The following is a 135,399-nucleotide window of genomic DNA, read 5'->3' as shown; positions in this document are numbered from 1 at the left end:
CCGCCTTAGAGCGTGGGATGGAGGGGAGCAGGGGGGAAAGGGGGGCACCTGTAATACTTTCAACAATAAAGATAATTTTTTAAAAAAATAAAGTAAAATAAAGCACTCAGCTTTGAAGCGCAAAGGGGTTTTTCTTTACGTAAAGGCCCGGAGGGAGGACCTGGCCTGGAAACCCCTTTGCCCGGCACTCGAGGCTGTGGCGGGTCTCCCCGCCCCAAGCACCCCAGCCCCTGGCGCTCACGCAGGTGAGCCCGGGCTCTCCTGGGGGTTGTGCACCTGTGCAGGTGGCCCTGGCCAACTGGCTCGGATACACTGATAGCAAAGGAAAGGTGCCCGGGGGGCTCAGCTGTCCTTTTGACCTTCACAAGTAAAGACAAGGACATGCTCCCACAGAGAGCGAGAAACCCAGCGCCTGTCAGCGGTGAGGCTGGCGAGCCCTGTGCTCTTCACGTGGCAGGTGGGGAGGCCGCTCGGGCCCCTGTCACTCGGGAGCAGCTTCCAGCTGTGCACCAAGGCCCGGCCCTGGGCCCTCACCCAGTGGGAGCCCCCAGAAGGATCTGCAGCTATTACTCCAGAAACTCGGGAAGACATGAGTCAGGGGCTGGGTAAGGTGCCAGGTGACCAAGTTTCCCAACTGGCCTGGAGCCCAGATTTCGCCCGCTCCGTTCTCACGGGCCAGTGGCCGGGACTTTCAGCCCCCTCTCTGCAGGCTGCTGGCCAGCGGGGAAGGGGACTCCGTCCGGAGCTGGCTCCCCTTTATCTTGATTTAAAGGGGGATTAGGGAAGCCTGCAGAACCGGGGAGCGTGCGGCGAGGCTACTGCAAAAACAGGATTGTTAACGCGGCCGGATCAAAGGCCTCTCCTGTGCGCCCACATCTGAAGCCCGCCTTTCTTCACTCCCGGGAGAGCCCAGGTCAGCGGGCAATTGGCGCATGGTTTCCAGTGCCAGGTGCTTCCCAGCAGCAGGCGGGGACCACAGAGCTCCGCCTCCTGCCCGCCACCCGGGAAGGGAGAGGGGCCCTCGGGTGTGCGCCGCACGCGGGGCCGGCACGTCGCGTGTTCCCCTCGTTGATCCCTGAGACAGTCCTCGGAGGCGCAGAGTGTTGCGCCCCTGGATCAGAGGAAGAAACTAGCACTCGACGCAGAGAAACTTAATAACCTGCCCAAGGTCACACCCCTTGACAGATGGGCCGCCAGGATTCAAGAGCACACGCTCTCTTCCCAGTGCCCGCTGGGGACATGGGCTTGGGCCCTGAGCTCCCAGCAGAGTCACAGACAATTTGGGGATTATTTACATCCTCCAACCCCGTGTCCCCTCGCTTTCCCTCACTGGCGTCCCGGGGGCTCTGGGGCAGAGAAGCCACCACCTGCCACCCTGAATTTGACGAGGGGCTCGGCAGGTCCCACCCCAGGGGCCACCTGCTCGCCAGCTCCCCCTCTATCCTGTGGCCTCTCCTTGCTCCCACCTCCAGGATGCTCAGTCCCCCCGGTGACAGGGCTTCTGCCACCAGCAAGGGCAAAGCCATAGCCCATTCTTCAAGTGCCACGTGCAGCGCTCGGCGGAACGGCCGGGTCCCGCGCTCGGGAAAGGTGAGCGTGAGTCTCTCGTGGCCGGGAGGCCTATAACTCGGGGCGCTGCAGGCAGGGAGAGCCAGGGCAGGCCGCAGAGGTGGGGAAAGGAACCCCCCTCCCAGCCTCGCGGTCCGCGCCCTCCGGCAGGGGAGCGCTTTGTTTTTGATGAAACAGCTGACACTTGTCTCCGGGAGCCCAAACTGAGAAAAATGAGGCCGGCGCTCTTTATCCCAGCCGGAGATTAAGGTGTCCTGACCTGACGCCCCCCCTTCCACCCCCCTCCAGGTCCCAGCAGACGACTCGGCCCGAATACAAAAAACGGGAACCAGCGCAGTGTTTCCTCCCCGCGCACGGAGCCGCAGCTGGCCGGCTGGTTTTTTTCCTGCACAAACAAGAGTTGACAAGGCAGGAAGGGGCGGCCGGCTGGCGGGCCACCCCGTGTTCTCCTACGGATGCTGTGCGCTCCCATTCGTGCAAATCCATATGGGTTTAGGGGCTCGGGCTGAAGTGCCAGCCGGCGCCGTCGGTAAAGAAAATTGGATTTTTTGAAGCAAAGCCGTGGTGGGGGGCAGGCAAGGCTTCGGGATGAAGAGGCATTTGCACATTTTGGAAACACGCTGGGTCCAAGCCCACCTGCTGGGTGTCGCAGACGCGGGCGGCAATGCCACACTTCAGCTCCTGGGCACCACGGAGGCCCACAGCCCACCCTGGTCATGGGCCTCGCTGAGCTTTTTTTCTTTGCATCTGAGTTTTCTCTGAAATGATGGAGGGATGGAGGCCAGGCCTTGTGTATACACAAGGTCCAGGGCCATGGGGAGATAACAACCCCAGATGCCACCCTGGGGGGAAGAAATAGGGGGTGGGAGTTGGCGGGTAAATGGCCCAGCCTCCGTCCTGCAGAGGTGCCCTGGCGAGAGGCGGTTCACACCTTCTTCCCGGGCCCCCCGGAGGACGGAAGCCCCGTTGAACGTAGCCGCAAACTCCACAGCACACCCTGTCGTTCCACTTTCCTCCTGCCCGGGGCCCCCTGCCCCCCTGCCCCTGCTCCCTGGGATCACGCCCCTGCCCCCACTAAAGGACCTGCGCTCGAGTCCTTGTCTCAGGCCCTGCTCCTGGGGGATCCGCACCAGACTGAGAAAGCTGCCCTTCCGCGTGGGGCCCTGGGACGGGATTGCTCCCCTAAGACAGCAACAGAGACCCCACTGCAGGTGACAGAGCTGCGACCATCCCTGGTGGACGGCAGCACCCCGCCTGTCACGACTCTCGCCTGCAGCCGTGGCTCAGCGGCTGAGCGTCGACCTATGAACCTGGAGGTCAGGGTTCGATTCCCGGTCAGGGCCCAGGCCCAGGTTGTGGGCTCGATCCCCAGCGGAGGGGGTGCAGGAGGCAGCCGATCAATGACTCTCATCATTGATGTTTCTCTCTCTCTCTCTCTCTCTCTTTCTGAAATCAATAAAAAACATATATTTTTTTAATAAAAACCGCTCTCCTGCGCTGCGTTGGGTGAGGCACAGGTGGGAGGCGGGCACTGGCTTATGCGGGCACTGGCCCTCGGAGCGTAGGCGACCCCTGGTAGCTTCCAGGAGGGGAGGGTTTGCTGGCTTCGTTAAGCGCCTTAGACCTGGCGAAAGAGAAAGGCAAGCTCCGGTCAGCCGGGGGTCAGCTCGGGACACGCTGCCGAAGCCGGTGCCCCGCGGCAGCCGCTGCGGCCCCCCCCCCGGCTCCTGCGGCCAGGGCGCTGTAATTAAATTCCCGGCGGGACGGCTGTGAAGGGCGGGTAGAGAAGGAGGGGGGCCCTGATCAAAAGGTGGAGACACCTGGGCAAGTGCACCCCAGAGCCCTGAACCATGTCCTCTGAACCCTCTGGGCTGCGGGGGGAAATCTTTCTCCCCTTTTCCAGAGGAAACCTCCTCGAAATCGGTGACTGTGGAAAGACGAGTCTTGGTGGTGTAACGATGCCCACGGGATGATGTTTCCTGCTCGGGGTCGGGGCCTCTCCGCTCCGCCTCCTGACCCACAGCTGGTGTCCGCTGTCCTCAGCCCACGCAGCCTGCGAGAGACCCAGAGTGACCGGTGGGGAAGGGAGGTGATGGATTGTAGGACGAAACACAGCACTGAGCCAGCTGTGTGTGTGCGTGTGTGTGCGTGTGTGTGTGCGTGTGTGTGTGCACGCGTGTGTCACGAGTCCCTCAGGCCTGAGCCTCCTGTGAGGGTCCAACCAGCCACCACCGTGGACACTCGGCGATGGGGCGGATGTGACGAGAGGCACGTGAAGATCTGAAGAGCCAAGGGGCAGCTGCCACTGACAGCCCTGTGCCCAGCTGGCCGCAGCCCTGTCCTGATTGGACAGCCCCGTGCACGCCGGTGGGGTCTCCTCTCAAGCCAGTGCCTCCTGACTCCCCGCTTTCCTGCCCTAAGGCTTCCTCCAAAGTCGTAAAATGCCCCCCTCCCACAGGGGCGACCCCCACAGGGTGGAGATGAGGAGCTGGTGGGTAAATACACCCACCGTGCCTTCTGTAGAGAGACAGTCTGAAGCGCATTCTAAAAAACGCCTCCGAGTCCAGGAAAACGAAGATCCATTCGCCCACAGGGTTAACCGGCCCAACAAGGAGCCCTGTATTTTATTTTATATTTTATTTTATTATTTTATTTTTATTGCCCTAGCCAATTTGGCTCAGTGATTAGAGTCCCAGCCCACGGACTAACGGGTCCCGGGTTCGATTCTGATCAGGCACGTACCTCGGTTGCAGGTTTGATCCCTGGCCCCCCAGGGCCGCCTGCGGGAGGCAACCCATCCTTGTGTCTCTCTCCCATCGATGTTTCTCTCCCTGTCTCTCTCTGTCTCTCTCTCTCTCTGTCTCTCTCTCTCCCTTCCACTCTCTCTGAAAAGCAACAGAAAAAATATCCTCGGGTGAGGGTTAGAAATAAGAACAATAAAATTAAAAAAAAAAAATTTATTTTAGAGAGAGAGCGGGAGAGAGAGAGGGAGAGAGAGAAACATCAGTGGTGAGAGCCATTGGTCGGCGGCCTCCTGCCCGCCCCCTTTTGGGGATCGAGCCTGCACCCCGGGCACGTGCCCCGACCGGGAATCGAACAAGCGGCCTCTCCGCGCACGGGGACGGCGCTCAGCCAACCGAGCCACACTGGCCCCGAGGGGTCCTTTAAATACACCTAAAACCTATATAATTTCATTAACCAGGGTCACCCAATAAACTCAATAAAAAATAAATAAAATGAGTCCTTCCTTGACTTTCCTTCCTTCCCGGCCGACTCCCACGGATCCAGTCTCCTGGTTCCCGAGGCTCCTCCAGCCAATCTCCCCTGTCTCTGCCTCAAAACTGGGCCGCACCCCTGCTTCTAAACTGTTGCTCCTCGGGGTGCAGGTTCGGATCCCGCCTCCTCTGAGGGCCTATCGCTGTCCCACAGCAGCCCAGGCTCCTTCCCAGGGCCCGGGGCAGAGGGAAGCTCGGAGGCCCATGGTTTGGTCTCGTGGCTGCTGTGGACTGAACTGTGCGCCCCAACCCCCTGTGTTGAAGCCCTAACCCCGATGAGATTGGGGGGATCCGGGCGAGATCAGGCCGTGAGGGTGGGGCCCCCGATGGGATTAGTGCCCTTGGAAGAAGACACACCGAGCTCCCTCCCGGCCGGGCGGGCGGGCGGACTGGGCGAGAAGACGGGGCCTGTGCCGTTTGGGGGAGCCAGTCTGTGTCTGGCTCTGGTGTCTCAGTGACGCTGGACTCGCAGATGCGTCAGATGCCTCACCGTCATCTCCGGGAAGAGTTTGTGAGGATTTGGCCTTAATTCTTTAAACGTCTGGAGGATTCGGGGGTGAAGCGGGCTGGGCACAGGCCTGTGTCGTGTGTCTGGCGTGTTCCAGGCACATGAGGCTGGTGTCACCGGGGGCAGAGGGCAGCCTGTGGGGGGGCGTCTCTGGGACTTAGGTCCCTGGATGGGGTTCAGGGTCGGGGCCCAGAATCCACCCCGGATCCCCCGGGTGACAGGTCACCTGTCAGGCACCGCCCAGCCGCCTCCCACCTGGCTTCTGCCCCCCCAGCTCCCCCAGGGGGTGTCCCAGCCCCCAGAGGACTGCGGGGGGAGGGTGTCCGTGCCGTGTGAGAAACGGGCCATGCTCGCCACGAACCGGGACAGCCTCCTGACGGGTGGGAGCGGTTGAGCCGCGTGAGGAAAGACAATTTACAATTGCAAATTGGAACCCGTCTCGGAGCCGCACGGGGATCTCGCTCACGAGACAGATGGCGGGGACGCGTTCCGGGGACGCCTTGCAGCACGTGGCCGAGCAGCCCGGCGCGGCCGGTTCCAGCAGGGACAGCTGCCGGTCACTCCACCCGGAGGGGCTCCGGGAGGGACGCGGGGACCGGGCTGGGCGGGCGGCGGGAGCTGGGCCCCGGCCGCCCCCCTCTTTCCTCCGACTGTCCCTGTGCCCTGAGCTGTCCCCCTGCGCAGGGGTCGGAGCCACGGCCGCAGGGCACAAGGGCAGAGGCCACGGATCAGACCACGCCGGGCAGCCGGCCGGGGCCGGGAGGCAGCCGTGCCCGCTACGTCCAACATTCAGAACAAGGGCAGTCGGCCAGGCGGCAGGCGCCCAGGCACCCCGTCTCTCTCTGCAGAGTGGGGGCCCCTGGGAGGGACGAGGCGGGAGAGAGCAACGCACAAAGGGGGGCAGAGAGGAGCCCGAGGGGCCGCGCTTGATGGCGGAAGACCAGGTGTGCCCAGCCCCGCCCGCCGCCCGGACCCCATTCCCCACTTCAGGGGTGCGCGCGGGGCCCCCTCACTGCCGGGGCTGCTGTTTCCAGGGAAATAAGAACGTGTTTCTCGCTACCGCCCGTCGTTCCTCCTGCCCAGAGCGGGAGCGCTTGCCGCTGGCTGGAGGCCGGCACCTGCAAAGACCCCGGTCGATGGCAAAGTGAGCCCAGCAAAGACCCTGGGGGGCCACAGCTCAGCGACCGGCCGCCGTCGGGGGGCAGGACCATCCGGCCCGACGGCAGCTGGACTCAGAGCCCCGGACTGAGGGTACTGAGACAGCCGGGGGACCCCAAAACCAGGGGGCCCCCAAAGCCAAGCAGGACCCCCAAACCAGGTGGGACCCCCAAAGCCAAGCAGGACCCCAAAACCAGGTGGGACCCCCAAACCAGGTGGGACCCCCAAAGCCAAGCAGGACCCAAAAGCCCAGTCAGACCAGAAGCGCAGGTGAGGGGGCCTCTCAGGGAGTTTCCTGGGAGACGGAGCCACGTGAGCGGAAGCACAGGCGCAGACGCGGCCGGGGGGCAGCTCGAGGTCCCGGCAAACCTAAGACTCGGGAAAAGCCCGCAGCTGGGTCCTCAGTGCAGGTTGGGAAATTTTAAGGGGACACTAATAAAAATTGCGTCCGAGCAGCAAAAACTGAAACGCACACACGGGTTCAGAGCCAACGGGGGGGGGGGGGCGGCGAGATGGCTGGGAGAGGAAGACGCGGCGCGGGGCCGCGGGCGGGTCCCAGCCGGAAGCCCATGGCCGAGGGCAGCAAGGCCCGGAAGGTGCCCAGTGCCCGCTGCTCCTCCGGGAGGTTTCCAGTGCCCGCATCTCCTCCGGGAGGTGCCCAGGGCCCGCTGCTCCCCCGGGAGGTGCCCAGGGCCCGCTGCTCCCCCGGGAGGTGCCCAGTGCCCGCTGCTACCCCGGGAGGTGCCCAGGGCCCGCTGCTCCCCCGGGAGGTGCCCAGTGCCCGCTGCTCCCCCGGGAGGTGCCCAGTGCCCACGGCTACCCCGGGAGGTGTCCAGCACGTTCAGCGTAAACTGGGCAAACTTCCCAGAGGTTTCTCTGGTGAACCCTCACCTGGGGATATTTTCCCACCGAGAGAGAAACGTCGATGTGAGCGAGACTCGTCCATTGGTTGCCTCGCCGCATGCGCCCGACCCGGAGCTGGAGGGAACCTGCAACCCAGGTGGGTGCCCTCGGCCGGGAATCGAACCCAGGACCCTTTGGGGCACAGGCCAGTGCGCTAACCACCGGGCCGCCAGGGCTCTCGGAGTTTTCTTAACACGCCGCCTGCTTCCTCCTGGGAGAAAGGAAGCGATTAACAGCGTTAACGGGGAAATGGAAAATCCCCGAGGGTCACCCGAGGCCGGCCTGGCCGCACTTGGACTGGAGTCTGGCCAGTGGACTTGGTTTGCCCGAGGCAAGGGCCTGGGAGAGAAAGCAAGTCCCCCATGCGCCCGGCTGCCTGACCACAGCCCCGGGCAGCGTCCCAGCCGTCCCCTCCCACAGAGACTGCCCCGGGCCGGGCTCTCTGGGAGGACAGACCCCACCGCTCCCGAAGGCCTGTCCCCCAGCGCCCCAGCCGCAGCCACCCCAGGCCTCCGGCGGTCCCTGCGCTCCCAGACACGCCCGTCAGAGTCACCGGCATGCAGGGCCGGCGCTGGGAGCGGCACTGCTCGGACGTCATCCTGAGCGAGCCCCACGTAGTCACCTGCAAATCGTGAGGCTCGTTTGCGACGATTTAGAGCTCACGAGCTCTTTGCAGGGGGTGACAAGCCGCCCGAGCCTCTGCCTGCCAGGGGACTCCCGGGCCTCACGGGAGGTCCAGGGGCCGCGCAGCGGAGGGGTTCCTGGTGCCTCCCCGAGGAGCCCTGAGCGCCGGACACGGGCCACGGGTCCAAACCCCAAGCTACATCTTGCGAACGACGCCTAGTCGCTTCCTGCCCGTGTTTGTTTCCTGCGGCTGCCAACACCCGCCACCGCGAGCCGGCGGGTCCGCAACAGAAGGCGTCGTCCCTGTCCTGGGGGCTGGACTCCGAGACCCAGGAGGCCGCAGGTGGGGTCCCTCGGAGGCTGAGGACAGTCGGCTCCAGTCCTCCCCCCTCGGCTTGTGGGGTCTCGAGTCCACGCCCCCCCTTTTTATAACGACACCAGTCAGGGTGGGCCGGGGACACCCGAGCGACCTCTGTAAAGACTCCCCAACAAGGTGACCTTCCCCGGCACCGGGGCTGGCCCCTCGCCGGTGCACTCCGGGGCGCGCAGCCCAGGGCGCCTGCGGCCTGGCTCACCTGACACCTCCTCTCGCCCCAGAGCAGGTGTGAGGACCCCGCAGGCTGGGGCCTGAAGGCACCCGTGAGCTGTGAAGAGCCCTGCGCACCGAGGGGTCCGGCGTCCCCCCAAGGACAGGAGGCGAGAGTGACAGGGACGCGCGTCCCCAGCGCCTCGGGAAACCACGGCTCTCGAGCTGGCGCAGCGAGCCCATCGGCAGACGGAGCTCCCGCGGAGAAAATCCCGCAACAGGAGCAGAGTTTCCTTCCGGAGCCGCAGCCAAGGCGGGAGCCTCGGTGCCAGACCAGCCGTCTCTCCCCACAGCCGCAGCCGGCGGCCTGCCGGGGGCGCTCCGCGCTCAGAGGCCGGCTCCTCAGGAGTAACGGGGAAACACAGAACGCCGGCCCCTCGGCGGGGGGGTTTCTGGCATTTGGTCCGAACTCCATGATGAGTAATTTACATAAAGGCTTTATGGGAGCCCAGCGCCCCCCGTAAATGCTCCCTGAGAACATATGCAAATATTTCAACTTCGATTTCTCTCCGGTGGATTCGGCTGGCAGCCTGGACCAGATCTGAGTTGCTACATCGCTTACCTACCCAAAAAGTCGTAATCTCGCTTTTATTTGCGTTTTCGCGGGCCTTCGTGGGGTGATGAATTTGAGAGGCGCGGGGAGCAGATGCTGCTCCTGCTGGATCCAGGAGGGGAGAAAGGGCCCCAGCTTGGGAGCAGAAAGCGAGGGGAGGGGCCTCGGCTGTCTGCATCTTTTCAAACAGCAATGAGAGGAGAGAGTCGGAGAGGACGGGCCGCCCGGCTCCTGGGGCAGTGTGTCCGGGGCCGTCCCTGAGCGAGGTGGGGTGCAGGCCTGAGGGGCGTGAGCTTGGGGTGAGGGGTCCAGAGTGTAGGCGCCGGGACAGAGAGACAGGGGACACCCTGTCATTAGGAGAGTAGAAGTTAAAACGACAACGAGAGCCCGGGGCCATTTGCTCAGGGGTTAGAGCATCGGCCCCGTTGGACCGCAGGGCCCCCGGTTTGATCCTGGCCAAGGGCACGGACCTCGGGTGCTGGCTCGATCCGAGCGGGAGGCAATCGGTCCGTCTCTCTCGCTCTCCCTTCCACCCTGAAAAGCAATGGAAAAAACATCCTCAGGTGAAGATTAAAAAAAAAAAAAAAAATGAGATCCCACTACACGCCCGTCAGAGCGGCCAAAACCCGGGACCCCGACAGCTCCAAGTGCCGGCGAGGGCGCGGAGCGGCGGGAACGTCGCTGGCGGCTGCTGGGAAGGCCGGTGGCGCAGACGCTGAGGGGGACGGTTTGGCAGAGTCTACAGAACTGAACAGACTCTCCCCGCGCGACCCAGCAGTCTCGCCCCCCGGCACCTGCCAAAGGGAGCCGAAGACCCGCGTCCACAGCCGTCCTGCCCGCGGACGTTCACAGCAGCTTCATCCCCCGTCGCCGGCACTTAGCAGCAGCCAGGGCGTCCCTCAGTCGGTGGACGGCCGAGCAGCCCGTGGCCCATCTGGACAGCCGGACGCTATTTAGAGCTAAAGAGAAAGAAGCGGTCGAGCTATGAGGAGGCCTGGAGGGAACGGGAAAGTGGCGGCCGTGTGACAGAAGCCAACCCAAAACGGCGACACGCGTGATTCCGACTGTGTGACATTTGGAAAGGGCAAAGCCGTGGGGACGGTGGGAGGATCCGGGTGCCCAGGGGCTGGGGAGGGCGGGACGGCCAGGCGGAGCACGGGGACGAGTGGGGCAGCCGGGCCACTCTGTGCGACGCCACGGCGCCGGACACGCGCCATCCACACGTGCAAACCCACGGGACGAGCCCCCCGAGAGCGAGCGCTGAGGTGAACCGTGGGCTGTGGCCGACGGTGATGTGTGGACGCAGCTTCTTCCTTGGTTTCTCGTGGGGTTTTTAAATGTATCCCCGGCCGGTGTGGCGCAGTCCTGGGCGCCAAAAGGTTGCCCGTTTGGTTCCTGGTCGGGCACAGGCCCGGGTTTCAGGCTCGATCCCCAGGAGGGGACGTGCAGGAGGCAGCCGATCAGTGGCTCTCGTCTTCGGTGTTTCTCTCTCTGAAATCAATAAAGACGTCCACATATATATATATATGAAAAAAAGGCAAGCCCTCAGCACCGCGCTGTCAGAGCCACGGCGGCGCCTTCCCCGAGGGCGGCTGTGGGAGCTCACGGGCGGGGGCCGTCCCCAGGTGCCCTCGCGGGGTCCCTGGTCGGGACAGAGGAGGCCCCCACCTCCCCTGGTGAGAGGCTGCAGACATGCACCCGGCCCAGGCAGGACGGGCACCCGGCCCACGCAGGACATGCACCCGGCCCACGCAGGACATGCACCCGGCCCAGGCAGGACGGGCACCCGGCCCAGGCAGGACATGCACCCGGCCCAGGCAGGACATGCACCCGGCCCAGGCAGGACACGCACCCGGCCCAGGCAGGACGGGCACCCGGCCCACGCAGGACATGCACCCGGCCCAGGCAGGACGGGCACCCGGCCCACGCAGGACATGCACCCGGCCCAGGCAGGACATGCACCCGGCCCAGGCAGGACGGGCACCCGGCCCAGGCAGGACACGCACCCGGCCCAGGCAGGACACGCACCCGGCCCACGCAGGACACGCACCCGGCCCACGCAGGACATGCACCCGGCCCAGGCAGGACATGCACCCGGCCCAGGCAGGACGGGCACCCGGCCCAGGCAGGACACGCACCCGGCCCAGGCAGGACGGGCACCCGGCCCACGCAGGACATGCACCCGGCCCAGGCAGGACATGCACCCGGCCCAGGCAGGACATGCACCCGGCCCAGGCAGGACGGGCACCCGGCCCAGGCAGGACACGCACCCGGCCCAGGCAGGACATGCACCCGGCCCAGGCAGGACGGGCACCCGGCCCAGGCAGGACGGGCACCCGGCCCAGGCAGGACATGCACCCGGCCCACGCAGGACATGCACCCGGCCCAGGCAGGACATGCACCCGGCCCAGGCAGGACGGGCACCCGGCCCAGGCAGGACATGCACCCGGCCCAGGCAGGACGGGCACCCGGCCCAGGCAGGACATGCACCCGGCCCAGGCAGGACATGCACCCGGCCCAGGCAGGACGGGCACCCGGGCCAGGCAGGACATGCACCCGGCCCACGCAGGACGGGCACCCGGCCCAGGCAGGACATGCACCCGGCCCAGGCAGGACATGCACCCGGCCCACGCAGGACGGGCACCCGGCCCACGCAGGACATGCACCCGGCCCAGGCAGGACGGGCACCCGGCCCAGGCAGGACATGCACCCGGCCCACGCAGGACATGCACCCGGCCCAGGCAGGACGGGCACCCGGCCCAGGCAGGACATGCACCCGGCCCAGGCAGGACATGCACCCGGCCCAGGCAGGACGGGCACCCGGCCCAGGCAGGACGGGCACCCCTCGAAGCCACGACCCCACTCCTGCGACGTGCCCCAGGGCTTGCGGCCGCAGCGGCTCCCTGGGCTAGGACGATGGCCTCCCACGGGTGTTTGCGTTGGCAGCCCGGCCGCCCCAGGCCCGTGGCCGGCAGCTGGCCCTGGGGGACGGCAGGTGAGCCCCCCTGGTGTCGCACCCAGAGCCGAGAGCAGCTGCCGCCCCTGGCTGATTCCTTTTTAATAAACCGGTTTCACTCCCTGGCGCCTACTGAGGGGCTGGGAACCCGAGATGCCCCAAATCCACATCTTCTAAAGAAACAGCTGCTACTCGTGCTGACCCGGCCGAGCAGACGATTCCGAAGGTTTAGAGAAGGAGCCGGTCTCGGCCTGGCCCCTGCCCGCCCGCCTCCTGGACAGCAGGACCTGCCTGCGCTGGCCTGGAGAGGCTGCCGGTTCCCTGTCTCGTCCTGCCCCCTGGTGTTGGGGACCAGGGACGCCAGCCTCTGTTGGGTGAGGAGACCCAGGGACGGGCTCCCCAGCTGCCACCCACATGCAGTCTTGCTCCACACCCCCCCGCCCCCAGGGGGACAGGGGCTGGTGCCCTGCAGGGGCCCTGTGGTGGTGAAGTGAGGGGGCTCCTAGCTCCAGACCCTGATGCCGCCAGCTCCTGGCTCTGTGGCCTGGGGCACGTGACTTCCCTTGTGCCTCAGTTTACCCAGTTGTAAGTGAGGCAGTGTGAGCACCCGTCTCACGGTGGTTGTGATGGTCCAGTGAGATGACTCACAGAAGAGGCCTAGGTCGGAGCAGCCGGAGAGCCTGGGAGGGGAGGCGCCTCTGGACAGGGCCCCGGCCCTCAGGAGCGGCCCTGCTGCTTCCGAGTCGAAGACACCCACCGCTGAGCATCCCGGCAGCGACGTTTAAAAAGCAATTGCTTGGGCCCGGCCAGTGTGGCTCAGCAGTTGAGCATCGACCTACGAGCCGGGAGGTCGCGGTTTGATTCCCGGTCAGGGCACAGGCCCGGGTTTCGGGCTCGACCCTCAGTGCGGGGCGTGCAGGAGGCAGCCGATCGATGTCTCTCTTTCATCATTGATGTTTCTCTCTCTCTCTCGTCCTCCCTTCTCTCTCTGAAATGTATTTTTTTTAATGGCTACTATTTAAAAGAAAGGCAATTGCTTGAGAAAATCCCACTGAGCATCTCAAACTGAAAGTGTCACGTTTGGAAGGAGCGCTCTGCCGGACCTGGGGCGGCCGTGCCTGGAACCATCAGAAATTCACTGGCCTTGAGACACCTGAACACTCCTGGTGGCAGGTGAGCCACAGGAAGAGCCTCTTCGGGGGCACAGATCGTTAATTCCTCACCAGGCAGGCGAGGCCGGCCTCGGGTCTGGACAAGTGGCCGGGTCACTGGGTCCAGCCAGAGAGGAGCCTGGCTTGGGTGCCGCGGGCCCGGGAGGGAGGGGGCTGAGCTCCGCAGCCTGGGGACGGGTTCTCATGGGGTGAGGCAGCAGTTGTTTCGCAACCCACCGCGCAGGGCGGCCCCTGGGCCACCTCCGGCCGCGCTCCTGAGCAGCGCAAACATTAAAGCGCCGTTGTCTGCGTGCCAGTCCGGGGGAGACTACATCCCCGCAGCCACAGGATAAAAACAAACTTAGTAAATTAACAAGTTTTTCCAGGGAAGATCTGTCCCTAGCTGAGACGGAGGCAGGGTGCCTCCTTTTATCCTGCGAGAATGTTCTATGAAACCTTTGCCTCTGTAATCAGGTAACTACAAAAGGCATTAGCTAGTTCCAGGGGATTCAACAGAAATCAGGGAAAAGATAGAACTTTCCGACCAGCCATGAATGGGGGTTACGGGCCCCCCACCCCGCCCTGGGACGTTTAGTTCCCCCTGGGCTGAGGCCTGAAGAATGGACTTGCCAGGCACAATGGGGCTGGGGGAAGGGGGTGTCCCGGCAGAGGGAACCGCAAGCTGGGAAGGAGCTCTGCGGCCACGAGGGGCTGAGAGGGCGCCGGCACAGAGGGACGGGCAACCTCGCAGGGCCGTCTCTGTCACTCAGCGAGCACCCAGAGCGCCTGGTATGTGCCAGGCACCGTGCAGGGCCTTCAGGGTCATATTGCAACCGCTGGTCTTGATCCTGGAGCTCGTGGGGAGGCCCTGAGGAGCGTTGGCAGGGAGCCAGGACGCCACTCATGTGAACACCCGGTGCCATGGGCACTGCTGGCAGGGGGAGGAAGCTGTGACACTGTGCAGTCTGGAGTCAGCAGGAATGGAGGGAGGCAGTGGGGGGGGGGGTCAAAGATGGCCCTGGGGCCCTGGCCAGTGTGGCTCGGTGGTGGAGTGTCAACCTGCACACTGAAGGGTCACAGGTTCGAATCCCAGTCAAGGGAGCATATCTGGGTTGCAGGCTCGATCCCCAGCCCCGGGCAGGGTGAGTATGGGAAGCAACCAATTGATGTCTCTCTCTCACATCAATGTTTCTCTCTCTCTCTCCTCCCTTCCTTCCACTCTCTCTAAAAATCAACGGAAAAAAATATCCTCCCATGAGGATTAACCAAAACACAATGGCCTAGAGCACCTGCAACGACCACTCACATGCCTGGGGTGGGAAGGGGGGTGAGTGGAAGGCAGAGCAAACTTGTGAACAGAGACCAGGAGCCCCTTTGGGATGCTAAACTCAGACTTAAGCGGAGCCATGTTTCTGTGCATGGACACTGACCACGAACAACCGCAGAGCCCACAACTGTCTGCTGGCCACCAACGCCTGGTTCATGAGAGCTCTGAGCTCTGAAGGCCTCCGAAATAAAAGCACTGAGCCCAGCTGATTACTGGTGAGGAGAGCAGTGTCAGCGAGGACGGGACCGGGAGGTGTTTAACATGGTGCTGCTTCGTTTTCTTCGTAACAGCTGGTCCCTTTTCAAATGGAATCCCTGCCAGTCCACGCTGGTCCCCTCCCTTCCGTGTCTACAGTGGGAAATAACACAGGAGGAAACACCGGCCTGGGGAGGGAAAAGGGTGCCACCGCCAGGTGGGTGACTGTGTGTGCATGCCTGTGTATGTGCATGTGTGCACACGTGTGCATGTGTGTGTATGCATGACAACCGCGTGTGCCCTCATTCACTGCGCAGAGTGACCCCACGTGCCATCTAACTGAAGGTTCTCTGCAGAGCAGAGGGGCTGGCGGATCCTCAAGCGCCCTCACTTTTTCTGCACTAAAAAGAGGCAGCTGTACTTCGAGGCTTTGAGGGAGTCATTCCTCGGGAGCAGAGAACATTAATGGTTTCAGGAGAGAGTATGAATCACGCCTCCGCTACGGAACAGTGCGCAGAGGGACCCTCGGGCGGTACACGGGGCCATGGCACGACACAGTTCACTTTCCAACCTTTACAGCTCTAACCGGAAAACCTAATGCTTCTGACAAAACTGCCTGATTTAAATGTTCTCACCTGTAAAAAAAAAAAAAAAGTCATTAAAAAAAAAAAAAGGAAGCCCCATGCTCATTTACTTGCGAAGCACGTCCTGGCTGGTTCCTGGAGCAGCAGCCAGCCGTCTGCGGTCACAGGGAGGGGAGGGGGGTGTCCTTCAGCTTGTAAGGGCTCTGCGTCCTTTCCTGAGGTTTGTCCCAGGGCCCAGGAGCTGGGGGCCTGGGGTGTTAAAGGGCCAGGCTGGAGAGCACCTCGGAAAAGTCCCAAACACTAAGAAGCGGCCTGGACCCTGGGCTGACAACAGCCAGTGCTCTGCCCAGGGCTGTGGAAAGGGGGACCCCTATGACCTGTTCTCAGGGAGGGAGAGGAGGGGTGAGGTGGTGTGGGGTGAAGGGGTTAAGCCCCCTCCTGTAAAAATAAAAATTATAAGTGGAGCCTCCCAGAAACGGGAAACCTGCCTCGCACACCTTATGCCTCCAACCTCTGCGGTGTTAAAAACTGGGCAAACCCACCGGCAGGCTGGGCCTGAGCTCAGGGGCAAATGCACCAGCGGGCTGGGCCTGAGCTCTGGGCAAATGCACCAGTGGGCTGGGCCTGAGCTCTGGGCAAATGCACCAGCGGGCTGAGCCTGAGCTCAGGGGCAAATCCACCAGCGGGCTGGGCCTGAGCTCAGGGCAAATGCACCAGCGGGCTGGGCCTGAGCTCAGGGCAAATGCACCAGCGGGCTGGGCCTGAGCTCAGGGCAAATGCACCGGCGGGCTGGGTCTGAGCTCAGGGCAAATGCACTGGCGGGCTGGGTGTGAGCTCAGGGCAAATCCACGGGCGGACTGGGTCTGAGCTCAGGGCAAATCCACGGGCGGGCTGGGTCTGAGCTCAGGGCAAATGCACCAGTGGGCTGGGTCTGAGCTCAGGGCAAATCCACTGGCGGGCTGGGCCTGAGCTCAGGGCAAATGCACCAGTGGGCTGGGCCTGAGCTCAGGGCAAATGCACCGGCGGGCTGGGTCTGAGCTCAGGGCAAATCCACCGGCGGGCTGGGTCTGAGCTCAGGGCAAATCCACCGGCGGGCTGGGTCTGAGCTCAGGGCAAATCCACCGGCGGGCTGGGTCTGAGCTCAGGGCAAATCCACGGGCGGGCTGGGTCTGAGCTCTGGGCAAATCCACCGGCGGGCTGGGCCTGAGCTCAGGGGCAAATGCACCGGCGGGCTGGCCCTGAGCTCAGGGGCACAGAGCCGTCTGCAGAGGGGCCGGGAAAGCAGGTACCAGGACCCCCCGTTAGAACGGGGGTAGCGCCGGCTCGTCGGCGCCTGCAGAGCGGCCTCCGTCCTGCAGGGGGCCCTGTCCCCGGCCTGTCTCATAAACGCCCCGGCCGCGGTCGCTCCTCGGAGCGCGGTCCGCTCGCTGGTCCCCGCCCCTGCGCCCGGCCTTTCAGTTTCGGGCCAACAGCAGGAGGGACGCTGTCCAGCGACACGGGGTGGCAGCTGCAGCCGTTTCCCGCCCCCAGAGGCACAGGCAGGGGCCTGGGCTGGGCTCACTCCGCAGCCACGCCGGGGTCCTGCGCCAGGCCCCGGCGACACCCCGCCGCCCCGGAACCTCGCCTGCCAGCCGCGGGGGGTGCTGAGCCCGCCCCTGCCCAAGTCTCACCAGCAGGCGATGCCGAACCTCGCAGGGCGGCGGCGCTCAGGACGCAGGGGCCTGAGCGGCCGCCGGGGTCACTGCCCGCCCCCCTCCAGCCGCGGGACCCACCCAGGGTCCCCGCGGGAGGTGCCCCTCACAAACATGGCGGCCGCAGCCGCCGAAGTGCCCCTCACAAACATGGCCGTCCGGGCCGGCCGCGGCCTGCGCCGACTTGGTTGGGTCACATGTCTGAGGACTCCGGGCTGTGATTGGCCAGCCCTCTGGTGACGTCAGACGCCACAGCGCGCGCCGAAGGCCGGCGGGTCGCAGCGGAGCTGTAAAGCGTTAGGCCGGTGCGAGGGGGCTCGGCGGCGGTGCTGGGGGCGGCAGTGCGCCTCTCACACTCATGAGGAGCCGGAAGGTGAGGGCGCCGGGGCCGGGCGGGAGCTGCGCTGGCCGAGGCGGGGGCTCCAGCCGCCGGTTGCCTGGGGAGCCGAGGGGGGACGCCTCGGGCCAGGGGGCGACCTCGGCCTGGGCCGAATCCTCCGTAAGCTCGAGCCACGCCCCCTGGCGCGGGCTTCCAAGACCACGCCCCCGGGAAGGGGGCGCGCAGACCACGCCCCCGGGGACGAGGCTCAGGTCACGCCTCCGGGCAGCGGGCTTCCGGACCACGCCCAGGGGGAGGGGCTCCCAGACCACGCCTCCGGACGGTGTGCTTCCGGACCACGCCCCAGGGAGCCTCGCTTTCTGGCCTCGCCCTGGAAGGCAGGCTGGAGGTGGGGACTGCAGACCCCTTTCCCGGGAATGGGGCTCTCAGCCACGCCTCAAGGAAGCTGGGGTGCTCCGGGCCATGCTCCCAGGAAGGGGGCTCTCAGGCTACATCCCAGAATGGGGATGGGGGCTCCCTCTCCAGAACCGGTCTGGACCCCAGGCTTTTCTGGTGCTGCCAAGCTCGGGGTTCATATTTCCCTGTTGCCCCGGGGATCTCAGCTTGGCCCCAGCTACTTCATGTGCAGAGAACGGGGTGATGTGGAGCCCACCCCAGAGGGGGCGAGGATTGAAGGGCAGCTTTGCTGGGCGTTAGGACTCTCGATGGACAGGTTTTTTTCCCTTTGAGAACTTTGAATATATTGGAATATACCCGCTGAGGTGTGTGTGGCCGGCACGGTTTCTGCTGGTTGGGGGGCTTCCCTTGTAGGAAGTCATTTTCCTCCAGCTGCTTTCTCCATTTTTCTCCTTGTCTTTGACTTTCAGCATCTGTGCATTGATGTGTCGACGTGTCTGTGGGTCTCTTCACGCTCACCCTACTTGGAATTCAGTCCTTCTAGGTTTCTGGGTGTGTCAGTGGTGGTCTGTAGTAAATTTGGGGAGCTGCTGGCCACAATCTCTCTGACTCTCTCTGCTCCTCTGTGCCCTTTCCTCCTGGCCCTCCCATTAGTGATGCCCAACGTTTCTCTAAGACTCTCTTCCTTTCCTTCATTCTTTTTTCTCTCTGTTCTCAGGGTTGGGTATCTGTCAGTCTGTCTGCAAGTTCACTTATTGTTATTCTGCCAATTCATGTCTACTGTTGAGCCCCTCTAGTGAATAGTTTATTTTAGTCATGTTTTTCAACTACAGCACTTCCATTTGGTTCATTATTATAATTTTTATCTTTTATTGATATTTCCTATTTGGTGCAACATTACCAAATCTTTCTTCTTTAATCATGGTTTTTCTGACCCCTTTGTATATACATATATGTAATCTTTATTGATTTCAGGGAGAGGGGGAGAGAGAGAGAAACATCAATGATGAGAGAGTCCTAATTGATCAGCTGCCTCCTACACAACCCTGACAGGGGATCGAGCACACAACCCAGGCATGTGCCCTGACCAGGAATCATACCATGATCTCCTAGATCCTAGGTTGATGCTCAGCCGCAGAGCCACGCCCGGCCAGGCTCTTACCTCGTTTTCACATGTTTATAATGGCTACTTTAAAGTCTTTTTTCTGACATATTCAAGATCTGGTCACTCACAGGCAGTGCTATCTGTTTTTATTCCAGTTTATGGGCCTGCTTTCTTGTTTCCTTGCATGCTGCGTAATTTTTTGTTGAAACTGCACATTTTAGACAACATATTGTAACAGCTCTGGGTACTGATCTCCCAGCTTATTGTTGTTAGTATGCTGTTTATTTGTTTAGTGGCTTAGCGGATTATTCTATTAGAGTCTGTTTCTTCTCCCACAGGGCAGCACTGGGCATGCCCGGTCACCCTGGGATGACAGCGCTTCTAAGAGGGCTCCCTTCCTCTCTCTGACCACACTAGGCTGGTAAACTCCTCTATTGCTAGCTGATTGCTCAATTGTTTTCAGCTCTGGCCTGGGGCATAAATGGCTCCACAAACTAATCCAGTCTCATTCTGGCTTCTTCCAGGGAATAGTTTCTAAGGTCAGTGCCTGATAGTTGTTCTGGTCCCAGGAGGGCTCTTCCATAGTGTTGCTCCCTGGTCCTGCGAGGAGCTGCCTGCAATGCCCCAGCTGCCTTTCCTCTCGGCCTCCACTGACACTTCACAGTTGCTGCAGAGTCAGTTCCTTTGGGAATAGACTGAGAGCTCTCTGTTTGGATGCTGCCCCTCCCCCAGGCAAGATCTCTGAGCCAGGGCTCTGTGTAGCTGGGACAGCGACAGTGACACCCCTGCTCAAGGAACTGAGCTCAGAGGAGGGGCAATGGTTGCAGCCTGGTGAGCCGCCCCTCCAGGAGCCCTGTAGGGATGGATGAGATGCCACTAGCAATTCCTAAACTAGATTCTTTCCTTTTTTGTCTCTTTTCTTCTGAGCGTGTGGCCTTTCACCTGTCCCCTTGTGGATTCCCAGTTCCAGAGCATGTCATGAGGACAGCTTTCAAGCCTGTCACCCTCAGTGTCCCTTGATTTCCCCTTCTCTTTATCACTTAATGCCAGCATCTCCTAAGTGTCTATGGCATCCACTTTGGAACAGAAGGAGGAGTCACAGGAAAAGCTGAACTCCAACAAGTCTGCAGCTCAATTAGCAGTGGCATCCAAGGCTTGTTGCTCATCCTGACCCGTGGGCCGTGTTGTTTAACGTCAGGGAGGCTGAGTGAGGCGTGTACAAAACCTCAGACTGTTCCTAAATGAAACTATTTTAAGTTTTATCGTTTTAATTAACTTACTTGTTATTAGGACTTTTTTTAGCATTCAAAGTAAAATGGAGAGGGACCAGTTTCTTACTGTTAAGGTTTATCAGGCAGGCATTAGTTGCTTTAAACTAATAAAATTAGAACCAATTCTACCGTAATTTGACGGAGAGAGTTATGGGGTTGGTGGGGCTTGTTTACCCAGAACTTGTCCACCACATGGGAGTTTGAGACCTTCTGAGGAAGGCTGTGCGCTGCTCATTCAGAAAGATTAACTTACAAAGGGAGGTTCCTAGAAACATATGTGATGGGGGACAAATCACCCCAAGTTTCCAAGACAGTGGGGAGAGAGGTCTTGCACCCTAAACCCAGAGTCCTTTCAGTTCCCACTCAGGCTGCAGGTGTCCTCCGTAAAGGAGATAAAATGGGGGGAGAGAACTTGAGGTTCTCTGCCAGGTTGGGAATCCCCCCTCTGCCCATGTTTCGGGAGCGCAGCATCTGACAGCCTTGCCTCCGCCCAGCTCACAGGGGGAGTTCGGTCTTCAGCGCGCCTGAGAGCCCGGAACTGCTCAGCCAGGTCGACCTCTGCGCAAGGAGTCGGGATCGCCCTGTCCACCAGGACGGTATGTCAGGTGAGCCTCTGACCGGAGACTCCGGGGCCTGGACTTGGGGGTCCGTGTCTGCACGGTGCTCATTCCAAGGTGTGCTGTGCTGTCGTGGGAACCAGAGCAGCAGGTGACAGTGCTGTGAGTGCCTTCAGATCCAGGGCTCTGCTCTCAGAGCATCTGTCCACCAGTGGGTACGCGTCCCAGGCCCCATCACCTTCAGTGCAGCCTTTTGAGGGATGGTGGCCTAGTGCCCTCCTGTCCATCCCTAGGGGCTTCGAGAGAAAGGCAGAGTGGGCTAAGGAGGGGACCCGTGTCCCCGTTCCATGTGTGCAGCTGTGGCTGCTGAGCAGCCCTCACCCAGAGTTGCTGTGGGTTCTCCGGCCTTGTTGAGGCTGCGACTCGGTTTGACAGTGGCAGCCAGCAGTCTTGCTCCCAGTGTGTGGCTTGCTCAAGCCAGCTTGTGTCATGTGAGCGTTTGCCGAGCACTCACGTTCTGCAGAAATGAACGGAAACGGAGTCTGTAACCCGTCAACGCATGCCTGAGTTTGCCTCGGGAAATGCATAGCCCAGAGAAAACGGCTGTTGTGGAAACAGGGTTGGGGGTCGTCTAGGGTTTTATCAGTTGTCCCTTGGGTGGCAGGCAGTGCCCCAACCCTGACCCAAATGTAGGAGCTGGGCTTCATCTCCAGGGTTTAAGATGTGAGGGACATGAGCCTCGGGTGGGACTGTTGGTTGCCATCCGCTGCGTGACCCTGACATTTTTCCTCCACAGACCCCCCCATCACACAAAGCCACGGACAAGAGAACTTCCAAGAAGTTCAAGTGTGACAAAGGTCAGCTTGTGAAATCAGAATTACGGAAGCTGGTCCCTAAGAGTGAGAGTGCTGCCCTGCCCGGAGCGCCCCTGCAGGCCCCGTGTAGGGATGAACCCCTGGAGGTGGCTGAGGACAGCCGGGTGCCCCCGCTCCCACCCCAGGGAGGGGAAGCCGGCCCTTCTGCTCCACGGGAGACCACAGGCCTTCCCTTCGGTCACGGCCGCATCGTGAGTGGCGCTTGCTCCGTGAGGACTGAAGATGGCCTATCTGGAGCCCTTCCCGGAGGAGAGTCAGACAGTGGCTCCACCGCGGGGGGCGGGTCCACGCTGGAGATGGAGCAGGTCCGGCCGCCGCTGCTGCAGATGGACAGCAGTGTCTTCCTGGATGACGACAGCAACCAGCCAATGCCCGTGAGCCGCTTCTTCGGCAACGTGGAGTTCATGCAGGTATGTCTGCGGCACCCTCTCCCCTCCCCAGGGATTCCTCCGCAGACTGCTCTCCCGGTGGCTGCGCGTGGAAACTACCGCAGTGCAACAGCAGGTGCGCAGTCATGAGTTCAGCCAGGTGACAGATGGTTCCTCACTGCGCCTGCCCCCACCCTCGCCCCGCTCAGACTCCTGCACCATGAGTGTGGCTGCTGGGCCCTGTCCCCCCGCGGGCCCTCCACGTAGGTGGCTGTGGGCTGTGCACCTCCCGACTTCCCTGCAGGGTCCCTGGCGTCGTGTCTGGTTTGTGAGTAGCCGGCCCACACCTGCCGGGCTTGTTCATCTCCCTCTTTCCCTCCATGTGGACTTGTCCTCATGTGGAGCGCGGGGCTGCGACTCGGTCCCCCGCGGTCTGCAGACGGGCACCAAGCTGTGGCAGAACAGAGGGCTCCGACTGATGGTGGCCTGTTCTCCCCCAGGACCTCCCTCCAGCGTCCTCTTCGTGCCCTTCGGTGAGCAGGCGTGAGTTCAGGAAGATGCATTTCAGAGCCAAAGACGACGAGGAGGAAGAGGCAGACACGTAGGAGCGACGCACACCGCTCCCGTGTTTACTGCAGCTGACGGCTTAGCAAGTTACGGGGCTTAATAAAATGCATCCTCAAGAGGACGTGACCTTAACCGAACTTCCTGTGGGGAGGCTACCCCATGGCCCGGGCCGTCCTCGGGGGCGAAGCCGTTGCTGCTGGCAGGAGGGGTCTTGTCTTCCGTCTGCACAGACAGGAGGGTGGCTCCACGCAGCTGAGGCCCGGGGTAAACATGTTTCTAGGGGAAACTCCACCCAGCTGTTTAGTTTTGATAACTGCACATGGTCCCGTTGTCAGAATTTGACCCTTGTGGTTGATCCGTGGCAGTTCTTAACTGTTTCTGTGGATGAAGCCACAGGGTACCTCAGAAATTTTGCAAGATACATATGGGGAAAAATAAAATGTTTTGAAAATACTTTTAAGAGGTCTTATGTCCCTAAAACTGGACTCCTTCCTAAAATGTTTGGGAGCAAATCCCGCCCTACCTCCTGCCAGGGCAGCCTCTGCACCCAAACACCCGGTCGCAGCCCGAGCCGAGCCCCAGGCTGCCCACCTGCGGGAAGACCCTCCTCCTGTGTGAGGGGTGGGCCTGGGACGCAAGTGGGAGGTGCTATCTTGTGGTTTATAAGATCACCCTGGTTTCCCACTCACAGCTGTGCGAACCCCTGGAGTTCCCTAAGTGTGGAGTGTCCTGTTAATGAGGTGACTGGGACCCCGGGGTGGGGCTGGTTGCCAGAACCAGCCTTGCGGTTAAATTGGACACCCAGTCCCACGCCTGGACCTCGGGAGGAGGGCAGGGCTGTAGGTTGCATCCGTGGCCAATGGCCAAGGACTTAGCCAGTCCAGACGCTGTGAAGCCCCAGTAAAACCTCGGAGGACAGCACAGGGCCTTGTTCTTTTCGGAAATCTTCCTTCCGGGTTAGTGAGCACGTGGAAAAGGGGGGGAGCCTGAGGAGTCAGGGCACAAAGCTCCAGGCCCGATGCCGCCTACCTTGCCCTGTGCATCTCTTCCATTGAGCCCAGTCTAACCTTTTACGACAAACCAGTAACATGTCTCTGTGGAGGCCGGCCGGCCGCTCCGCGCGGGGCCTGGGCGGAGGCTGCAGGTCCCTGCCCGCACTGCCCGACCCGACCCTCCACACGCAACTGGCTCAGTCCAAGGTATTCCTGTAAACACTGGGGGGAGAGGTACTATTTGGGATCAGTTTAAAAAAAGTCACTGATCCCTTACTGGAAAAGATGGACATGAGGACAATGAGTGCAAACTTTCTTGATGCGTCTGTATGAAAAACTTTATTGCTCTTCCTGACTACAGTACATGTGAAAATTCAAGTGTTAAAATGTAAAAAATACATTTAAAAAAATTATGAAATAAATGCTCATTTCAAAAACTTCAAGTGTTGCTCGGTACCCAAGGGAGACTGGCCCCAGGACACCCCCCCAATGCCGAAACCCAGAAATGCTCAGGTCCCCGATATAAAATGGCGAAGGACAGTGCGTGCAGTCGGCCCTCCGCGTCCGAGGTTCCAGGCCGCGACAGGAAGCCCAGATACAGGGCCAGCTGTACCGTAAAACGCGTGATTTAGAAAGTTCCCTGTAATCGTCACACCCACCCTGTCCCAGGATCACTGCTGTTCACAGATGTGCTGTGTGACATGCTAGTGGCCTTTTATAAACAGCAGGTTGCACGCTGCAGGGTTGGGCCAATTTCATTGGTTGAACAAGGTGCCAGGGTAGCCACCCCCTTCTGACAAGCCAGGGGAGGGCCCCCTTGTGCCATTACACATGGCACAGCAGTGAACATCCTTGTGGGCTCCTTACAAAGGAGTGTGGACATTTCACCCCAAGAGGGTCACGACTCGGGCATTTGGCAGCATCTAGAAGCTAGGGAGTGGAGGCCCAGCAGGGCTGGCAGGAAAACTGTCCCTCAGGCGGAGTCCAGCTTTGGCCATGAGGCTGGGTAGCATAGGGACTGTGCCACCCAAGCACAGAGAGCAGGCGAAATCCGAGGGCATGGGTCCCTGACCCCGCCAACCTGACACCAGGTCCCGACATCCACCGGTGCATCAAACGTCCTCGCCCCAGGCTCTAGGGCCCAGGAAACAGACTCAGGAATGTGCTGAGATCAGAAAGCTGTAGGGAGGCTTTGTAGAAGTTTTGTTCAGAAGCTATTGCAGTGGGTTAAAACAGAGCACCTGTTAAGATCCTGCGCGTCACCAGACCTGGTGTGGCGTGGGGACCGTGTGCCAGGTCACGGGCGCTTGCGAGCAGCCCGCTGCCTCCTGGGCCTCGCCTGGGACCGATACACCCTGCGTGGGTCACAGCTGAGCCTGTGGGTCGTCTTCTTGTGGCAGGCGACGTGCACCAGCTTGAGGTTCTCGGAGGTAAAGAGCAGGCCGTAGAAGTACTCCCAGTTCACCTGTCTCCCGGCCTGCCCCTCGACTGCCTCCACCAGGGTGGGGATGACCGTGCGTTTCTTCTCTATTCTGCAAAGTGAGGTGACAGATGGTCATTTCCCAGTGCCACCCCCCCACGCTATAGGCCTGTCAAACCATAGACACGGTTAGCGTGCAGTTTCTGCTCAGGTGCAGCTAAAACGTAGAACAGCGTGTGGCTGCTTACAGGAAAAGACAAGCAGAAAACTTAAGATTTCAAAAGAAACCACCCTCAGCCACGTGCCAGGAGCTGGGTGGTGACGGCAGGAGAACGGCTCAGGCGCTGGCACGGGACGGGCACTCGGGGACATTCTTGCACAGACTGGACCCAGCACATCACCGAGCGCGGCCTTGCCTGCTGGACAAGGCCTGATGTGGGCAACTTTGTTTGTGTCTCTCTGAAACTGGATGGTGCCTATTTTTTTTGAACACTGAAAAGTACACAGAAAAAAATGGGAGTTGACCTTAGTCCATAGCAGTCGCCACCAACCTGGCTCACTTGCTTCCACGCTTTGTGTATGTGTAGATTCACCAAAAAAAATGATGCGACCATATTGAACATGTTTTCAAGTAGAACCTGACAAAGCTAAAGTCACCTCTGACGACCACGGCACCTCGTTTCCCTCCTCTGTCTGATGTCTGTCCTGGTCCTGACCTCAGACTCATCCGTGTGTGTGCCTGTGTCCGCTTCAAGCAGTTACCACGCTGCTCTGCACACACAGTGCGAAGGCCACTAACCCCACAAGCCTGCGAACTGGGTGGACACGTGGCAGGGGGCCTACAAGCGAGAAATTCAGTTGTTTCAGGACCACTGAGCCCGGGCGCCCAGCAGAAACAAGGGCAGAGAGCCACCCTGCAGGGACGCTGCTGCAGACGAGCCGGGGCACGGGGCACAGGGCACGGGCACAGAGAACGCACGGGTGAGGTGGCCCAAGGCCCCCCCACTCCCAACGGCACCTGCAGAGGATCTGAACCAGCACAGCGGTTCCCAGGGACAGGGAGTACTTTCAAGACAGCTGGTTCCGAAAGTGAGCTGGCAGTTTCAGGGGCCCTTGGAGATCTGTCGTCATGAAGCAGGCGCGAGGAACATGTCTCGGAACATCAAAAACGTGCCGTTTCTGCCCTGTGTAGGCTGAACTGGTACGGATATAAAAACGAGACTTGCTCATCCCGGTCGAGGCAGGACGCGCTCACCGCGAGGTACCCTGTGCCGGCCGCTTACTGGGCCCCCGAGAGGCCAGGCCCGAGGAAGACGACTCCTTCTGCAGCCTTGGGAGGCAGGCCTGCTGAGCACGGACCCCGTGCACGAAACAGGGCATGCAGGCGAGAGGGGGACAGGCAAGGTCACAGGGATGCGGACGGGACCTGGGCAGCTCCTGACAGCCCCGTGCTGAATGACAGACACGCGGCCACACGGTCCGCAGCAGGAGCACAGCGCACAGCCGGCAGCCCTGTCCACGCGGACGCCAGGTGCGCCTCTGGATCCAGGACCCGTGAGATTGGCACGTGAAGCGTAAGCCCGCAGGCGAGCCGGGGGCGCACGGGGCAGGCCTGGGCGTGGTGCTGAGACAGGCCCCCTGACTGTGGACTCACACGTGGTCCAGGTTCCAGGTGCTGAAGAGGACACGGCTCTCCCTGCTCCCGTAGGGGTTGATGGAGTGTTTGGACGCACAGCTGGCCATGTCGAAAGGGCCCTGGGCAGAGAGGAGAAAGTGCCCAGAAGTGAGCCTCTCATCTGCCGGCCTGGGGTCAGGAGGCGCCGCCTCAGTCGTGCTCCCAGCTTATCAGGGCCGGGAGCTCGCCGCAGCCCCAGGTTACAGCAGCACTCGAGGCTGGACCACACCTGACATACCACGGCAGTGAAGGCCGGGCAGGTACTGGGAAAGAGCCCTACCTGTCCTGACAAAGGTCACCAGCTCTGACCCCCAGTGGTGCTCAGTGACTCACTCAGCCGTCTGCGAGGAGCCACCTCCAGCTGACACCACTCACCGGGGAGCTGGACTTAACTACTGCCCGAAACGTCACAGCAGCCACGAACCCTGGTGTCCCTGAGCACCCTGCCACATGAAAGCTGACCCAGGACCCAGGAGACAATGCTTGCTGTCCAGAAACTCCTGGTGTCCCTTCTGGGACCAGCCCACTGAAAGGAGCGCCGTGGCCCCTGATGCCCAGGTGAGAGCTCTGCTCGGGTGACTCCACCCATGTCAGTGGGAGGTGCCCAGCCAGCAGGAATGCCGCCCAGAAACCTGTCAGACATGCCGATTCTCAGGCCCCGAAGACTCAGACAAAGCTCCGGGCGGGCGCGGCAGCCTTTCAACAGCCCCAGGGTCCAAGGCCTGCTGGCCGCCCTCCCCTCGCAGTGAGTGGGAACTGACCCCAGAGCCCCAGGCAGCATCCTCTCCACCTCCACGGGAGGACAGGCTCAGCACCCACCTGGGTAGCTAGCCCCAGGGCAGAGGACGCGCAGCTCACCTGGCAGGAGAACCAGCCTTCGGGCGTGCAGAGCCGGCCGCCGGCCTTCGCGCCCCTGTCGAAGTAGCTGCCGTTGTATCGCGCAGCCCTGAGCTTCTGGCCCATGGCATCCAAGATGCACACGTACGCCTCCCGAGCCTGCGCACCCACCATGGAGGAGTGCGAGCTCGCCTGGAGGACACCAAGGACATCGTGAGGGCCGGTGCACGAGGCCCTGACCCCGCAGTCGGCTCCCAGCCCACGTGAGGTCATGACCCTCAGGAGCCCGAGTTCAGGCCCTGGCTGTCCCACCCTGGAAGCTTCTCTGCAGATGGAGCTTTGGTCACAGGTGACCAAGCAACAAACCCAAGCTCCGGACACCCGGCCCTGACTCCCCAGCACTGGCTGCTGCTGCCCAGGAAGAGACAGAGGAAGAGACGGAGGAAGAGGGCAGGCGGGGAGCAGCCACCGCCCGCCCATCATGCCTACCTCTCGCAGGTAGCTCCGGATCCTGCTCTCGCAGCTGAATCTCAGGTAGCTGGACTTGTCCCTAAACCGGGACTCTAGACCTGCAGGACGAAGCCAGAGAAGGCCCTGCAGCCCATGTTGTCCTGGGTCGGGGGGCCGGGAGGCGGGGGGGCCCTGCAGTCCATGGGGTGCAGGTGTGGGGCGGGGCTTCATCTGAGAAATATTCTGCAGGGCCGGGCACACCATCCCTGGTTACTGCCCATCTCAGGGACTCTTCGGTCCCCCAGGGGGGTCTCAGGTGCCACCCAGGGGCTCCCGCCTGGTGCCACCTTTTCAAGACAGCTGCAGTCTCTCAGGGTCACCTCCGACTGGCTTCACAGGCCAATCCAAAAGGTGGAGGCCACCCAGGAGCCCATGGACGTGGGCCACCTACACGGGGGAATATTATTCAGACCTACTAAGCGTGGAGGGATCTTGAGGACGTCAGGCTCAGTGAAATCAGCCAGACACAGAAGGACAAACACTATGGTTCCACTTCTGTGAGGCCCCTGGAGGAGTCAGGCCCATCGAGAGAAAGCAAAGGGTGGGGGCCAGGGTCTGGGGGAGGGAGGCAGTTAGTGTTTAATGGGGACAGAGGTTCTGTTTGGGAAGATGGAACATTCTAGAGCTGACAGTGGTGACGGCTGCACTGCGATGGGAACGTGCCTGACCCTGAGCTGTGCCCTTGGCAACGTTAGGAGGGTGAGGTGTGTGTAACCAGTGCTTCACCACAGTCCTGGGCTGCTTGGAGTCCAGCCCACCATGAGCAGAGAAGTGAGGCAAGCCCCTGGTCTGGGGGGCCCCTACTTTGGGGAGCCCATTTGGGAACTGAAATAGAGTCTGGCCTTGCCTGGGGTGTCTGGCTCTGGGGCGCCCTCCCACCAGGCCCCGACTCCAGAGGCACCTTCGAACCAGGGCGGGTCCTCGGCCCTAGTCTCGGCCGTGATGTTCTCGCTGATGGTGTTGAGGAGGTCGGCCAGGAGCCTCTGCCGCAGCGGGGCCTGCTCCTCAGAGAGCAGCTGCCGGGCGGCCTGGATGACGCCCACGTGCGGTTTGTGGAACACGCTGAGGAAGCGGCTGATGTCACTCACATCTGCCACCAGAGGGGGACACACAGAAAAGCCATTAGTCCTCGGGCACCACCTGGGAGACACAGGCTGCCGGCCTCCGGCTGCCGTGAGAAAGGGCTCCCCACATCTACCCTCCTCACCCGGAAGCTGCCAACCTCAGCTGACAGAGGGGAACATCTTCGGGACCTATAGCTGGGTGAAAACCTCTCAGAGTTCACCCCAAAAGCAGACCCGTAAAAGGAAGTCATGGAAAAATTGGCCTTCACCCAAATTTAAAATTCTGGCTCCAACAAAAGACCCTTCCTCTTCATAAGCAAATGAGACAGCGACCGTGGTAAGTGGCATGTGACTGTATACAGGTGCCAAAGGATCACAAGAAAAGAGGGTCAGCCCAGCGGTGTGGCTCAGCGGTTGAGCGTCAACCGAGGAACCAAGAGGTCACTGGTCCGATTCCAGGTCAGGGCACATGCCCAGGTCGCAGGCTGGATCCCCAGTAGGGGGCAAGCAGGAGGCGGCCAATCCATGTTTCTCATCAACGTTTCTCTAATCCTTTCTCTAAAAATCAATTATAGAAGTCAGTGTCTTTAGCCCTCGGGTAAATACGAATTACGACACAACATGAAGGCACAGCGCGACCGTCAGGACGGCTGAAATAGCAAATAGGACAGCCAGCAGCCGTGGGCACGTGGCCCGGGGCAGCCGGTAGCCACCAGCCACCACCGGCTGCTTTCTTGGCTTTTTTTTGTTCTTTAACAATTGTATTGAGATTTAATTTCCACGCCCTGCCAATTCTCCCATATACAGTGTACAGCTCAGTGGATTTTAGTTATTCACAGAGCTGTGCGACCATCCCCCCCCTTTCCCTCAGCACCCCAGGGCCCTGCCAGCCTCCCCGCCACTCTCCAAGGGCCCCACCACTTACAGCCCTGCCAGGCCTGGCCCTCGGTGAGCAGCAGGAGCTCCGAGTTGTCGGGGACGCTCGGGAAGTAATCTGCAGTCAGCTCCGTGCCGTCTTCATAGAGGCACAGGCGGGAGCCGGCCACGGGCACCTGGGGGAGCAGAGAGAGGGCAGGACACTTATTTATGGGGCTCGGGCGGGCCCGCCTCATCATAGCAGCGTGAGCTCTTTCCACGTGCAGCTCTCAGAAAGGTTTTAAAGAATCACGCTCCACACGGCGTCGGCACTACAGCGTGCGTCTAGGGGATCAGCGTGTCCGAACAAGGGCACCTGCCACAGGCTGTTACAAAACACGAGTCACGTAAAGGTACACACAGTGGTCACCGCTCTGCAGGATGCACCACACAGACCCTTTCTAACTGCTGCTCGAGGGTCCTTAATATCCAAGCCTGTTTCCAAATATGACGCACACCTGCTGCCACTGAACCAGTAAATGCACCACCTGACAGGGTCAGGACCCACTGGCTCGGAGCCCTCGTTTCCCGGGCGCTGATTAGTTTGGGAGAACATCACCCTGAAAATGACGCGTGGCCTCTGTCCAGACGTGTGGCCAGCACGCAGCACCGCTCGTTAGCAGAGATTTGGCTCCCTGTTGCTCCACACAGGTCAGTTTTATGAGTTTTTAGGGTGACTCCTGCCCCAGCCCTGCCTCACGTGTATACACCCCAGTCCTGGTCCAGGCCCAGCCACGGAAACAAATTCAGTGGGAGTCAGAATGGTGGCTGAATGAACGACTGCGTTCGTGCCCCAGGGCCCTCAGAGGCCTCGGAGCCCAGCCTCGCCCTTTTACACAAGGGGAAACTGAGTCCCAGAGAGGCCAGTGGCTGTGTCCTAACTCCCAGGGAGTTAGCAGAGATGCACTGGAGACAGGGTCCCTGAATCAAGCCAGAGCGGCGGTGCCCCTTCTGCTCAGGAGCGGGAAGGTGTGCTCCTGTCCCCTCCACAAGCCCCCTGCGCTCTGCTCTGCTCTGCTCTGCTCTGCTCTGCTCTGCTCTGCTCTGCTCTGCTGAGGAGCGGAGGAGCGAGTTCCTGACTCCAGGTCTCAAGGGACTAATGGTGACAAGATGGTTTTACCCTGGGGCCCCATCACCGTTTCCCACACACACAAACCCTGGACAGCAGCACCTCCGATTCTCCCAAGTTCCTCCCAAGCCGGTCAGCACCTGAGCAGGAGCACTGGGCACCCCCAAGTTCTGAGGGCCCCAATCCCACCCACTCTGCAGCACCTCGTCTGCCCTCTGAGGCTCTGCTAACAGGCTCGTGTCCCTGAAATGAACGCGCTCCCACCCATTCATGGGGCTTTTGTCCTGGACCTGGTGACAGCCCACGTGGGGAGCCCAGATGGTGCGCCCCCGTGTCCACCCAGGTCCTGCTCGGTTCTTGGCCTCAGCCTCAGGACACATGTGGACAGTCCCCGCCTCACGGGGCACCTGTCAGGGCTTGGGACACACTGGGCTCCGCCAGTACTGACGGTGACAAGTGACAGACTGTCCCATCCCATCCAGGGCCTCTGGGCGCCCGCGGGGGACCAGCAGGTGGAGGCCCCGAACCCCCGTCGCACCGCCCCCGAAAGGGCTGGCACCCCACCCCATGACCCTTGACACCTCGATCCCCGCCCCGCAGCACCTGGAAGGGCAGGCATCTGACCCCCGCCCCCCGCCGCACCTGGAAGGGCAGGTACCAGACCCCCGCCCCCCGCCGCACCTGGAAGGGCAGGAACTCGACCCCGTGACCCCGGACACCCCGCCCCGCCGCACCTGGAAGTGCAGGCACCCCTTCCGCAGCACCTCCTGGCAGCTCCTCCCCGCTACCCCAAACTTCCGCTGGCTGTGAAAGGCCCGCAGCTTGAACGCCTTGGGCTTCCGGGGCACAGACATCCTCGGGGCCTCGGGGCCCGCAGGCAGCACCAGCCCGGCCGGCTGCTCGGGCGCGTCTGCACCGGGGCTGCTGGGCGCCTCCAGGTGGACTTCCGTCCGCGCCGCCCCGGGAAACTACACTTCCCAGAAGGCCCGGGAAGGGGGCGGGGCCGCCCTGCCTGTGCGCATGCGCCAGACCCCGGGAAACTCCGTTACCCAGAAGGCCTGGGAAAGCTGAGACGCTGTCCGGTCTTTTGCGCAGCCGCAGTGCACCGGGGCGGGGTCGCGCAGGCGCGCAGTCGGGAAGGCCCGGCCGGCCCGGTCTGGTTGTCATGACAGCGGCGGCCGCAGCCCCGGCGCTCAGCGAAGGCGGCCGGGGCTGCTCCTCCGCCGCCACGGCCGCGGTGACTCGAGAGTGCGGGCGGGCCCGGGGCGAGGGGCGCGGCGCTGCCTGAGCGCTGCCTGAGCGCAGCCGGAGGCGCGGAGGGCCCAGGGGCGTGCAGGCTCCGAGGGCCGGCGGCCTTCCGTCCTGACAGGTACCGGGGCCGGCGGGGGGCCGGGCGCGGGGCTGGGCGCCGACTCGGGCTGCCGGGCCGGGGTGCGGCGGGCGGGCCGGGCCAGGTGCAGGGCGCCCACTGCTGGCGGGGCGGGCGCGGGCCCGGGGTGGCGCTGGCGCGCGCGGCGTCCCGGCCCCTGCGCGCCCCTGCGGGCCCCTGCGGGCCCCTGCGCGCCCCTGCGCGCGGTTCCTCGGTTGAACGTGGGACTCTGCGTCCTGGTGTCGCGGCCTCGCGGTGCGGGACGGGCGGCTGTCGCGGGCCCGGAACCGCGGCCTGGCTGCACCGAGTCGGGGCGCGGCTGTGCCCCGGGCAGGCTCCGTTCGCCTCCCGCTCCTTCCCTAGTCATTCCGCCGCCTCGGTCCCCCACGTTCCCCGAGGGGCTCTCAGCGCCTCCGATCCCTGGACCAAAGACTGCTTGGTTGTGTAACGTTTACGGTTTCTTGAAAAGTGGAAACAAGTTTTCTCTCCCGGTCTTGTAGCAACAGGTTCGGAGCTTGCTACAATGTTTCCATCTCACGTAGAGACGTCAGTAGCCCTGATGCACATGAAAGGCTGACGTGAGGGAAGGAACCCCGGCCACCCTTTTCCGGAGGGCCCAGCCCCAGGAGCGAGGGAGCCTTGGGGACATGTGCCGTGTGGCGCTGGCCCCGGGTGACCGTCGTCCTGCACTAGGGCGGTGGGCGTCCCACCGTCTCAAAATGTAACTATTTTTACAGAGCATCCTAATAGTAGCATCCTTCAGCCACACCCCAATATCTCATGTAACCCTTGAAGGTTTACCCAAGGGGGGACCCCAGGGTACGAGGTGGGAGGGGGTGACCAAAGGGAGTCCTTTTCAGAGACCCAAGCGAGGTTGTCTCTTCTGTGCCCGGGTGTCTCCCCTCCCGCTCCTGAGTGCCAGTGCCTTGTTTAAGATGTATTGAGGCAGCGTGGTATCCTGGGCACATCCTCCATGTGGGTTTACAAGGTCCTGCTTTTTAAGTCTTAGCACCTCAGCGGAGGGTCTTAGAACCCGACTGCCTGACAGCTGAGGACACATCCTGCCTGCATGGCTTATAAGCTGGGCGGCCCTGTTCATTAATAAATCATGACATAAAAAAGGCCCTCAACCCGTATGTACGTAAATGTCTCCTAGGAGGCAAGTCACCCGCCCAGGCGCCGCGTGTCGGCCTCTGTACCTGCTGTTTGTCTGTAGTTCTCCCCCATCTCTGATCATACACTTTCCTTTAGCAGTTATTGTGCTGTTGATTATAAAGCCTCCTTCCCCCCTTATTTTTGTAAAACGTACAGACATACTGGTAGTTTCTTAATAGATTTTTTAAAAAAACACCAAAAACTTTGTATTTATATCTTACCCCAAAACGTTATTTTTGCCATAACAAAGAACTACAAACTGGGTGACTTAAAACAATTTATTCTGGAGACTAGAAGTCCGAAATCAAAGTGTGGGCAGGGCCGAGGTCCCTCTAAAGTCTCTGGGGAGGGTCTTCCCTGGCTCTTCCACCTTCCAGTGCTTTCTGGCAATCGCTGGTGCTCCTTGGATTGTGGACGCCTTGTCCCATGGCCTTCTCTCTGTCTGTGTGTCTATCTCTTCTTATAAGGACACCTGTCATTTCAGAGCAGGGCCACCCCACTCCAGCATGACCTCATTTCAACTTTCATTACATCTACAGACACCCTATTTCTAAATAAGAGCACGTGCACAGGGGACTTTGACTTTTGCGGGGGGAATACAGTTCAACCCATGACACTTGTCAGACTTTTTGGACATGTATTTGGGAAAAGCCGAATTGAATGATAATACCTAAAGTAGAATTAGAGGCTCCTATAAAAATTGCTTAACAAAAAAACAGGCCCTTTCAAAGTAATGGAAACGTTTTGAACACATTGTGAATTACTTTGTGCCTCAGCAAGGCTTGAACCAGCAGTTTCAGTGCGACAACACTGTTACAACACGTTATTAAAGCGCTTCCTGCTCCTGTCAACAGCCCCGTGCACAGAATGCCCCACAAGATCGGATTCGTCGTGGTCAGCTCGTCTGGGCACGAAGACGGCTTCAGCGCCCGAGAACTAATGATCCACGCCCCGACCGTCAGCGGGTGGAGGTCACCAAGGTGGGCTGCGCGAGGGGCCTCGGGCTGGGGGCAGCACGGGCTCGAGGCGCAGGTGGGCTCCTTTCGTCTCATTTTGTCCTAACTCAGACTTCAGAGCCGCAGGGCTGTCGGTCGCTGCCTGGTGTACCGGATGCGTTTTCTTCCTTCTGCTTGTTTTTCAAGAAAATTTGTTGGAACCTTTTCCCCCTAATAACATTAACCCCATGCTCGCTTAAGAAACGTGCAAACGGAAAAGAGAAGGAAGACAGTGCCCCCCCCACCCCAGGTATTGAAGTGTTTCACGCCTGCCGCCAGGGCTCACGCCACCGGGGCGCACGCCGTCGCCTGAGTTCTGTGCCGAGGTTTGGGGGTGCAGGCTTCTTAGTTTCGAGGCTGTGCTCCTGGAGTAAGGTTTTGTGCCTGACCACTTTCATAGAACACCAAGCTTTAACCAAGAAAGCCTTCAGATGTGTCCCGAATATTTCTACACCTTTATAAAAGTGTTCGTTGCTTGAGTAGTGTAATACTAGTTAGTATTTTCCTGAACATTGGAGTCTTTTCCTGAGAGGTCTTCATTGTTCAGCAGAGGTAGAGTCGTAGCTGTTGAGTAGCCTGAGTGTCTGGTCAGGCCCCGTGCGCTGTCAGCATCGGTCAGGCCCCTGCGGCTGCTGTCACCGGCCCTGTCACCCCCTCAGTGTCCCTGCTCCCAGGACTTGTCCAGTCTTAGTAGAAGGCCCTGTTTACTCCTAACTCACACACATGTAACATGTATCAGTCGTATTCCGTCGTACACCTGTGACTCAATTTCATTCACTTTTACTGCTGACAAATTGAACGTAGATCCCATTTAAAATGAAAATATATTTTCCTTTTGGCGTTTTTGAGGGAACCCAACAAACCTGGCTCCCGTTCCTGCCCCGTGCTCTGGAACAGCTGAGAAATGGAACAAGAGTAGGACAGATGGGGACACAATAGCCCCTTTATGGCTGATGAGGCTCATACTGGGGAGTGAGGGCTTTATCTACAGGCAAGTAGGCATTGCAGGACCAAGCCAGCCAGGGCCTCTCGCCTGCAGGCCAGGCCAGCCTCCCCAGGATACCCGCTGGGGGAGCCACTGGAAGTTCCCCAGGCTCCAATCCCCGAGTCCAGGGCTGGGGTCACAGTGCCATGCAGATCACTTCACCCCCACCCCACATTTCCCTTCTGCAGGGGTGGGGGTGATTTGTATCACACTTGTTGAGTGTTTGTGTGGGTTAAAGGTGCGTATATGGACCAGGCACCCTCTTTGGTGCCTTGTATAAGAATGACTGATATGGTTCTTCTGTGCCCTGATGGGGTAGCATATTCCTTTCAGGCATAGCCCATCCTCGTTTTAGTACTGAGCTCTCAGGCTACACCACAGCAGGGAGACGTGTGCCCGAGTCACCACGCAGACTCACGCTGGGTTTGGCTGGGGGTTCTGACTGCAGCACAGAGTGGGGGTGGGGCTCAGGTCCTGCCTGGGCGCAGGGGGGTTCCCGCGGTGTCCAGCTACCACCCAGGACCTTGAGAGTCTGAAATCCTCAGAGGGCCGGATGCTTCTCTGAGACAGCAGGAGGTCTACACCAGCAGTCAGGCCCTTAGGGCATGAAGTTTTTAGTGCCCAATTTTTATTCAGAAAGCAACCTAGAGCTGTCCGTTTATCTCGAGAAGGTAGATGCATGCTGGCCTCGCGTTAGATGTCGGTTTCATTTTACTGTCAGCTGGGAGGATGTCTCTGACTCATCTATAAACTCTACAACCTATATTTGAATAGCTACATCATAGACTCTTCTTATTATTTTTTAAAATATGTTTTTATTGATTTTTAGAGAGAGGAAGAGATAGAAGCATTGATGTTGATCAGCTGCCTCTTGCACGCCCCCTACTGGGGATCAAGCCCACAACCCGGGCATGTGCCCTGATGGGGATTCAAACCCGGGTCCTCCTGGTTCATAGGTTGATGCTCAACCAATGAGCCACACGAGCCAGGCCATAGACCCTTTTTTAAAGGGTTTTTTAAATTATACAACTTCAAAATTTTGTCAGTTGTCTTCATTCACTTTAAACAGTTTTGGAGGGTTTTTAAATGAAGGGTTTCTCCATTGTGGGTTGCTAAGAGCCCTGTGTCTGGCAGGGCCCCCACAGCTGTGTGCCCTGCACTTCAGCTCCATGGGTTTCTCCACTGTCTGCGCAGCGCTTGCCTGACGCGAGGCGGGAGAGGGCCTGAGTCACAAGCTGCTTGGTTTCCCCATTTCCCAGCTGCCCTCCTCCCCCCACACACCGCTCTTACCACCTTCATTTTGTGAAAACTCAGTGTCAGGAAGTGCCCGGCAAGGTGGCCCCAGAACAGGGTCCATCCGCCCTGCCCTGAGTCACCTGCCCCCTTTCTCAACATACAGTAGATCCGCTTTGTCCAGGGTTTCAGTTAGCCGCGGTCAACCACGGAATGAACATATTTAATGGAAAATTCCAAAAACAAACATCTCACACATTTTAAATTGCCTGCTGTTCTGAGTTGCGTCATGAAATTCGAGCTGTCCTTCGGGATGTGAATCACCCCTCTGTCCAGCATCCCCACACGGTAGATGCTCCCTGCCCGCCCATCACTTAGCAACCACCTCAGGGACCAGATCTCAGTGTCTCGGCGCTTGGGTTCTTGTCACCCTGGTTCTCAGCAGTGGCCCCAATGTGCAGGGGCGGTGCTGCCGGCCACTCAGATGTGCCTGAGAGAAGCTGTAAGTGCTCCCTGTAGGTGAGCAGGAGAAAGGTCTCGACTTCAGGAAAGAACCTCCTGTGCTGAGGCTGCTCAGATCTGCAGTTAGAACGAGCCCCCCCCCCCCCGGGAGCTTGTGGAGAAGAGGAACCCGAGCCAGTCCGCTGCCTCCCCTGGGACAGCAGGTTCCGGCCGCAGAATGTGGCCGGTGCTCAGGACGGAGGAGGCGTTAGATCTGTGGGTGGAGAACAAATGGAAAGCGGATTCCGACTGACAGCAACTGTTTCCCAGAAGGCACAGACCCTCTGCGAGGCCCTCAGCAGGGACCCCGAGACACTGCCCTGAGACTTCGTCACAGTAGACGTTAGCACTGCTCTACCATATTACTAGTTACTGTTAATCTCTTACTGGGCCGGCCTGATTCGTAGATTACAGTTGTCACAGGTGCGTAGGTGCAGGAGAAACAGTGTCTACAGGGTCTGGTACGATCTGTGTGATGCCTGGAGCTTATTACCCAGCAGGGAGCCAAGCAGGAGACTGTGGGTGGGGAGGAGGCCTCCCCATCCCGTCCGCTTAAGGATAGGCTGGGCCACTGGGTGGGTGACGGTGCCACTGCTGAGGTGGGAAGAGCTGGGGCAGGGTGTGGGGGTTGGGTCATGGTCACATAACGCCTTTCAGTGTCTGTGTGGAAATGGCAAGTCGCCAGCTCAATTATAGGATGGGACTCGGGGCTGTTCCTTGATAAGCAGGGTTTTAAAGCCTTGCGGCTGACAGGACCCCCGTGGTGGTTGCAGAGAGAGGGGAGACAGGGACCCAGTCCAGGCACAGTCCAGGGCACAGGCAAGGGGCCCTATGGTAGGAGGGGCCAGGAGGGCTGGCCATGTGGGCTGAACCACGTCACACTTGTCATCCTGGAGGTCAGTGGGGGCCTCCCTGGACATGGCCTGTGGGAGTGGGGGGGCAGAAGCCACCTTGCAGGGCCCGGGATGGGGGTGTGAGGAGCTGCCCTGGGGTCTGCACACCGCTCCCACGTGACGCTGCCCAAGGAAGGCGGCTCAGAAGGGTGGGAGCCAGAGGGGGACACGGGGTCACAGGAGGGCTTTCCTGAGCTGGGGGTTAATAGAGTGTGTGTGTCCTGATGGGAAGGATCTGGGGGAGAGGCTGGCAGGTCTGACGTGGGGGCCCCTGGCTCTGGTGCAGTTCAGCAGGGTGAGTTAGGAGCAGGGCTGCCAGCAGGTGGGAGAAGCGGACAGAGGCCTGGCCTGATTGCTCGGGTTGGTGGAGGGTGGCTGCTGGGAGAAGAGGTGGGAGTGCGAGGAACAGGCCAATGTGGGTGCACATTGAACACGATGGGTGCTGCTGACTCATCACAGGCCCCTGTGAGCCCAGGCTTCTGAAGGGTGTGGGCTCCTGTGGGAAGTCCCTGGGCGCCGCCTTCCTACCCCCACACCCTCTTAGAGGAGTGTGTTTATCGTGTGATAAATGTCAGGTTTCATGTCAAACCCATCGTGCTGGTCATTGGGTGGCAGGCAGGCAGACCCAGCCCTGACTGAGCTGCAGCCCCACCGTGAGGAGGTGGAGAGGGCAGGAGGGGTGTCCTAGCCCCTCATGTCCCGTCACTGCGGACTGGGTGCTTTGTGGGGGCTGAGGGCAGGTGTCTCAGGAAAGAGCGGTGCCCGGTCACGTTCGCTTTCAGGTTCTGCCAGTTCCCACAGGAGATCGTCGTGCAGATGGTGGAGCGATGCCGCGTGAGGAAGCTGCAGCTGCTGGCCCACCAGTACCTGATCCCCAGCAAGGTGGAGTTTTACGTCAGCGAGAGCCTGCCCGAGTACTTCACGCCCTGCCAGGCCGAGCGCTTTCGCAGACTCGGGTAAGGGGCAGGTGAAGTGTGAGGGCAACTGGACCTGAGAGCCAGAAGCTCCCCTGAGGGCCCCGCCCCTGGGTTCCAGGTCCCACCCTCGGACCTGGATGGAGATGGCACAACTCTTTCCCCTGCCCCGTGTTAGCAAGCAGTGTTGTCATCCCTGCCAGTGGTTCAACCCGACTGCTCAGGTGCAGGACTCGCCTTGAGAATACCGGTTAGAGTTCAGCATCCAGGCTTCCTCCCGGGGGTCTCCTCCTAGACCTCACTCTCCTTAAACCCTGAGTGGGAACAGGGCACTTTCCTGACCAGCACGAGTCTGCTGTGTTCTCTCTCAGCTATGTTTCCCTCTGCGACAACGAGAAGACAGGCTGCAAGGCCCGCGAGCTGAAGTCGGTGTATGTGGATGCAGTGGGGCAGTTTCTGAAGCTGATTTTTCACCAGAACCACCCCAACAAATACAACGTCTACAATCAGGTGAGGCCCGTGCCTCCAGTGGCTGGCTTCCCGCTCTTTGTAGGGGCCCCGAGATGGGCTGTAGGCTCGGTCTGCAGCAGGCCCACCGCGAGCTGGAGGCAGCTCCTCCCCATGTGTGTCACCAGGAACATCGGGTGGGACCCTCGTTCGGTTACAGAGATTCTCAAGGAGGTGGGGAGGGGGCTCCTCCCCCTCAGGGGAGAACCTTGGATGGACGGAGCTGGAAACCTAGATTTTCATTTCCTTGTCTGATTTACCATGATTAGTATGGGCGTGGTCCCTACTCTGCCTGGAGCAGATGGTTCCCCAAGAGGCTGTGAAAAGCAGGAGGTTCTTAGCTGCTACCGTTTTCATGTCCTTGCACATTAAAATGGCCACTTGGTTCAGTGTTAGAACATCAACTTATATAACTTAAAATAGCCGTTATTAATAATTGTACACATTGGCACGTTTTATGGCTAATGCGCTTCCACGTGCGTCATCCCATTGATGACAGTTGTTACAAAGGGGTTACGTTATCGCAAACCTTTTATACTCAATTTCTGTTGATTCACCTCCCAGGTCGCTCTGGTTGCGATAAACATCATTGGAGACCCTGTGGACTTCGGTGATGAAAGCAACATTGTAAGTCTGGGAAGTTTTATTTCTTTATGTATTTTTATTTTTATTTTTGAGAGAGAGAGGAAAGGATAGGGAGAGAGAGAGAGAAACATCAATGATGAGAATCATTGATCGGCTGCCTCCTGCACCCCCCTGCTGGGGGTCTACCCACAACTCAAGCACGTGCCCTGACCGGGAATCGAACCGGCAACCTCTCAGTGCATGGGGTCTGTGCTCAACCACTGAGCCACAGCGGCCGGACGGGAAGTTTCATTTCTAAAGAAGAGAATTTATTTCTAACAGGAGGGAAGCATTTATTTTTGTCACAAAAGGTATCATAAAATATGGATAGAATTGACTGACGAATAATTGTTAAACTTACTTTGACCCCAGAACTGTAGCCGTCCTCCAAGAGACTGGCTCATTGGTGCTTGCTGACACCTTTAAGTCAGATCCCCCGCAGTTAGGTTCTGTGCTATTTCCCTTTCTCCTCTGAGATGCTAACAGAACTTTTTGCTCCCAAGACCTCTAGGGAGAAGCTGATTGACCATTACCTGGGGCACCACACGGAGGACCCAGCCCTGGAAGGAACCTGCACTGGGTAAGGGCCCCTCCCGCAGGCAGTGAGCTTCCGGGACTCCCCTTAGGATCCCTGAGGTGCGAGGCGCCTCCAGGGGGCACCCACCCGAGGTCCTCCGAACGCAGTGCAGAGCTCTCTCTACAACCTCATCTCTTGTTCGTGCAGGTATTACTAGCAGGTTTCTAAAGTGCGTTTGAAAAAAAGATCCACCAGCCATCTATCTGTTGGTATTTTATTGGCACAGGCAGATTCACAGGTAAAAAGTAAAGGCATTCACATATGTCTGCTTTAAAACCTTATTTTTTAAGGAAGTGAGAAGTACATGTCACAAAAGTTGTTTTTTCCTCACAATAGTGACTTTACTTAGTTGCTACATCAGTTTTCAGAATTACAGTCGCTCCCCACGTTCTTCACATTAACAGCCGTAGGTGCGTCTTTGCTTTGCTGCCTCATTTTAGATGTAGGACTCGCGGTAGGTCAGAGGCAGGGACACTCTGCTCCCAGGCACCCTCAGCCCCTGCCGGCTGCTTACTGCAGCCAGGGGACCCCTGCACAGGGGCCGGTCTACAGAGAAGGGACTCAAGACCACACCCAGCGCCTCCTCTGACAGCAGCCTCCCGGCCAGGAAAAGAGCAGACCCTTGGATTTTAGCAGAAGGCGGGACTGTGCACAGCTTCTGGTCAGATTCCACTTCCGCTGACACAGAGCCAGAGCTGTGACACAAAGTAACTAGTCCTCAGTCTGCCCCTCCTCTCTGCAAAGAGTCCCAGGTGTGACACAAAGTAACTAGTCCTCAGTCCGCCCCTCTTCTCTGCAAAGAGTCCCAGCTGTGACACAAAGTAACTAGTCCTCAGTCCGCCCCTCCTCTCTGCAAAGAGTCCCAGCTGTGACACAAAGTAACTAGTCCTCAGGCCGCCCCTCCTCTCTGCAAAGAGTCCCAGCTGTGACACAAAGTAACTAGTCCTCAGGCCGCCCCTCCTGTTTGCACAGAATATGGAGCCTGGGGTCCCCAGAGCCACGGCTTTCGTTGAGTGAATTCATTATTATACAGATTTACCAACCATTTTTTATGACAAATTAAACCTTACCTATATGTAAAGATACCCAAGTCAAAGTAGACAGTGGCGTATTTCCTGCTGCTGACAGAGCAGACAGGGAGACATTGACACCTGCCCTCTGTTAGTTTTGCTGCGTTAGACGCATTGTTGATGTAAATGTTATACCCAGAAGGAAGCTGCCACCTGCTGTGGAAACTGAAAGAAGGAACAGAAGTGAAATGGGCTCTGTTAGTCAGAAATCGGCTGTTTCACTAACCAAAGAGGCCATGTGTTTCTAGATGGATTTTCTTTTTTTTCTTTTTTAAGTATATCTTTATTGATTTTAGAGAGAGGAAAGGAGAGGGAGAGAGAGAGAAAGAAACATCCATGATGAGAGAGTCATTGATCGGCTGCCTCCTACACGCCCCCAACTGGGGATCAAGCCCGCAACGTGGGCATGTGCCCTGACCGGGAATCAAACCCCGATCGCCTGGATCCTAGGTCGACACTCAACCACTCAGCCATGCTCAGCTGGGCTGGATGGATTTTCTGATCTCCTACAGGGCTTGAGGGTTGACGACAGTATTTGACACTGAGGTAAAATCCAGAAGAAGCAACTGTTTCTCTTTAATGTCCACCAGTCACTGAGGTGCTGGCGTGAATCGGATGCCTGGCTGTCCAGGCCCACCAGGTACCCTGCTCAGCGGTGGGGCCTGGTCAGCACTGTTCTGGGTTTGGTTTTCTGCCTCCTCCAGACGATTCCCACGTGCTGTCCTGTCCCCTTGCCTGGAGCAGAGCCTGGCAGTCTGACCCGGGAGGAGCTGTGATGGCCAAGGCTCCGCTGCCCCAGCGGGCAGTTGGATACAGGCCAGAGCGTAAGGCGTGCAGTCAAGGTGCCCCACTGTGCAGCTGTGCTACCTGAAACCGCACTGACTCTGGAGGGGAGAACCTCCAGGGATGGGGGGACACACTCTCCCAACCATCTGTGTCTCAGCACTGAGCCCCCAAGGCTCCTCCACACACACACCCGTCTCCCATAGATGGAAATTGGCTTTAAAATGCTCGTTTCTTTCCTATAGGAAATCTGACTACATTTCCCCACTGGATGACTTAGCTTTTGATATGTACCAAGACCCAGAAGTTGCACAGATTATTCGCAAATTAGATGAGAGAAAGCGCGAAGCCGTCCAGCAGGAGCGCTATGACCACGCCAAGAAGCTGAAACAAGCAATCGCAGACTTGCAGAAGGTACTGCCCTGGGGAGATGGGTCCTCTGCGCCGCGCGGGGTTCGCATTACATATACACCCCTAGCACGTAAGGGGGTCACTGATGCTGCAGAAGTGGGTGTGGGTTCAACAATTGGGCAAAATAGGGTGGGGGCCAGGCAGGCGCCTGGATAAACCTGTAATGAACCCGGGTGTCCCTCTCTGGACGTCATCCCAGGTGCTGGGTAGGAACACATCACTGACGAGTCAGACATCGCCACGAACTCGGGGTTTCTTAGGCACCACTACAGCCGCGAGCAGCGGGAGCTTTGCAGGGCGTGTGGTCCACACCTTCCACTGCTCCACAGACCGCTTGTCCCCACAGGACACGTAGGTGGCCAGCACCTCTGCCGGGAGCATGACTCAGCTGTCAGCTGGGGCGGGTGGAGCGTGTTAGCGACAGCGGGCTGTGTGCTGCAGGTTGGGGAGCGGCTGGGGCGCTACGAGGTGGAGAAGCGCTGTGCCGTGGAGAAGGAGGACTACGACCTGGCCAAGCACAGGAAGCGGCAGATGGAGCAGTACCGCGCCCGGGTGTACGCACAGCTGGAGCTGCACAGCCTCCTGGACGCCGACCTGGTAGGCCTGGGGCTGGGCGAGGTCTGGGTGCCTGAGAGGGTCCATAGCGCTGTCCCTGCAGCTGGCACCTGTTCTGTAAAACCCAACGGGCCAGCCTGCTCAGGAGACGCCGCTCGCCTGTGCCTGCCGCAGGTGGCTCTGGCTTCCGTCTCCTGCAGGGCTCACAGCGGAGCAGGAGGGAGGGGGCGGGGCAGGCATCCTGCTCACTGGTGTTTCCTCGTTAGTGAGCACGAGCTGCTGACAGCCCTGCCCCGTGCCCCTGGGGGAGCTGTGTGGAGTGGCACTGGGCGTTACGTGTCCCTTTCTCCCCAGATGCGAAGGCCTTTTGATCTGCCGCTCCAGCCCCTCACTCACTCGGGCAGCCCTCGCCACCAACTGCCAGTGCTGCCACCGCCACAAGAGGAAAGGGTGACAGAAAACCAGTGTGCAGACCCCTGCCTTCAGGAAAAGCCCCCGTCACAGCCCCTGGACATGTCCCCTCTGCACGGCACTGCCGACCAGCTGCTGCCCCCCACACACCCTCGTCTCAAGACCCATGTAGGTAACTCAGTTCCCAGGGTGTGCGGTTTAGTCAGCAGGCCAGCAGGGCCCGCGTGGTGCTGGGTGCTGTCCCAGTGCAGGGGTTGTTAGGGTGCAAAGCAGCCAGCCCTCCCCCCGTGCCGCCTTCGGGAGAGGAGGCAAACGCTGCAGCCGGAGCGTGATGGTGTGAGCGACCAGCTCGCAGCCACACCTCCTCGGGCCTGCTGCCGTCAGCTGCTCTGGGCCTCACGGCTGCTGGCTGAGCCTCCGCTGTCCCCTGGTAAAACCTACAGACCTCTGCTCCGGGGCTATCTGCAGGAATAAATGAAGCAGTTTTGTAAGGCGTCTGGCATGAACTAAACACTACACGTCAGTGCAGTTACCATACCTGGGGGGACTGTGTTGTCAGTAATGGGAAACCTGCTTCAGACGCAGGTCACTGGCCTTTGTAACGAGGAGCTTGGGGTCACCGGGGTTGGATTCAGTAGATCCAGGAGCATCAGAAGCTCATTCCTATCTCCCCACTGTCTTTCTCTCACGTGGCCCCAGCTTCACTCTGTACATGGTACCATCTAGGGGAGAGCACATCCCCTTATCAAAAATCCCAAATTCACCTGGTTACGTTAGCCTTGGTCACATGACGATGCCAGAGGGAAACGTCCCTATTGGCTGGTTAGGCCCTCCCTCCTGGAGCTTCTGGGGAGGAAGGGGGTGCCAGGTGGCCATGGGCAGGTGTCCGCCACAGCCAGAGGCCTGGGCACGCCAGAGGACCTCAGTGCACAACAGTGTCCCCATCACCCCCACCGGTACCATCTTGTCACAGCATAATTGTGCTCTAGTTTCTCCGTTCTTAGTGTCTCAGCGTGTTTTATTTTACGACTAGGAGCAGATGGTAGACTAGGAGAACCTTCCTCTTGCCTGTGCGCCCAGAGCTTTCACGTGTGAGGAATGTTACATATTCCTGTCTGCTCGGGGCCACCGTGACGCCTGCCTTGGAAAATGACTCGGGGCCACTCTTTTCTGTCTTCACTTCCTTACCTGAAAGTCTGCTTCATATTTACCTGTCTGTGCGTCTGTCTCTCCGTGAGAATGCAGCCTGGGAGGGCAGGCCCTCCTGCCCATTGCTCCGCGGGGGCACCCGCCCAGGCCTGGGTCGGGGCTCTGGAGAGACGGCGCCCCTGTGGAGAGGCTGGTTGGAGGAGTGGGAGGCTGCTGGGTGATGCACATGGTTAAAGTCGGGCTTGATGCTTTTTTCTGAGCTGTAAACTGAGAAAATTCAACCTGCGTGTTTACTGAGCCGGGACGGCTGGTGGTGAACCGGGAGGAGGCAGCGTCTGCACCGCCGCTTGTCGGGGCTGCGGCGAGTTCGGGAAGGAGCAGAAGCCCCGATTGTACTGTCAGCTGCATCTGCTGTTGTATAAATTGTTCTGATCTGATGGTACTGGTATTGAGCACAATCCCGTTCGGACCCAGGGTGGCCAGAGCAGTGAGCCTGCGGTAGATGGATGTTGGGGTGGGGGATTCCCACGGGAGCCTGCAGCCCGCTTCCTCTCCTGCAGCTCGAGTCCCTGCCCTACGACGAGCGGCCTCTTCCCGCCATCCACAAGCAGCCCGGGCCGACCGCTGTGGAGCCAGAAAAGAGCGACACGGACGACAGCGAGGCTCCCAGAGCAGGCGCTGCAGGCGAGCCGGAGCCCTTGGCGGAGAAGGCCCTGCGGGAAGCCGGCTCTGTCATCGAAGTGCTGGGGGAGACCCTGGTAAGAGGGAAACACCAGACACACGTGTGCGTGTGCCCTTGATGTGGCTCCACCTCCTGGTGACCCCATGAATGACGCCCACAGTGTCCTGTCCTCCGCAGCCCTGCTCGGCTCATGCAGACTCCTGCCTGAGGCTTTTTAAAAAATCTTTGCCCAAGGATATGTTTTTATTGATTTTAGAGAGAGAGGAAGGGGGAGAGAGAAACATTGACGTGAGAGAGAAACATCAATTGGCTGCCCCCAGGACGCGCCCTGACCAGGGATCAAACCCACCACCTTTGGGTGCAGGGGACTGCGCTCCAGCCGCCCGAGCCACCCAGCCGGGGCCAGCCTGTGGATTTTCATGGCCTCCGCCCAGCTCACGTTTGGTCTCCCTCGTTTCCTGCTGTTCCATTTCCCACCTTCTCGTGATGCGTCCGAGCAGGGCGGCCTCAGCTTTGTCGTTTCGCCTCCGGCGAGGTTTCCGCTTCATTTGCTCGAGGACCCTCTTGTTCATCTTGGGTCCAGCGTCCCCTCCGTGGAGCCCTCCTCCAGCACCATGTTTCAGACGAACCGCGTTTTCCCAGCAGCCTCCTCTCTGCCCAGCTCCTGCACCCTGGCAGGAACTGGGGTGTGAGGCTGTGGTCTCTGATGACGCATCTGTGCCCTCGGCGAGCTGTCCGAGGCCGTGTGAGGATGTCGGCTTCCCTTTGTCCTCGTGCTCAACTGGAAAGTCTTGTGCTAATGACTGTATGAAAACAGAAACAGAAGCCGGGGTTCCAGATTTCACGAGTGCTCATTTAATACCTTTCCTTCCCGGTGCTGGTGTTCACAGAGCTGGCAGAGCCCGTCCCCCAGAGAGACGGTGAACCGGACCAAGGCCAGCCTCTCCTCAGCACAGGAGCCCGGTGCAGGGTCCCCTGTTCCCACGACAGTCGCTCTTAACCGTCTCCACAGCTAAGCACAGGCTTAAATTTTCCACAAAGAAAAATGACTTCTCTAAATACAAGTACTTACTGTGTAGAGGTCCTGAGATAAGAAAGACTTTTCCATTTGGGACAAAGGCTCCGGTGGTGCGTGCTGGGGGAGGTGTGATGCCACTGTCACGGAGTAAGCAGGACTCTGGTCTGCAGGTGGCTGGGGCCTATTCCAAGACCTGGTCGTACCGGGAAGACGCCCTGCTCACCCTGTACCAACAGCTGATGGAGACGCCTGTCGGGACCCCAAAGGAGGACCTGAAGAGTGTGCTGAGAGCGTCTGTCTTTCTCATCAGAAGATCCATCCGAGACATCGTGACCCCAGTGAGTCCCCTCCACCCCCAGTGCCCAGTGCCTGCAGTGAGAGGCCGTGACACACCTGGGGGTGGAGTAGCCGGGGCGGTCCCTGACCACAGGAATCATCAGCTCCCACAGCAGAGTCCCCAGCAGTTAGGGTTCTAGAGGTGCCATCGGTGAAGAGACCGTGTCTGTCCTTGCTAGTCTTTTTTTTGGTGGTGGTGGTGGTGGTGATGGTGGTGAATCCCCACCCAAGAATATTTTCCATTGACTTTTTAGAGGGAGGGAGGGAGGGAGGGAGAAATCTATGTGAGAGACATCGATCGGTTGCCTCCCGCACGCACCCGGACCAGAGCCAAGGATTGAACCTGCAACCCAGATACCTGTCCTTGATCGGGAATCAGACTCGTGACCCTTCAGTGTACAGGTTGGCGCTCTAACCACTGAGCAACACTGGCCAGGGCATCCCGTGTTTCATGCTTCTCAAAGCAGGTGATCACAGAGGCCTGGTCACCAGGTCACGGACATCCACTCAGGATTTTGTTTATGGAGCCTGAGGCTTCGGAGCTGCTGTTGAATTTGCTGACTCCAAACAGCCTCCCGATGAGCCCCCCCCCCAGTTGCATGGCCTCCTGCACTCACACAGGGGCCTCCCCAGCTGAGCGGGGCTCTGTGATATGTGGCTCCGGGGCGTGTCGCATGCCTGTGGTACCCTGCAGTGAGAGTGCGTGTCTCCCACGCGGGGACCTGTGTTTAGGCAGCTGTTGTCAGTTTGCCATTTTCGGCCCTGCAAGCGGCATGCAGTTTCAGTGTGATCATTTTTATCACTGATAGCAAATTTCATGTTTGCTGTTAGCCGGATTAATTCGGGTGGCTCATCTGTTCTCACATGTCTTTCCTAGGTCTTCCAGGCCTCTCTGAAGCTGTTGAAAATGATAATCACACAGTTTGTGCCTAAGCATAGGCTTAGCAAGCTGGAGACGGCTCACTGTGTGGAAAGAACTCTCCCCGCTCTGCTCGCGAGAACGGGAGACTCCTCTGCTCGTCTGCGGGCGGCGGCTTCAAACTTCATCCAGGTACGTGCAGCAGGTTCCTGCTGTCCGGCGGCTCTGGCCCTGCCGGCGCCTGGCTCGCTCAGGCGGGGGGCCTGAGTCTGCTCCCAGCCCTGCCCAGCCTCAGGGGTCACTCCTGACTCTCCTGGGGCTCTGAAAGGTGCGTTTTGTCTCAGACAGGAACTTTGATGAAAAAGTAGTGGTTTTCTTTTGTTCCTCTAATTCAATATATGCTGTTTTTAAAATAGATAAAAATATGTGAAAAGCTAAATCAGTAGAACATTCAAGGGTAAAACAGTAGCCAGTGTGTTACTGTCTCGATGTATTTTCCCTTCCAACCAGCGAGTGTCCTCCAGGCCGGTGTTGACGTGCCGATCCGGCAGTGAGCTGGGACGGCAACGGCTGGGGCCCACGGGGGGGGCACATTTAATTAGCCGATGCCTCAGTTTGCCTAGGAGTTTGGAAGAGAAGGCCCACGTTTGGGCCTCAGAAAACCTGTGCCTGCCTTAAAATGTTACCCACAGTTTTGTGAGCCTGCATGTCTGCCTTGGACAGGAATCCAAACTGTCATAGTTTCTCAGAGGGATCCCGTCTCCACTCTAAAGAGTCGTGGAGCTCGGGTCACTTAGTGAATTGAACTTTCAGTTAAAATGAACAGGTGATACTAACAAGAAGGTAAAAACCAGTCACTCTCAAGGCGCACAGTACACTCCTTATTAATGCAGCAGAACTGGGCGGACGTCGCCTTTCAGACGACGTGTTGAAGTGAGAATGCGCCCACTCATGTGTGACCCGCTTATCTTCTGGGTGGCTGGCGGTCATCACCGCATCGGACCGTGGGGTTAGGTTCCGCTCTGCCCTGCGGCCGGCGGCCGGCCTCGAGTTCCCACATCGGCAGCACCTGCTTGGCACTTAGGAGCCTGCTGCTGGTACCACCGTGTCTGCAGAGTCGCTCACAGGCCTAGGTGCGGACTGAGCTGTGCAGACAACGGGGGTGCTTCAGGTGCTGTGACCTGCGGACCGACCGGGCACAGGTTTCTTTCTGAATTGCAGTTTACACGCCCGGTGTCGCGGGAGGGGGCTGCAAGGGGCGTTTCAGAGGCGAGATCCCCAGCGTAACGAAGGCCCGCGGAGCCGACACCGAGAGAATGACGCCGTTACTGTGCACAGTGCGGGCTGTGTAGACACAGCACGCAGTGCACGGATGTCTCTGCGCAGTTGCATTTTGCTGAGTCATTACATACGGTCATCGGCACGCGCAGGGTGGTCGGGGCCATGGACGGGCCCCCGAGACTGATCAGCCCTTACCCGACACCTGACATTCGGCATTTTGACTCGCGTTCTGCTTCCGGATAACTCGGTGGTGGTTTATCTCCGGAGCCTCGACTGTAGAGTTTGCTTCTACAGGGAGCTGCGTGTGCGGCGCTTACTTCTCCCATCTTCACCCTCAGCAGGCCCGCGCTGGAGCGCCGTGCGTGGTTGCCCCTGGGCTGGCGTTTAATACACGCTGAAGTGATGCACAAAGCAAGGCTAATTTCTTTCAGGACTTTAGAAATTAGAAAACGTTTCTCTTGAGGTTGGGAAATCCTGGGGCAGAAAGCCGGGGTCTTCGAGCAGTTTTCTCCAAGGCCGTCCTTAGCCTCCAGGTGTGCGGGGCTGTATTTCCTCCCCTCCAGGTTTTTGTTTTACCTGTTGTCTTTTTTTTTTTTAACCCTCACCGGAGGATATTTTCTCCATTGCTTTTCAGAGAGAGGAAGGGGCGGGGGGGGACAGACAGACAGACATCCATTGGTTGCCTCCTGCATGTGCCCCAACCCGGGCCAGGGATGAAACCTGCCCCTTGGCCAGAATCGAACCCAGGATCCTTCAGTCCGCAGGCTGGCTCTCACCACTGAGCCACACTGGCAGAGGCTGCTGTGTCCCAGATAGAGGTGTGAGCTTATGGATCAGTCATTTCACTCCCATTGTTGCTGCCATGTTTCGCTGCCGATTCTTTCCTTCAGTGTTTGCTTTGAGGATCCTAGTAAACTGTGCTAAGTTGCCTCTGGCATCTCCCAGGACAAGTGAATAAATCATGTTGGTTCTTACAGGAGATGGCCCTGTGTAAGGAGGTGAAGTCTCTCCAGGTGATCCCGTCTCACTTGGTGCAGCCACTGAAGGCCAATGCTTCTGCGCACCTGGCCATGAGTCAGATGGACCTGCTGGCCCGGCTGCTGAAAGACCTGGGCACCGACGGCACGGGCTTCACCGTGGATAACGTGATGAAGGTGAGCACCCCTGTTCCACGCACCACTGGGGCCTCAGCACTGGAGAGGGTGCCTGAGGCAGGTGAGCCAGTTTGTTGGGTGAACAAATGAGCAACTTCAGGAAAAGCAGGGTTTCATCTGCCCAACTGGTGCACCCATGTCACCCTGTGTGTGTGGTTCTGAGTGGACAGACCTTTGTCCAAGGTGCTCAGCGAGGTTGGGAAATCCTGGGGCAGAAAGCCTGGGCAGGAGCAGGCTGAGTGTGCAGCGTGCGTGGTGGGCCTGCATGCAGTCAGTCCTCTGCTCCAGACAAGCTGACGAAACCACGGGCACTCTGGGGAGAAGCTGCCAGCCCAGGACCCCCGTCCTCCCGACCTCAGACATGCCAGAGGGCAGCTCGCAGTGTGCGGGCTCCTGGGCAGCCCGACAGACACCCCTGGGGACAGACACAGGGCTCGGTGCGATGGCCAGTGTTTTATTCCTGAAAGCAGGACTTACAACACTGGTTAATCGGTGGTTGACGCACAGAGTTGCTTCCTCCCTGTGTTTGAAGTGGTTTGTAATACTTAATGCTGAGCCCAAGGAAGATCTACCTCAAAGCGGTTGTGAACACAGTAAGCTGGGATTCTGGGGGCGCTTTCCCTTCCGTTTCCAGGCTTCTAGTGCCTGTTTCTCCTACGTGTTCAGTTCGCAGTGCGCGCCCTGGAGCACAGGGTGCCCGAGGTCCGGGAGACGGCGGTCAGGGTGATCCTGGACGTGTACAGGGAGCACCGGGCGCTCGCGCTGGAGCACCTGCCTCCTGACGACAGCGCCGCACGCAAAAGCCTGCTCTTCAAAACCATTTTTGAGGGGTTTGCTAAAATAGATGGCCGACCCACAGACGCGGAAATCAGGGTGAGCTGACCTTCACGGCCTCACGGGCTGGTCCTGTGCTGAGGACGTGGTCAGGCGTGGGCGTAAACGGATGGTTGTTCAAGGATCCGTATGTACAGGAGACCTGGCGCCGAGACCCTGCCCCTGCCAGACTCGGTTTCCCCGCCTGTAACATGAAGGCATGAGGACAGCTGCCGTCTCAGCTGTCAGGAAACGTTTCTTAAATGAATTTGGAGGCTTACATTTCACTCTCACACAATTAGCCTCAGTGACTAGCGTAGTGTGTACAAAACATAACTTATGTAATTTGTCTCCCAATTCCTAAGAGTCCTCTAAACAGCTGTTCTAATAGAAAAATAATTCTCACACCAGGCACAGAACAAAGCGGCTACAGAAGAAGCGGAAAAACGAAAGAAAGAAGAAATTAAAGTTTTACAAGGGCAGCTGGCAGCACTGAAGGAAATGCAGGCTCAAGTCCAGGTGGGCCAGGGTCACGGGGGGCCAGGTTCACGTGGGGCCGGGGGCCAGGTGGGTTAGGTCTAGGTGGGCTCACAGTTCACGTGGGGCTGATGTTCACGTGGGCTGATGTTCACGTGCAGCTTAGGGTCAGGTGGCCCAGGTTCACGTGGGGCTGATGTTCATGTGGGGCTGGGGGTCAGGTGGGCCAGGTTCACGTGGGGCTGATGGTCACGTGGGGCTGATGTTCACGTGGGCCAGGTTCACGTGGGCTGATGTTCACGTGGGCTAGGTTCACATGGGCTGATGTTCACGTGCAGCTGAGGGCCAAGTGCCCAGGGCCAGGTGCACCTGGGGTTCACGTGGGACTAGTGTTCATGAGGGGCCAGGTGGGCCAGGTTCACATGGTTCCACTCCGGTCTTTGGAGCCCTGTGAGGGTGGAGCCCTGTGAGGTGGACTTCATTACAAAGACACGTGGCACTGTTTAGTTTTCATGGCATTATGCAAATGTACCTTTGTTCTTTATTGGTACTTAAGCTCGCTGAGATAAAGGGAAGGAATCCTCCATAGTTCCTTGGACACTCTGCGGGTTGGGAGGGGACTGCTGCAGCAGATGCTGAGAGCAAACTCCTAGGTGTTGGGGGGGGGGGGGGGGGGGGGCGGAGGGATGGTCGGACCAGGTTCACGTGGGGCTGATGTTCACATGGGCCAGGTTCACGTGGGCTGATGTTCACATGGGCCAGGTTCACGTGGGCTGATGTTCACATGCAGCTTAGGGTCAGGGTACTCCCCGCAGCTCCCAGCCTGTCAGAGGTAGGCGGGAAAAGTGAACTTGAACCTGGAGCCCTGATGTCCATGTGTTAAGGTTCAAGGTTTCGGGCTAAACGTTCACCTCGAGAAGTTCTCAGCCTCGAGCCTGCAGGAGATGTGTGCATCGTGGGGTCAAACTCCCGGCTCTTGGGATTTCAGTCTGTTGTATATGCCACCGATTCTCGTGACTGATATTCCTTAGGGAAAAGAAAATTGCTTTTAAAGAGAAAGGAAGAAGGGGAGGGGGTGGGGGTGCTGGTGAAGGTGTCCACTGTGCCTGGAGCCACCGCCCAACTGTGCACCCAGAGTCCGGTAGGCGGGCAGGTCACCTGCTAGGTGCCCTGACCTCTTCCTCTTTAGAAAGAGGGAATGGGTTAGAATGAAGAGAAGGAATGAAAATGTGCCTGAGCCTGTGCTGGGTGCCTGTGGCAGAAAGTAACATTTCAGCTAAACATCAGGGTAACTAGGGAAAGAAAGATGGGGCCCCTCAGGGCTGGGAAGGAGGAAGGCGTCAGGACCAGGCGGGGACAGTGCCTCCCCCACACAGATGTCGGGACATTGGGCTTTCAGCTGTGCTCGGGCTCCCCTGGGAGCCATTGACGCTGTTCCCAAGTCTCCAGATGAAATAAACTTGGGAGACAAAGCAACTCGCGCAGGATCATGACCTGGTCGGTTTAGAAGCTCTGCTTTTGAACCCTGTCCTTGCTCGGCTGGGCAGGCTCCCTGCTGCGGCCTGGCCTTGGGCTCTATGCCGTGTGTCCCTACAGAGGTGCCTGGCGATGGTGCCGGTCGTCACCCACACTCTGTTGGAGGGCCTTCCATGTCTGCTGAGCACCCACTGAGTGCCAGCACTGTTTTGGATGCTGGGGATACCCTTGTGAACAGACAAGCATCCTGTTCTCCTATGCCTTCACTTCCTCCAGTGGGCGCAGTCTCCCAGATAAGTAAGGGAGAGAGTGTGACCGGGTGGTATGTGCCGAGGAGAAAAGAAAACGGCACACGGGACGGGGAGCGTGGCCAGGGGCCTGGAGGGAGAGGAGGGGACAGTGGGGATGCCAGAGCGGCTGGGCACAAGGAGCCGCGTGGACGTGGGAGAGGAGTGGAGAGGGGGACCCAGGAAGCCATGGGGGGTTCTGAGCTAAAGGAAGTCCTGCACTGCGGCCTGAGTGCCACTCCGGCCTCGGTCAGGAGCAGGAGCCTGGAGCCGCTGTCAGAAGTGGAGGTGGTGGGGAGCGAAGGGCAAAGCCAGGCCCAGGGTTTGCTGATATGTCTAATGGAGGCTTTGTAGGGAGAGGGAGGGGAGGGAAGCACCCGTCCATCTCCCTGGGTTTTGAGGCCTGTGGGACTGGGTGACAGGACACAGTGACCATGACAGCCCCCTGAGGAGCAGGTGTGGGGAGAGCAGGAGAGCTGGCTGGTGAAATGAGGGTGAAGATGACTTAGAGGCCCCAGTAGAGGCGCTGAGTGAGCAGCGGGGCCAGGCTGAGCCCTGCTCGTGGGGCTCATTGCACAGGCTGGGAGGGAGCTCCTAGGCTAGGCAGAAGCAGAGGGGACAGGCCCGATCCAAAAAGACACAGCCGGGAGGAAGTGAGGTGCGTGGGAGCCAGACGAAGGGCTGAGGAATCGTGTGTCGCTGAGCCCCTGTGAGGGTGGACACTGATGGTGGAGGGGAGATGGCCTTGGCAAATGGTGGTTTCCCTGGAGTTCGGGACAAGAACCTGGAGGGGAGGGAGACTGCAGCAGACACTTGAGTTTGTTGATGGGGAGGCACCACATGTTGGTGGGACGGTGCCGCTTGCAGGCAGGTGGCACCGCGTGCTGGCAGGAACTGTAGAGCAAAACCTGAGAACGCTTCGAGGATCAAACTGCATGCACTTGTCCTGATCTCTCTGGTTTCATTTTAGGAAAAAGAAAGTGAGGCTGGGAAGGCAGAGAGTCTGGGTACGTAAAATGCACGTCGGAAGCTGTAGAAACCACTGGTAGAAATCACCTGGCAGGTGTCTCTGCTGCGTTTCAGGCACTTGGGGTGGATTGTAAATACGTCCACTCCATTCACTTGTGCTTTTTAAAATACATTTCGCATGAAATGTTACTAACTTTAAAAAACCGGTCACTAAAACTTTGAAAAAATTTTTCACTAAAGTTACTTCAGTTGCTTCCTGTTTAATTTTTCAGACGCTGACGGAAGGAGCGCAGCCCCACCGGGTGCTCCCGAAGTTCCCGAGAACCCCTACCTGGACAAGTGAGTGGAGCGCGCTGCACCCAGCGCGGAGTGACTAGGGACGGACCTCACCGTGTAAAACGCTGCAGGATAGGTGTCTTCTCCCAGCTCACTAGGGTCCTGTAAAGTAGCCGGCTCTTCTCGGTAATGTGTAAAGCTGGGAAGGTTCCCTCCACACCCATCGCCTGGACTCCGTAAGTCGGGCACTGCCCTGTCTTCACCCCACAGACGGCAGTGGCCTGTGTGAGACGTGCTGGTCCGGGCACAACGTTAGAGCAGCAGCGAGCTTTCTCCTGGGTGGGGCCAGGACAGGCCCACAGGGATTCCAGAACGTGTCTCTGCCTTGTCTTTGCTGTGACAGGATCCTTCCTGCTCGAGCATCCTGACACTTAGCACTGGAAGGGGTCTTAGGGAAGTTCTGACACCTACTTGGTGGACCCCCTTCAGGGCAGTTTAACAGAGGAGCGACCAGCTGCCCCCCCAAAACCCCTCCAGCTAGGCCCAGCTGCTGCCTCCAGGCCCCTGAGGCCCCCGAGGAGGAAGGAGCCAGAAGCTGACCGGCCCTGTGCCCCCTGCCTCCCCCTGCCGTTCTTGCAGCCTGTGCATCTTCTGCGGAGAGAGGAGCGCCGCCTTCACGGAGGAGGGCCTGGACCTGCACTACTGGAAGCAGTGCCTCATGCTGACCAGATGTGGCCACTGCAGGCAGGTCAGGTGCCCGGAGCCACGCAGCGCTCGCCCTTCCAGAGTAGAGTTTCAGGGGACGCGGTGGGAAGCCACGGGCTGTCCGTCACGCTGGCACACGCGTGACTGCTTACAGCGGCCGAGCATCGTCCCGGGCACCCAGAGGTCACTGGTTCAATTCCTGGTTGGGACCCATGCCCGGGTTTCAGGGGCGTGGGGCAGGCAGCCAGTCAGTGACTCTCGTCACTGATGTTTCTTTTCCTCTCTCTAAATACATTTTTTTAAAAAATCATCCCAGGATAGACACCTGTGTAACCACCACCCAGGCCAAGGTGGCCCTCAAAGTCCAGCCACAGTCTTGGGTTCTGACACTACAATTAGTGCTGCTGCTTTGAGTTCTGTGTCGATAGAATCATACAGTATGTAACGATTCTGTGCCATGTTTGTTTTCTTTATCACAACTTACCCATCCAGTCTCCTGCTTTGGGAACAGGGCATGGAACCTGTGGCTGCACCGGGTTTCCGGGCCACGTGTCCTGCCGATGGCAGACTGGGCCCCCTGGCTGCCCTCTGTGAAGCATGTGCTCGTCTCTCGCCCGTGTTGGTCAGCTGCCAGTCTTTTCTTACTGACTTGTCCCTCTCTACATACCTGGTGTGAGCTCTGTGCGCTGGGCCACCGCCGCCAGGCCTGGCCTCTCCACTGCCGTGTCCCTGGACGAGCAGGAGCTTTCATCTGCTCGCTCTCCGCCTCCGTCTCCCCCATGGTTAACACCTTCTGTGTGCTGTTGAAATCTCCTCCTATCCAATTTTAACCCTTTCTCTGGTGCAGTAGGCCGGTTTTTTTTGGTGTTTTTATTGATTTCAGAGAGGAAGGGAGAGAGAAACGTGAATGATGAGAGTCATTGATCAGCTGCCTCCTACACGCCTCCTGGGGACCAAGCTCGCAACCCGGCAGGTGCCCTGACCGGGAACTAAACTGACAGGTTCATAGGTCAACGCTCAACCACTGAACCACACAAGCCGGGCTCAGTGGACCTTTTTTTGAAGGACTCCAAGGAGGATGCTCTCCCCTGTCCCCTCGGGGCTCTGTCCAGCTTCAACAGACCCCGTTGTCTGGGGCTGGCAGTGCCCACTCCTGGACCCAGCGTGCACACCTGGGGCTCCACAGGGGGTACAAGCCCACAGCATGAAGCTCAAGTGCACATGACCCCTCCTGTCAAAGCCATCAGCATGGTGGGCGCCCGTGACATGCCCTGTGCCCGTTTCTCTGCACAGCCTCAGAAGTGCCGGGAGCCAGGACGTTGCCTCTGAGCTGTCTCCCCTAACAAACGTCACTGCACTGAGCCGTGGCTCCCCCCACCCCAGCCCTTAGCAGCAGCCTAGATACTGAGGCAGCGCAACAGCATCCTTAATACTAGGACACCAAGGACATGGGTCTTCAGCCCCGTAAATAAATGACCACAGGAGCTCGGCAGGGGAGGACTCGGATGCGGTGTGCACCAACCTTCACCTTGACCAGCGGGAGCTCTGACGGTCTCGGCACCGGGACTCGGGGACAAGGGCAGGATATTCGTCGGTGTGCTCAGCAGTGTGTTCTGTATTTCGGACCCAGGTGGTTGAAATATCCAGCCTGACAGAGCACCTGCTGACAGAATGCGACAAAAAGGATGGGTTTGGAAAGTGCTACCGCTGCAGCGAGGCCATCCCCAAGGAGGAGCTGCCTGGGCACCTCAAAGCAAAGGACTGTGACCGTGAGTGCTCCCCGCGTGCCTGTGTCTGCCTCCCTGAGAGCCCACGCATCCCCGTGGGTGTCTCCTCGGTGCCTGTGTCCCCAGGACCCGCCCCAGGGGAGGCCCAGCTGCAGGCAGGCTGTTGGCCGTGTCTGCCGGGCGTCGCTGGGCACCCCTTGGCGCTCTGCCCCTCACCCAGGTTCTGCAGGATAACTGAGTCTTGCCTCACCCCATTTCAGCTGCCAAGCCAGAGAAGCTGGCCAACCGGTGCCCTCTGTGCCATGAGAACTTCGCCCCTGGAGAGGAGGTGAGGGCCTGGCCCGCAATGCCAGCACGGTCACGTCTGAGCAGTGTCCCCTCTGGTGCCTGGCTGCACGTCCCTCCACTGCACCTGTAACTGGCTGTGAGGAGGATCAGCCCTGGGGGACAGGTGCCCTGAGGGAGCCACTGTCTCCCATCTGTGCCGGGCCCTAGCTGGCATCACAGCCACATTCTGTAGCACTCTAGTCCCTTCTGATTAGGGAAAGTGAGCCTGGTCTGGTTTGGGAATTGTCCAGTTCCAGGCCCTCCTTCATGCCCTGGGACTCAGTGTGGAGTGGGCGTCGGGCCTCCTATCCCCTCTCCCTCTCCCGAGCGGCGCACACGAGCTGCAGCCTCCCTGTCTCCTCTCGTCCTAGCAGCTGGCGTGAGGGCTCCCACAGCAGACACTACCGGGCGGGGCTCGCAGGCTTCCTCGAGACTTGGTCTCCGCTGCGCAGCAGATGCCCACACGCTGAGGGGCTTAAATGCCCGCTTAGAGCCTCAGTTTCTGTGGCTCAGGAGTCTGGACATGCTCTGCCGGGATTCTCTGCTCAGGGCCCCACAGGCAGTGTCAGGCACGTTCTCGCCTGTGGCTCAAAGATCCTGTTCCAAGCCCCTCCCAGGGCCAGCAGGACTGGTCTGTCGTCGTAAGACCGGCCCTGGTGTTAACTCTAATCCTCCAAAGATTTTCCTTTGACTTTTACAGAGGGGCGGGGTAGGGGGGAGACACACCGATTGCCTCCCACACGCACCCCAACCAGGGCTTGGGATCGAACCCGTGAACTGTCTGCTCAGGCTGACGCTCTGAGCACACTGCCAGGGCTGAGACTTCTTTGGCTGTCAGCCAGGGGTTGCTCTCATGCCCTCAGCTCCTAGAGGCACCACAGTCCCCGAGCTGCATTGTCCCCCACCCTCCCACGTGACCAGTCTTACTGCTGTGCTCGAGGGGTTGGGAGGCAGGCAGTGTCTTGTAACTCGGGTCGGGCTGAGGCTCCGAGGGGGTGAGGCGCCTGCATACAGCAGCTGGCTGTGGGCGCCTCTGGCTGCATCTTTAACAGCAGGTGATGTGGGCTATGAGAGGGCCAGAGGCCCTCATCTGGTTCCATGCTGTGGCCTCTCATTTCAGGCGTGGAAAGCTCATCTGATGGGCCCCATGGGCTGCGTGATGAACCTGCGTAGGACGCATGTGCTGCACAAGGCTCCGGCTCCGCCACAAGGTGAGGACAGGCTGGGGCGCATCCCTCCACTGCCACTCAGCCAGGGGAGCGTCAGTCAGTGGCTTTCTGTCCTGGTGCCGGTTCCTTAAGGTAGAGATTTATGCCACTTAGAGTGCTTTATGAGAAAATTATATTTTTCATTAGAAAACTGTTTTGACTAGAAGGCCTGGGGTGCAGCCCTATCTTAGGAGTGTGAGAAAGGCGAGGCCATGAGCGAGAGGATGGGCATGGGAGCGGGTGTGTGAGCACCTGTGGCAGCCGCTGTGCAGGGGCTGCTCACCTGGCCTGATGCCGTCCTATGACCAAAGATGAGGCACAGGCAGGGCTGCCCAGGTCACAGCCAGGCAGTGACACTCCGGTCATGGGGCTGCCCTTCCTGTTTCTGCAGCTGAAATTTTTTTTTAATATACTTAGAGGAAGAGGTAGAAACATTGATAAGGGTCACTGATTGCCTCCTGCATGCCCACTAGTTGGGGAGGACCCCACAACCTGGACATGTGCCCTGACCAGGAATCAAACTGGTGACCCCCTGGTTCATAGGTCAACGCTCAACCACCGAGCCGCACCGACCAGGGCAGCAGCTGAATTTTTGAAGCCAAAAGTAGGCAAATGGCCATGGTCGTTCCTCTGACCCTTAGCATTTCCTCTGAGCTCTTGGTTCAGCCTCTTTCTCTGTCACGTGCACCTGCAGTGGCCACTTGAGGGCTGGGTGACCACTGTCCTCCGCTGATCCCGCCTTGGTCAGGCCAGCTCCCGCAGACAAGCAACGGGAGTGTCCCAGCCCCTCCTGCTCTGCCTCCCGTGTCTGCTGACACCCGCCTCTCTCTGTCACTGGGGCATGCACTTGATTCGTGTGTCAGTCTCCCTCCTGACATGGGGCCCGTGCTTTATCTTGTCGCCCCAGGCAAAGGCCCAGCCACAGCCAAGGCTGGGGCCTCGGTGACGAAGGCTGGAAGCAAGATCCCCACCCCGAAGGGTGGCCTGAGTAGGAGCTCTGGCAGGACCTACACGAAGCGATGACACGACAGCCACCCCTGGACTCCGTGCCAACAGAGCAGGTGTCCTGATTGTGAATGCGTCTCCTGAGAGTATCTGCGGCCTGGTGGCCCTGCTCCCCCCACTGTCCCACTCGGCTCCGTGTGTGGGGCTGACCAAGGCAGTGGCCCCGAGCTGGGACCTGCCCTCCTTCCCGTTCCCAGCCGTCAGGTGTCTGACTTTGTTGGCCTCGGGAGCCACAGACAGTAGCCGCGCTGTTGTAAGAGACCCTGAAACTGCTGCCCGGGGGAAGCTCACGGAAGCAGGTGCCAGGTCAGGGCAGCAGCAGCATGTGGCGGGTGTTCCGCAGGCACAGCACCCTCTTCCCTTGTGGCGTGGGGTGATCTCCGCAGACTTCACTGTGAACCTTTGTGTGTGGCCTGCCTCCTGCAGGAGCGTGGCAGGGCTGCGGTCACCGAGGGTCCGACAGGAGGGGGCGCTCGAACCCCCCGTGCCTTCTCCGCAGCAGGCTCTGCAGAGCCTGTTTTCCTCTATGGCTAGAAATAAAGGAAACAGCAGTTACCCAGAACTGGTCCCCTCCAGCACCTCTGGTCTCGGCCTGTCGCCCTCCCTCTCAAAGCCGTGTTGGAGTTGGAGCTGTAAGGTCCCTTTTCTCAAACACTCCGTGTAATACTTAAACCAAAACATCACTTAAAGTGATGAGACCAAACCTCAAAATCCGGTCCCCTCCCCAACCCCCTCCCCACGGAGGTGTCGACTTGCCTCTTCAGGGGCCGTGGGGAAAGCCTGTGTCTGTCTGCGATCAGCTGGGCCATGCCTGGTGTCTTGCTGTCCAGACCTGTGCCCCCCGGGGTGCTCAGTCCACTGGAGACCCCGGGAAGCTGACCCTCTCCATCCCGTCCTCTGACCAGGGAAGGGTCCGCTGTCCGCTTCCTCCTGAGTGTCCCGGGGCCGGCTGTCAGTGTCAGAAGTGTGTGGAGTTGATGAAATTTGTACCACACAGTAGTGTAAATGTTGCTAGTGCCCAGCCCTGTGACACGAGCGTCTATAAACAAATAGGTATTTGAGCAGCACACCCCCGGCTGTGAGCGACCGTGGACTTGCACTAATCAGTTGCTACTTCTGATAAATTAATGACTCCTCCTAGGGTTGACTAGAAATACTGAGCGAGACTGACCAACAGGGTTACCTTTACAAAATGCTAAAATAAGTATGGAGAGACGATGTAAAACTGCTCGACCTAGGGGCGTACAGATGTCAGGATGATCACAAAACAATCCTCCTTGGCTTCTAAAAGGTGTTGGCCATTTTCTAATCCGCTTTTGAAGTACAAAGAAAACGCCTTTTAAAACACAATGGGACTAACCAAGAAATTTTTTCTCCAAAACTTAAATGTTTTCTTATTGTAACGTAAAAATATTTAGTTTTTAGTGACTGACAAAGTTGGGTGCATTTGAAAGTTAGCGATTAGCCTTGCCCTGGCCCGTGTGGTTGCTGGTTGGGCACTGTCCTGGGCTCCAAAAGGGTGGGTTCAAGGCCTGGTCAGGGCACAAGCCCCAGTTGTGGGCTCGATCCCAGGGGCCAGCAAATCACTGTTCCGCTCTCACATTGATGTTTCTCTCTCCCTCTCCCTTCCCCTCTAAAAACATTTTTAAAAATAAAATTGGGTTAGTTTTGCTGGTTACAGAGGCATCACGAGTTTGTGGTGAAATGCTCCACGGCAGTGGTTTGTGGCTGTGAAAGCTTTACAGTGATACACTAACGAGGAACCAATAAAGGGTGAAAACGCAAAGGGAACTAGGAGCTCCGCTGGCCACTGATAAATATCTGCATTGGGAACAGTAATAGTTGAATTCTTATTCATGAGTGTGTTGTAACTTATTTTCATATTTCAGAATTTTCTAAAAGAATTACATCTATAAATTGGCATTAGAATGAAAATGTAAATCCTTCTAATGAAAATTTGCAACTTTTTAATGTTTTGACAGTTTTATTTCAGGTTCCAGAGTTATAAAATATGCGAATAATATTTTTGTTGCTGTTTCCAGACTTAGTTAAGTCACCCTGAGAATATTCACATTAATAAAAAGATCACTAAGTATTTGTTGCCTTTATTTCCAGATCATGATTAAAAAGCAGTTCGTAGCCCTGAACAGTTTGCTCGGTGGTCGGAGCGTCAGCCGCGGGCGGGAGGGTCCGGGTTTGAGTCGGGGCGCGGGGCCGGCCGTGGCTCCGTCCGCCGGCTGTGGCCCCGTCGCCCCGCCCCGCCCCCACCCTCTGAAAAAGCAGCGGGAGGGGGTCCCGGGGGAGGGTGAGAGGCCCGCGAGCAGCTGCCCTTCCCGCGGCCGCCGCGGCTGACCAAGGGCACTGGCGGTCAGTGGCCGCGGGAGCCTGGCCCTGAGGGGCTATTTGCCAAAGTGGATTCGCTGCTGAAGAGCCCACACGGTGTGGGCTGCGGGCGGCCGGAGAGGTCGCCGCCCGGTGCGCGCTGGGGGCCGGGCGGCTGCTCCCCCGGAGCTCCGGGCGCCACGCTCGGGCCGCTCCCGCCGCCTGGGCCCGTCCGGCGGGGCCGAGGGGCCGGGGGGCCGGGGGCCGGCGGCCGGCGCGGGGCAGCGGGACGTGCGGGCGGCAGCCGCGCCGCCAGGGCCGCGTCCTCCGCGGGCGCTCCCGGCGCCCACTTTCCACAGCGTGGAACCAGCCGCGCCCGCCTCCCGCCGACCGCGCCCACGGCCCGGGGGCCCCCCCACAGGCCGCCGCCTGGAGGCCACGTGCCCCGAGGCCGCCCCGCCCCCGGCGGCCGGGAGCCCACTCGCCGCCCTCGGCCTCCCGTCCTCCCCGCGCAGAGCCCTTCGGCCCGGGGCAGCCACGGCGCGGGCGCAGGCGGGACGGTCCCGGCCCCGGCCCCGGGCTCCGAGCTCCGGGCTCCGCCCAGCGGGGCCGCGACGGGCGGGGGCGGGCGGGGCGGGGCCCGGGCCCGGGCCCGGACTCAACCCGCCGAGCAGAAGCGCGGCCGGAACCTCCGGCGCCCAGGTAGTCCAAGCGCCCGAGCGCGTCCTCCGCAGCTCCTTCCGGTCGGAGCCGGATGTGACGTCACTCGCGCCGGAAGTGCCGCGGCGTGCCCCGGGCGCGCCGGGCCGGGCTGCGGAAGCCGCGGCGCGATGGCGGCGGCGGCGGTGTCTGAGGCCTGGCCCGAGCTGGACCTGGCGGAGCAGCAGCGGCGGCGGGAGCTGCAGCTGACGGGGCCCACGCTGGAGGAGCGCGTGCGGGCGGCGGGCGGGCGGCTGCCGCCGCGGCTCTTCTCGCTGACGCTGCTGCACTACCTGGAGGTGAGCGGCTGCGGCAGCCTGCGCGAGCCGGGCCCGGGCCTGGCGCAGGGCCTCCCGCAGCTGCAGAGCCTCGTGCTGCGGCGCAACGCGCTGGGCCCCGGCCTGAGCCCCGAGCTCGGCCCGCTGCCCGCGCTGCGCGTGCTCGACCTGTCGGGCAACGCGCTGGAGGCCCTGCCGCCGGGCCAGGGCCTGGGCCCCGCCGAGCCGCCGGGCCTCCCGCAGCTGCAGAGCCTCAACCTCAGCGGCAACCGGCTGCGCGAGCTGCCCGCCGACCTGGCGCGCTGCGCCCCGCGCCTGCAGACCCTCAACCTCACCGGCAACCGCCTGGACTCCCTGCCCGCCGAGCTCTTCCGCCCCGGCGCGCTGCCGCTGCTCAGCGAACTGGCGGCCGCCGACAACTGCCTGCGGGAGCTCAGCCCCGACATCGCGCACCTGGCCTCGCTCAAGGTCAGCGGGGCCCCGGTGCGGGCAGGGTGGGCGCCGGGCCTGGGAGGCCGTCCCCCCCCCCCCAATCTGTGCCCTCAAGTCGCCCCGCACGGGTCCCAGCTGGACTTCCGCGCCTAACACCCCGCGTCCTCTCTGTGAGCAAACCTGGCTTCCTTCTCAGGTCGGAGCCCGTCTGCAGCAGGGCCCGTGGCTGAATGTTTGTATCTCAAGCATTTGTGAAATGACCAAATGAGCCTTTTGGAGGGGCCGCCCAGACATGGCTGCGGGTTGTGAAATGACTAGAATTTGCATAATGCCACGCGGTGTGACTTTATGTACATTTCGCTTGACCCCCCCCCCCCCCCCACACACACACACACACACGCACAACAGCCCTGGACAGTAGGGTTATTATTCCTGTTTTCCAGAAGGCTGGAGAGGGTTGCCCAGAGTAAACAGCATGTGATGTGGGTTTTCCTGTGGACTGCAGTGTCTGGGTGGGGTCTGCTCACATATCCATCTTGGGTCTCCAGGCCCCAGGTTAATGCTGGGCTCACAGCAGGTGCCCGCGGAGCCACCACCTCACTCCGGTCTGCAGGCGCTTGTCCAGTGTTCTTTCCCCTGTCCTTTTCACTGTGTTTCTTTCCCCTATTTTTCATACTTTTAATGCATATGTTTCTCAAACAGTAAAATGTGTGTACAGTTTAGCAACTGATCTATTTGCAGGGGAAATTGCTCTTAAGATGTTGCCAACTGATCTTACAAATACATCTATATCTCTGTGTAAAGATATATCTATATAAAGATAGTACGTGTATGTGTGTGTGCGCCCACGCATACGCGTGCACAGGTTTGTGTAGAGTTAAGAAAAATAGATGAGCCCCCTCTGCAGAATGACATGTGCTTGCTGGCATTTCCGGGAAGAAGCTGCGGCAGATGAGGCGCTTAGGGGCTCAGGTATATGGGACACGGTGTACAGCACTCTCTACTCCATCTCCATCTGATAGATCTCTTGTTCTTGCAGAAAGTTGATGTTCTAGGCGTGTGGCTCAGTCTTGCATCTTGTGAGCACACAGTTCTATCTCTTAGAGCCTGTGGTGTTTTTTCTGTCCAACCCTCTGTGGTACCACCCAGTCGAGTTGGCATCTCTATTGTGTCCAAACACCCTCCTCTGTGGCAAAGGGTGGTCTCATTTATTCAGTCCCCTCACCTGATCCATCCTGTTCAGCATCTTTAGACTCCCATTGGATTTCTGTCATGCGAAGGGACCTGTTTCTCAGAGAATACCATGCGGGACTACTTGGAATCCTATTTGGGCTTAGATATCCTGGTGGGGGGGTGACATTTTCTAAAATGCCTCCATGAGGGATGCAGTGAGGAGCTGCACTGCTGCCCACGTGCGGGGGTGTGGAGGGCAGAGGTGTTCTGTGTCCTTCCTGGTGCCCTGGGAACACAGCTGGAGTGGAGGAAATGGGAAGCATGGGTTTCAGCTCAGTCTACCCACCTGTGAGACACAGACGGGCGAGTGTGTAGTTAAGAGAAATAGGTGAGCCCCCCCCTTAGCATGTTTAACTTAAAAAACCTTAACATCACTTTGTGGGGCACCTCTCATCTGAAGGACTCATTTGTCATAAGCCAATTGCTCATTCCCCTGTCCCTTGCTGTCTTGTTCCTCTGACCATTTACCTGTAACGTTGCTGTAGCTGTGACCCCCAGGAAGCTGAGGGTCAGACAGGTGTTGGGTGGGGCTTGTGTAGTTGTCTCTGGCTGTGTTATTGCTCTAAGACTGGCTGAAAACAGCAGTCATTTTGGTTGCTAACGATTCTCCAAGTTCTTGGGCTCAGAGGGAAAGTCCCTGCCTTCTGTGGATCGTGTGTGGCTGGTCCAGCTGGCTGCAGGCTCAGGGCCAGCTCGGCTGGAGTGTCGGACAGCTGGGCTTCTCTCCACGTCAGCTCGGGACCTCTCCCTCCCAGCAAGACAGTCTGACCTCTCACATGGCAGCTCAGGGCTCCTCAGAGCAGGAAGGCAGAGCTGCCAGGGTCTCTTCATCACGCAGGCAGACACATCCCAGCCACCCAGCCACCCAGCCAGCCGTGTTTTCCTGCAGTGGTGAGGATGACGCCAGTGGAGTCGGCAGGCTGTTTGGCCAAAGCCCCTTTGGACAGTGCAGGGACTGCAGAGCCAGTGTGTGCCGACAGGGCTGCATGCAGACCAGCCCAGCCTGACCTGAGACAGGAGCCCTCCCCTGCTCTCCCAGCTTGGGGCAAGCAAGGGGCACACGGGCACATGGGCCCTGCCGGCCCCATCCTCCAACCCAATCTTTTCCAATGCCAGAGGCTGGCTTCTTAGGGCAGTGTGCAGGCTGCCATCCTGGGCCCAGGACCTGGCACTATCATGGTGGCTGTGGGTTAGGATTCAAAGGCTGAGTGCAGGCTCCGCCTCCTGATGGGAGGAGCTGCCAGGGGAGTGGGAGGGGAGATACAGTCTATCTGCCCCCACCCTATCCAGTCTAGCCTGAGTGGCAAAAGGCCTGGAGAGTAGGCAGGTGGCCATGCAGTGGCCCCTCTGCTGCTCGGTCCTAGTGGTGACTGAAGGCCAAATCTGGCTTACTTTGTGCCCTTTCATTCCTGTTCTGAGTACAAGGTTGACCCCTGCTCTACAGGGGCAGACAGTGGGCCCCAGCACCCTCCTGGGTCACAGCAGGGCCTGTGACCCCAGCAGTGTTAGCACCAGTTCCCACTTGCTGCCCGGGCTGTGTCAGTGTGGGGGGAGAGTACGTTTCTCCTGTGTGCTCGGTTAGCATGTTTAACTTAAAAAACCTTAGCACCACTTTGTGGGGCACCTGTCATCTGAAAGACTCGTTTTTCATAAGCCAATTGATTGTTCCCCTGTCCCTTGCTGTCTTGTTCCTCTGACCATCCATCCACCCACCTAAAATGTTGCTGTAGCTGTGACCCCAAGGAAGCTGAGGGGCAGACAGGTGTTTCCTAGAGACCACTGGCCATGCCAGCAGCTCCTTCCCCCAGAGAAGCCGCCTTGATCACTGCTGGTGGTGCTGGTGAGGGGCTGGGAGAGGTGCCGCGGCGCGTGGTGTGTCCTGTCCCGGAGCTGGGCCGGAGTCCAGGAGTCTGATGGGCTCTCCCTGCCTTGCAGACACTGGACCTTTCCAACAACCAGCTGAGCGAGATCCCCGCGGAGCTGGCTGACTGCCCCAAGCTCAAGGAGGTCAACTTCCGCGGGAACAGGCTGAAGGACAGACGCCTGGAGAAGATGGTCAGCAGCTGCCAGACCAAGTCCATCCTGGAGTACCTGAGGGTGGGCGGCAGGGGCTGCGGCAAGGGCAAGGGCAAGGCCGAGCCCGAGAAGGAAGAGAGCCGGAGAAAGAGGAGGGAGAGGAGGAAGCGGGAGGGGGGTGAGGGCGAGGAGGAGGTGGGTGAGGCCAGCCAGCTGCTGCTCAGGGTGCTACATGTCTCCGAGAACCCCGCCCCGCTGACCGTCACGGCCAGCCCGGAGGTCAGGGACGTCCGGCCATTCATCGTGGGGGCTGTCGTAAGGGGCATGGACCTGCACACCGGGAACTCACTCAAGCGCTTCCTCGCCTCTCAGGTGGGTGCAGGTGGCCAGCGGACGGGTGGGGATGAGAATGTGGGAAGTGACCTTGTCCTGTCACCTTTGTGTGCCTAAGTTTCCTTGCCTGGGAAATGGGAACATAACAGGATGTTGGTGAGCGTGGCTCAGGCAGTGTGTGCTGTGAGCAGGAGGGACCTGCCTCAGGCCACAGGGCTGTCGGGCAGCCGAGTGCACTGGGCGCGTCTCGGGCACCTTGCACAGACAGAACCCTGTATGCCTGGGGGGTGCCCCGGGTGGAAGGGCCCTTCCTCCTGCTCTTCACCCACAGCTCTCAGAGTTGAGCCGTATTTCTTTCAATTTTTATCTTTTTTATTCCTCACCTGAAGATATTTTTCCCATTGATTTTGGGGAAAGAGAGAAACATGTGAGAGAGAGACATTGATTGGTTGCCTCCCACATGCCCCAACCGGGAGCAGAGGTCGAGCCTGCAGCCCAGGTATGTGCCCTTGGCCAGAATCAAACCCGGGGCCCTTCAGTCTGTGGCCCGATGCTCTATCCACTGAGCCACACCAGCCAGGGCTTTTATTGCTTTTTTTTTTTTTTTTTCCCTAGAGAGAGTGGGAGGGGGAGAGAGACACACACATCGATTGGGTGCCTCCCCACCAAGGCTGGGAATCTAACCTGCAACCCAGGTACATGCCCCTGACTGGGAATAAAACCAGAGACCTGCCAGTTTGAGAGCCGGCACTCTGAGGCACGCTGGCCAGGGCAAACCCTATTTCTGAAGATGGTTTTGTTGCCATGGGAAGTCGGTGTCCCTCCAGTTTCTGAGATTTTGGTGGAGTTTCTGGTTTCTGTGATACGTGACAGTTTAGTTTCACTCGAGATGGTATCAGAATCGTTGATTCCTGCCAGCATTTCCCATGAGAATCGTTCACTCGTTTAGGTTTTAGCGAGACAAGCTTCCTGATGGGTTGTGTTCCTTGCTGTGTGCCTAGCTCTTGAAATAAAAGGCACCTCTTTGACATGAGTGAGACCCTGAGTGGCCCTGCGGGGACAGAGGTGGCTCTGGATGTTGTGTCTCAGGGAGGAAGCAAAAGGCACACAAAGCCAGGTGTTTTTAAGCCGTAGATTTTAGTGCAGGATAGGTTCTTTGAAGCCTCAAATATTGTGTTCTAGAGTCAGGGAGAAGACATTTTGTGGGTAAAGGAATAAAACTGTTTTCCAAGGATGGTTTCACAAAATGGGTATTTGGCTGGGAGTCTGCGGTGCCAAGTGGGCTGGGCAGCTCCTGCCCCTGCAGGTTCGCCGGTGCCTTGTGCTGGGCACACTGAGCTTTGCTCACCTGCGAATTCGTGTTGCAGACGAAGCTCCACGAGGACCTCTGTGAGAAACGGACAGCAGCCACCATCGCGACCCATGACCTCCACACCGTCCGGGGTCCGCTGCTGTACACCACCCGCCTGCCGCAGGACCTCAAGGTGACACGGCACCCCTTCTGGGTTTGCAGTCTGAATGTTCCTTTGTGTGTTTCAAGAAAGTACATGTTGTGTCAGAGCGTTTTAAGGTAGAGTCATGCGGCACTCCTCACAGGTACCCAGCACAACTCAGGGCAGGCCCTGCTCACAGTCACTCCGACAGCTCAGGGCCCTGCTCACAGTCACTCCGACAGCACAGGGCCCTGCTCACAGTCACTCCAACAGCACAGGCCCTGCTCACAGTCACTCCACCAGCTTAGGGCCCTGCTCATAGTCACTCCGACAGCTCAGAGCAGGCTCCTAGGCACCTTGGGAAGCAAGCTCCTCAAGGGAAGTCAGAACTTGAAAGTGATTTTCATTTGCTCACTGACTTAGAACCAAAAACGTGTGGTTTGTATCCCAGTTGCAAAACCCCTGTGTGGGTCTGGCTTCAGTGAGCTGTCCCGTCGAGGTCCTGCCCTGTTCTGTTGACCTCTGCACAGGGCCCTGAGGTCCTGGGCAGGGAGGGTCCCAGTGCCCCCTGCCTGCCTGCCCCCCCTGAGGCCCTGCTGCTACCTGTCCTCGGTCTTCCAGAATCTATAGCCTTGGAAACGCAGCTCTGTGTTGGGCGAGTTCAAGGTTAAGCCCAGTTTCAGAAGGACTGGAATGTGTGGGCATTTGGGCTCCTAAGTGACTCTGAAGGCACGTGTGACCACGCAAGATGCAGGGGCAGAACTGTCAGCTGTGGGGCAGCTGTGGCCTCTCCATGGAGGGTGACAGAGGAGGGGCGGGGCCACATGCTCAGAGTGAGTGAAAGGATGGGGGGTGTGGCCGCGAGTGTGTCCACATGAGCTGACTGGAGGTTTCACCCTAAAGATCGCCCCCCTGGGGCGCAAAGAAGTCAAGGCTAAGGACCTGGTTCGGCAGCTGCAGTTGGAGGCCGAGGAGCACCGCAAGCAGAAGAAGCGGCAGACAGTCTCAGGCCTGCACAGGTGGGCAGGGCGCAGGGGGCAGCAGGGTGTCCCAACGTGCCGTCCTCTGTCATTCACTGCCAGCTAGGAAGCTCCTGAAGTTGCCAAAACTTGAGAAATCTCCCCAGAGCTCATTCCCTCACCTGTTAGGGACTCATGTGAGGTGAGAGGCACTCCTCTTAGACCCGCATCTCGGGGGCATGTGGGGATTGGATGCCATGCCCGAGGGAGCCTGTGTGAGGACGGAAGTCCTGTGCCACCTCAGGAGGGTGGCCCCCGGGACGGCACCAAGGATGCAGGTGGGGGAGAGAACCACATCTCCCACCAGCCCCAGGGAGACCACCAAACCCACAGCATTTTACCCAGAAGTCACACAGTTGAGAAACGTCCCTGAGGCCACAGTCCTGCCTCCTTAGCCCAGCTGCCATCCCTGTGTACACAGGCTTCGGACGTTCCTTCCCTTGAGCTGTTGGACGTGCCCTGGATCTCACTGGTGTAAAGAGCTGTGATTTGCCCAGTTTAACCTGCAGGTGCGTTGTGGCAGCTTCGCTGTAACGGGTTTCTCCTCAGATACCTCCACCTGCTGGATGGGAAAGAGCAATACCCTTGCCTAGTGGATGCCGATGGTGACGTCATTTCCTTCCCGCCCATAACCAACAGTGAGAAGACGAAGGTGGGTTGTCTGCAAACATCCCTGTGTCTGTTCCCGTAAGCCTGGGGCTGTGCGGGGCCCTTGCCTGGGCCACACCACGTCTTCGTGCGCGTAGCCTCCCGGGGCGCCTGTGCACAGGAAGGCGGTGGTCTGGGCTTGAGGGACACCGATTATGAGGGTTTCCTCAGATTAAACGCGGCAGTTGCTGGTATCTACTTTTGATAACTTTACTCTTTTCTGAAATCTTCCTGATTCCTTTTTAAGATCAAGAAAACAACTTCTGACTTGTTTTTGGAAGTGACAAGTGGGACGAGTCTGCAGATCTGCAAAGACGTCATGGATGCCCTTGTCCTGGTGAGTAACTGGCCCTCCCAGGCCACGGGCCACGGGGACCACACATGTCCCGTGCCCTCCACATGGCCCCTCCTACCGTGGTCTGTGTTGCAAAGCATCTTCCCAGGGTCGCTTCTAATCTTTGGGTTAAGGAGAGATTTTTCATTTGCAGAAAATCGCAGAACTCAACAGATACACTTTAGAAAATAAAGAGACGGAATCTGTCTCGGATTCTGAAGCTGACGCCCCCTCTGGACCAGCTCCGGATCCCAGGCCGAACCCTAGTGCTGAGAAGGACGGGAGTGCCCCCCTGGTGGTGGAGCAGGTCCGGGTGGTGGATGAGGAGGGGCACCTGAGGGTGGTGTACCCATCCAAGACGGACCTGGGCACCGCTGCCTCCCACGTGACCGTGATCCGCTGAGGTGCCCGCTCCTCCCGACGCCTGACAGCTTTGCCTCTGCAGGGCTCACGTGCAGTGGTTGTAAATTGTTCATCACACTGTCCTCTCCCCCTCGGCGTTTTTTAAGCTGTCTCCCTTCTTTGTCCAGTTTCCAGAAGATTCTGCCGTAATGGCGTGCCACGTCGTCATGAGCTTAAATTGTCCTGCCTCTGCAGCTCTTACTAATTAAGGCTTTTGGTGAAATTATTCAAATGGTGGAATGGAGCACACTGTTCAGAAGGTGCTTAAGTCGCGGAGACACGGGCTGCTGGTGGGAAGAGGCCCTGCGGGTCAGATGCTCAGGTCTAGCCGGAGACGCTGCGTGGCCTCATGTTCTCCAGCCTGCAGTGAAGCAGTCCTTTTGTAAAAATGTAGTTTTTCAGTAAATTTCTCAACGTTGCTGTTGGACACTTAGGGGGTGGAGATGTGAAGAGCCTACTGGCAGAGCCCCTCATCTGAGTGCCTGCTGGGCCGGCCAGGGGGTGAGAAGAATCAGTGGGATTCTTTTGTAAGTGAGCCCCACGGTGATGAACAGTCATCAGGACCCGCATCTTATGAAATATGCAGGTTTCCATCACAAAATGGGCTTCACGGACTGACAGGACTGTCCCTCTATGACCTATCAGCTGTCGGAGGGCCATGGGCAGGATGGCAGAGGCGGGAGGTGTGTGCCAGGTGGATGGGTCTGTGGCATCTTACACTGTAGGCGTTTCCAGTTTTGAATGTCTTGGCCATAAACCATCTGTGTCTATCAGTGTTTGTTTGAGCGCACGCGGGGGCCCCTTCCCGGAGCCAGAACATTCTTATGTCCAGGGAGCCAGCTGGCTAGAGCTCTACTGGCCTCCCTGGTTCAGACCTGGCTGGAGCATGAGAAACGGACACCTCAGGTTTTGCTGCTTAGGGACACCACTTACTCGGCCTTTAACCTGGAAGATTTGTTTTGTTGATTTGGGGGGAGCGTTTAGCCATCAGAACCAGACATGCGCAAGGCCTGGGACCCTGCATGGGAGACCTGAGCAGAACCTTGTGGGTCCCTGAGCTCGGCCAGCCTGCTCTGTAGGACCTGGTGGGGTGGCCTGAGACCTGGGCCTGTCTCGTGACCACCAAGCCTTCCCATCGTTGACCCTGCTGAAATGGGCAAGCCAGTGACTGCTCCCTTCTGCCCTGCGCCCCCACCCCCCACCCCGAGCCTGCCAAGTGTCCCTGGCTTGTCCTTTCAGGACCCTCAAGCAGTCAGGGCTGCTGACACTAGCTGGCACAGGGTCTGCAGGTCACAGTGGAGCCCTGGCAGGAGCTCTGGGTGGAGGTAAGGACACAGCCAGGGCTCCCGGGCCTCGTGTTTCAGTGGCCACATCATGTCACATGCAGATCCCCCTGTCCAGCAGATCATCCCTTCCTAACCTATGTCAGGAGGCTGGACAGTGGCAGCAGGATCCTGTCCCCTCCTCTCCCTGACCACCTCGGGGGCCCTAAGGACTGTGCCCAGTACAGGGCCCAGGGCCCTGGGACCAAAGCCACTTTGGTACAGCTGGGGCCCTGGGGGATCAGGTCTCAGAGGCCCCATGTGTCCCTTTGGGCCTCTGCCTGCAGTTTTCCCCCCACAGACAGGGCAGGGGTGCCGACAGCCCACAGGCAGGGACACTGCACCTGGGGTGCACCTGGCTCTCCTGAGACCAACCAGACTATAGGTGCACAGGCCACTTTGGGGCAGCTCCAGCTGGCACCAGTGTTGGCCTCTGACATCTTCTGGGCCCCAGAAGGGAGTTTATGAGGACTTCAGTGTCACCAGGCAGTGCTGGACCGAGCTGCAGGGTCTCCAAGGTCACTCCCCTCCTCTAACTCCCAGCAGTGCCCCTCACACCTGGATCACACCTGCTTGCCACTCCTCCCTGCCCTATCTGCCCAGGGTACTCCAGCCTTGCATGGACCAGGCACATCTGACCTGTCCCTCAGCAGACCTGCTCCCACCCAGCAGCTGCTCAGGGACCTTGGTCCTGGAGCCCAAGGCAGCTCTGACGTCAGGGGGTAGCCAGGACCTCTCCTCTCTGTCCACACCTTCGGTCAGCTTCTGCACATCCGGAGCAGACTGCCAAATGCCCAGAGGCCAGTGCCCCCACCCTGTCCTGGGATGGCCAGGAGGGACTCCAGCTGGGGCACATGTGTGAGGCTAGTAGTGGCGGACCAGCTGCACCCCTCCCTCGCCAGATGTGGGGTCATCTTGGAAACAGGTGCTGAGGCCCAGAGACCAGAGCTGGATGAACCAGGCCCTCCCCACTGCCCCGTAACCTGCTTCCCTGGCCCCCACCCATAGCAGGCCCACCAGGACCCAGAGACCTGCCTGCCTTCCTCCTCGGGGTCTGAGCCCAAACATCACCTAGATGGGGCTGGGTCACCTGATGTCCACCTGACCCGGCTGCACCCCTGTAGGCTGGTTCTGGGGGGGTCTATGACCTCCCACCAGCTTGGCCTGACATTCCCGACTTGACACAGGCCTACAAGGACAGTGACTGCCCTCATCTCCCGCCCTCAGTCCTGAGGTGTCTTGCAAGCGTCTGCGGGGCCTGAGACACATGCACAATAGGGGAGGGCACTGCTGAGAAAGGGGACCGTGAAGGGACAGGAGGGGGCACCTTCCGAGGCCCCAAGCCTAGCACGAGAGGCAAGCCCTTCCCTCAGGCCTGCTCACCGCTGCCAGATGCCCTCCAGCTGGTCTCCCATCGAGTCGCCTGGCCTGGGGCCCGTGACCGACATCCATCATCATTCAACAGAGTTTAATGACCGCTTTGGGGAGCTTGCACGCTCTGCGCCCCCTCCCGCTGGGCTGTCCCTGGGAGTGCACAGCCCAGGAAGGAAAGATGCCTGGGGTAAGGGCCGAGGCCTCGCTCCCTGCTCTGCCTGGGAAATGTCCTCCAGGCAGGTCTCAGCCCCTGGGAGGGAGGGAAGAGGGCCACACACATAGCCCCTCAGCTATCTGGTGGTGTGTGTGTGTGGTGGGGAGTCTGTATACGGATGCATGTCCATGGGGCCTGTGTATGAAGGGGTCCTCGTAGCCCCGTGTGCCCCCAGCCTGTGCCCCGATGGCATGCGGCCAGCACTTATTTGCACTTGTGTATGAAGTAGCCGGTGATGTAGCCCAGGATGTAGATGACCCAGAAGGCGGCCACTCCTCCCAGCACCTTCATGGCGACGCCCAGCTTGCCTGAGCACAGCTTCCCGGAGAGCCTAGGGTGAAAACAGCCAGCTCCTGAGCCCCAGGAAAGCCCCCCCAGGGGGGAGGGGCAGGTGGACCCCGAAGGAAGGTGGGGGGGAGGCACTCTATTGGACTTGTGAGCCCAGAGGGAGCCCAGTGGGGAAGCAGCAGAGATGAAGGGCCTAAGTTTGCTCAGACTGTGGAGTGGGCATCCAGTGGGCATGGAGCAGAGGCTGGTAGGAGGGACAGGCAGGGTTGCAGGGGGCCCGAGGGGCCTGTGGACCCAGGTAGCTGCTCCCTCGGTGCTCACCTCTCCCAGCCGGAGGCCTCCTCTGTGCTGGACACAGCACCCATGCTGACGTCATCCCACCTGCTGTACTGCACACTGGTGTCCTGGGGCTGCATGCTGGGGGCGTGACGCAGGGGCAGAGGGCACCCGGGCCTCTGAGCTTGACTTCCCTGTAGAGCAGGGCCCAGCAAGTGCCGGGGGCAAGGGTGCCGTCAGGGGCAGGGTCCCTTGGGGCCAGGGAGGGGGCAGAGAGGCAGTAAGGTGGGATGGCTCCTTTACCCCCATCCTCTCTTCTGCTTATGAGGTGGCCAGGACCAGGGTGGTTAAGCCACTTGCCCAGAGTCACATGGGAGGGGGCAAAGTGGAAATTCCAACCCAGGGAGGCTGCAAGTCCAAGAGCCCTGCACTCAGGAATGTGAGAGGGAGTGTCCCCCGGGCCCTGGGGCCTCCCAGCCAGCCAGGCCCACAGAGCCGATAACCCCCTTCTGCCCCATTCCAGACAGATAAGGCCCGGCCACCTCTGGAGACTGGGAAGGAAGGGATGGGGCTGGCTGGTGGCTGGTAAGGCCTGTCTGGTTGGGGAGGAAGCCTGGCTGGCCCTGCAGAAGCTGTGTCCTCCGCCTGCAGCACTCTAGTCCCTCCCCCAGCACTGCCTGTGGGAGGAACCGGGGCTCGGGGGGCACCTGGGACTGTTGGGGGTCCAGGAGCTGTGCAGGCAGCAGCAGGCCCCTCACTTCTAGGGGCTGAGACTTGGCTCAGCCCCCACCAGCCTGGGAAACGCTGACCTTGGTCCCGGGTAGCCTTGGACACAGAGGCTTAAAAGCACAGGGGCACCCTGGCCAGTGTTGCTCCGCGGTTAGAGGTGGGGCGGTAGGTTCGATTCCCAGCCCCAGCTGCGCGCGAGGGAGGCAACCAATCGATGTGCTTCTCTCACAGCTGATGTTTCTGTTTCTCTCTCCCTCCCTTCCGAGCCCTCTAAAAATCAACGGGCAAGTATCCTCAGGTGAGGGTCAACTGCAACAACAAAACAGCACGGAGGACACTTAGCTGCGAGAAGCCAGCCAGAAAGTCACAGCGCCAGGCAGCTCTTCAAGGCCTGGCATGCCCCGTATTTGCCCTTTTTACCTCCCAGGCCGGGGGGGGGGGGGGCGCTGCCTCTAGGCCACCAAGCCGTCTTCAGGTGGGGCCCTGTTCAGAACAGGCCTGAGGGAGGCCACGCATTTGTACCAGTGTGTTCTTCCTTCCCAGGGTGTGCCCAGGAGAGGGGAGACCGGCCAACTCCGTGAGCTGCCTGCCTCACACCCACCCCCTTCCCTCCCGTGGGCAGCCCAAAGTGTGAGCCACAGGCTAAGACAAGCTTGATACCCTGGTCCCGGCTTTCCTATGTCACCCAGATGCGGTCAAGGTGCTGGGCGACAGGTGGGGGTGCAGCAGGGGGTGGGGAGGCTAATGCTGTCCTGAGAGAAACAGCAGCCACCTCCTTCCCCCCGCCTTGATGCGATGGCTGGAGCCACAGCAGCTGCCTTGCAACCAGGACATCCTGACACACCAGCCCTGAGGGTGCTGCCTCTGTGTCCACACCAGCTGCCCCACCGGGGGCGGCTTGGTGGGAGGGCCAGCCCCCATCTAGCCAAGCCTGTGGCTGCGGGTTCTTGTCCTTTGCAAATGGCTGTACACTGTGGCTCTCAAGTAGTCCTGATTGGACAAAGCCACCAGGAGCTGGCCAGGCGCTTAGAGCTAGCCCCTGAGGGCCTCAGCCCTCAGTCATCGCCCGTCCAACCCCCCGCACAATGGTCACACTGTGTCCCAGAAGCCTGGGGCTGCGCTACCAGGCAGGGACACCTGCCAAGCCCTGGGAGCCTCAGAGGTACCACCATGTCCTGGGAGGGTGAGGACAGGGCTCCTCATACCTCAGAACCCTCCACCGCCAAAGCGCACAACTTACAAAGCAGGATGCCTGGCCAGGGACGGGGCACTGCCGCCGCTGGGGCCCAGGAAGGTGGTCAGACCTGGCCTGGGAAGCTCGCCTCCTCCAGCCCCGACCGACGTGTCCAACCTTAAAAAACAGAAAGGAGAGTTGAGGAGGAGGGGCCCTGGGGAGTCCCCAGGCGGCCGCAGCTGGCCGCGCCTGGATGGGTCAGGCCAGAGTCGGTGGGACCCGCACAACCCACGCCTCCCGACCCCCACCCCGGGTCTCAGGGAGGCCAAGCCTCGGAGGGCCGGGGCTGCGGCAGCCAAGGCGCCCCCACACCCGCCCCGACGCCCCCTCCCACCCACAGCCCCGGAGGCCGGAGGAGGCTGCACCCCGACCTCGCGCGTCACCTGGCTCAGGCTCCCAGGCGCGCACCGAGTCTGGGCGGGCGGGGCCTGGGCGGCAGCTAGGCTCCCCGAGGGGCGGGGCCTCGGGGGAGGGCCAGGTCTGGAGGGCGTGGCCAGGTCAGGTGGGCGGGGTCGGGTGGGCGGGGCCAGGTACGGAGAGCGCAGCCGACCCGACAGATCCGGCGCCTGGGCGGGGCCTCGTGGGGCGGGGCCAGGTCCTGGGGGCGGGGCCAGGTCAGGTGGGGCGGGGTCGGGTGGGCGGGGCCAGGTCCGAAGAGCGCAGCCGACCGGACAGATCCGGCGCCTGGGCGGGGCCAGGTCCTGGGGGCGGGGCCAGGTCAGGTGGGCGCAGCCGACCGGGCGGATCCCGCGCCTGGAAGAGGCCTGCGGGCTGGGCGGTCTCGAGGGCGGGACAGGACAGGGGCTGGGCAGCGGGGCAGCGGGGCTGCGGGGGTCGGGCTCCGAGACCTGGGCGCCTGGGCGCGCGGCCCCCCCAGGGCCTAGCCAGGGCCGGACCTTCGAGCCCCTCCCCCACTGTTGCAGCCCCGCGCGGGCGGCAGGGCTGTCCGGTGGGGCGCAGGCGGTGGGGGCGCAGGTGGGCGCCGAGCAGAGCGCGGGGCCCCGGCCTCCTGCGCTCGATGGTCTGCTGAGCATCGCAGACCCGCGCGCCCTCCTCGAGCTCTGCCCCCGGGAGAAACGTTCACACCTGCAGGGCGCGTCTGGTTTATCTGAGCCAACTGACGACAGCTGGCGGGGAGCGGAACCCGACCCGCTGGGAAGGTGCCCGGAGCAGGGCGGCTTTGCGCCTTGTTTTATGCGTTGCAATCAAAAGAGGAGACACAGGAGGTTTACAGGAAATCCGTGGGTGATAGACGAAGGAGGCGGGAGCCCCAAAGCGGGGAAAGCCCTGGGGTTGGATGGAAAGGGTGCAGGGTAGTTAAGGCTCAACAGTGAACGTAATAGCGGAGGATTTGTGGTCTCCACCCGGTGCACTGGGCGCCGTCCGGAGGGGCCCGGAGAAGGGAAGTTACCTTGACATTCCAAAGGTAGGTTATCTTGGGTGCAAAAGACAGTGGACAACAGACAGGCGCGGTTCAGATAAAGATTTGCCGGGGAGGATGCCGGCCTAGGGCGGGACTACCCACCTTAAACTGCTTTTAGTTAAAAAGTTTTCATTTCAGCCTGGCCGGCGTGGCTCCGTGGCCCGAGGTCAGGGTTCGATTCCCACTCAGGGCACATGCCTGGGTTGCCCGCTGGATCCCCAGTAAGGGGCGTGCCGCCTCACTGAGGTTTCTGTCTCTCCCTTCCTCTCTCTGAAGTCAACGAAAACGTATTTTAAAAAATAAAGGTTTTTTTAAAAATATATATCTTTATTGATTTCAGAGAGCGGAAAGGAGAGGGAGAGAGAGAGACAGAAACATCAACGATGAGTCATTGATCGAGCCCACAACCCGGGCATGTGCCCTGACCAGGAATCAAACCCTGATCGCCTGGATCCCAGGTCGATGCTCAACCCCTGAGCCACGCCCGGCCGGGCAAAAAATAAAAAGTTTTAATGTCAGACCATCCTTTGTGGTTTCTTTAGGTCTCTGAGTTTGCGAGGCGGCCACGCAGGCCTCCCCTGAGCTAATCAGGGGAGCATGTGGCCCCTTCTTGTCCACACTCATCAGAACTCAGGTACCGAGGTTGCTGAACCCCAGGTCCAGTCTGACCCCCTGGGCCTAACACCTGACGCCCTTCCCGCCGCCTGCAACAGGACTCGAGGGGTCAAAACTGAATGCAGAGGTGGGCCTCCGAACCCTGGGGCCACAGGAGGGGACCCTGCTCAGTGTGGGGTGTCTCCAGGATGGAGCCAGCGGTGCAGGCTGGAGTGCTGACCTCCAAAGAGTGTGTTTTGGAATGGGGGTGTTGCTGTAGCCCAAGCCCCCGTGTTGAGTCCCCTGGGACAGAAAGGTGAGACCACAGCCAACAACAGGGTTTAATTCCTAATCAGCACCACCCAGGGAAGGCTCCCGGGCTGGGGTCTGGCCTTGTGGGGCAGGGCCTACTTGGAGGCCACCTTCTTGGACTTGCTCAGGGACGCCACGATCTCCACCTGTTGCAGGGTGGGCACCTTAATGCCTTTCATCTTCAGCTGGTTGTAGAATTCGGTCCTCTCGGTGATGATTCTCTAGAAAAATGCAGCCCCGCTGCCCAGGCGGCACACCCTGCGGGCAGGGCCCACCGTTGCTCCCTGGGGAGGGCTGCTGCGGCCCTGCTGGCTGGGGAATATTTACAACCCGCTCTCTGGAGTGGGGGGAAGCTCTGGTTTGTAGCATTTGCCTATTTCTGTGCTGAGAACACTCCCCCGTGGCTGATCCGGGAAAAGGTGCCCACCGCTGGCTCCAGGGCAGCACGGCCCTGAAGCTTGTGCCCAGACCGCTGTGATACCCAGACCTTGGGCCTCAGGTCTGTCCTGCACAGGGAGGCTGCCAGGCCCCTCCCCAAGCCTCCTCTGGCCCACTGACAAAGGAAAGATGGTGCTGATGACTCCCCACCCAGCCCCCTCCTCCCGCCAGCCCTCCCTCCCATTTCCCCCTCCCCTTCCTCTCTCTCTCCCTCCCATCCCCCCTCCCTCACCCTTTCTCCCCCCCCCCCTGCTTCCTCTCCTCTCTCCCCCTCCCTCTTCCCTTAGCCCAAACAGTAGCCAGGCCACAGAAGCCTCTCCCCAGGCCCCCATGCAGGGTCACCTCTCCCCTGAGGACTATTGCCACCTCACAGGAGCACCATTGACCTGGGGCCCACCCAGCTCACAGAGGAGAGGAACCAGGTCCCAGGGAAAGTGGGTGCTAGGAGGCCTTGGGTGCCCAGTCAGCCTGCGGAGGAGGCCTGGGGCAACGGCAGCCCTAGTGACAGGTGCGCAGGCCACCCAGAGTCAGCGAGGCACCTTGTCCCAGAGCTCTGGCCACGCCACCCTGAAGGCAGGCACAGTCTCCCATGTCCAGGGAGCCCCGCGGCCCAGCAATGTCAAGTGGCCGGCCCACAGCTTCTCAACCAAAGGCCAGGAGGGTGGTGACTCCACCTCTGGCCAGCCCCGCCCCTCAGAGTCCTCTGCCTGGGGTAGGCGAGGGACTGGCAGGGGCCGAAGCCATGGAAGGGGGTCCTTGCCAGGGTCTTGGCTCAGCAGACGGCGATTCCACTGAGGGGTTAAGAAGCACCCCGAGGAGGCTGATCTGGGCAGAGCTGGGGACAGCCTCCTGATTCAAGACTCTCTCCAGGACCCTAGTGCATGGCTCTCCCCAATGCCCCCGCAGGGTTTGCTGCCCCAGCCACCCATCACCCAAAGCTGAGAGCAGCCTGGCCGCCAGCTCCAGGAGGTCAACGCCCCTTCGGGAGACCGGGGCCCCTCTGCCTGAGCAGAGAGGAAGGACAGTCCCTGTCACAGCACAGAGACTCTGCCAGGACTAGCAGGGCCACCAGCATCCCGTCCAGGCCTCTCCCTCTGCCCGGGCTGCAGGTGCGGGTGGCCAGGAGACAGGAGGCAGCTAGCGCAGGTTATACCTGCAAGGCCTCCAGAATGTCACTGTCAGAGATCTCGTTGGCCAAGGACTTGATCCCTATGGTGCTGAAGGTCGCCTGGATGATCTTGTTTCTTAGCCTCTCGAGCTGCGAGAGAAGCGTAATTACCGTCACTGGCCTTTGCGGGAGGAAGGCGGCACCTGTCCTGTCCAGGTGGAGTCCTGGTCCGGGGTTTCAGAGGTGGGGCCATCCTCACTGCAGGAACCAGGACCCAAGGGTGGCGGGGTCAGCGTCTGCCGCGAGCTAGACGGTGCCAGGTCCAAACCCAGAGCCCGGTGGCCTAACTCCAAGCACTTTCTACCTCAGCAACTCGCAGGTGGTGGTTGTTGCTGTTGCTAATCCTCACTTGAGGATATTTTTCCCCACTGATTTTTTAGAGAGCGTGGAAGGGACGGGGGGAGACAGAGACATCCATGTGAGAGAGACACAAGGATTGGCTGCCTCCCACACGCGCCCCGACCCAGGCCGGGGATCGAGCCTGCAACCCAGGTACATGCCCTGGACCGGACTTGAGCGCAAGACCCTTCGGTGTGCCGGCCGACGCTCTAACCACTGAGCCACACCAGCCAGGGCCTCACCAACTTTGTTAATTGAAAAAGTAAAACCAGCCCAGCTGGTGTGGCTCAGGAGTTGAGCGTCAACCCATGAACCTGGAGATCGGGGTTCGATTCCAGTCAGGGCACATGTCCCCAGTCGTGGGCCTGCAGGAGGCACCCGATCAATGATTCTCTCTCATCACTGATGTTTCCCTCCCTTCCTCTCTGAAATCAATAAAAACATATATTTTTTAAAAAAGTAAAACCTGCACGTGGATATGAAAGGATCATGGAGCTCGGACGGCCCCCCGGCGCCCTCCTTCCCCGGTGGAGCTCCCTCCTCTGACCCCAGAGGCCCCCCGGCCCCCGCACGCCCTGCCAGCTCCGTCAGCCCTCGTGCTGGGCATTGCACGACACTCTTGGCCGTCCCCCCGTGGGACTCCAGGTGGGCAGGGGCCCCGGGGGCGGGAGCAGGGTACCCGGGCCTGGGCGCTCTCCAGGGCCACGTGCGCCTGCTGCTCCGCCTGCTGCGCCGCCTCGATCTTGCCGTGCGCCTCCTCCTGCAGGCGTCTCTGCCTCTGCAGGTGGCTCTGGCTCTGGTCCACCTGGGCCTGCAGCTGGCTGACCTTGGCCTCGGACTCGGAGATGGTCTGTTCCCGCTTGCTGAGCTCCTGCTCCAGCTCCCACACTTGCTGGGGGCGGGGCCGGGGGACAGAGGGGTCAGCCCAGGTGTCCCCACCCCCTCCCCCAAAAGATGGCCAACTTCCTCCGAGCTCCTCAAGTCCAATCGGAGCCCAGCGACGGAGCGGGGCCCCTGTGTGCCCTTGAGCTGCTGAGTGTGTCGAATGGGGTGCTGCCGAAAAGGAGGGGGCCCCGGCTCCCGGGAGGGGTTGCCAGCTTCCAGTTAACCACCCGAGGTCACCTGTAACCACCCGAGGTCACCTGTAACCACCCTGAGGTCACCTGTAACCCCCCTCAGGTCACCTGTAAGCCCCAGGTCACCTGTCGGAGGAGGAAGTTGTCTTTTTCCACGAGCCCGATCACCTCCTTCTGCTTTTTCTCCTCGCGGATGCTGGAGAACTGAAAGGAGAGCAGGCGGCTCAGGGGACGCTGGGCGGAGGTTGTGGCCAGGGCACCGCGTCTGACGCCTCCCGCCCTGAACCTCGGGAAGGTGAAATCCGGGTCTTTCTGATGAGGATGGGAGGGGAGAAAACGAAAACATGGGCGCTGGGGAATGGGTCCCAGGGCACGGAGCCCTGAGCGCAGCCGGGAGCACTGAGAACCAGCCGGTCACACGGCAGCGTCCCTGACAGAAGTGGGGGGACCTGTCCCTCCCGCCTCGGGGGCTCAGAGGAGGAGCTCAGAGGGCAGAGTTTCAGAAACATCCCCAAACTTGAGCTGCCAGGTGTCCGCCCCTTCCCCATGCTGCAGAGCCCGATGCCAGGGGTCCAGCGAGGGTGTCTGGCCTGGGAGGTGCCAGGCTTGGTTGGGGATGGAGACCCCGGGCTCCCGAGGGGAGATGTGGGTGCTGAAGGTGGAGGCCGCACCCTCCTTCCCCAAGGGGCTCCCAGAGCACCTGCAGCGAGGCCTTCACATCCCAGGTGAGAAATTCGCCCAATTTTCTCGATTCCGGGGGAATTGGATCCAACCGAGAGGAAAGACCCCCAAATTCTACCTCTGAGCTCTCAGTTGAAATGCACACACTCAGCCCTGGGCCATGAAGCACGGAACTGTCACCAGGGGCTCTGACCCTGGGGCCAAGTTCTCGCATGAATGACAGAGACCAAAACAAACTCACAACAGAAACGGTGCAAGAAGTTAGAACCCAGGGTGATCCTGGACACACTCACTGGGGAAAGGAGCTGCTGGAACAGAGGAACAGAAAGTGCTCTTCGAAAAAGAAGGGACATTCAGCCCCGGCAGGTTTGGCTCAGTGGTTGGAGCATCAGCCTGTGCACCGGAGGGTCTCAGGTTTGATTCTGGCCACGGGCACGTACCTGGGTTGCAGGTTCGATCTCTGGCATGTGTGGGAGGCAACCCATCCACGTCTCTCTCCCATCAATGTTTCTCTCTCTCTCCCTCCCTTCCACTCTCTCTGAAAAGCAATGGAAAAAATATCCCCAGGTGCAGGTTAAAAACAAAAGAAGGGACATTCAGAGAACAAGAGAGACCTTGGGCATTGTAAACTTTCTTGCAAATCCAGACTCAGGAGGAAGTCAAGGGGATCTCCTGAAAGCAGAGCAAAAAGATGGCGGCCTGAGGAGTGGGAGGAAGAGACAGGAAGGAAAGGCCAGGGCAGGAGGTCTGTGGAGTGTCGGTCGAGAGGCCAGAGAAGAGATAAAAACACACACAACGAAACAACGCAGACAGAGAAAATGTCCAGAACAAACAGCAGATGGACACAAGTTTCCAGTTGGCCACTGAGTGGCCGGGACCATGAAAGTCGACCCTCGATAAGGCACAACTCTGTGACGTTTCCGAACACCTGGGACGAAAACCCTGGGCTCTGCGACACGGGGCAGCACTGTCTCCCCGCCAAGGGAACACTTTCCAAACTGGAATTCTGTATCCAGCCAGACTGCTAATGCATCAAATAAAGACATTTGAGACCTACAGCATCCCCTCCCAAAACTTACCCCCCACTCGTCTTTTCTCAAAAAATGACTGCAGGATGTGCTCCAGAGAAAACTGGAGACTGGGCACTAAGCATGCTCTCCGAGACACGGAGAGATACCTAGCGAGGTGAGAGGAAGTGACAGACAGGAGGGGGGGTAGGACATTCCTGTTTTGCATCACAAGACTGTGGAACCTGGTTCTTTAAGCTACATGGTCAAAAATCTCCTATAAAAATAAAAACTAAACACCCTTAACAAGGAGTGAGCTCAGTAGAGTAGCAGCCACCTCTCTAAGTATGGGTGGGACCCTCACCCCCGGGACTCAGGGGCCAGCGGGTGCTTGAGAAGCAGCCAGGAGCCAAGAGGCCCGGGAAACAGGGTGACTGCTGGGGCCAGAGGGCAACACAGGGCGTTGGGGGCCCAGTGTGCGGCCCACTCGGCCTCTATCAGCAGTTGGACCCTGGGAGAGGCACGTGTGCTCCCTAAGTTCCGCGTCTGCCCGGGAGCTGCTGGAGAGCCCGGTGAGGCCGAGCGGGGCGGTGGGATGCGGGCGCGGCCACCTTGTCGGTCATGGCCTGCAGCTGCTGCTTCCGCTCCCGGAGCTCCTTCTGCAGCAGCTCATTCTCCGTGATGATCTTCTGCAGCTGGGACTCGAGGTAGTCCACTTGCCGTTGTAAGGATATGCAGGCTCCTGGGTGAGCAGCGGGACGGGGACGTGAAGGCAGGAGGGGGCCTGGGGCCACCGAGCCAGCGGGAGGCTCTGACCCCCACGCCTCGGGCAGCCCCCTCAGCGCCCGCCCGCCCTTCCCCAGGCGGCTCCGGCTCAGGGGACGGGGCCCCAGGCCTGTCTGCCTGCGCAGGCGCAGTGCCCAGACACCCCCGCTGCCCAGCCTGGGGGGCCGGCTCTGCCCCCGCGTCCTGAGATCTCCTACCTGTCGCCAGCGAGTAGCGGGTCCTGGTGACCTCGAGCTCGAACTGAAACTCCTGGATCACCTGCTCATATTTTTCCAGCTGGGCCATCAGCTCCTCCTCGAAGGACGGGTCCGGGGAGCAGGACCGCCTCCTGCCGCCCTCCTGCTCCAGCGGGGCCTCGTCTTCCTCCACCAGCTCCAGGTCCGCCTCCTGCCCGTCCTCCCCCTGCTCGCCCGCAGCGCCCTCCTCGGCCGCCCTCTGGGGCTCCCCTTCCAGCCCCTCTTCCTCCTCCGCGGCTCCCAGGTCCCTGGCTTTGTCCGCCATGACATAATCCTCCTGCGCCTGGGGACAGAGGGGACGCTGGGCAGGGCTGTAGGTGCTCCGGGGGGCGCAGGGGCAGGGAGCACGCTGGGTGCTCCCACGTCCCCAGCCCAGAGGTCACAGCCTCCCAGCCAGGGGGGGACTGCAAGGGGCCAGCTCCCCCGGCGAGGGGCTGGAGTTGCTTTTCCAGGTGGGAGCTGCCCCGTCACCCTCCCGTGTTCCCTGGGGGTGGGCCGCGGGGTTAGGGCTGCAGGCGGGACCGCGTGGCCCCCGGAGGCGAGGCCGGGGCCGAACCCGCTCCCTTGCGCCCTGCCGGCCGCACCTGCCTCCATCGCTGCAGCTCCTCCTCCTCTTTGCTGAAGGTCTTCAGGATGCTGAGCCTGCCCGGCAGCTTCAGCCCCGACTCAGAGGTCCGCTCCTGCAAGACGCCCCGCCCCGTGGGCCTCAGGGCCGCAGCGCCCCCTCAGCTCCCCAGGTGGGGCACCTCCACGACCCGCCCTCCGGAGAGGCGATGGCAGCCTCTCTGCGTCAGGGGGAGGCTACAGTGACCGGCAGGTGGCAGCAGTGGCCTGGCAGCAACGGGCATCAGGAAGATCAGGGTCCACCTTGGACATGCCCGCCTTGCACGCAGGTGCCCGCCCTGCTCTCTGTCCCCTCGTCCCTCACTCACAGCCCCTGGGAGGCTGGGCAGTGCTTTCAGTGCCCCCCAAGACTCCGCTGTCCCCGCCCACCGGCTGCCCCATAGTTGGTGTCAGGGCAGTTTTTTGTGCAGACGTCCATGGGGTTCGGCCATGGTCCGAAGCACGCTCCCCCCTACTCATGTGTGTCCCCAGCATAAAATCGGGCTGTAGCCTCAGGCATGAAAGAAATAAGGTCTTAGAGAGACCAGGGGCTGCTGACCGGGCCCGGCAGAGCTGCCCCCAGACCCCGCCTGACCTGCCTTGGTCAGCCCTCTGCCCAGACCCGGCGAGGGGCAGCGTCCCCCAGCTCCATCTGATAGGCAAGGACACGTCCCACAGAACAGGTCCAGCTAATCCAAGTCACAGTCGCCCTGGGGTCATGGCCAGGCCAGGTCCGGGGGCGCCTCCTGCAGGCGCCCTCCCTCCTGATGACAGAGGAGCTGACCCTCCTCTGACAGGTGAGGAACCTGAGTCCAGAGAGCACCAGAGCCCGTCCCAGGCAGAGCGCAGGACGCTGTCCAGCTCGTGGCTCTTTTCTGTCTCGTGTTCCCTTAGCCTCTCCTCGGATTCTGGCCTGTTGCTGAAAACCCTGAGCCCTAGCCTGAGCTCCAGGGACCTGGCAGCCTTCCAGGACGACCGGGCTGGGGGGACCAGGGTTCTGAGGGTCACCAGGAGGTCCGGACGCTTTGGGAGCCGAGCCTGCAGCCCCCGCGCCCTTCTCACCTTCATGCCCTGGTACACCGACGAGTCCTGGCTTTTGATTTTGAGGAGGTATTTCAGCTGCTTCTTCAGGACCTCCCTCTCCTCCTGGAGCGCCAGGATCTCCTCATCTTTCTTCTGCATCTGCATCTCCAGCTTGGAGAGGCGCTGGACCTCCTCCCCCAGCGTGGACAGGCAGTGATCCTGGCAGAAAACGGGGGCAGCCCCGTGTGCCACACAGCCACACCTTCCTCACTCCCTCCACCCACCAGCAGCTCCAGGCCCAGGAAGAGCAGACCTGCTGTCCCGGGACCTTGGAACCTGGGGCCCCAGATCTGTGCCTCTTTACTACAGCCACTCCCTGACTATAGCCATGCCCTGGCTTAGGGCAGGTCGGAAATCCTTGCCCAGGGAGATTTCCAGCAGCCTCCCCTTCAGCCTGGCTCTGGGCCAGCTGGCCACTGTGACTGAGGACACCAGTCTTCTGTGCAGCCCCACAACTAACCAGAAACTCCCTCTGAGGGCCACCCCTGGGGGGCTTCTGCCCCTCAGTCTTCCATTCTCAACATCTCAATGCCCTAGATTCTAAAAATTTGGAGACATAATACAAATGGGTTTTTTTTGGACACACAAGAAACAAAGAATTTGTCCCCAGCAGACCTGAAATTGGAGAAACTAAAGAGGATTCTTCAGGCGGGAGAAAGATGGTCCCTGACAGAATTCGGAAAGGAAAGGTAATTAGAAAGTCCTCCAATGGTTGGACATTAAGTGATAGGCTTCCACACAACCCACGCGTCAAAGAAGTCAGAAAGGAAGTAAAAAAAGACTTTAAACTGAACCATAATGAACACTTGGGCATATTGAGACTTGTTGGGGTGCAGCTAAAGCTGTAATTAAGGACAAATTTATAGCTTTAAAATGCATCTATTAAAGAAAACAATGGGAAGCAGTTACGTAAGTATCCATCTCTGGAATTCAGAAAAAGAACTGCAAATTAAACTTAAAGAAGAGAGCCCTGGCTGGTTTGGCTCAGGGGTTAGAGCATCGGCCTACAGACCGAAGGTTCCCGGGTTTGATTTTGGCCAAGGGCACGTACTTGGGTTGCAGGCTCAATCCCCAGCCCCTGTTGGGGCATGTGCAGGAGGCAACCCATCGAAGTGTCTCTCTCACATTGATGTTTCTCTCTCTCTTTCCCTTCCACTCTCTGAAAAGCAGTGGAAAAAATATCCTCGGGTGAGAATTAAAAGAAAACAAAAGAGAAGGGGGAAGGGAATGGACAGATAAGTATAAGAATGAATGATACAGCGAGGGAGAGAGAGGGAGAGAGAGGAGAGGGCAAATATGGTAACATTTTCACATTTGGAGGATCTGAAGGGTGTGTGGGAGTTATTCCTACTATTAGGTTAGAGGGGAAAATACTCATGCAGAGATCATGTATCTTCACCCTGGCCGTGGTCACTTAGACACCCACACGTGTCCGGAACCAGACAGTGATGACTGGGAAGGAGGCGCTCATTTCCGCTGGGGTTGCTGAGTTTGCACAACACCCGAGCATTGCTGCAGGTGGCTGTCTTGCCTCCGGAGGAGACGGGCTCACCTGTGACAGCTCAGAGGCAGGCAGAGAGGAGAGGAGGGGAAGCCTGGGGATACGGTTTGAGTTCCTGGAGGCAGCCAAGCCTGCAGCCCTTCCCCTGGGGGGTTCATATACATGAGCTGATGATTTCCATTCCCAAAGTTTGAATTAATAACAGCCCTGCAAAGAATATCTTTTTACTATATCTCAGTGACTCCTATTATATCCTCAGGCTATTTCCCCAGAGTGGTCAATTGCCTGGTAAAAGGGTAGCAATACTTTTTTTAGAAAAAATTTAACGTGTGGGGCTGTTATCACACTTTTTTTTTTTAAATTTTTAAAAAATGTGTTTTTATTGGTTTCAGAGAGAGGAAGGGAGAGAGAGAGAGAAACATCAATGATGAGAGAGTCATTGATCAGCTGCCTCCTGCCCGCCCCTTGCTGGGGATCGAGCCCGCAATCCAGGCGCTGACTGGGAGTCGAATTGTGACCTCCTGGATCACAGATCGATGCTCAGCCACTGACCCACGCCGACTGGGCATCAACACTTTATAAATTGTGAAATCTATCGTAAGATGTAGAGACAGGGTTTAGGGAATCGATGTAAAATGGGTACTCACGGCCCCTCACTACCGGGCCTCTCACTGGCCAGTCCCCCTGCGGGCCCACCAACCACCCACCGTTTCGTGGTTCTCAGGTCCACCATCGGCGCTAAACCTTCACCACCTTAGAAAACAAGACAGAAGCTGATCCTAAGAAAAGACTATTCACGTCGATAAACGTCGAGCAAGACCGATGGAGAGTGAGATGCCAGGAGTTAGCAATGTTGGCAGGGACAGACAGACGGCCTCCTGCAGCATCTCCGCGGGTGTGGGAAGGATGACAGGGTTAGAATAACACATTAGAAAATCTACACGGAAGGGACACATTCCTAAAAAAATCATAGCTCACCCAAACTGAAGCCGGAAGAGAGAGGACATCTGAATCTCTTAACAGGAACGGAATTTGTTGTTTTAGAAACCAACCTTTAAGGTCTCTCCAGACACAGATGGCTTCAGAATTTAGCAAAGAGACAACCCCGATCTTATGCCAACTCTTTCGGAGAACAGGAAAAGAAAGCAGGAAAACGCACCCTAACTTTCTTCGGTTACAAGGTCAGATTAGCTCTGTCACCAAAATCAAACCAAGGAATTTCGGGACAGATAGCTAAGAGGGGCCCGTCGGTCAGAAACATAGCTGGGAAAAATGACGCTGGGGGAACTGACTGGCAGGCCGAGCTTTGCCCATCCTGCCGATTGTCACTGTTCCCAAGGGCCCACTCTCGCAAGTGGCACGGCCGGGCCAAAGTCCCTCAGCTGCTTGGAGGTCACGATGGGCTTTGGGGGGCTGCATACAATTTGGTGAGGTCCCCTGAGGCTCCGAGCGCCACCCTCCGGGCTCAGGATGTGCAGGGACCTGAGATGTGTAGAACCTCTGATTCCCAGACGCCAGGGAGGGGCCTGGAGGTCAGTTTAGACCACGCCTGGGGACCCACGTGCTCAGCCAACCAGACTCTAGAGCCGAGACCGGGCGCGGGCGGGCAGGACGGGGCTCCGGGAGCCAGGGCCCGCGCTCCCTCGGCCGTACCTTCTCGTGGATGACGGAAATGTACCAGGGTATCCGCTTCCTCAGGTGGCCGGTGCCCAGGGCGGAGCTGCTGCCCACCGGGCTCATGGGCTGGGACCAGCTCGCCTTCCGCAAGTAGTGGAACTCGCAGGCGCTCTTGCTGAAGGGGAGGCGGGGCCCTGTGCAGAGGCAGGGGCGTCGGGCTCCTCCACGGGACCGTCCCCTCCCCGAGGCCCCTCAGAAACCCGTCCTTGTCCGGCTGGGGTCCCCCATGCCTCCGGGCCCCACACTGCCATCCGTGCCCGCCCCGGCCCAGCGTGGCCGCTGACAAAGCGCAGAGAGGCGCAGAGCAGCCCGCGGGCCCCCGGAGCCCGGGGTCAGGCCGGCTCGGTCATCCTGAGGCTGCTGAGCACGGTGGCCCCGGCGCAGGCTGAGGTCCTCGGACGTGGGGCCAAGGAGAGGACCCCAGCGCCCGGCGGGGGCTGCCCTCACCGTCCACCTTCATGTCCGAGTCCTGCTGGCCAGGGAACGAGTCCTCAGTCGACTTCCAGGCCTTGGAGCTCAGGCAGGTCTCCACGGGCAGGGAGAGGGTGGAGGCCGACCCTGCAGGGCGTTGACAAGGGGCCGATCACCACGTGGCTTCCCAGGACCTCCCGCAGGTGTTTTGTTTGTTTGTTTGTTTGTATTAACCTTCCCCCAAGGAGTGAGAGTTTTTTCCATTGATTTTAGGAGAGTGGAAGGGAGGGCGAGGGGGAGAGAGAAGCCTGGGTGTGGGAGAGGCTTGTGGGTTGGTCGCCTCCCTCGTGCGCCCTGATGGGCGGCGGGCATCAGACCTGCAACCAAGGCCCATGCCCTTGACGGGGAATCGAGCCCGTGACCCGCCGGTGTGCGGGCTGGCGCTCTAACCACTGAGCACGCCGGCCAGGGCCAGGGCAGGCGTTTTCATGTCTTTTTTTTTTTTTAAATATATCTTTATTGATTTCAGAGAGAGGAAAGGAGAGGGGGAGAGAGAGAAACATCGATGAGAGAGTCATTGATCGGCTGCCTCCTGCATGCCCCTGAATGGGGATGGAGCCCGCAACCCCGCATGTGCCCCGACCGGGAGTCGAACCCCGATCGCCCGGATCCTAGGTCGACGCTGACTGGCTGAGCCACGCCGGCCGGGCTCATGCCATCTCTTTATAACCACCCCGAGGATGAACGGTGATCCCCTCGGTGGCCGCACAGGACTGAACCCCGGGAATCGTCTCAAACACGGTTGCGACTGCTACGTGCCCCCGTGTGTCCACTGAATCGTACCGGCTGCAACTGAATTTCTGCAAATCGGGGCACCCCCTCCCCCCATAGGACAGACCCGGTTCCCTTCTGTAAAAATGGCTCCTCCTCAAAGTCTCTCGAAGCCCCGCCACCCGCCGGCCCAGGGGCAGACCCCGCTTCCCGCAGGCCTTCACCAGCCGCACCATGGACAGGGCCCCGTGAGCGCCTGCGGGAGCAGACCCCGCACCCAGGACACGGTCCCTCGGTCCTTCCCGGAGACCTGCCCGCACGTCATGGCCGATCTGCGAGACGCTGGCCCTGAGGGGACAGCCTAGAGCCTGGAAGGGTGGGTGGGGTCCTGGCTGAGACCCGCACGCAGGACCCAGGTGCTGGCTGCGGGGAATCCCCACCATCATCACCATCACACAGGATAGTGTCCTAGGTCCAGGCCGGCAGGTCTGCGGTGACGCCTGGCCTGGCCGATGCTCCCCGGGGCCCACCGCCTGCCTCAGCTGCCCTCTCTGAGCCTCAGAGCATGTGGGTGGGACAGGCGGGTGCTGAGGCTCCTTACAGGGCCACCTGCGGCCACGACGGTCTTGTTTTCTTGCATTTCTCAGGGGTCAGGTCGTAATTGCCTATCTTGGGCCTTAGGGGCCTCTTCCCTGAAGCTTCCAGAATCTCCAACCTTCTCTCTCTCGCCCACCCCAACCCCCTGGCTCTCTGGCAAATGAGGCTGGGAGACAAATCGTGACATGAAGGGTGGGTACCGAGGGCAGGCGGTCCTTTCCTCCCGGGCCCCCTCCCGTGGTGACACAGTGATGTCAGGAGCTGGCTGCCTGCCAGGAAGGTCCCCGACTCCAACCCGGAGGGAGGCACTCTCTCGGGACCCCCGGTGGCAGCTCTCACCGTAATTGGACATGGACGTGGCCCGGGTGCAGAACTGCGGGCAGCCGGGACGCTGGAGAAACACCCTTCGCAGCTCCTCCATTTCCAGCGCTAAGGTCCTGTCCAGGGGGCTGGCATCCTGCAAGAACTCGCTCTGCAGGGCAGAGCGAAGGAGACGGTCACAGGAGAAAAACATCCGGGGCTGCCAGGGCCTTGTCCCCTGTGCCAACCGCAGCGGTCTGTCCCCTCACTGCAAGCCGCAAGCTTGCTGACAGCCACGCAAACTGGGTGGACCCTGCTCTAGAAACTTCAGCGCCTGAGCCCAGGGGAGAGAGCCCGGGGCCCTCGGGGGCCCTCCAGTCTCCCTCGGCATGTGGCAGACGCAGGACCCCACCCGAGGGTTCCTTTCACAAGCTCTCTTCTCCCCCTTTTGCTCCTTTCCAAGACCCCCCCTAAGGAAGGCTCCCCATCTTCCCACCATCATGAGAGCCTATTTGGAGAGCTCCAGGGGGCCTATGGGAGCAGGAAGCCGCCCCCTCCCCGCCTCCCCCGCTGGGCTACCTTCCTCCTGTAGTACAGGTTGATGGCCTGGGCCGACTTGCTGAGGGAGCGCTGCTTGGGGCGGAGCTTCCACTCCGGGGTGTGGCAGTCTCTCCCGGCCACGCTCCGGAGCACCATCAGGCCTTTCTCCATCAAGTTGGGCAGGACATTAGGATTTGGGGGCCTTCTGGCCCCCAGAGGCAATATCTGGAGCTGAGGACCGAGGGCCAAGCTTCCCCACCTGCAGGGTGACTTGGAGCAACCTTCGGATGAGCCCCGCATCCTGGAGCAGGGCTCGGAGGAGGGACGGTCCCCGCGTGGGCCTGACGCCTGGCACCGGCCCGGAGGAGACCCGCTTCCGAAGCTCTCCATCCTGGGGGAACCTGGGAGCCGTGTGTGGCATCACAGATGTCTCCGTGGAAACAGAGCAGGTCATGCATCTTAATTTCCTGAGACTGGTCCTGAGACGGGGCCCCGGGGGCTGCTTCCTCTGGGTCTCAGGATGTCCCGAGCAGGGGGAAGTGGCCTGAGGGGCACTGGCAGCCCTTCTCCTGTCTGTTTTTTCTGTTTTGCCTTTTTCTGCCCCCATCATCAGAACTTCACCTTACTTAAAACCTGGCACTGGCTCAGTGGCTCTGATATGAAAATTAGACATCCTTGGTTAAAATCCACAATTTAGAAGCATTTCTTTTCTTTTTAAAGATTTTTTTTATTGATTTTTAGAAAGAGAGGAAGGGAGAGGGAGAGAGTGAAAGAGAAACACTGATGGGCTGCTTCCCGCATACCCCCTGCCAGGAACCGGGCCCGCAACCCGGGCACATGCCCTGACCGGGAATCGAAGCGGTGACCTTTCGGTGGGGGGACAACGCCCAACCAGCGGAGCCACCCCAGCTGGGCTAGAAGCATTTGTGAACACCGGATATTATATTTCTTTTTAAAAAATAAAACTGGGGGTGGAGAGGGGAGAGGCGTCCTCTAGAGAAACGCTCACTGTGATTTTGTTAAAGCCGCACTGTCCTGGATTCTTGGACGCACAGTCTTTGGGCTCACAAAGGACCTTAAGGAGTGGCCTTGGCGAGTCTCTGGGTCCAGGCTGAAAAATTTCTTTACAGCCACTTCATGGTTTTCAAACTGCAGTTAAAAAAAAAAACAACAGAAAACAGGCATGAAAGATCCCATTGGTAGGAAATTGTGTGTGACTCCATCTATATGAAGTGTCCCGAGCAGGCACATGCACAGAGAGAGACAGACAGGGGCCGGGCCTGGGGATGGGCGATGGGAGGGAGTGTCCTGGGGACGGAAAATGTGCTGCACAACAGGGTCGCTGTGCCACGTGCCACTGATCGCACACTTTTATTTTTATTTCATTTTTAAAAATAGGTTTTTATTGATTTCAAAGAGAGGAAGGGAGAGGGAGAGAGAGAAACATCAATCACAAGAGAGTCATTGACCGGCTGCCTCCTGCACGCCCCCTGCTGGGAATCGAGCCCCCAACCCGGGCCTGTGCCCTGATCGGAAATTCAACCCTGACCCTCCTGGTTCATGGGATGACACTCAACCACCGAGCCACGCCGGCCGGGCTCTTCGCACACTTTAAAATGATGTTTTTATTTTAATTAAAAAAACTGTAGCCGTGGGCGGTGTGGCCCACTGGTTAGAGCGCCGGCCTGCCCGCCAAAGGGTCTCGGGTCTGATTCCCGGTCAAGGGCACGGGCCTGGGTTTCAGATTCGCTCCCCAGCCCTGGTCGGGGCAGGCGCGGGAGGGAGGGAACCAATCGATGTGTCTCTCTCACATCAATGTTTCTCTCTCTCTCTCTCTCCCTTCCACTCTCTTAAAAGCAATGGAAAAAATATCCTCAGCTGAGGGTTAACAGCAACAACCAAAAAAACAAACAAAAACCCCAGCAGCTGTCACACGCATGAGTCCCCTACAAGGCTATACATTCTGCTTTTAACGGCATTTCAAAGCGATTGAGAGACGCAGTCTTTTTTGCTCACACGTGTCTCCCTTCGGCCCGAACAGCTTCACTGAGCATTTCTTGCCCCACAGGCCTGGTGGCGACACGTTCTCTTAGGTGTCCTCCTGGACGCGGGTCTAGGTTGCCTTCCCTCTTGAGGGCGTTTTTGTGAAGACTGACCAGTTAAATACGCAAGCGCGGGCCAGAGCTCGCTCGCCCGCCGTGTCCTCCCTGATCTGCGTGGACCCCGGCACCGTTCCTTTCACCCTCCCTCCCCCCGACCCCCACGTGCGTCTCCCCCTGCCCGGCTTGGCATTGCCCCCCGGGATCTGGGGGACATTCAGACCTGCTGCGCCCTTTCTCTCGGGGGCCTGAGATCCGGAGATCATGTGGAAAGACGGACCGAAGGACGGGCTGTCTGGTAGCGTGTTTCCAAATCTGACCCCCTCCTTCTGGGACGGGATTAAGACGATGTGGAGGATATTTGCACACCCACCTATAGCAGCAGTGTTCACACTCGCCAAAGGGCAGGAGCAACCCAAGTGTCCATGGGTAGATGGGTGGGTCTACAAAATGTGGTCTGTGCAGGCAATTGAACGGGATTCGGCCTTAAAAAGGAAGGAAATTCTGCCCGGCTGCTGGGGCTCAGCGGTTGAGCATCGATCCATGACCGGGAGATCACGGTTCGATTCCCAGTCGGGGCACAGGCCGGGGTTTCGGGCTCGACCCCCAGCAGGGGGCGCGCAGGAGGCCGCCGACCAATGACGCTCCTCATGGATGTTTCTCTCTCTCCCTCTCCCTTCCTCTCTCTGAAATCAATAAAAACATATTTTTTTTAAAAAAGGAAGGAAATTCTGACACTTCCTGCAACGTGGGTGAATCTCGAGGACATGCGTAGCGAAATATGCCAGACCCGAGAGAACAAATGCTGTGCAGTTCCACTTACGAGAGGACCTAGAGCGGACAGCCTCACGGACACAGGGGGTATGTTGGCGAGGACAGTGTCCCTGGCACAGGCACCAAGCGCGTCGGTCGCGGGGGTGGACGCGAGCTCGGGGCCTGCGGTCCTTGTGATGGGGCAGGGCCGCTAGGAAGGCGAGGGGCCTCTTGGAGGCGGCCAGACCCCGAGGGCAGGTGTGACCGCACCGGCTGCCAGGCTGGTCACACGCGCCGCGGCTGGGCTCACACAGCAGGGTCCCCTCCCGGGCGCGGAGCTGGAAGTTAAAGGGAGGTGTGGGCAGGGCTGGTTCCTAAGGAGGCCACGGGGGAGAACCCGGCCCAGGCCTCCCCCGGCTCCCTGTGGTTTGGGGGCACCCCCGGAGCTCCTTGGCCTGTGGGCCCGTCACCCATCTCTGCTTGTCTTCACCTGGCATCTCCCTGTCTGTGTGTCTAGGTGCAAATTCCCCCCTTTTATAAAGTCACCCGTCATACGGGAAATCCAGTGGCCCGAGAGGCTCCGCAAGGATACAAGAGGCACAGAGAAAGCGCCAGAGAGTGGGGTAAGCGGGCGCCTGGAGAGAGGCTAAATGGACCCCAGCACCCCCCGCCGCCCCCCTGCAGAGCCCCACCCCGCCTTCTCCCAGGGCCCCACCTCCAGAGCCCCACAGCCCACTTTTCAGCATTTCCTGCCCCACCCCACCCACAAGCACCCAGGACAGAGAGGGAGGGAGAGAGAGAAACATCAATGATGAGAGTCATGGATCGGCTGCCTCCTGCACGCCCCCTGCTGGGGATCGAGCCTGCAACCCAGGCATGTGCCCTGACCGGGAATCGAACCGGGACCTCCAGCTCGTAGGTCGATGCTCAACCACTGAGCCACGCTGGCCTGCGAGAGCCAAGCTTTGCTGTGACGTGTCCCCAGTCCTATCCACAGTTCTAAAATGCAGAAACCCGAGATGTGGGGAAATGGAAACGGAGCCTGCGTGGCCTCGTGCCTGAACCCCGCGCCCCAGAGCTTCCTTCCGTCTTTCGTTTTCCTGAGCAACGTGAACACACTCGGCTCACGCAGCACGGAGGGGGTGATCTCCACGGACCCCACTTGGGGCCTCTCTAAAGCCGAGACCCCCGGCCTCACGGGCTTGGGGGACGGTCGTGGGCCTGCATTCCAGGAGGCCTGCATGGAGCCGAGGTCAGTCCCGGGAGGTTAGCTGCTTTGCTGGGACAGGACGACCCTCCCCCGGGGCTGCTCGTGTCCTGAGTCCACACTGAGCGCACAGCTCCGAGGCACGGGGAAGGGTGGGCGCCCCAGTTCATCACATCCTGAAACCATGGGAGAAACCCACGGGAGGACCCGGCCGGTGTGGGGCGGTCTCCCTCACCCGTTAGGAGCCAGTGTCGTCCTTGTGTCTGACGGACTCAGAAGAGACAGTCACTGGGACATGTGCTTTATTGTTACAAAAACAAAAATTCCCACCAAAACACAACTAAAAAAATAACACATTTCCCCAAAAGGACATTACCCAAAAAAAGTGAATATCGCCGGACAGAACGATTAACACTGCTCGCAAGAGGCCCTGCGTTCCCCTGGAGACGCTGCGCAGTTTCTCAGACGTTTAGAGTCAAATCGCCGTAACCGGCCGTAACAGAGACGCAAGCTCACGTGTGCACGACGTGGTCCGGGAGGCAAGTTACCCTGCACCCCAGGTCCTCACGTGGGGGGACCGGGGCCTCGCAGGGAAAGCCCCGGGGGCCAGTGTTGGGGCCCAGTCCAAGCCGTCACGGAGCAGCAGCTGGAGCGGTGGGGGGGGGGAGACCTGGAGATCGGTTCGGGGTGTGGGCCTTGACCCCTGTCTAGTTGTCCGCAGGCAGGTGTCCTCAAGGCCCAGAGAGCAGTATCCCTCCCGTCTCTTCATCGACAGAAAAACCTCCTGTGCCTCAGTTTCCTCATCTGTGAAATGGCAGGATGGGGAAGCGAGGGCGAGATGGGGAAGCACCAGGCCAGCCCACAGGAGCCCGGAACCTAGAGTCTGCAGCTGTGACTGCAACCTGCAACCTTTGACCTTCGAGGACCGGGGTGTATATTTTGGGGAGACTGCAGGCCCCCCAGCTGAGCACCTCCGGCTAACGGGCAAAGCCTGGTGCCCGCTGGAGTGAGCTGTTCCGTTATCCTGAGGCTCTGAGCTCCGGCTGAACCTCCAGGCGCACTGACGACCCTGACCCGTGGTCCCGGGCACCACGCAGAGGGAGGGGGGGTGGGCCCACTGTCCTACGTCAGGCACCAGGGTCAGCACACGAATCCTGCTTTAAACAAGTGGTGGCTGGTGACGTCACACTCGGGACTTCCTGTGGTGACGTCCAGATCTGGAAACGACCCTAACAGAGGGTTTGGGGCAGAGGCGGCCCTCTAGCCGTGGTCATTCTGTGGGGACAGCTCTGAGCCGCTGGAGGGCCCCCTGCCCCCAATAACTACTCCTCCCCGCCCCACGCCAGCCTCCAGAGGGCCTGGAAATCTAACAAGAAATTGGCATTTTAACACCCACTCCCCCCTCAACGTGCAGAGGGCAGGAGCCCCACTAACGGACAGGCTTCTCGTGGGACCTGCTGCTTCTCTGAGCGCAGCCTGAAGAGAGCCCCGCCTGGTCCCGACAGAAGGGTGACCCCCAGGGTAACCGGGGCTGTGGGTCCACCTCCTCCTGGCCTGGGGGCCTCACCTGCCTCTGTGGTGACCTAGCGAGAGGGACACCAGACTGAAGGATTAACCCACAGGGACCCCAGCAAAAGGAGGGGAACCGCTGATTGGACATGCCAGGCTGCCCACCCCGGGGCCGTGTCTCGGGGAGCGCACAAGTCAGGATGCCATCCCCTCCACCCACGGTCTCTGTGGCCTTGTTTCCTGCCCTGCAGCCGGGCTCCCAATAGCCCCATCAGGTGGGTGTGCAAAAGCTGTCTCTGCCAAGCCCACGGACGCCTTGGGGTGCCTCATGGGGCCGCCCCCCTCCGCCTGCCTCAGTGCTGTCCCTGGGGATGGGCAGCCTCTCCCAGCACAGAGCCCGCCTCCGAGCCCCAGGAGTGGACCTTCCCGCCCACTGCTCCCTCCACCGGGGAGGGGCTCCTACGCCCAGCTGGCGAGGGTCGCCAAGGGGACAGGGCGCTGTTTCGCAGGGGGGCTTCCCCAGCCCGGCGGCGTCTCCGTCTGGGCTTCATCCCCACTCGGCCCAGCCAGGACCCCACCTGCTGTGCTCCTCGGCTCTCTTAGTCCAGCTTCTTGCCATAGACATGAGACCCCCGGGGCTGAATCCTGAAGCGAATGTTAAAAATGAGGTTTTTTTAAAAAAAAAATCTGACCCGCCATGTAGAAAAGGGTATCGTTTTATCAAATATCGACAATTTCCTGTGGCCTGAGGAGCCTGCTTTCCGTGTCTATGCTGAGATGGTCACCAAAGAGAGATGACCATGGCCAGTGGTGTTGGCACGGCCTTGGCTGGTGGTTACCAGCCAGAAGCTCCCTCACCCCCCGGGAGGGACCGTGAGCTGGGCAACGCCCTCTTCCCCGGCTCCCCCGGGGACGTCCAGCGGGAGCCTGGCTTTTGTTCGGGGCAGGAGATGGAGGGAGCTGCGGTGGGGCTGAGCCAGCAGTCAGGCGTCAGGCGTGCGGGGGGCGGGCTGACCCCAGTCCAGCCGTGGGGCAAAAACAGTCCGGGGAACCCATCTGAAAAGAAATGTGTTTTAGACGCAACCACCGAGCCTCTCGCTGCTACTCGGGTCCGGAGGACATGAAGAATACTATTTGGCAGTCCCTCGGCCAGGCTCCTTTTATTCCCACGGGTCTCCCATGGGAGCAGCGGCGTCCCCAGGGAAGGTGGCCGGCTGGTTCCCGAAAACGCGGCCACTCCGCACACCCTCGGCGCAGCTGCTCTGGAGCCCTAATGGGCCAAGCCCCCCGTCCACCGGCCGCCTTTCCTGGGCCCTGAGGGCTGGACCTGGCCTTCTCCCGGGCACAGCCCCAGGTCCTGCCTCCCAGGGCAGTTTTTTAATCAAAAGGAGGAGATACGCCGGGCTTCTCACGGCTCCGGTCGCAGGTGCCCAGGCTCCGGTCCGCCCGCCTGGTGGCGCGGGGCGCCGAGGCTCCGTCCGCGCCCAGCCCGCGCTCCGGCGCCGTCAGTTGGCCTCCCCCTCCGTGAACTCCTCCTTGATGGACTGCCTCCGGGCCTTGCAGTCCGGGAGGTCGAAGCCGAAGTCCGCCCACTCGTCCTGGCCCGCGCCCGGGCCGCGGTTGGGGATGGTGATGGTGTGGCGCACGCGGAAGTGCACGGCCTCCATGACGCGCTGCCGCTGAAGCTCGCCCGAGCCGCCGATGGCGATGGTGGCCGCGTTGCTGCTGGAGCGGATCAGCTGCTGCGCCCCGCAGTCGTGGCTCTGCTTCAGGTCCTGCAGGCCTCGCCAGATGGTCATCCGGTACTGGTCGGGGATCTTCAGCGCCCCGAGGTCCTGCAGAGCGGCAGGGGCCCGGCCCCGTGAGCGATGGAGCCGCAGGCCCGGCCCGGCCCTCCCAGCACGGACCTCCTCCTGGGGACCACCCTGCTCCTGCCGAGCCCACGGGACCAGGAGGGGGGCCAGGGACCCCCCCGACCTGTAGGACCACAGTCCGTCCTGGACCGTGAGCAGCTGGGAGGGGCCTACAAGGAGGGGAGTCTGGACACGCTCGTTTTTGGAACTGTGACAGAAGTGTCAGGAGAGCTAAAAAGCGAGGTGTGTGCTACGGCATGTGTGTGTGTGTGTGGTCACTCCTGAGCTGTGTGGGGCCTGGGCCCCCTTCCAAAATCAGAGTGACCGATGGAGCCCCTCTGCACCAGGCCCTGGAGGACTCCCTGCCTCCCAGCCCCTGGGACCAGAGCTGATCACCAGGTCCCATCACCCATCCCGGCCCCTCACACACTCCAAGCACCCACACATCATGCTCGTGGGGGGAGGGTTAGCGCTGAGCCAGCCTAGCCGTGGGTCACCGGGGACCGCAGTGGCCACACACATGCTGACGTGGCCATCCTCGGAGCGAATGGCCCCAGTTCCCTCTGACCCCCCCCCCCCGTGTCTCTGGGCTGGGAGCAAGGACTGCAGAGGGCTCCGGGCCACTGAGCAGAAGGCCCCCTGGGATCCCGGCCACGGCTGTGTCTCCTGGGCCCTCAGCCTGTTCCTCCTTTGGCCAACAGTGCGTTACAGCCCAGGGCACCCCAGAGCAGGTTCAGTGCCTCACGGTTTAGGGGGAACTTGTTGTCTGGGCTTCCTGTTCGGCCCCGGTCTGTGCGGACACTCAGGATGCTCACAGCCTTTGGGGCCTGGGTCCCCCCCGCCCCATGTGAGTGGTGCTGAAGTAGACCGGCTCCTGGGCCCTCTGACCTTTGCCTCCCCAAACTCTCAGCCTTAGAATCAGCCTGTTCCCCCAAATCAAAGGCTGCCTGGCCGCTGGGGACCAGAGAGCACAGGGCCGATTCAGCTGCCTGCGGCCGGGCGCATCACCCCAGCCCACAGCCTGCACAGCCAGACTTGCTTGCGCTCACGCGTGGGCCTGGGAAAAAGGGTTTCCCAAATTTCACAGCCCCTTCCCCAAACTTCGAGAGCAGGAACCGGCCGGAGCGCCACCCCAGAAAGAGGTGAGCGCTCTCTGCCCACAGGGCCCTGCAGGCCGGGTGCATCGGGAGGGGCGGGGCAGTTACCTCCAAGGTCAGGTTCTGCAGGTGGTAAACGCTCTGTAAGCCTTGCGAGGTGAAGTGCTCGATGCAGTTGGGACACCCCAGTCCTGTTAAAAAACTGCAGAGAGAATCCGCAAAATCAAACCACATCCGCTTCTAAGGATCGGCCGCGTGGCCTGGCAGGGCAGGTTCTGCCTCCTGTTGGCGACTCCTGGCCACCCCACTGGCCCCCCTGCCCACGTGGCCATGGCCTGGACACACCCTAGCCTTTTATGCTTCCCCCACCTGCCAGCATCTTCTCTGCCCCGGTCAGCTCGCCACATGGCAGAGTGACAGACACACGGGCAGGCGGGCACCATCCAGAGACGGTCCCCGGGTTCGGGCCAGCAGACCGGGAGCCACGAAGGGAACGAGGTTAGTGGGTTAGTGGCAGGGCCCGGCAGTGGCCCACGTACCTGACCAGGCTGGGGTCGGCGTGGTAGGGGGGAGGTGGGGTGCAGTGGGACCCCGAGACCATGGACTGGGAGCTGTGGCTGCCGTTCATCTCACCGTTGGCCGGCAGGGTGTGGCCGTGGTTGTTGAGTAGCCCGGGGCCTGGTAAGAGACAGGTGGGACTGTCAGAGCCCCCCAGGAGCAGGGATGGGCGGAGGGCCCACTGGTGGCCGTGCCTCCTGCCGTGGGCCAGAGCTGCTGGAGGGCAGCAGCCGTGGAGAGCCCCGCGTGCAGGTCCTGAGCTTGGAAGGAGTGTCCGGAGCCAGGCCTACCCTTTGGGCCTCCCCGACCCACCCTGGGTCCCCACCACCCAAGCGACTCACCCATGGGCCCCAGGTTGGGCCCGGTCGCCGAGCTGTGCGGGGGTGGCTGGCCCACCAGCTGGTTGACCGAGGGCAGCTTGTTGACACCCCCATGCACTTTGTTCATGGGCGAGAGGACCGGCCCGTAGGACGGGGGCTGCAGGTGGCTCCTGCTTAGAAAGTGAAACCGTGTTGATAAGAGCAAAGGCAGCTCCTTGCCCGTCGCTCGCCTCCACATGGGGCCCCTGCCACAAGGGGCTCGGGACCCTGGCCCCAAGCTGGGGTGTCGGAGAGCCCTTCCCGCCTCGCCCAGCCTGCCCTGGACGTGGCCAGCACCGGCCGGCTCTCACAGGGCCTGGCGACGGGTGAGGGAGGTGGGGTGGCTCCTGCCACTGGAATCGCCCTCGGTATTGGTGGGTTTGCGTTGCTCCAACCACCCCCTCCTCACCCTCCGCTCAGTAGACATTGAGGGAGACCGCTTGGTGGGAGAGGAAATCACAGTGATGGTCATGACCACGGTAGTTAAGGAAGGCTTCCTGGAGGAGGGGACACCAGGCGGGGCCTCTCTGGAGGGATGCGTGGGAGGGGGCGGCACTCACGGCCTCTGTAGGAGCTGCTGCTGCTGCTGCCGGTAGGAGTCCACCACCTGCTGGGGCACCAGCTCCATCAGCTCCAGGCTCTCCTTGACCTTCATCAGGATCTCGAAGTTCTCCCGGCCCCGCACCTGAGCGAGGGAGGCGGACCTCTGCCCGGGGGCACGTGGGGCTCCGCTGGGCCCCAGACCCCCGGGGGAGCCTCAGGGGACCAGGAATGTGTGGGCAGGTGTCCACCGCTTCCTGCCCGTGAGCCTTCACCCCACATTCCCCTCCCCTCCCCGGCGCTCAGCACACTCGGGGTTCACGGGCAGAGAACTCAACAAACGGGATTTTAGCGCAAGAGGCTTATTCGTGACTCAGAAATGAAAAGCTCCCCTAATGGGCGACCAGTCCTAGCCACGCGGTGACTGGATCCACCAACTGGAGCGGCCACATCACGTGGCCGACAGTGATGCAGCCTGCGGGACCCTAGGCTGCGGGATCCCTGACGCCGGCCCCGCGGTCTGCACCGTCCCACACGCTGCGCTGGCCCGGGACCCGCAGCACGCACACCCTGACCTGGCGGCTCTGACCTCCCGAGGGCTGGCCCCTCCGGCTGGCTCCCTGGGGCTCAGCGCTCCCCTCATGGACCTGCCACCTGCAGAGCCGGGCTCCGAGGTCTCAGGCTGCTCCTGCCTGCCCCGGGTGGCCCCTGGTGGCCCCCGGCTGCCCCAGCCCGGGCTCTGCGGCAGGGGACACTCACGTGCATGTAGTACATGTCTTCGTCTCCAAGCCGCCTCTTCTTCACGTTGGCGCCCAGGGCGGGGATGGCGGGGGGGCTCTGCTTGAAGGCTGGAGGGCCAGGCGGGAAAGGCTCGTGAGGGGCGGGACAATGCAGACAAAGCCAGCGGGACACCCGCCGGGCCGTGTGAGCCAGTGAGTTGCCCTTGCCAGATGGAGCTGGACCCAGGGGAGGCGACGTGGGCGGGGAGGGCTCTCCACCCTGGGCACAGGCTCGCGACACACCCTGCCAGCATTTCACCTAAGTCCCGAGGCAGGCCTGGCTCCGCCCTGGGGGTGGCCACACTAACACTGGGGGTGCCCTCCTGCCCACACCCGGCCGGAGCTCCGCTCACCGCGCTTGCTGGTGGCCCCGTTCTTGGCAGCACTCTCGTTCAGGGCCTGCTGCTCGCGGTAGTGGTCCTCGTCGGCTTTGCGGTCTCGGCCAGGACAGGCACAGATGCGGCCCTCGAAGGACCGGCGGCCCAGCACCTGGCCACTGTCGGAGACCACAGCCGGAACCGTGAGCTTCAGGCCCCCAGCCCTGCCCGCCCTCCCTGCCCCCTCGGACTAGGACTGGCCAAGGGGTCAGGACTGAGTGACCAGCTGCTCTGGGACACTGGGTCCTGCCCAAGGCCCAGCTCTGCTCCAGCGGCCCCTGAGGCGTGCTCTGTGGTCCTTTGTCATCAACCCACCCACCATCTGTCCGCCAATCTATCCATCACCCATCCACCCATCATCCAGCTGGGGGAGGTCCCACCCTCCCTGCAGCACCCTCTGCAGGGCCCCTTTCCAAACCCCCTCCCCCCACTTCAGGGCCACACCAAGTCTTGCCCTTGGCCTCCCTGTCTGCACACCACGCCCCTGGCAGCACTGGCCTGAGTCCCTGACCCCCACCCCATGTGCGCAGACTCACTCCCGGGTCTCCAGGGTGATGATGATGAGGATGGGCCGGCGGTTCATGCCCCCCACACAGCTGCTGTTGCACATGAAGTTGTACAGGATGGTGGTGAACTCGGTCCCCACCTGCACAGGGAGATGGGGCAAGGGCTGTGGTGTCAGCACACGGGCCCCAATCCACTAAGGTGGGGGCTCCTGACCTTCGAAGCACCCATCCCCCACATCCAGTCGTGGCTCTGGGTAGGCTTAGGGGGCTGAGGCATGCTCTGTGCTCCTTTGTCATCAACCTACCCACCATCCATCCGCCCATCTATCCATCACCCATCCACCCATCATCCATCACCCATCTCATTATCCATCCATTCATCCATCCATCCACCCACCCATCCATCCATCCATCACCCATCTCATTATCCATCCATTCATCCATCCATCCACCCACCCATCCATCCATCCATCCTTCCATCCATCCATCTGTCCATCCACCCACCCATCCATCCATCCATCCTTCCATCCATCCATCCATCCATCCATCCATCCATCCATCCATCCATCCATCCATCCATCCATCCATCCATCCATCTGTCCATCCATCCACCCGTCCGTCCGTCAGTCCATCCACCTACCCTTGCATCTACTCACTCACGCAGTACACTGAATGCCAAGTCCTGTGCTGGCCCTGGGTACCAAGCGAGCCGGGACCTGGCCTCTGCTGCAGGGAGGTACATAGAGCTACAGTCTGGTTGCCCGACCGCCTCTCCTGACACAGGTTGGAGGTCAAGTCCTGGAGGCTGGGTGTGAGTGGGCACGGGTGTATGTTTGTGTGGCCTCTCCTGGGCAGCAGGGTGGGACCAGAGCCATCCAAGTAGATCCCCGGCCAGCCCTAACACACGCCCATTTCCCACGGAGTGTGTGGAGGGCTGAGACATGAACCCCGAACTCCTGACCTCGTGTGAACACGAGGTGGGCGGTGGTCATGGTCTCCCTGGCAGGATATAAAAGCCAGTCTTTGGCTTAGGAAAACTTAGCCTTTCACAGAACAGCCAGCAGGGGGCAGGAGAGCCCTGCTTTCGGGCCAGCCCTGGCGGGTGAAGGTGGGGCGGGGTGAAGGAGGGAGAGAGAGCACACCCGGTCCTGGTCCCACTGAGGTAAGTGCTGCTCTTAGGCCTGGGGTCCCGGGGAGCCGGGTATAGGGATGGGGACCTGGGGAGCTGGGTATAGGGATGGGGACCTGGGGAGCCGGGTATAGGGATGGGGACCTGGGGAGCTGGGTATAGGGATGGGGACCTGGGGAGCCGGGTATAGGGATGGGGACCTGGGGAGCTGGGTATAGGGATGGGGACCTGGGGAGCTGGGTATAGGGATGGGGACCTGGGGAGCTGGGTATAGGGATGGGGACCTGGGGAGCCGGGTATAGGGATGGGGACCTGGGGAGCTGGGTATAGGGATGGGGACCTGGGGAGCCGGGTATAGGGATGGGGACCTGGGGAGCTGGGTATAGGGATGGGGACCTGGGGAGCTGGGTATAGGGATGGGGACCTGGGGAGCCGGGTATAGGGATGGGGACCTGGGGAGCTGGGTATAGGGATGGGGACCTGGGGAGCCGGGTATAGGGATGGGGACCTGGGGAGCCGGGTATAGGGATGGGGAGCCGGGGAGCTGGGTATAGGGATGGGGACCTGGGGAGCCGGGTATAGGGATGGGGAGCCGGGGAGCCGGGTATAGGGATGGGGACCTGGGGTGCCGGGTATAGGGATGGGGACCTGGGGAGCCGGGTATAGGGATGGGGAGCCGGGGAGCCGGGTATAGGGATGGGGAGCCGGGGAGCCGGGTATAGGGATGGGGACCTGGGGAGCCGGGTATAGGGATGGGGACCTGGGGAGCCGAGTATTGGGATAAGGGCCTGGGGAGCCGGGTATAGGGATGGGGACCTGGGGAGCCGGGGATAGGGATGGGGACCTGGGGAGCCGAGTATTGGGATAAGGGCCTGGGGAGCCGGGTATAGGGATGGGGACCTAGGGAGCCGAGTATTGGGATAGGGGCCTGGGGAGCCAGGTACAGCTTTGGGGGTTTCAGAACCAGGTAGAAGAAAGGTGAGGGTTCGCTGTCCAATCCCTGTCCTGGCCCCCATCCCACCATCACCCCTCGGCCTCTCCACCCCCACTTCTCTCCACCCCCAGCTTTTCAACCCAGCTGGGCCCCCACGTCAGCTCCAGAATGGCCCTCCCAGAGCTGCTGCCCTCAGGTCAAGGTCTGACCTCCCCGGGTCTCTCCACCCTGCCCACCTCTCCCAGCGGTCGCCCCTCTCTCGCCTCCAGGTCCTGCCCCCTGACTGTGGTGCCCCCCCTTCCCCCCTTGCCCTCCCACTCCCCCCACACACTCATCCTCTGGGCTCAGCCCCTCCGCCCTCGAGTCCTGTGTGTGGGGACAGACAGGGGGGAAGAGGGGACAGACGAGGGCTGAGCTCAGAGGGTGTTAGCCTCCCCCTGCCCCCCAGTAGATGGGGAACTAGTGCCCAGAGAGGGCCCAAAGCAAGGTGGAGGCGGGCCGGGGCTGGAGGGCGAGGAAGGAGCTCCAAAGCATGGGCTTAACTTGGGGACACGGGACAAACGCGTCTGCTGGCTGAGGTGGCATGAGAGTCTCTGCCGGGGCCTCGCCCTGCCACTGACCGTGGGGCCCTGGCCCACCTGGCCCGGCCTACCTGTGGGGGCTCGTAGGGCACCATGACACTCTGCCTGCCGGTGACGGGGTCGTCCACGTACTGCGAGAGGTTGTTGCCCTCCACGCGGATGAGGTGGCTGGCCGGGGCAGACTGTCCTGCCAGGAGGGGACACTGCCTCAGAGGGGTGCCCAGCGGGTCTGGCCACCCTGGTGCCAGGTGTACCCGCAGACTCAGGAGCCCGAGGCCTGGTTCCCTGGGCCCGGCAGGTGGGACTCAGGCGGGCAGCCTGGTGCCCTTGGGGTGCCAGGCCCGCAGCCCTGCCCCACTCTGCGCAGCGCCTGGGCCTGAGGCGCTGGGAGGAAACGGGGGGATGCCGAGCCCACTGCCGCCCGCCCGCAGCCCCGCTGGCTCGGGGGCTCCGGGCGGGCGCTGGGGGCCTCACCTTCGTTGAAGTCCCGCCCGAGCTCGTGGTTGGGGCAGCGCTTCACCACCTCGGTCACGTGCTCCGCCTTCTTGTAGACGGGCATGGCGCGGATGGCGGTGCCCGGGGGCGGCGGTGTGGACACCTTGATCTGGATGGGGCACGTCTTGGCGATCTGGCAGTACAGCTTCTTCAGCAGCGGGGAGTACTGGACGGGAGGGGCGGGGGTGAGGCCAGCCCCGGCCGGAGCCCCGCTGTCCACGCAGTCGGGGTCCCTTCCCCACGCTCCGATGCAGTGGGGGACCACCCCCAGCCCGCTGCCCACCCTTAGAAGCCTGGGTCCCGCTTCCCAGGCAGCAGCAGGCAGGCGGACAGGGAGGGGCGAGGACGGGACTCGGGCAGCTCCCCGCTGAGCCCAAGTCCGTACACGGGCCCCCTTGAAGCCCAGGTGGGATGGGGCCCCCGTGGTGCTTGTGGGGTCTGGACTCCCAGCCCGAGGTCCTGGGAAAACGCAGGACGCTCGGTGTTGGCGGCCGCACCGTGAGAGGGGAGTGGGGTGCCCGTGGTCGCCCCGCCCCAGGGAGGAGCCCTGGGAGCTGTCCCTGGTGCTGTGCGGCCCATGGGCATCGGCCTCTCCCGAGCTGAGCGGCTGACAGCGTGGCGCTGCCAGGGGTCCGGTCCTCCCCGGGCAGTCGGGCGGGGCCCAGGCCACAGGGTGGACACGGGAGAGCCCCCCTCCCTCCCTCTGCGTCCGGGGCGAGGCCACCGCCCGCCTTGCGCCCGGCCCGGCGCCCCACAGTGGGTCGCCCGCGGGTGCTGCCCTGGCTGTTTGCCCCCGTAGCTCTCGGGCACACACACCTGCCGGCCCCCGCCCAGGCCAGGGACAGGGTGCCTGTGGTTCCCCACACCTGGCAGCATCAGGGGGTGACAGGCAGTTGTGGGGGAGGCGGGGAGCCTGTGTGACCAAACCCAGGGCAGGGGCCCGGGTGTGACTCGTGGGAGCCCAGGGAGGCAGGCCTGAGCCCCCTCGAGTGCCGGGTGCCCCTTCCTCCCAGAGCCCCTGGGCCTCGGGGCTGGGCGCTGAGGAAGCCGGGCAGGGAGGCCTCCTGGGTCCTCGCCTGCTCTGTAGAGAAGGTCACGTGGGCACGTTCCCTCCCCGCCCCCCCTCCCGCCTCTCCTTCCCCGGAACCGCTAGATGGATGTGTTTCAACAGATTCTGAGATGATAAAATCTTGTTTATCTTGGGCTGTTGACACAGAGTGGTCTAGACTTGCCTGCCCCGGGACGCGCGGATCCCCTGCCGCGCAGGAAATGGTTTGCCCACACGCTGGGGTATGTCCCCCTGCCCCCAGCCCCTACCCCTTCCCTCCTCCGACCCCCCTCCCGAACCCCATCCCACGGTGGGCCGGCCTGGCTGGGAGCCCCAGGTCGGGCAGGCCGGCGGGGGGGCAGTGGGCAGAAGGACAGTGGGTGGCAGTCGAGGCGCGGTGGCTGTTAATTTCCTCGCGCCCACTCCTCGGCAGCTGGGTGCCCAGTGTGGGCAGGTTCGGGCAGGAGGAGAGTGGAGAGGTGGTAATAACGTGTCTGTCATTTTCCAGGGACGTGTAGCGTCTTGCAAACCGCAAATACCGTTAACCAGCTCGGGCGAATCTGTTACAACAGATTCTGGAGACGGGGCTGCTGTGGGGGGTGGGGGGGGGCGGTGATTTTTTTTAAATGGATTTTTTTAGAGCCCACTTTTATCTGCTTTCCGCGTGTGCATGTTCGAGGGTTCAAAGCCGAGTGGCTCTCCTCTCTCCAGCTAAGGCCCCTTTGAGGATCCCCCACCCAAGGCCACAGACCCCTTCACCCCTGGAGAGCCCCATTGCTGCTCCACGGGATCCTTGGCAAGAGGCCCTGTGGGTTCACAGAGCAGCCCCGAGACCCACAGGGAGGCCAGGTCAGCAGCCCCTGGCACCAGGCCCCCCAGGTAAGGGACCCCTCTCCTCCTTCCTGCTGAGGAGGGGCCTCCCGAGGTGACATGAGCCACAAGGCACTGGCTGCAGCCCCTCACAGGGCCTGTCACCCTGCACTGCCCCAGGTCACTGCCCGACTCTCCTGTCTCCACTCAGGGGGAGCTGCCAGGAGCGGGGGGGCGGGGGGGCTCCGACAGGTGTCAGGGAGGCTGGGACAGGGTCACAGTGAAGCCACCAGCCTTGAGAGGACCTTGCAAAAGACAACCACCCCAGCCTGCTTCAGAGCATGCACAAGAAAACCCACAGGCAGCACCCCAAATGGGCCTGGGGCTAATGGCTGGAGATGCAGGGACCTCCCGACTGTCCGTCTGTAGAGCCAGTGCCTGGCCCCGCGGACCTGCAGGTACAAAGGCGCCCCCCGATTCCTCGGGATGCCTGGCGGGGGGAGGGGCAGGTGCATCTGCTGACACTCCCTCAGCCCCTCAGGCTGACAGCGGGGTCCCCTCACCAGAAGCCCCGAAGGGGATGATGTGCTGAGGGACAGTGACCGCTGCCCAGGGGAGTCGCAGAGGCTATGCATGAGAAGCTGCCCACTGGGGAGAGGGAGCCTGGGGCGTGGGGGACCCAGGCAGCCTGCCCCAAGGTCCCCTCCAGCCAGGTCCCAAACTGGTCCCAAGCAAGAGCCACGGGGACCCTCCGGGCCCGGGAGCGCCTGGCCTCGGGCCTGCTCGTCCACGCGGCTGCGGCCGGCAGAGAACAGCCGCGTGGCTCAGTCCTGGGCTAAGATGGGGGGGGGGGGGCAGCAGGTGCGCACTGAGCGGGCCCAGGAGAGGCATCGGGCACCGGTCCCTGGTGGAGAGCAAAGGCCCAGGGCACCGGCCGGTCAGGAGCTGAGGCCCCACCAGAAGCAGGCGGTGGGAGCCGGCCTGGCCCAAAGGAGAGGGGAGAAGCTGGGGCGGCCGGGAAGCGGGGGGCTGCACTGGGCAGCGGGGCCCTGGCCTCTGCCGGTCCTTGTTCTGCAGCCCAGGCACGTCACCTGGCGTCCCCTGGACCAGAGGGGGCTGGAGGGGTGAGTAAGGCGTGTTCTGGGGCCTTGGGGACAGGGCTGGGCCTGCAGGAAACTGCAGAGCTCCCCCAGGCAGCCACCCCTGCCACTCCAAGGGCACAAATGGTGGTCGTGTCCCTCAGCCTCAGCCAGGTCCACACACGGTCACTGCCCGCTAACCGCTTCTCTGACTCTGCCAGCTGGAGCGCCCACAAGCTGTCCTGGTGAGGCAGGCGCCCTCCCTGCCTGCCACGGCCTCATGGGGAAATCACTCTGGCAGGGACCCAGCAGGCGGGCCTCGGGCCAGGCCCCGGAGCTGCCCACACAGGGGTGGATGGAGCAGGAGGCTGAGCAGCCGGCGCTGTCCACCGCTGGCCCGGCCCCATCCTGGCCGGGGAAGGAGCCCCCTGCACCCACTCCCACCTCCCTTGTGTCCTCCGAGCTGGCCTGGCCTCATCTGCCGTGGGGATTGCAAGGGACAGCCCATGTGGGGTCAGCAGGAGCCTCTGACTATGGCACAGCATTCTGGGCACGGCCGTGGGTCCAGCGCCAGTGGGCTCTGCTGGGTCGGCTCCTTCCCCATGTCCTGCAGCCTCGGTGCTGGCGCTTGACCAGCTGCAGGTGTCTGGGGGGGAGGAGGGGAGGAGGCCAGGCCATGGCCTCAGCTGTGGCAGATGCTCAGGGTGGCTTCCCTGGAGGACTGCCCTGTTGGCTTCCGTGGGGAGCCCTGGGCATGGGGCCCTCCCGCCTCTGAACTTCCTGCCACAGAAATTGCAGGTAGGTCCCCAGTTCAGGACCCCAGTTCAAGGCCTACCCTCTGTCTGTGAAGCTGTGAGTCCCCACCCCCCTTCACCCTAAATAAACTTCACTCCCTGCCAGCGGGAGAGGAGCCTGGGTCTCTGGTGAGCTTGGGGACCTGCACGCCCTGGACAGGTGGGGGTGGTGATTTTTCAGGGGAGCCCTGGGGCCAGCAGAGCTTTGGTTTCTCAACAGGTGACCCCTGCAGAGGGTGTGATGGGCCGAGCCTGGCCCTGCCCTTGAGCAGGGACCTGCCCTCTATGAGCCTCGGTTTTCTCATCCCTAAAGTGGGCGAACTCAACTGCCGACAGCAGGCACCTGCGGCACGGGGCACAGCCAGGTTTTGCCGATGCTGTTGACCATCTGTCCAGGGCCACCAGCCCAGCCAGGGTCCGCCTGCGGGGAGCCAGTCCCACCCTCAGCTGCACACAATGCGAGCGATTTCGGCAATTTCTCCCCGAGTGCTCGTTTCCCCTAATAATCCACGTTTCATCTCCACAATAAACACAGTGAGGACGCTTCTCTTGGCTTTAAATACGCATAATTGCTTCTGGTGCCAGTAAAAGGTATTAATTCCACTTATGCATTCCATAAACTTTTAGGATAACGCAATTGATACCGCGGTCGTGTTGGGACACCTCCACAATTATTTTCCTGCCCGCGAACCTCCAAGGGCCTGGAAAGTTTCCTCCTGAATCCATTAGCGTTGACTCAGCTGCCTTCCACGCAGGAATCCCGGGCAGCCCGTGTTCCCGCCGCCTTGCATGTTCCCCTCCTGGGGGGGGCTGCCCCAGGATGGACACACACACACAGGCACCCCCCCGGATCCGGGGCAGCTGGAGGCAAGGCGGGGGCTGTGCCATCATATTGTGCAAAACCTCCCCATGTGCCCATGGCTGCCTACCCCTGCAGGCTGTTGGGGGGGCCACAGGTCTCCCGGAGGTGCCCCCAAGGCTGGGCCGGGGCTCCAACCACACCAGACCCTCCTGCCTGACCTCAGAGCCCCGTCCCCTAGCCTCCTAAACATCGGGCACAGCCCTGGGAGCAGGAAGGGGCTGAGCTGGGCTGGGCGGCATCCAGACGCCCCTCTCACGGCCCTGCCCCTCCTCCCTGCTCCTCGGGACTCCTGTCACCGGCTGTCCCCATCACTGCCAACCCATGGGGAGTCCCGGGAGGGTGTGGAACAGGGCCAAAGACATCTGGTTCTACCGTCCACCGGTCCAAGAAACATCAGTGCCTGAGGGCTTCGAGAGAAACTGCAACCTTTCACAGGGTCTGTCTCCCCTAAGCGCAGATGGGCCCCCAAACAGATAAGCCTGAGCTTGGGGTGGCTCACAGCAGGGTGCTCCACCCCCTCCCACTCCGCAGCCACCTCGACGGCCACGCTCTGACCTGGCCCTGGCCCTGGTCCCTTCTCCGGCTGCTGTTGCCTGAGACCCACCTCCTCCTGACCTCTGTGGGGGTGGGCTTGTCAGAACCGTGGGCAGTGAGAGGCCTGCATGCGTGTACATGTGTGTCTGCATGTAAGCATGTGTGTGAGTGTGTATATTTGCATGTGTGCAACTCTGTGTGGTGTTTGCATGTGAGCGTGTGTGTGTGTGTGTCTACAAGTGAGCGCATGTGTGAGTATGTCTGCATGTGCATGCATGTGTGCGGTGTTTGCGCGTGTGTACAAACATATATACCTGTGAGCGGAGAGCTCCAGGCCCCCCGTGCCCAAGGAACACAGGCGTGACACGTGAAGTCCAAAGGAAGCTGCTCGGGGCAGCTGCACCTCCTGGCGGGGCCCCCCGCATGGGCCCAGGCCGGGCAGAGGCCAAAGACCTCGTTCACAGCTGTGGCCACCTGGGGCCCGGCGGGGTGTCTCCCTGAGTGGGAATGGAGTGAAGGCAGCAGTCAGTCTGGAACTGACTTGAGAAAAATATGAATTATCATTCAGTTACCAGCCGGCCTGCGTCGTGAGGAGGCCGGGCAGCAAGCCCGGGCAGCGACGCGCAGTCAGACCCCGAGCTGTGAGCGGGGCTGGCAGCCCTGTCCTGCGCCCGAGCCTACCACCCCTCCCCGGGCCGGGGAAGGAGCCTGCGGGGGCCTGCTCCCCGGGAGCCGAGGTGCCAAGAATCTCATTATCGATGTTTGTCCCACCCCCCGCATTGATGAGGGCTGGGGGGCACCGTGGGCCCTGGTGGCAGCAGCATCCTCCTCAGCTCAGCTGCTCAGGCCAAGAGCCTCCGAGGGCCCAGGCGGGGAGGGGTGGCCAGGGACAACCGTGCTTGGGAGTCGGGGGCTGGGGGGCTGCTGCATGGGGACAGAGCGATGGGCACAGGTGGGCCTTCCCCTGCCCCTTGGTGTGGCTGCCCGGGGCTGCCTCCGTTCTGGGAAGACCACCCCATGAGGACACTTATGGCCAAGAGAACTGTCACCAAGCCACAAGCCCCACCTGCCCCGTGGCCACTCACCTGGCGGTGGTGGTGGAAGAGGCAACCAGGGGGTGGCAGAGGCCCAGGCGGGGAAGCGGCCAGCAGAGAGGCAGCTCCTGCCCCGAGACCAGCTCAGACCATCGAGGCCCTCGAGTCCCCCAGACATTGCAGAGAACCTGCCAGCACCCTCAAGTGGTGGGCAGGAAAGGAGCCAGGACCCGTACAGGGCCGGCCGGGACGCCCGGGGGACCAGTCACTCAGGCCCTGACGGCAGAATTCAGTGCAGGACAGACCCAGACCCTTCCCCTTAGAGTGGAGAGACAGGGCTTAGGGAGCAAGTCTGAATGTGGAATTGGAGAAGTAGTGAGCCTCTGGTCACCAGAGGTATGCAAGTGTGGGGATGCCATGGAGGCCTCCTGACCTGGCTACCGGTCACCAGGCCAGACCTCAGAGTTGGGGTGTGAGGACCAGGACCCCACAGACAATAGAGAACAGAGACGACCCCCCATGAGGACCAGGCTCCCTGGCACCCCATCACCACCAGGCACAAAGAGGAAATAATCATAAAGGCGTCTCGCTGCCTCTGTCCGCACTGAGCCCCAAGCTGTGCAGCACGGGCATCGTCTCCTTTAAGCCTTGTCACCACTCTCAGCAAGGAGCGTTGCTGAAATAATTTACAAACGAGAAAACCGGGCGCTGACTGGACCACAGTGGGCCCTGCCCCTCGCAGCCCATGGAGGCCCTCGAGTCGGGCTGAGCCTCGACTCGGCGAAAGGCCACCACCTGGGGAGGCCACACCCCGAGCAGGGACCAGAAACAGCCCCAGGGGGACCACGGTCTGGAGCCCAGAGCCTGGACTGGCCCCCTGCAGGGCCTGACCCAGGGCGCCTGTGGCTCCGCCCCGCCTCCTCCATCTCCCCACCCCCGGAGCGTGGGAAAACCACAGCCTCAGCCGCCAGGGCCGTGGGTTCTTAAGTGGTAGAGCATCGGGGCCACCCGCTCGCTGCTCCTGTGGGGGCGGGACACAGACACCCTGCATGGACTTTCTGATCCAGGGTCCCACTTCCAGGTGTGGGTAAGCACAGGCTGCTCCCTGGGGAGGTGGCACAGCCTCGTGGGACTGCCAGGTGTCCACAGGATGGGGGCCAGGGCAGGGCTCACTCTCCTCCTTTTGGGGGTGGGCAAGAGACCCGGGGGGCCTTGGGGCTGCCTTTCTCACCAATACTCTGGGCGCCCTGCCCTTGGAGGTGAACCTGAGGTCTGTCTGGAGGTCTTGGCATCCCTGCAGCCTTCGCCCTGCCAGTGGGCATGGCCGGGAGCCCCTTCCTCTCCTGGCTGCAACGTGGACAGGGCGGCTCTGTGTTTAGGAGCTCAGAGCCTGGAGCCCAGCCCCTGGCTTTCCATGCCCGCACCCCCACCTACCACCTGCACAACTCTGAGCAAACCGCGTTCCCTCCCCGTGACTCGGTTTTGTGGCTGTAAATGGGACAGTGATAGAGTCCACCTCGTGGGTTGCTGGGTGGTTTCAAGAGCTCATGCGAACTCAAGGCCAGGCAATCGGAGGTCGCAGGTGTCAGGACCTTATCCATGTTGGCACAGTGCCCTCGAGTCCACAGGCCTGTGGTTCTCCCGAACTTCCCCGTCTCACGCCCGTGCTTGGCGACAGCAACCCAGAAACCACGTGTGACGGCAAAGCCCACGTCTGCCAACCACCAGATGCTCGGTGCGGACCTCACGCTGCCCGGAGGAGGGGGCCTCTGGGGACCCGGCCTCAGGTGGCTCCCGGCAGCAGAGCCGCACGCCCCCAGCGCACCCAGGAGAGGACTCAAACCGGAGCCCCCACCTGAGCCTGCCCGACAGTCTTGGCGAGACGCTCAGCCGCTGCCCCGTGGATCTCGCCCGGGAGCCACATCCATCCCCTCCGCAGCCCTGCGGGAAGCTGGCCAGCTCTGACCACATGCCCAAGGGGTGGGCACACCCAGACTGCCCAGCCCCGAGACACGCCTCCTGCCCGACGCTCCTCCCGGTGGGGAGGCACTGGCCGGGCGGGAACCCTGCGTGGACAGCCGGACAGGACAGCCAGGCAGCCGGGCACGCTCGGCTACCCTCTCGCCCAGGACGTGCCGCCCCGCCGCCCGCCCGCGCCCTCCGATGCCGCAGCAGGACTCACCGTCCAGGTGGCCGACTTGGCGGTGCTGGACTGCTGGAAGGTGACGTCGAAGTGGTGGGGGCCGGGGTAGTCGGTGTTGGAGGGGATGATGGGCGCCGGAGACATGGTGTCGAAGGTGGAGCTGGGCTGCGCGTAGGGCGAGTGGGTGGGCACGCTGGCCGCGTGCTCCGGGGTGTAGGGGCTGGCGGCGGCCGCCCGGCTGCTCAGCTGGTCCATGGTGCTGCTCAGCAGATTGAACTGGGCCTGGCGGGAAGCGGGAGGAGGGAGGGGGACCCGCAGTCAGGCTGAGCCCGAGCACCCAGTCCCGTCAGCGAGGTGTCCTGTTACAGCCGCCTTAAAGGGCCAGCCCCGCGTCATCCCAAATATTCCCCCGGTCCCCCCCACCCGACAGGTCACTACTTGTGTGGGGATAAACTGACATATTCACCTCGCCCTCCCCTCCATCAGCCTCCGGGTGCCAGGGTTCCCAGGCTCCCAGAGAGCACACCTGGAGGCAGCGGCCTGTGGGGGTGGCCCCAGCCCAGGACACCCTCTCGGGCTCCAGCTGGACTCTCCAGGGGCAGCACCAGCTCTGATGTCCCCCCTCCTCCACCCCCCGTTACAGCTCACACGGGGATACCCCAGGAAGCAGGCCGTGGGAGCCATGGGGTTGGGGCAGAGGGCACCCCCACCACACAGAGTAGACACACCCTGGGCTCTGGTGCAGGGGATGCCTAAGAGGCCCTGGAGGCCAGGTCTGACCCCTAGATCTGGCCACGTAGGTGCTAGGGTTGGGATGGCGGCTGAAGGTCAGTGGCTGAACCAGAAGCCACTCTCCAAGGGCCTCTGTAGGGTGGGCTGCCTCCTTCTGGGTCAGAAGGGACCCCGTAGCCGTTTCTGCTGCTAGCAGGGTTCCTCGTGGTCCACACCTTGTGTCCACCCTGGGCACTGGCGCCCAGCTCCTCCCCCAGGCCTCACACTGAAGGAGCAGGACCTCTGAGCTTCCCTATGTGGGTGTGTCCCCTGGGTCACCCTCTGTGGCGTCTGGGGACCAGGGATGGATCAGCCCCCACCAGGAGCTTAAGGGGGGCCCCGTCTCAGATCCCCCTGGAGGGCCTTCAAGGAAGAACCCTCCCCGGTCCAGGCTCCGAGCAGGGGCAGGTCTGGAGGGGAACACGGGTGGCCTCTAACTGCAAACGGGAAACGGCTCCCTGTCCGCTCCTGGACGGCTCCCCGGCCCGAGTGGACCGTCCCTTTAGGCCTAGGTGGGCACTGTCAGTGTCTCCGTTTTACACACGAGGAAGCTGAGGTACGGAGCGGCAGTGACTTGCCTGGATTGATGCAGTGGCCCTGGTGGCCGACACGGGAGACCAGCCCGCCCTCTGTGGGTAAGGGAGCCCGAGCCTCGGAGGCCAGTGGAGGTGGTGAGATGGGGGTTATTGTCTGGCGGGCACAGGGCCTGGGGTTCCCATGGCAGGGCAGAGGCAGACCAGACAGCAAGAGCAGGGGCACCTTTGCCCCGCACCCCTCTGCAGAGAGGGTGGCAGCCTCCCTGCCCCCTCCAAATGCAGAAACAGAAGCGTGGTTCCCAGGTGTCTCCCAGCCCCGGCCCAGCCCTCTCTGCCCCCCAGTCTTTTTCTCCACCAAAGGTGGCCTGGGCTGCAGAACCTGAGCTCCTCCAGCTCGGTACCCCCGAGGGCACACATCACCCCGTGTCCATGACAAGGGTCCTCAGAGCCTCCAGACCCCTCCTGGCCTGGGGAGGGAAACTGCAGTAGGGAAATGCTGTCCTGAAGGCTCTGAAGGAGTCTCAGGAGATGACAGAGGAGAGGTGACAGGTGACAGGTTCTTGCCAACGCCACTGCCCCGTGCCACCTGGAGGCCAGGAAGCTGCTTTCCGCAGATGACCCAGCTCCCGGGATGGCAAACTGCCACCCAGAATGGATCTTGGCCTGGCGCCTTAAACCGGGGACCCCTCCCACAGTGGGATGGGGGACCCCTGCAGGACCCACCTCCCTCCTCGATTTGACGGGCCCCCCACAGCCTCCTAACCTCCTGGGCCTCCACCTGTGAAACAGGGAGACCCCGCACCCGCCGACAGGCGAATGGACAATGGGCCACGGCAGCATTCAGTGGAATATTCCTTCTTAGCCACGAAAACAAATGAATGGGTGACATGTGCCAGAGCCTGGAGGAGACGCAAACCTGCCAAGTGACGGGAGCCAGATCCTCACCCAGGAACTGCATGCTTCCCGGGGTCTGCGGGGCGGGTCCGCAGAGACGGACCCAGACGCCGGCTGCCAGGGGCTGGCCCTGCTGGGCCTGGTGGCCACGGGGTGTGGGGTTTCCTTTGTGGGTGCAGCAGTGATGGGCACACAGATCCGTGGACAAACTAAACACGCTGAGTGGTGCCCTTGAAACAGGTGACCTGTGTGTTACATAAACTACAGCTCAGTGAAGCTACTGGACGCAGGCAGGGGGGCGTCCTCACCTCTCGCAGCCCGGCCGCCACGAGGGGGGGGCACTGTGCCCCCAGAGGGTGCAGGCTGGGCCCCAGGAGCTCTCGCATGCCCTCCAAGGGGGAGTGGGAGCTTCCAAGAGCCTGTGGCTTCTGTCTGCCCCGCTGGACTGCAGGCCCCACAGGGACAGGTGCTGTCACTGAACTGCCCACGTAGCAGCCACTGGCCACGGGCACAGTAAATGTGGCCAGTGTGACTTGAGCTGTGCCACGGGCATGAGGGCGCCCCGATGCCAAGGCCTCGGTGCCCTGGAGAGAAGGTAAAGTAAAACCTCTCCTTCGCCATGTCGTATTGATTATACCGGCTCGAGCCCAGTTCGGGACAAATTACGTAAATTATTTCCACCTGCTTCTTTTACCCTTTTTAAAATGTGGCTGCTAGAAAAATGCAGTTACACATGTGCCTCTGGTTCCACTTCCACTGATGGCCTAGCCTGGCTCCCAGTCCGCGTCCGCAGGCCCATGTGGACGTGGTGCTTACCCCGTTACTGCTGCGAACACTGTCCCGTGGGACACAGTTCACGTGTCATTGCACAGCGCTCACTGGGGGGTCTGCTGGACAAGCAGACGGGCCAACGAAGGAAGGAAGGAGGTGTCACAGCACAGGGACAGCTCCTCCCAGTAAGAAGGACCAGGACTGAGGACCAGGGGCAAGCTGGCCCCTCCCCTCCCCCTTGCAAGAGGCTGAGAGCCCGGTAGGTCCTGGGGTGGGAAAGGTGTGGGCCCCAGATGGTCCTACCCCTGGGGTCTCCACGGTCTCCCCTCTCTCCGGGGGGCAGCCTAGGCCCTGCTGGGCGGGGCCCCGGGCTCCCTGAGAGCTTCGGCCCCAGACGCATCCCCAAGCGGGGACAGCCCAGCCGGGGGCTCCGGGTCTGTCCTCCTGCCCCTGCCGCCCTGCTCAGGAGAAACGGGAGGCAGCCCCACGACAACACCGTTCAGATTTTAACTTGTTCACATTCTTTACCCATCTGAGCCGGGTGCCAGGGAATTAGTCACTGAAGCTGAGGGCTGCTGATAGGATCTCTACGCCCAGCAGCCCCAAAGCGGGAGGGAGCGAGGCTTTCAGCAGCCAGGCCCGGCGAGGCGGGCAGAACCCGCTCTGCACAGCACGCTCGGACCCCCAGCCCCAGGTCCCCCTCCAGCCTCCCCTCGCTGGCCCCCCGACAGGGCAGGCTCAGCATCCTGTGGTCCAGTTCCCAGGAGGCTCACCCTCCTCCCCAGCAGAACCGGGCGATAGTGTCCTGCAGAGCACCATCCAGGTGGACACTGCTCCCTCTGAGGGTCCCGCCTCCCCAGGGACCCCTCCGCCCGCATCGGTTTCTAGTCCTGTTTGCTCTGAGTGGCTGGGGCTCTGAGTGCAGTGGGGACCCCACAGATTAGGAGGTGTGGAGACTGCGTGGCTCCACTGCCTGCAGGAAGCTCCATGCATTTCCGTCTTAGAAGCTGGGGGGCTCTGCCAGAGTAGCCCTGCCAGAGACCAAGGCCTGGACCCCAGGCCAAGGCCCGACAGGGTGCACAGGAGCCTGGGGCGGGGTGGGGGGCTCCTGCAGAACCACAGGCCCCAGAAGCCCGGGCGATGCCCACTTGGCAGCAGGCAGGAACCTGGGCAAAACCTGGACTTTTTTGGTGTGTTTTGTTTTCATTAAGAACTCCAAGAGAGTGGGCTGATTGGGACACGCCCGGCCCGCGGCGCCCACATGTGCCTACATGTGTGCACGCAGGGCTCCGGGCCGACCCAGGCAGGGCTGAGAGAGAGCAAGCGAGGAAGCCGGCGGGGGGCCTCCCCTCCAGGGATCAGGCAGAGGGTGTGCACCAGGACTGCCTCTGAGCCCGACGGCTGGTGGGCAGGGGCTCTAGGAGGAGCTTGGCTGGGCAGACCCTCACTACGTCTTGCAGAGCTGCCAATGCCCCAAAGCCTCCTCACCAGGACCCTGCAGGCCATCTCATCTGTCTGCTCCAGAAGCCCGTATCCTGGTGCTCTCTGCCCGCTGGGTGGGGCAGAGTGGGCAGGCCTGCCCTCCGAGTGGGCACCCAGGCCTGTGCCCATCAGTGCTTCTTGACTGAATCGCCGGGTGGCCTGTTTCTGCTCCGTGCCAGCCAAGGGCACTCACAGGCCATCTCCCGGGGCCACGTGCACGCATGTGCTCACACACACACGGCAGAACACGCAGGGATGGGGCCAGTGGTCTGCTGGGGGGGGGGGGCTGGGGAGGGTGAGCAGAGGCCCCGCCCCCTGCATGAATGTCCTGAACTATGCCTGGGTGCCCCCCAACCCCAGGTCTCCAGGGAGGGAGGGGCTGGCCTCTTCCAAGGACTCGAGTCCCAGGGAAAGGAAGATGCTGCCCCAGGAGCAGCGAGGGATGGGGGTGAGAGGCAGAGGGTGCCACCCTGGGGAATCCACCCCAGCTCCCACCTCCCCCCAACCCTGCAGCTGTGCCCCAGCCTGGGGCCTCCTGGGGGGACAAGAGGGTCCAGAGACACTGAATCCTGTGACTTTCCATCGGGAGGGGTGACTTTGTCCAGGAAACCCCTGATCCAGGGAGCCCCCCTTGCACAACACACGCACCTCGCCTCATGTCACAAAAGCCCAACATGATCAGGGTTGCGGAGGAGGAAACTGAGGCTGGGCTCGCCACACCCAGGAGCAGGTAGGAGACCCCGACCTCCTGTCATTCACTCTGGGGACAGTCGCTGAGCGCCAGGCACCCGGAAGGGTGAGCGGGAGACCCCAGAGCCCCAGGGAGGTCACTTCCCACCTGTCGTGTTGCACCTGGCACCCTACTGGGCGCTCAGAAACTTGAGGTTGAATGAAACAGTCCCCAAAACTCAAAAAGACCCCGAACTCAAACAGACCTCAAACTCAAATAGACCCCAAAGCGCAGGCAGACCCACCACGCCCACTCCTGCTCTGGGCACCCAGGGCCAGGCCACCCCCCTGTGAGGGTGGGGTGTCCCCCTGCCCCCGCTGCTGCCCACCAGGCACCACCCTAACCCCCGGGAGGTCCCGGGGACGTGGCTCCCCAGCGCCACAGGCCGGTCCTTCCGCGGTGAGCTGTTTTGTAACCATCCCTTTATGGGCTTATCTTTTTAAAGCGTGTAAATCAGCTCAAATGATTTGAGGGGATGCAGATGGAAAATAAATCTTTTTCTGACGCCTGTGCCCCAATGCCCCCCTGCTCACCCGCTTCCCGCGTCCACGGCCAGCGCCAGCAGCTCTGGCAGGTCCAGACAGTGAAACAGCGACGGACTGGATGTGTATTTAGGTGCCGCCTTGGTGCCCTCGGAATGGAACCTATTTTTCCAGCGGCCCAAGCAGGCCATGTTGTCAAAAAGGTCAAGGTCCTTCAGGGGTCAAAGTTCCCAGGGGACCCGTGCAGAGATGGGCCCTTGGGGCCCTTGGTGGGATGCAGTGCGTGACCATGGTCACAGAAACACCTGTCAGTGACATTAACCACGGCTCTGGTCATGTCCCCAGAGGCTGTTTCAGGCTGACTCACCCAGCGGGGGGTGGGGGGACTTGACAGGGAGAGAGCAGGGGCCTCAGGGGACGATGCTAGGCTCCAACACCAAGGTGTCCCTGCCTCAAGGACACAGACTGTTGGAAGACAGCGGTCCTGCGCCTCTGGGCGGTGATCACTGACCCCCAGGGAGCCCCATTTCCAGCCTCCCTGATCACCGCTGGTCCGCACCACAGGGCCTTGGCTCATGCTGTTTCTCTCCACACCTCCTCCTGGAAGCCTCCAGGCTCTCTCCATCTGGCCTGGTGTTCCTGGGTTTCCTCTCCCACCTCTCTGGGTAGAGTAGTGACTATCATGACACAAAGCCCTGTGGGCCCGTGCCCATGGCTTCTGTGAGGGTCCGGGAGCTACTCTGCTCAGAGCTGAGAACACGCGAGCACCCGGCTGCTTCTGATCCTGCCGCCTCCCTCACCGCCTGCCCCAGGGGGGTGGGCCTGTGACCACAGCCCGGGAGCCACGCAGGGACCAGCGGTCAAGGACACACACGGGCTCCTGTTCCTTCTTTCATGGGCCAGGGAAAACCCTGCTCCCTCCTTCAGTGCCCTTCTTGTGTTCCTTCAAGGCCTGGTTGGAAGACACCCTCGCACCCTGCACCAGCCAGGACCCAGGGCCGTCTCCCAGCGGGTCTCCCGAGCTTCAGCTCCACTGAAGGACCCTGACCTCGCCCGGCAGCCCGGCCCGCCTGGGCCCACGTCCCCTCGGCAGAGCCACTGGAATCAGGCAGAGAAGGTCCCGCTGGTGTGCGCCCTGCACACCCGGGAAAGAGGGAAGGGGCTTCGTGAGGAACAGAGGTGACGAGAGAACGCAGACAAGCCCCGCAGAGCCTGTACCATGGCGATGGCAGGCAGCGGGCCGCCAGCGGGAGCGGGGGCCCAGGACGAGATACGGGGTTCCAGAATTCCCACCCCGGGAGGGGACGCCCACAGGCGGGGAGAGGGGCGGCTTCTCTGCGGCCCAGAGCCCAGGCTGTGCCCGGCGCACGGACCTCAGAGGCGCGAGGCTCCCGGACGGCGAGCTCTTTCTTTTATTTTTTCTCCCTGCCCAAGGATATGTTTTCTACTGATTTTTAAACATATATGTTTTCATTGATTTCAGAGAGAAGAAAAGAGAGGGAGAGGGAGAGAGGAACATCGATGATGAGAGTCATTGATCGGCTGCCTCCCGCATACCCCCTGCTAGGGATCCAGCCCGCAGCCCGGGCCTGTGCCCCGACCGGGACTCGAACCTCGACCTCATGGTTTATAGCTGGACGCTCAACCCCTGAGCCATGCCCGCCGAGCTTTTCCATTGTTTTTTTAGAGAGAGTGGAAGGGAAGGAGGAAGGGGGAGCAAAACATCAATGTGAGAGAGAAACATGGACTGGTTGCCTCCTGCACACGCCCCAACCAGGGCCGGGGTTCAAATCTACAACCCAGGGACATGCCCTTGACCTGGAATCAAACCCTCGACCCTTCAGTGCCCAGAGGTTGACACTCTAACCACTGAGCCACAGCGGCCAGGGCTCAAGTTTCTTTTGACAGGAGTTCTGTGACCCAGCAGGTGACAGCCGCCTAGGTTCCCACTGGGCTCCTCTCACTTTGTGACCTCAGCTGGGCTCACAAGGACCAGCCAGGGGACCCCGAGTACCCAGCAAGGGAGGCGTGGCTGCTGAGTCGGTGCAGCCAGAGCTCTCGCTCCTTTCAGAGACTCCCGACCAAGGGGACTGAGGACATTCAAAGCCGGTCCAGAGAGAACCAAGCAGCCATATGAGACTCCAGGCGGAATGCACCAGGCCCCCCCAGCTGACCCACCCGGCCTGAGGCTCTGCGGCTGCCCCCCTTCCTCCCTCCTGCCTCACCCCGCTGAGTCCCGGTGCCAGGCCTCCTGTACCCCGCCGGCCGTGGCCCCCACTCCACAAGCTTGCAGCACCCATGCTTGCTGAGCGCTGCACGGGGACCCTGCCGACGCGCCTCCTGGGTGACAGTTTGCATGGACAGTGTTCTCGGTTCCTGTCCAAGGTGGGCCTCTGCACACCCCGCACTCTAGCTGCCCACTCCAGGCCAAGCCCAAGGACCCTCTTGGCTCTGTTTTCGCCACACGGGCAGCCTCTGGCCATTAGCTGCCCTGCCTCACCGCTCCAGCCCCTTCTCGCTCTCTCTGCTGGACTCTACCCCCCGTCACCAGGCCCTGCTGGGAGCCAGGAGCCTCCTCCCGAAGCCAGGCCTGGCTGGCGCCTTCGGTCAGGGGCTGGAGCTAAGCCCATGGGGCAAAGCCTGAGGGTCAGGAATGGGAGTCCGAGCCCCTGCGTCACCGAGGCCTGGCTGCATGGTCGCCCTCTCTGTGGAACACGCAGGGAACAGCGTCGGCCACGGCTTCCTCGTGGATCAGAGTGTGGATCGAACGGGAGGGGCCTGGGTGCGAGGGCCCCTGCCGTCACTGCACGGGGGAGGGGTCCACAGGAGCCCGGGTGCCCCTTCCCAGATCCACTGCCTCCTGCTAGAGGCTCGGATGCGGGCTCCTGGGGTGAGGCCCCAGCCCCGTGTTCCCCACCCCCAGCATCTTCCCTGAGCGTTCCCGCCACCCCACTCCCCCTGCAGGGGCAGGGCTCTGAGTGGGGCAGACAAGCATCTGGCTGCTTGGTGCAGGGCGGCACCAGGGCTCCGATCTTGAGGGGTCCGCCTGGAGCATCTTGGGGAGTCAGCCAGGGCGCTGCCCCCGGGGCATCTGCTCTGACCCCCAGCACCCTACGCTCCCAGAACAACACCAAGGCCAGATGTTTTTAAAATTGAGAATGAAACTCCAAGCTCCCTGATCCTCTCGCAGGCATGCCTGGGCTTGGGTCCGACCTCACCCAGGGGTAGGTGACTGACAGGCAGTCTGGCTTCTGCTCAGAGATAACCCGTCCCACTCGGAGCAAGACCTCCATCCCGCTGGTATTTCCCACAGCATCTCTGAGCCTGTGATTAAACGGATGGAAATGCCAGCAAGCTCCGACACGCGCTGGGGGAAGGCGCCCTCTCCTCCCGGAGGCATGCACATCCATTCCGCTCTCACCCGGGGCTGAGGCGAGCCTTGCCCCATCCCATGCCAGGGCCGTGTGGAACTTTCCACACCTCGCACTGGGGAAACGTGCCCCCAGAAGCCCTGGCCCCCCAGGCGTGTGTCTGCAGGACCGGGAGGCTGCGCCACGGCCGCTCTGCCTGCCTCCGCCTGCAGACAGCGCCGCTGAGACAGCGAGGACCCGGAGCATCCGGCCAGGCGGAGTCCCCGGGGGACGCCCGCCAGGCCCTTCAGAGCTGCCCAGGAGCAGGCGGGGGCCCAGGGGATTCAGGGATGTTATTTAACCACCAGGAAACGGGTCCAGTCCTGACCCTGCCTCTCAGGGTGCCCAGGGCCTGGAACGAAGGTGGGCGCTCTGCGGTCAGCCATGGGCGAGCGCCCGGCTCGCGGGGTGTGGGGGGTGCAGGTGCCTGCTCCCCACTCCTCTGTGAGCACTGCTCAGACGAAGCCGGCCTTCCACCCTGCCTGCAGCCCCAGAGCCCGACCCAGCCGCCCTGACATCCTTCATCCCTCCACCCATCCTCTGTCCATCTGGCTGTCCATCCTGCAGATGCAAATCAGGACACCGAGGGGCCCGGTGGTCTGGGTGACACTGTCCTCACTGGAGTAGCTGGAGAAGACTTTGGATGGTGACAAGTGGATGAAGGGTGTGGGAGTCATGGGCGGCCACTGTCGATGGCCCTCTGCGAAGGGACAATAGAGCCGGGACCCAAAGAGGGAGTTCACAGCAGCCCAGAGCTGGGGGGCGGCACTCCAGGCGGAGGAGCGAGGACAGCCCTGCACTTACTGAGAGCTGGGTCCCCGCTTCGGTCATTTTCTCCCCAATTCGGGGCTCTGGGGTGGACTGACAGGCGACCCCAGCTCCTAGCGTCTCGCAGGTGAGGGTGCTCTGTCCTTCAGTGAGCATCTCCCAGGCGCCGGTAGACAGCGGCCGGCAGGGGCCACCAGGACACTGCCAGGCCCTCCTCCCATTTCCCTCCGAGGGCTCCGTGGCCAACAAGCCAGCAACGGAGGGAACGGGCGGGTGGGGGCTTCTAATCAGATCGAAGACAAAGGCAGCCGGGGGTGGGGCAGGGCCCGTGGGCTCTCAAGGTGACCATCTGAGATGCCCCCCAGGTGAAAGATGCCACCGCAGGTAGCGGGTGGGGATAGCCCCGAGGTCAAAGGCAGCCACTGGAGGAGACCTGGTGGCCGTGTGGGAGGCGGGAGCGCCGAGGGGGCCTGGCACTCAGAGGTAGGGCACCCTGACAGGCCCCTAATGAACTGGATGTTGGGGGTTCAGGAACGGGGAGGTCAAGAACAGCACCAGGGAAGGGTGGATTTTCCCCTAGCTGAGACGGGACCTGTCATGAGGGGTCAGGGGGAGCTCAGGTTGGGCTGGCAGGTGGAGGTCCCAGCAGACATCCAGGTGGGGCGGTCGGACAGATGTCTGGAGCTCGCACTTTGGGGACAGACGAAGGACCTGGCCGAGGAGGCACGTCTCAGGCACAGCAAGCCAGCAGATGGGGGTCACCCCTCCATCTGTCTGAATCGGACTCTGGCTCTCATTTCTGGGACAGTCATTCACCCCCACCTCTGAGAGCCTCAAGCCCTCCTGGTGTGAGGTCGGGGAGAGGATGCCTTGTGGCTGTGCCCCACTCAGCCCAGCACCCCTTCCATCATTCCCAGCTCAGCTTTGTCCAGTCCTGGCCACAGCCCCGTCCCTTTTCTGACCTCACTGTGTCCCACCGCTCAGCAGTGTCCTCCCTGACATCCCTCCCAGTCCCAGCACCCTCTGCAGGCGGCTCGGCCCACCCCTCTTGTCTCCTTTGTGGCATCTCTTTCCCGGCTTGTTTCCTACTTGGGGAGCCCCGTGTTGGGCCCGGCCTGCTGTTCTCCCCTCTGGTCACTCTCCCTCTGTGCGGCCCCCACCCAGCCCTGGCAGTAAATCCCCCTATGCTGGGACTCCCCACTGGTCATCCCCACCCAGCCCTCACGCCCGGCAGATACCTGCTGCCCAGTGTCCAAGTGGCCTGTCCAGCCAACATGGCCCAGACTCCCCTCTGCCCCCCGCTTTACAAGGCTCAGGACAAGAAACCGTGACAGTTTCCTGACTCCTCTCTGCCCTTAACCTGGATGTCACCTTCCAACTCCACCCCTCGTCTGACTACAGCCCACACCTCCCTGATGTCCTGGGTCCCAGGCACCTGGGGGGCACTTCTCAGGCCCGATTTGCTCTGCAGGTCAGCAGCTCTGGACATCTCCTCCCTCCTCCCCTCCTCCTCCCTGCCGGCTGCTCTTTGTCACCCGTGATGACTCACCACCCCCCCCCCCCCAGTGCTTAGCTTTCCCTCTAATACCCTCCTGCAGCTTCCTGAATAGAGTCGACTCCCTTTACCCAGTCACTCAGGTCAGAACCTCGGTCACCCTCACGCTCACTCCAGCCTCTCCGCGTGTCCCACCTGAATCCTCCGCTCTGACCCACCGGCTCCCACCTGGTCCGAGGGGCAGCATCCCCCCCCCCCCAGGCTCCCGGCCTCCGCCCCGCCCCCCCGTGGTCAGCTCTCGGCACTGCAGCCGAGGGGCCCCTAGAACCCGGGGCATCCTGCCCCTCCTCCCCGTGTGCCCTCGTGGGCAGCGGGCGCTTGTGGATATTTCCTGCCTCCTCTCGCCCGGGGCCCTCCCGCCGAGGCTGCTCGTGGGTCAGACCTGCCCGAGGGCGCGGAGGACGCGGCTCTGGGAGCAAAGCGCGGGCCCTCCCGCGGGGAGAGGTGAGCCGGGGCAGCGGAGCGGTGGCCGTGGGGGGCCCGCTGGCCCTGCGGGCTCTCGGAGACAACAAGGGCGACCCAACATTTTCTCGAGTCCCACCTCTTTCTTTCCTGGAGGCTTAAGGTTATTTGGGGCCAAGTACCGCTTCCTCCCTGGGACAGGTGCACGAGCCTGCCTCCCTCCGGGACGGAAAGAGGGAAGGGAGGCTCTTTCCCGGGTCAGCGGGGCCCCACGCCCGGGCGCGAAGGCATTGAGCCGCCCCAGGCGCTCACTGGGGGAGCGAACCCACACGGCGCCCCCAGCGCAGGGAGGCTCTCCAGGACGCGGTTGGCCACTGCTGGTCCCCAAACACAGGCACGGCCACAGGGTAGACTCTGGGGGCTCCAGCTGCCCATGGATCAGGCGGGAGGCGATGCGCCAAAGCCCAGAGCCCCGGCCCGGTTCACCCCGGGAGGCACCCTGCGCAGTGCCGCCTGCCTCACACTGTGACACCCACTCCATTCGAGGGAAAAGGTTACACCAGCGTCTCCGGGGTCCCCGGGGCCTCGGTACCAACGCCCCCCCTGTCTGCCTCCCTGCTGGGGAAAACAGCCCTTCCTGGAGCAGCTGCGCCCCACCTGCTCCATTAGCAGCCTGGAGCCCGCCTGGCTCTGAGCACCTGGCAAGTCTGCAAATGAGCTCGGTCCCCGGGGCTTGGGCCGCAGGGCCAGGTACCAACTGCTGTCCTCTCACTTCCCCCTGCTGGCTGCTGGCTCTCCGTGAGGCCAGCTCACTGCGGGCCCTCGGCCTGGAGCTCTGACCCGCACCTTGCCCGCCCTCGGCCCACGAGAAGCACACCTGCCCGGCAGCTAGGTGAGCGGCTCCCAGGTGAGGATGCTCTCGGTCCGGGAGCAGGCCGGGTGGCCTCAAGCTCAACCCCCGGGGAGAAAGATGACCTCCGGGGGGACGCTGAGCTCTGGGCAACCGGGGACAGGACAGGGCAGCTCCTGAGCCTTAATCCTGGGATAGAGCCGCCAGCCCCAAGCCAAGGAGTATCGGAAGCCCCTGCGTCAAGAGGCAGCCGCCCAGCCCTGACCAGACACCCTCCCACCCTCCTCTCCTTGGCTGCTGGTCCCCAGAGCATCCCCAGGATGGGCAGGCATCTGCCTCCATGCCCAGGACCTGCCCAGCCCCTCGGCGCCTCCTGCCTGCCTCTGCCCGCCCTGGACGGAGGCACCCACCTAGCAGCAGGTGCCCAACCTGGGCTCAGACAAGAGAACGCCCCTCTGAGCCCTCCACCTTGGCAAAACCCCCACAAAGTCCCCGAGAAAGAGGGAGGCGGGTCCGGGAGCGGGCCTGCGGGGTGCGCGGGCACACCTACCGTGACGAGCTGCTGCATGGAGTCGCTGACGTACAGCATGGTGGGCGCGGGTCTCTGCACAGGCCGGGGAGCTGGCGCGCCGCGGGGCGAGGCATGGGTCTGGGTGGCCGGGGGTGCGGGGCAGAGTGGTGGCTGCCCGGCGGGGTGGACCCCGGGGAGAGGCTCCGTGGCTAGGGGGGCAGGAGCCCGGGGTGCCGCGGGACATGGGGGCCGTTTGTTGGCATTTCCTCTATCTCCATCTCCCTAGTTCTGTCAACTCCCCGCATCCAACAACAAAACGGGGCCCACCCCTTGCTCCTCATGACTATTAATCGGCGCCCAGGCAGGCCTCGGCTTGCCCACTGCGGAGCTGGACCGCACCAAGGCGGCTGCCCGGGAGGGGCGGCGGGCAGGCCAGCATCGCTCCCTGACTAAGCCACGCCCGCTCCCCCTGAGATGACACCCACCGGAGGCCCTGGGGGCCACGGGCCTCCACCCCTGAGCACAAGGGGCCAGCCCAGGCCCCCGAGACCTCTCAGTAGGCAGGGGTGGGTCACCCCGAAGGGAAGAGGTGGTGCCGTGGCCCTGGAGCCCTGGGTGGAGCCACCTCCCTCTACCCAGGCAACGTGGTGGTCCACTGGGGCCACCCCAAAGGGCCAAATAAACAGGAGAGACATTCGGGAAGACTGTGCTCCCCCAGAGCCCACAGGGAGCCCGGCGAAGGCATGAGCAGCCTGCAGGGTCCCGGGCAGCAGGTGGAGCGAGAGAACCTGGAGCCTGCGCGCTCGCCGGGCTGCTGGCCGCCGTTGGCATTGTCCCTGCGGATTCTGAGCCCTGCAACGGAGGGAGGTGGCCCAGCAGGAGGGCCCCAGGGGCCTTGCCCTCCGCAGCGAGACACTGTGTGACCCTCAGCACTGACAGGGGTGCCGCGGTGGCCTGCCAGCAGGGGCTTCGACACCACCCCTTCCTGGAGAGTCTCAGTCTCCATTGTGATTAACCATTGTTGGCACAAGTTTGCCCTGGGCGTAGGGGCCGGATCCTCGCTGGGGTTGGCGGGGAATCCATTAGGCGCCACAGATCACGCGGAGGTGGACGGCCCGAGTCAGTGCTCCCAGCCCCGAAGCACAGCCGCTCCCCTACCCCCAACAAGAGCCGCAACACCTGGGAGCTGCTGGAAAGGCCGGGAGGCCTTGTCCTCAGGCTTTTTCTCGCCAAACCCCCAACCACCTCCAGCCTCCCGGGCTCAGGTGCAGCTCCTCCAGGCGGCCGGAGGAGCGAGTCGGGCGAGCGGTGAGCCCCGAGGTGCTGCCCCTCAGTCACTCCCGTGAGTACCTTCGGCCATGGCTGTTAGCTCCCAAAGCCCAGGTTTCCACCAGCCACAGGACAATCAAGGAGCACAGAAGTTTGTGGGGTACACAGGTGCTCTGGAAGGGGTCTGCTATGGGGCCCCGGTGGGAACTCCTGGCTGGAGGCAGCCACTGGGAGTCAGCCTAGCCCGGGAGGCCCACAGGCGGGAAAGCCCATCCCAGGGAGGCCCCCGTGCCACCCCTGGGAGGGCCTGTGCTTCCCTGGGGTTCCTGTGGGTGGGGGCTTGGCAGATGGGCTGGACTGGGAGACATGAGCCAGGCTGGAGAGGAGAGGGAGTGAGCTGGGTCGAACCCCCACACCCATAGGGCTTTGTGCAAAGCTGGGCAAATTCCTAGACACCTCAAAACTGGGTGTCCTCTCCCGTCAGGGGAACACTGATTGGAAAAGAGGCTCAGCCAGGGCTCTTTGCACAGGGGCTAGCTCAGGAGGGCAGGGAAGATCGGCCCCCTTTAATCTCTGAGGGTTTAGAAAGAGCAGAAAGGGGCAAGCCAAAGGAAGAAGGATTTGAGGTGAAAGATGCCAGGAATGGGCCCAGGGTGGCCAGGGGAGACCCAGGTGTGGAGCGAATCCCAAGGTTGGCCTCCAAGGTTCTGCCCAGCCACCTGCCCTGCACAGCTCCCCGCCCCCAGGGCTATGAAGGTGATGACGTCACCTGTGATTAGGTTATAAATCAATCAACTTTGAGTTGATCAGAAAAAAGATTACCCAGGTGGGCCAGGCCTAATCAGGTGAGCCCTGCAAAGAGGCAGGGAGACGCCCTCCTGATGGCCTCGAGAAGCAAACGGCCAGTCTGTGAAGGGGCCTTGTGACGGGATGGCAGGAGGCCTCTAGTAGCTGAGGACCGGGGCCCTTGTTCAACAGCCAGCAAGAAATGGGGACCTCCATCCTACAGCTGCAGGGAACCGAATTCTGCCAGCAGCCAGAGCCCGGAAGGGGTCTGCCAGCCTCAGACAAGACTGTCATCCTGGCCGACACTCTGACGGCAGCTGGTGAGCCCCTGAGCAGGGATGCAGTGGACACATGCAGGACTTCCGACCCTCGAGACTGTGAGCTAATAAGCGGGTGTTGTTTTTGTGTGGTCGTTTGTTACGTAGCCATAGCTGACGGATACACCAGGAGAGAGGGGAATCAGGCAAAGGCTTTGGGCAGAGGAAGACCAGGGCTTGGTGGGGCCCTGGGCCACTGGGCTGGCTGAGGGTGGCCTTGGCTTCCTTCCATGCTCTAGAACTCCGGCCTGCAGGGCACAAGGCTGGGCCCCAGGCAGAGCTGGCCACAGGAGCGCCCTGGACCGCAGGCTGCCCAGTAGCAGGTGGGGTCAGGTGGGAAAGGCCACCTCTCTCCAGCCCTGGTGGAAGGCATAGGGTCCAGGGCTGAGGGACTGCACCCACCTGCACAGGGCCTGAGCTCCAGCACTGTCCCCACAGTGAGCCTGGGCCAGGCGGGACGCCCCATGTCCCTCACACACATGTTAGCTCCACCAGTGCAGCACGCAGAGCTGCACCCACCTCCTGTGTATTTCCCCAGAATCCCAGCCACTGGGGACAGGGGTGGGGGAGCTGGGCTTCCTCCTGGCTTGGTCTTAGCTTCTTCCTTCCGGTGGCAGCCCAGGCAGCCCACTGGGCCCCAGGCCTCTGAGGTTCTGACTCATACTCACTGGGGGTTTTGTCCCACTAAGCACTTCCTCAGGACTCATGGCAATGTCTCAGCCACCCACAGGCAGGTGGCTCTGTGACGCGGTGGTGGCCAGGGCTCAGCTCCTTGGATACCAGAGACCCTGTCCGCAGAAGCCAGTGGAAGGAAGGGCTCACTGTTGGGGTAGGGACTGGGGGACCTGGGGAGGAGTGCAGAGAGCTGAGCCCACTTTCTGCCGCCAGATCCACCCCTCTTCTTCCAGAGGCTGCTGCAGACCCTCCTGGAGGAGGGAGTCCTTTCCCTCCCTCTGCCCCCCTGTCCCCTGCTGGGGCCCTCAAGAAATGCCCCTCCCCCCAGCCAGTAACACTGCCCCAGGTGACCACTGGCCTCTCTGAGCCCCTCGAGGGCTGTCCTGTTTAGAAGCTTACTGTTGGCACCTGAGGAGAGGTGGTGGGCGGGTCCCTGCCGGCTGCAGCAGCCCCCCATGGTGGCCCACCTGCCCACAACAGCTGTTGCCAGAGAAAAGCGCCAGGAGAGGCGGGAAGGGGCGTATGGAGGGAAGGCACCGACTCTGGGGCTGCAGGGGAGAGTGGGGAGGGCATTGCTGAGCACCTGCAGCTCCCCCTTTCCTGCACCATCTGAGCTGGGAAGGAACCTGCCCAGTTCACCAGCGTAGTGGGGGTGGAGACTCAAGGCCCCCAGACCACCAATGTCCCCCACCCAGGATGGTGCCTGCCTAAGTCCCATCCTTTTGCTAAATGAGCCCCAGAATTGGGGGGCCCAGAACACCCCATCCGGGCCCTGGATGCAGTGGGCAGAGGCCCTTGGACAAAGCAGCCTGGCGCTGGGGCATTGTGTGGGGCCAGGGGAGGCTGAGGGGGGCAAGCTCACCATGTCCCGTGATGGGGCTGGGCAGGTCAGGGGGAGGCATGGGGGTGGCCAGCGTGGTTCCAGGGAAGCCCACGTCTGTGACAGCTCAGCACACAGATGTTTCATGCCTGTCTTTTGCTAAGCCGCATGTTGCTACCTGGTAGATTTGCTCTTGCTGTTCCCAGCCTTGGGAAGCCCCCCTCCTTACTCCAGAGCTGTGTCCCCCCCATCCCGCTGGACGCACTCGGCACTGGGCATCCATCCTCCTGTGGGGAGCATGTCACACCCACCGGAACCCAGAACCGGCCCCTCTGCCTCCCGCATGCAGGACCCCCTCCTGGCACCGGGTCTGTGGGGTCTCCCCTCTGCCCTCTAGGGGGTGAGCGGCGCCAGGGCGGGGGCAGCTAACAGAACGCCAGACGCAGACCTCCTAGGAGGCTGCATTCAGGGGTCCCCCCTCCCTGGGACCTGCGGCAGCCCCTGTCCCTCGGTAGAGGGGACACAGTGTGAGTGCTATTAGCTTTGCAGTGACGGAGCCAGGTAGCCCCACCCACAGAGGCCCCCTTCCCGAAGCCCTGGGCACCTAGATGGCTGACCACCGAGTGACCCTGCTTTCCCTCCCGCTCTCATGTTTCAAATAAACCAATAAGAGTGAACCCCTGAAACCTTAAGCCCCTACCCCCTACCCCGCTCACACCCCGCCCCCAGGCGAGGGCCTGTGAGCAATAAACCTTAATCTTCTGAGTCCCCTGGTGGTTTTGTCCCAGTGTCATAACAAAACCAGGAGGACCCATCCCGCAGCAACGCTGGCCCCCAAAGAGGGGAAATGTCTGCGGGTCTCACTGCAGCCGATAGCATCATAGCGTCACTACCAATAAGCTGAGATGACCCGAACGGACGGACGGACAGACGTCTAGAAAGTGGCTGGGGAGGGGGGGGACCCTTGGCCCCAGGGGAGCGGTTGGCAGCCCAGAGAATGGCCCTGATGGAGAGGACGCCGCCTCCCTCTCCTCGCCCTGCACTGGGCCCGCCCTTGCCCCGAGTCTGCCTCGGTTTTCTCGCCTATAAAATGAGAATACAGCAGGGGCTCCGTTTGGATGAGCTGTTTCCACTGTGATGGTCTCCTGAGCGGAGGCGGGGGGCTGGGCCGGGAGGTCAGAGCGCAGGTCGGTCTGAGGGGCCTCAGGGGGCCGGACATCACGGGGCTGGCAGCCCACCGGGCCCCAGCCCGCCTGGACCTGCCTCCCCAGCAGCTGCGCTCTGCTCGTTCCACCGGAACCAGTGGGCCCTGGGCCAGCTCAGCATCAAGACGGAGACAGACGGAGAACTCGGGGACCCTCCTGCCTCCTCCCCACCCCTGCGCCCTGGCCCTTGGCCCGGTGCCGGGACCCAGAGACAAGCTCGGCTGGCCGCTCGGCTGTGGGGACGCCCCTCGGGACAGCTGCGGTGCCAGGCCCGGGCGCTGCCTCCCTCAAGCACTTAGCAAAGTTCCCTCAACAAGTCCCCACCTGAGGAGCCCTGGGCAGCAAGCCTTGTGGGCAGGACTGTGCTGTCCCGGGGTCCGGTGGGGCTAGAAGCGACCTCAGGGGGACACTAGGGACAGCAGGTATCTCTGGCCTCCCTGGGCCAGGGGTCTTTACACTTTCTTTGGGTCCCATCTGCCTACCATTCACTTTCTGGCAATGGGTGGCCAGAGACAGTGGCAGAGACAAGACCGCCACCCCCTCACTACGGCTCTGCTTTCCTGCCAGTGTGGCGGGACCTCAGTCACTGCAGTCAGTGGGTGTGAGCCCTAATTGCCCCTGCAGCCCCACCCACTCCCCTTCCTCAGGGTTCCCCATAACTCAGTCCTGTGGTGGGAGGGGCCCACGTCACAGCATCCCATCCTGCCCTGTTCCGGGGACCCAGGCCGGTCAGTGGCAGAGGGACGGCTCAGAGGTGGGCACATGACCACATTCAGACCGATGAGAGGCAGGCCTGCTGGACTACAGCCAAGAGGGGGCCTCCCCCATGGCGGGGGGGATACTGGTGGAGCCTGGATGCTTCTCCAGGAGAGGAGGCTGCCTAAGAACAAAGCCACCACGGGGAAAGCAGGACAAGGAGGCACCTGTTTAAACACCTGGACCCAGCCGCGCCTGAGCCCGTCCTAGCCCTGATCCAGCCGCGCCTGAGCCCGTCCTAGCCCTGGACCCAGCCGCGCCTGAGCCCGTCCTAGCCCTGGACCCAGCCGCGCCTGAGCCCGTCCTAGCCCTGGACCCAGCCGCGCCTGAGCCCGTCCTAGCCCTGGATCCAGCCGCGCCTGAATTCATTCTGCCCCTGGTTCCGGCCATGCCGAAGTCCATGCCTGTACCTGGACTGAGTTATGTGAGCTGATACATTTTCTGTTTTGCGATCGAAACGTCCTGACAAACCCACAGAGTACGCCGAGAGCCTGATTCCTGGTTCCACAGGCTCCCAGGACAGGACAGTCCACGTTTCCTGCCCCCACCCCGAGCCCTCCGCAGAGGGCAGCCCTGCTCACCATGGCAGACGGGGTGCCCATGCCTGGCAGGTGGAAGACGTCCATGCTGGTCTCTGCGCCGCATGCCCCCACATTACTACCCCGGCTCGTCGGGGGCAGGTCGAAATAGGTGCTGTCGGGCTCCCTGGGAAGAGGGAAGAGGGAACAGAGCCTCAGCCCCGCCCCGCCGGGCCCCGAGCTCGGGACCAGCCCCCGGCTTCTGCGGGGGCCACCTCTCCTGCCCCCAGCCGTCCTCAGTCCATGTCCCCGATGCCCCCCAGCAGCCTCAGCTCCCCTCCTCCTGCCTCCTCCCCTCCTGCGCCCGCCTCTCCGGGGCTGGTGTGAGGGCCACGGAGACATGGCCACGCGTGGGCTCTGTCTCCTGGACCTCTCCTGGCCCCGACCCCTCTGAGGGCTGGTCAGAAGAGAGAGCCCAGGCTTTAGACCCCGTGTCCCCAAGAGAAGGCCCAAGGCGGCACCCCCCCCCCCCCGCCTGCCCTCCAGCCCAGCCCTGCCCTGAGCTAGCCGCAGGTGGCTGGGGCGGCCGGGTGGCTCGGAAATACTCACAGAGAGCTCCACAGGTGCTCGAATGTGGCGCCCTCGTCGGGGGCAGTGGAGCGGGACATCCTCCCCACGCCCAGCCCCAGGGCAGCTCCTGCAAAGCGGAAGGGCGCAGTGAGGCTCTGCGCAGGGCCCTGCGCGCTCCTCTCCCAGCATCCTGGGCGGGGAGGAGCGGGGCCAATGGTGACACTGGGGGACACCACGGGAGCCCTGCGTGAACCGCCCTCCCCGCCATTTCAGGCAAGCGGGCTGGAGCTCAGCCTGGCAGCCCTGCAGGCCGGGCTGAGGACCCGGCCGGGGTGCCCC

At 61.2% G+C, this 135,399-nt stretch overlaps 7 protein-coding genes across 8 annotated transcripts; 3 read left to right on the top strand and 4 right to left on the bottom strand.

The window, feature by feature from the left end:
- The first annotated feature begins 17,408 nt into the window (after positions 1–17,408).
- C9H1orf174 (chromosome 9 C1orf174 homolog) lies at positions 17,409–23,988 on the top strand. Its single transcript, XM_016213542.2, has 4 exons — positions 17,409–17,453; positions 20,687–20,797; positions 21,546–22,034; positions 22,493–23,988. Exons 1-4 carry the CDS (start codon positions 17,439–17,441, stop codon positions 22,595–22,597), a joined length of 720 nt encoding a protein of 239 aa, XP_016069028.1. The 5' UTR covers positions 17,409–17,438; the 3' UTR covers positions 22,598–23,988.
- A 500-nt stretch (positions 23,989–24,488) lies between these two features.
- DFFB (DNA fragmentation factor subunit beta) lies at positions 24,489–31,895 on the bottom strand. Its single transcript, XM_087820076.1, has 7 exons — positions 31,776–31,895; positions 29,983–30,109; positions 28,895–29,083; positions 27,973–28,052; positions 27,505–27,675; positions 26,626–26,726; positions 24,489–25,083 (listed from the first exon to the last, which is right to left on the bottom strand). Exons 1-7 carry the CDS (start codon positions 31,893–31,895, stop codon positions 24,849–24,851), a joined length of 1,023 nt encoding a protein of 340 aa, XP_087676202.1. The 3' UTR covers positions 24,489–24,848.
- Positions 31,896–32,627: 732 nt separating this feature from the next.
- On the top strand, positions 32,628–61,922 carry CEP104 (centrosomal protein 104). The gene is made up of 22 exons (XM_016213541.2): positions 32,628–33,131; positions 34,420–34,545; positions 38,955–39,128; positions 39,458–39,596; positions 40,158–40,220; positions 40,721–40,797; positions 42,893–43,061; positions 43,500–43,655; positions 43,968–44,192; positions 45,734–45,931; positions 47,044–47,211; positions 48,087–48,260; positions 50,327–50,503; positions 51,170–51,376; positions 51,728–51,835; positions 54,527–54,563; positions 54,798–54,864; positions 55,441–55,549; positions 57,137–57,275; positions 57,494–57,561; positions 58,681–58,771; positions 59,676–61,922. Exons 1-22 carry the CDS (start codon positions 33,058–33,060, stop codon positions 59,789–59,791), a joined length of 2,862 nt encoding a protein of 953 aa, XP_016069027.2. The 5' UTR covers positions 32,628–33,057; the 3' UTR covers positions 59,792–61,922.
- A 1,003-nt stretch (positions 61,923–62,925) lies between these two features.
- LRRC47 (leucine rich repeat containing 47) lies at positions 62,926–71,865 on the top strand. Its single transcript, XM_016213528.2, has 7 exons — positions 62,926–63,540; positions 66,673–67,125; positions 68,454–68,570; positions 69,423–69,538; positions 70,088–70,190; positions 70,434–70,523; positions 70,675–71,865. Exons 1-7 carry the CDS (start codon positions 62,926–62,928, stop codon positions 70,921–70,923), a joined length of 1,743 nt encoding a protein of 580 aa, XP_016069014.2. The 3' UTR covers positions 70,924–71,865.
- A 2,111-nt stretch (positions 71,866–73,976) lies between these two features.
- Positions 73,977–76,431, bottom strand: SMIM1 (small integral membrane protein 1 (Vel blood group)). Its single transcript, XM_087820760.1, has 3 exons — positions 76,366–76,431; positions 74,452–74,590; positions 73,977–74,185 (listed from the first exon to the last, which is right to left on the bottom strand). Exons 2-3 carry the CDS (start codon positions 74,534–74,536, stop codon positions 74,037–74,039), a joined length of 234 nt encoding a protein of 77 aa, XP_087676886.1. The 5' UTR covers positions 74,537–74,590; positions 76,366–76,431; the 3' UTR covers positions 73,977–74,036.
- Positions 76,432–78,783: 2,352 nt separating this feature from the next.
- CCDC27 (coiled-coil domain containing 27) lies at positions 78,784–92,073 on the bottom strand. Its single transcript, XM_016213527.2, has 12 exons — positions 91,942–92,073; positions 91,402–91,534; positions 89,731–89,841; positions 89,260–89,417; positions 86,085–86,264; positions 85,004–85,099; positions 84,381–84,702; positions 84,009–84,139; positions 81,836–81,913; positions 81,313–81,525; positions 80,280–80,384; positions 78,784–78,909 (listed from the first exon to the last, which is right to left on the bottom strand). Exons 1-12 carry the CDS (start codon positions 92,071–92,073, stop codon positions 78,784–78,786), a joined length of 1,785 nt encoding a protein of 594 aa, XP_016069013.2.
- Positions 92,074–98,963: 6,890 nt separating this feature from the next.
- TP73 (tumor protein p73) lies at positions 98,964–135,158 on the bottom strand. Of its 2 annotated transcripts, XM_087820757.1 has the most exons (13): positions 135,100–135,158; positions 134,554–134,677; positions 115,022–115,264; positions 106,658–106,844; positions 106,255–106,370; positions 103,570–103,679; positions 103,010–103,152; positions 102,637–102,725; positions 101,898–102,022; positions 101,320–101,468; positions 100,960–101,098; positions 100,529–100,622; positions 98,964–99,305 (listed from the first exon to the last, which is right to left on the bottom strand). In XM_087820757.1, the coding sequence occupies exons 1-13, from the start codon at positions 135,156–135,158 to the stop codon at positions 98,976–98,978; spliced, it is 1,908 nt and encodes a 635-aa protein (XP_087676883.1). In that variant the 3' UTR covers positions 98,964–98,975. The 2 variants fall into 2 exon arrangements, with proteins under 2 accessions (XP_087676883.1, XP_087676884.1); XM_087820758.1 differs by lacking the exons at positions 100,960–101,098; positions 101,320–101,468.
- Between the last annotated feature and the right edge of the window lie 241 nt (positions 135,159–135,399).

This window comes from Miniopterus natalensis, chromosome 9 (assembly GCF_054644295.1).
Source record: "Miniopterus natalensis isolate mMinNat1 chromosome 9, mMinNat1.hap1, whole genome shotgun sequence".
Lineage (NCBI taxonomy): Eukaryota > Metazoa > Chordata > Mammalia > Chiroptera > Miniopteridae > Miniopterus > Miniopterus natalensis.
Note: the sequence above shows the minus strand (reverse complement) of the source record. Positions and strands in the feature narration are given on the sequence as shown.

Excerpts from the sequence above, each read along its gene's own strand:
- DFFB (XM_087820076.1), bottom strand. The coding sequence starts at position 31,895 with ATGTCTGTGCCCCGGAAGCCCAAGGCGTTCAAGCTGCGGGCCTTTCAC. Across the intron at positions 30,110-31,775 it reads AGGGGTGCCTGCACTTCCAG|GTGCCCGTGGCCGGCTCCCG; the intron begins GTGCGGCGGGGC and ends CTGCTCCCCCAG. Across the intron at positions 25,084-26,625 it reads ACCTGGAACCTGGACCACGT|AATAGAGAAGAAACGCACGG; the intron begins GTGAGTCCACAG and ends CTCACTTTGCAG.
- LRRC47 (XM_016213528.2), top strand. The coding sequence starts at position 62,926 with ATGGCGGCGGCGGCGGTGTCTGAGGCCTGGCCCGAGCTGGACCTGGCG. Across the intron at positions 68,571-69,422 it reads GCCTGCCGCAGGACCTCAAG|ATCGCCCCCCTGGGGCGCAA; the intron begins GTGACACGGCAC and ends TTCACCCTAAAG. Across the intron at positions 70,524-70,674 it reads TCATGGATGCCCTTGTCCTG|AAAATCGCAGAACTCAACAG; the intron begins GTGAGTAACTGG and ends TTTCATTTGCAG.
- CEP104 (XM_016213541.2), top strand. The coding sequence starts at position 33,058 with ATGTGCCGTGTGGCGCTGGCCCCGGGTGACCGTCGTCCTGCACTAGGG. Across the intron at positions 40,798-42,892 it reads CTGGAAGGAACCTGCACTGG|GAAATCTGACTACATTTCCC; the intron begins GTAAGGGCCCCT and ends TCTTTCCTATAG. Across the intron at positions 48,261-50,326 it reads CGGCTTCAAACTTCATCCAG|GAGATGGCCCTGTGTAAGGA; the intron begins GTACGTGCAGCA and ends TGGTTCTTACAG.
- CCDC27 (XM_016213527.2), bottom strand. The coding sequence starts at position 92,073 with ATGGAGAAAGGCCTGATGGTGCTCCGGAGCGTGGCCGGGAGAGACTGC. Across the intron at positions 84,703-85,003 it reads AGCTGCAGCGATGGAGGCAG|GCGCAGGAGGATTATGTCAT; the intron begins GTGCGGCCGGCA and ends CTCTGTCCCCAG. Across the intron at positions 81,526-81,835 it reads ACAACTTCCTCCTCCGACAG|CAAGTGTGGGAGCTGGAGCA; the intron begins GTGACCTGGGGC and ends CCCCGCCCCCAG.
- SMIM1 (XM_087820760.1), bottom strand. The coding sequence starts at position 74,536 with ATGCAGCCCCAGGACACCAGTGTGCAGTACAGCAGGTGGGATGACGTC. Across the intron at positions 74,186-74,451 it reads CAGCACAGAGGAGGCCTCCG|GAGCTGGCTGTTTTCACCCT; the intron begins GCTGGGAGAGGT and ends CCTGGGGCTCAG.
- C9H1orf174 (XM_016213542.2), top strand. Across the intron at positions 20,798-21,545 it reads CCACCAGGACGGTATGTCAG|ACCCCCCCATCACACAAAGC; the intron begins GTGAGCCTCTGA and ends TTTCCTCCACAG. Across the intron at positions 22,035-22,492 it reads GCAACGTGGAGTTCATGCAG|GACCTCCCTCCAGCGTCCTC; the intron begins GTATGTCTGCGG and ends GTTCTCCCCCAG.
- TP73 (XM_087820757.1), bottom strand. The coding sequence starts at position 135,158 with ATGTCCCGCTCCACTGCCCCCGACGAGGGCGCCACATTCGAGCACCTG. Across the intron at positions 115,265-134,553 it reads TGGGCACCCCGTCTGCCATG|GCCCAGTTCAATCTGCTGAG; the intron begins GTGAGCAGGGCT and ends GCTTCCCGCCAG. Across the intron at positions 101,469-101,897 it reads CAGCAGCTCCTACAGAGGCC|GAGCCACCTGCAGCCCCCGT; the intron begins GTGAGTGCCGCC and ends CTTTCTAAGCAG.